The sequence below is a fragment of the Neoarius graeffei genome, chromosome 19, assembly GCF_027579695.1.
Source record: "Neoarius graeffei isolate fNeoGra1 chromosome 19, fNeoGra1.pri, whole genome shotgun sequence".
In the NCBI taxonomy this organism is placed as follows: domain Eukaryota; kingdom Metazoa; phylum Chordata; class Actinopteri; order Siluriformes; family Ariidae; genus Neoarius; species Neoarius graeffei.
The window spans coordinates 64,642,543-64,785,759 of NC_083587.1; the positions used below are offsets into that span (position 1 = coordinate 64,642,543).

Here is a 143,217-nt window from a genome sequence, read left to right on the forward strand (position 1 = left end):
ATGCGCATGTGACGGACATCCAGGTGCTTACAGCACCGCCTCTGGCGATCATCCGAAATTCATAGAACCGTGGTTACATACGTAACCATCGATTACTACTCTAATTTAGTTGAAGATTTAAAAAAAAAAAAAAAAAAGATCCTACGTCAGTATTAAATAGTCGTAGTAAATTATAATCAGCTGCACTCATTTCTAAACCAGCTTTAAAATTGGTCCATAACTGAAATTACAGTCGCTAAATGTAATACATAGCTACGTTGTCCATCATGACATTTATTTAAAAAAAAAAAAAAAACACACATCCCACAAGACGTGAACATGCTGTGTAACTTTATTATTTTTCAGCTCACAGAGGAAATTCACAAAGCTTAAGTTGAGCATTGGGTGTGAAACTTTGATCAGCGTAGATTTCAGATTCATCCTAAAAGAGATCAGATTTGTGCTGAGCCAAGCAGAGACACGCAGCGCTGTGCACTTCGTTAAGCTCAGTGAGCAGCGTTTCCTCGTCTGCATACTGCAAATATGAAATGTGTACTACTGTTAACTTGTTAAAACCTGAATAAAAAGAATTAAAATGCATCTACCTTTACCCCAGCTCAAACATTTTGGGAAAGCTTGAAGTCCTTTGTGTGGTTTTTGGAGTTACAGATTGGGGGGGGGGGGGGGGGGGGGGTGTTTGCTGACACATGGTAACCCTAACCATGAGCTTCACAAGCTGTCCTTTCAAGTTCAACATTGAAGAAAAAAAAAAAAAACAGGCTCACAAAACTTCATGTGATGGAATCCAAGTCCCTAAAGCTAGCGGGCATTTGAAGAAGGAAGGGGAGGGGGAGACACTGATCCTGAAACATTTTCTCTAAAATCCACACTGCACTGGCGCCACATGAAATTTCACACTGATTATAAAATACTACTATTGACTTGTAAAGCACTGACTGGTCTTGTGCCACAGTACTTGAGCAGATTTCTGGTCCCTTATGACCCACCACACCTACTTAGAGCTAAAGGTGCAGGCTATTTATTGGCACCTTGAATAGTGAAGGCTACAGCAGGGGGAACAGCCTCTCTACAGATACGGAACAGCCTTCCAAGTCGCGGTCGGGACTCAGATACGGCATCAGTGTGTAAGTCTCGGCTAAAAACGTGTTTAGTGAAGCCTTTTGTTAATAGTTTTTATTCGGTAAAGGAGTAGATCTGGAAGGTCCTCAGGCATAAAGTGGTTTGGTAAACTGGGCTGTATGGATGCTATCCCCCCCCAGGGTTTGACGACTGCGGAGTGGTCGCTGCTTTCTGTCCCAGAGCTCCCTCAGGACTGTTACACCTTCTGGCTTTCCCTTTTAATTATGCTGTCATAGTTATTCTTCAAATTTTAAATCTAATTTTACGATATATAAAATTCTATCCATCTGTAATTCTGCATATGATAGTCTTGATTACATGATATAAAAAGACATGTAAAAATTTTCAAAATCATTTTTCAATTTAAAAATAAAAACAAAAATATTTTAAAAAGTATTAGCACCCTGAGAAATGCTTGTCTCAAAGCTCCAGTGTCTAGACTAATAATCAATCAATGTGCATATAGGATTAAAAGAATCTCATCAGAAACATTTTTGTTGTACTTTTGTTAAAGAGAAGAAAAAAAAAAAAAAAAAAACACTACCAACCCCTACTTGTTAAAAATCCTGATCCCTTAACATTATTATTATTCATTTATTTATTACTATTTATATGTACTACTTACTAATGCTAGGAGATAAATCACAAAACACAACCCATTAACCAATTACATGGCAATAATTAGAGGTTAAAAAAAAGATTTATACATTTAAAAAAAAAAAACCTATTCAAGTTTATTCACACAAAAATCTGCCAAGTGTAGTCAATAAACCGGGGGAAAAAAAAAAAAAGAATTAAGTTCATTTCTCCTGACTCCTGTTATAAACCTCACACACATCACTGTGCATATATTTAGATTTCTTTTATATATTTTAAGAGATGTGAACATTAGCAGCTTCCATACAGACAATAATAATAATAATAATAAATCTTGCCTCGTTCTACTATGTACCATTATTCTGTACAGCATCAGTATTGTGCATTTCCCCCAGTGTCCAGTTAAGTGCAAATGTTTTCACACCCTCTTGGATTCTGGGTGAAGAACTGTACCTTTTTAAAGTTATACTTAATTTAATGCTCCATTACAAGTAAAAATAAATCCCCAGTGAGGACACTCCCTCAGTAATTATGTAAATGTTCCTCATTTATCTCATGACTTAAAGTGACTTCATTAAGTCTTATTGAAGGCAGGAAGGGTTTAAACAGGCGCGATCTGTCAAGTTCATAAAAAGACGAGATGGAGAAGTGGATAAAATTTGAAATGAAGGCGCACAAACTTTTGCACTCCGCTACATGTCAGTGGTAAAACCGTGCGGTCTCGCACTCCTCCACTTTACCCTTGCACGAGTCACACTGCAGTGCCGCCGCTCGATACGCCTTCCACACGGCGACGTCCTGCCGGCACACTGTCCCGCCCCCTCGCTTTTCCTCTGCCTCGTTCCTGTTAATGTCCCCCACGCACACCCAGGACCCGCCCCTTAGTCCACCTCCTCCCGCACTTGCCGCCCACTTGGAGTGATCCTCCGTGGCTTTGAAGGTGATCTGACCACCTGGAGAGAGCAGGTGCACGCCCAGAACCTTCCAGCTGGGGGAGCAGTCGGACGGGAGGACACCGGTTGAGCGACGCCAGAACTGAACCAGCAGGTCCGTCTGCAGCGTGGGAGCCACCCAGGCATGGTACAGGTCTGAGCAAGACGAGACAGAGGAGGTCAGAGTTACAGCCACATGATCACAACAACCACTTTACAATTTATTTATTTTTTTAAATTCATTTCATATTAGCGAATGTTTTACTGAGACTACACAGGAGGAACCCAGGAACCCATAAAGGAACCTTTTTAAAAAATAAGGGGAACCTTTTAAGAACTGTTCAGGAACCAGAGCAACATTTTAAAAGAAGGGGGAATCTGCTCAGAGACCCAAAACCCTTTTCAAATATTTATCAGCACCTAGAACCAATTCAGGAACTAAGGAACCCATTCAGGCACCTGGGAACAGTCACAGCAACTCTGAAGCCTGGTAAGGAGCCCAGAAACCTTCAAGTACTCTGGAATCTTCCAGAATATATAACCTTTTCAGGAACACAACATTTTGAGGAACCCAGAATCCTTTTCGGATACTCTGGAACCTTTTCAGGAACAACAATGTTTTTTTCCAGAACTGGCAATGTTTTATTTTGATTTTTATTATTAATCATTATCTTACCGTTCCCAAAAGCAGCTCCTTTCGCAAAGCTGATGAACTCCGTCCCAGCCAGCGAGAGCAGAGAGACGCTGCGATTACGCGAGGAGAAGGAACCGTCTGTGACGCTGGAGTTTTTCCACCCGTGCTGGTGCTTGCAGAGCTTGACCATGCTGGGCACGGAGGAGGCCAGAGACTTGGGAATGTCACAGTCATAGACATGTGGCTGATTTATTGTCAACTGCTCACCTGTGGAACACAGTGGGTTTTTTTTTTTTACATAAAGGAACTCCAAGATTCCATCATTAAACAGGTTCCAACTCAGGAACATTCTGAAGAACTCAAACATTAAGTCAGAGATCCAAGAAGACTTTCAGCAACTCTGGAACCTGTTCAGGAACCCAGTAACCTTTTTCAAATAGTCTGGAATCTTTCCACAACTACAACTAACTCCGGAACCTTTTCAAACCCAAGGAGACCTTTGAGGAACCCCAAGACATTCAGGAACCAGGGTACATTTTCACAAACCCGGGAATCCTGGGACCTTTTAATCAACAAGAATCAACTAAAACTTCGAAATTATAACCGATTCAGGGACCCAGGATCCTCTTCAGGGACTCCTTTTCAATAAATAGAACCAATTTAGAAACACAGGAACCCATCAAGGAACTTTTTCTTCATAAAAATACATTTTGGGAAATTTTGGACCTTATTTGGGAAGAGGGGAATTCCAGCAACAGCGGAACCTGTTCAGGAACCCAGAATCATTAAGTACTCTAGAATTTTATCAACTCTAACCAAATCAGGATTCGACAAACCTCCTCAGGAACCCTGAAACCCATTCAGCACCTCTGGAACTCTTTTCAAGTCTTATGGAATCTTACAGAAACTAATCTATTCAGGAAACTTGGAACCTTTTCAGGAACCCAGAGACCTTTTTTCCTGGAATCTGAGAACCCTTTCAGCAACTAGAACCTACACAATTCAGGAACACAGGAACCTACTTCAGAACCTTTTCACAAACCCACACTCCTACTGAGGAACATGGGCACATTTTCAGGAACCCAGGATTCCAGAAACTGCAACGTTTTCAGCAACTCAAACCTACTCTGAACATTTTTCAGAAACCAAGAACCTATTTAGGAACCTTTTTTTGGGGTAAAAACTGGGAACAGAGGACAATTTTCTACAACGTGAATTTTTTTTCCCTAAATATTAACAAAGTACAATAAGAAAATGAAAACATAATTTTACATCTTATGATGGAACAGTTGATCCACACACACACTGCACAGTGAACCTTTAACTAACCATCAAAGAACCTTTTTTTTTTTTTTTTTGGATGCCAAGAACCATTGCTGTTATTCAATAAGCCATTAGAAAGAAAAATAGAGGAACATTTTTTGGAAAATAGGAACACTTAATTTTTCCACTGAACCTTAAATAACCCAAGAGGAACCCTTGAAGAATGTAGAAGCTCTTAGTATATTCCAGAAACTTTGAAACCTTCTCAGCAACTAGAACCTATTCTGAAACCCAGAAACGTATCATGAACATTTTTCAGAAACCAAGAACCTATTCAGGAACCTTTTTTTTTTTTTTTTTTAAAAAGTTCTTCAGTGGTTCTTTGGATAGTTATGGGTTCTTTCCTAAAAGAGTTTTAATGATGATCCTTTATGATGAACTTGTAAGGGCTCCTCTAAAGGGACGACTGAAGAACCTAAGAGTGCACACACTTTGCACAAGGTTTTCCTGATTCTTGTGATTCTTTTTTGTGAATTTATGTCCAAAAAAAACAAACAAAACAAAACCCACCCTAGAGAATTCAGGAACACAGGAACCTACTGAGGAACCTTTTCAGAAACCCAGGGTCCTATTGAGGAACCTGGGCACTCTTAAGATGTGCCTAGAGTTCTCAGCTGCTGTAAAAAGTGCAGCTCGATGGTGAAAGCTCCACAATTATGCATGTTTATTGTATTGTGGTGAACTCATGGCACTTTGTGAACTTTCTCACACTTGTTTCATGTTGTGAAGCATAACGTGATCCTCAGAGTACCAGATTCGACGATATTCTTCTGTTTCCGTCTCTGTGAACGAGATGATCATCAACATGAGTCTACCAGAGGGATGGATTTTCTCAGAGGCAGGATATTTTACAGCAGAGAACAGCGTTTTGTTTGTGCTGTGACATTCTATTCCAGTGTTGCGTTATCAGACATGATTAGTTCCAAACGGACGTGACTGGAGTTTTCAGCTGCTGTAAGAGGTGCAGCTCGATGCTGAAAGCTCCACAATAACATGCAGGTCTGAAGTGCCATCAACATAACAGCACTCACCTGACAACAAAGTCATAACCTACAGTAAGAATGGTGCTGTCTCTATGGTTACGCTGCCATTTAGATGAATTATTCTCACGGTAACTATGGCAACAAGGTCTCATTTGCTTTTAAGGTGATCGACGTCGTCCCACGTCCCTCTAATTCAGGACAAAGTTGAGTGTTTTAAAAGCATTATCTCATTCAAACGTTATCACACAAGCACATTCATCATAGTAGTGTATGGATGAGTGCAAAAGTTTGTACACCCTTGTGCCAAAACAAGGAAGACGAATGAATAAATGCAAATTAGAGCAATGTAGTATCTCATGGAGGAGCTCAAAAAAAAAAAAAAAAAAAAAATTATATATTTATTTATTTTTTATATTATATATATATATATATATATATATATATATATATATATATATATATATATAATTATTTATACACACACACACAGTGGGGCAAAAAAGTATTTAGTCAGCCACCAATTGTGCAAGTTCTCCCACTTAAAAAGATGAGAGAGGCCTGTAATTTTCATCATAGGTACACTTCAACTATGAGAGACAGAATGGGGGGAAAGAATCCAGGAAATCACATTGTAGGATTTTTAATGAATTAATTGGTAAATTCCTCGGTAAAATAAGTATTTGGTCACCTACAAACAAGCAAGATTTCTGGCTCTCACAGACCTGTAACAACTTCTTTAAGAGGCTCCTCTGTCCTCCACTCGTTACCTGTATTAATGGCACCTGTTTGAACTCGTTATCAGTATAAAAGACACCTGTCCACAACCTCAAACAGTCACACTCCAAACTCCACTATGGCCAAGACCAAAGAGCTGTCAAAGGACACCAGAAACAAAATTGTAGACCTGCACCAGGCTGGGAAGACTGAATCTGCAATAGGTAAGCAGCTTGGTGTGAAGAAATCAACTGTGGGAGCAATTATTAGAAAATGGAAGACATACAAGACCACTGATAATCTCCCTCGATCTGGGGCTCCACGCAAGATCTCACCCCGTGGGGTCAAAATGATCACAAGAACGGTGAGCAAAAATCCCAGAACCACATGGGGGGACCTAGTGAATGACCTGCAGAGAGCTGGGACCAAAGTAACAAAGGCTACCATCAGTAACACACTACGCCGCCAGGGACTCAAATCCTGCAGTGCCAGACGTGTCCCCCTGCTTAAGCCAGTACATGTCCAGGCCCATCTGAAGTTTGCTAGACAGCATTTGGATGATCCAGAAGAGGATTGGGAGAATGTCATATGGTCAGATGAAACCAAAATAGAACTTTTTGGTAAAAACTCAACTTGTGTTTGGAGGAGAAAGAATGCTGAGTTCCATCCAAAGAACACCATACCTACTGTGAAGCATGGGGGTGGAAACATCATGCTTTGGGGCTGTTTTTCTGGAAAGGGACCAGGACGACTGATCCGTGTAAAGGAAAGAATGAATGGGGCCATGTATCGTGAGATTTTGAGTGAAAACCTCCTTCCATCAGCAAGGGCATTGAAGATGAAACGTGGCTGGGTCTTTCAGCATGACAATGATCCCAAACACACCGCCCGGGCAACGAAGGAGTGGCTTCGTAAGAAGCATTTCAAGGTCCTGGAGTGGCCTAGCCAGTCTCCAGATCTCAACCCCGTAGAAAATCTTTGGAGGGAGTTGAAAGTCCGTGTTGCCCAGTGACAGCCCCAAAACATCACTGCTCTAGAGGAGATCTGCATGGAGGAATGGGCCAAAATACCAGCAACAGTGTGTGAAAACCTTGTGAAGACTTACAGAAAACGTCTGGCCTCTGTCATTGCCAACAAAGGGTATATGACAAAGTATTGAGATGAACTTTTGTTATTGACCAAATACTTATTTTCCACCATAATTTGCAAATAAATTCTTTAAAAATCAGACAATGTGATTTTCTGGATTTTTTTTCCTCATTCTCTCATAGTTGAAGTGTACCTATGATGAAAATTACAGGCCTCTCTCATCTTTTTAAGTGGGAGAACTTGCACAATTGGTGACTGACTAAATACTTTTTTGCCCCACTGTATGTATGTATGATTTTGTGTGTGTGTGTGTGTGTGTAAAATATCCTGAAGGTGATAAATATTCTTTATCAACTTGTATGCTGGACAGATTGATTTTCCACAGCAGTTTGTTTAATATTCAGAAAGCAGGGCGTGCAAACTTTTGCACTGAACAGTGTAATTGGGTTGCTGTCCATGAAAATGCTCAATTATCCAATAAACCCTCTTTAAATAACCTTAAATCATCCAAAAATGCTTGAAATAACCCTTGAAGAACCTTCTTTGGAAGCTAAAACCCTTAACTTTCCAGTTAACCTTTTAAATCCCCCCTGAAGAACCACTTTTTTTTTTTTTTAAGGAAAATTATGGGTTCCATAATGATCCAATGAACCCTTAAACCACTGAAGAACCTGTTTTTTTTTTTTTTGGAAAACAAGACCATTACCTGCCCAATTAATCTTTATAATCACCCTCAAAGAAATCATGAGTGGAGGTAAAGAAGATAGAATTATCCAGTGGACTCTTAATGAATCCTTGAAGTTTAGAACCTTTAATAATTTTATGAAACCCTAAAAAGGACCATTGAGGAACCCTTTCTGGAAGATAAGAACTCAAATCCCCATCGAACCCTTAAATAACCCATGCAGAACCTTTTTTTTTTTTTAACCCAAGAACCATTCATTAATTTTCCAATGCTCTTGGTACCTCGTACACTCCTACAGAAAAAGTTCCTCAGTGGATCTTTAACTGTTTATTGGATAATTAAGTGTAAAGAGTTATCATAATCGGGTTTGACATGGAACTTTGAAAGCGTTCCCCTAAAAGGAACACCTGAAAAACCTTTAAGAGTGCATGCACACGTCATCATGTTTAAATCTTGATGGATTTAAGGCGTGATTTTTGTTACCAATGGTGTCGAAGCGCTCCAGAGGATACGTGACGCAGATGAAGTTCTGCCCGTTGTTGATGCCCGAGCTGGGGTAGGAGAACTTGCCCTCGGTTTTGGGAGGCGGGAAATTAGGAGTGCTGTGGACCAACCAAAAGCCCTGTCTGCTGTCGAACAAAACCACACCTGGGACAGAGAGCAAAGAACCGGAGATCATCAGAACCATTAGAGTCGAGTCTCGACCATCAGAGACGCTTTTTATTTCCAGGAGCTGCACATGACGTGAAGTAAAGGAGTAAAACACATCAGGGTGTGCTGTTTTGGAAAATTAATCAATCAACCAACGCTGTATCGATGTGATACATTTCCACTCTGAAGTTGATTCATTTCCTGTGACAGCACATCCTGAGGCGTTTTATTCCTCTGACACTACAGTGACCTGCCAACGATTACAGGTCTAATTTATTAAAGAATCTCACATCAGACTTTTTATCCATTTATAGTTACATACTGTAAAATATCATGGAATGTTCCTGAAACAAGTTACTTCCTGTTCTCATTTACATTATAGCAGCGATAAACAGTCGTTCCCTCACCAGCTGCTCTTTTTTCTCTTTTATGAATTTAATAAGACAAAAACAATCCATTTCTGGAAGATAAGAACCCTTAATTATCTAATAAACCCTTAACGAACCTGAAGATTTTTTATGAAGCTGAGAACCTTTCATTATCCATGAAGAACCATTTTTCAAAGTGAAGAACCACTGAAAGATTCTTCAAGGGTTCTTTAAGGGTTAATTAGATAATTGCAGGTATTTAGATCCCAAAAAGACTCTTTTGGAAAGCCAAGAAAACTTTTAAAAAAAGTTTTTTTTTCCATGGGTTCATAATTATCTTAGATCCGTTACCATAGAAACAACAATGTATTAAAATGATGGTGTTAAACATCAATATAAACTTGCGATTTGCAGCTGTGTGACTGTATGAGCTGCTGTCATAGAAAATTAATCAACCAAAGAATCCAGAATCCAACAGCGCCGTGGTGATGGATTTTAAAACATCACGAAGACGTGAAAATCTGAGGGGAAAAAAAAAAAAAAAATTATATATCTTCATTCTGCATCACCTTTGGTGTGTCCTGATTTTCTGTTTGCATCATCCACATGTGGCTGGTTTTGGGGGGGCTGATCGTTATACAGGATGTACCCCAGCTCACCATTCTGTAACACACACACACACACACACACACACACTTATTTTGAACAACAGAGTGAGATTATACCTCATTAGAGTACACAGGTACAGGACAGTAAAGACAAAAACACCACTACATTTACCTACAAAAAAAAAACGGTTAAGAAAGAAGTGGGTATGGCCTCCACCAAGACAAAATCAAGCAGCAAGAAAGATCGAGCAGACAAAAATAAAACCACTAAAGGTATAAAAAATAAATTAATTAAAATGTTTTAAAATATCTTAATGTCTTAAATATGCATTTCTTTCCTTCAAATAAATTAAAAAAAATTACTGAAATATTAAATAAATAGGGCTGTGTGATATGATGATTGACAACCAGTGATATAATTTTATAATACAATACTATATAATCTGTTTAACAGTACATTAAGATATTCCAGGTGTTCATCTTTGTCTAATGCAGGGGTTTTCAAAGTGTGGAAGAGTCAGCCCCCCCTCAGAGAGCAAAGAAACAACAGCGCCCCCCCACCACAATTTTTTGTTGTTGCTATACTTAATGTTCCATTCGTATTTAAAAAAAAAAAAAAAAAGGTTGTTGTACACATTTTTATTTTTTCTTTTACACATTTTAAACATCTGTGCTTGTTGAAAACATCTTTTTTTACACATTTAAAACATATGAGCTTTATTAAAGCTCATATGTTTTAAATGTGTAAAAAAATATGTTTTAGGCGGCACGGTGGTGTAGTGGTTAGCGCTGTCGCCTCACAGCAAGAAGGTCCTGGGTTCGAGCCCCGTGGCCGGCGAGGGCCTTTCTGTGCGGAGTTTGCATGTTCTCCCCGTGTCCGCGTGGGTTTCCTCCGGGTGCTCCGGTTTCCCCCACAGTCCAAAGACATGCAGGTTAGGTTAACTGGTGACTCTAAATTGAGCGTAGGTGTGAATGTGAGTGTGAATGGTTGTCTGTGTCTATGTGTCAGCCCTGTGATGACCTGGCGACTTGTCCAGGGTGTACCCCGCCTTTCACCCGTAGTCAGCTGGGATAGGCTCCAGCTCGCCTGCGACCCTGTAGAACAGGATAAAGCGGCTACAGATAATGAGATGAGATGAGATGAAAAGATGTTTTAAAAAGCACAGATGTTTAAAATGTGTAAAAAAAAAAAAAAAAAAGGGTTACATCTTTTTTACACATTTTAAACATCTGTGCTTTTTTTAAACATCTTGTTTTACACATTTTAAACATCTATGCTTTTTGAAAACATTTTTTTTTTTTACACATTTTAAACATCTGTGCTTTTTTTAAACATCTTGTTTTACACATTTTAAACATCTATGCTTTTTGAAAACATTTTTTTTTTTTACACATTTTTAAACATCTGTGCTTTTTTTTTTTTAAACATCTTGTTTTACACATTTTAAACATCTCATAGCATCGTTAGCGAGCACCTCTTGGCAGACAACACACTGTGGCAGTGGAGCATCTTCAGATCCAGTCCATGAAAATCCAAACTTTAAATAATCGTGCTCATACTTCCTTCTTTGTTTGCTTGGCCCAGACTCTGTCTCCTCACTCACTGTAGCTTTAGGTACTAAAAATCGATCCATTTTGTCTCTGGCAAAGGCTAGCTGAAGTTCGCTAAATGTCCGCAATAGTAACTTATTCTGGTTTATTTTCCCTCACGTCCCCTCGGGGAGGCGCACCCCACACTTTGAAAAGCCCTGGTCTAATAAATAAATAAATATATAGTGTGGGAAATAAGTGATTTTAAGCAGACTGTCACAGGACAGACAAGTCTGAAGTCTGTCCATCCAAATTTCAGCCTGTCCAAACACCCAAAACAATGTGGTCGGGGGCCCACCTTAGGGCCCCAGAAGCTGAAGGGCTTTAGATGCCTGGGGATGGCTTCTCAGCTACTTCCAGGCACATTTTTGTGACCTACAAAGGCCAAATTACACTACAAATTAGTTGCTAATTACACGACAAACTGTATATAATTTACAAGAAAATGTCAGAAGATTCAAGAAAAACTATGTTTAAAATTCTACCCAAGAAAACAGTTGCACACACAGGTCAGTTCCAGGTCTAGAAAAAAGTATGAGGGGCCAAGGATGTTCCAGTTGGTTACAACTTACTGGGACTCAGAGGTGGACAGTAACAAAGTACGTTTACTTGAGTTCTGTACTTAAGTACCCTTTTTGAGTATCTGTACTTTACTTGAGTATTTTTTTTGGAAACTTCTGACTTTAACTTCACTACATTTGAAAGGCAAATATCGTACTTTTCACTCCACTACATTTCTATCAAGGTCCTCGTTACTCGTTACTATGAAGCGGCTTTGAAAGTGGATGTTTTTTCTTTTCTTTTCTAAAACGTGATTGGTTTTTCCGCAGGTGACACTGAAAGCCGATCAGTAATCGCTAGCAGGGCTGAACGATATGGACAAAATTTCATATCTCGATATCGATACGATATGACTACGGGTTTGGTGAAAACCAAGCATTTTTCAGAAAAATAAACACAATACAAAAAAATGTGGAAAGTGCAGTTTTATTTTTAAGAACTCACTGCCAGTCATCAACAAATTACAAATCAAACATTTTACTGCAGCTCTGCTTTAACAATAGGTCCGTGGTTGTGGCGAAATGATCGATTTCACGGAGCTCGGATTCAACATTCATTTTACACTCATTATAGAGTTTCGGAATGGCCGCTTGATTAAAATGTGTTCGGGATGGTATTCTATAACGCTTGTCCAGCGTCCGAACCATTTTTTTTAAAGCCCTCTTTCGAGACTGTGTACACAGGTACCATGTCTTTTGCAATGTGGTATGTTATAGCGTCTGTAATTTCTTTATGTCTGGTGGACGTCGACTCATACGGTGTAACGCTACTGAACGCATCAGCAATCAAACTTTCATCTCATCTCATTATCTCTAGCCGCTTTATCCTTCTACAGGGTCGCAGGCAAGCTGGAGCCTATCCCAGCTGACTACGGGCGAAAGGCGGGGTACACCCTGGACAAGTCGCCAGGTCATCACAGGGCTGACACATAGACACAGACAACCATTCACACTCACATTCACACCTACGCTCAATTTAGAGTCACCAGTTAACCTAACCTGCATGTCTTTGGACTGTGGGGGAAACCGGAGCACCCGGAGGAAACCCACGCGGACACGGGGAGAACATGCAAACTCCACACAGAAAGGCCCTCGCCGGCCCCGGGGCTCGAACCCAGGACCTTCTTGCTGTGAGGCGACAGCGCTAACCACTACACCACCGTGCCGCCCCAATCAAACTTTGCTTTGGCTTATTTTGGGATGACTGAGAAGTCCCCGGTGTTTCTCTCATTGCCGTACACTCTTCGTGCAGCACGCGACGGTGTTGTTTCAGGTGGTGAAACATGTTTGTTGTGCTACCTTGCTTCGTCGCAATTTTTGCTAAGCACGACCTGCAGAACACCTCACTCTGGTTAACATCGTCCTTTTTGAATCCAAAATACCTCCAAATAACGGAGGATGATTTATGTTTTGGCACCAAGTCAGATTCTGCACCGCCACCGGCCGCATTATCTTCAGCACACATTTTCTTTCTTTTTAATTTCCCCGCTGTGTCTGTAGTGTGCGCGCGCGTCGGTCTCCGTCTCCCTCACTCCCGCCCTCATATGTTTGTCATTGGTTGGCTTCAGCTGTCGATCCACAGCAAGCATGAAATAAGGTTTGTGGTTGGCTGGCCTTAGCGGTGCATTCAAGGGCAATCGCAAAAATGATGTTTGTTGTGACTGCCAGAGCTGTACACGCAGGGCGAGCGCGGGGAGGGGAAATCTATATCGTTGCTTTTTCGATATTAATATCTAAATATAGATACGATAACAATATATCGTTCAGCCCTAATCACTCGGGTCACGTCACGTCCATAGACTGGATAAAATCAAGTTCAGTGATTTCTCAGCAGCGTTATTTAACACGATCAGTTGATGGCAGAATGGAAGGAGGCGGTTCTTCTGGAGAACGCATGCGCTCATGGCTTTACCTAGAACCCATGTTTCAGTTTTCTGAAAGGATTAAAGATTCGTTTCGTTTTAAATGTTTGCTGAAAACGAACCACATCACGGCCGACAAAAACTCGCCATCCGACCTGCAGAAGCATATTGAGGGATATAAACGTTTTATTCCAAGAGAAAGCTTGTAATGAAGTTGTCTGTGCTTTTAGAGCTAGCGATAACATTGCAAACGTAGCTATGCAGTCTGGTTAGTCAAATGACTTTCTATGGATTTTCCCACCAAGTTGTCATCACCTTGTCCACGGCTAACGTTAACACATAGCTAGTTAACTTGGACACTGTTAGTTAGCATGTAAAAATGGAGTTACGCTAAGATGTATAATGTTAACTTATCTGAAGTCCTTTCAGAAATATGTTTTAGCATAATCTTGCTAAATAAACAGAATGTAGAAATCTTTCTTTTCTAGTAGCGTTAGCTACACAATATGATGTCGAGTTTGAAGAGTTTGCTAGCATGTCAGGTGGAGCTTCACTGACTAGCCAGCTTAACGTTAAACCACCATGATGCACAGGCAGATTCATATGTGCATGAATACATACGCACACTTGCGCGTGCATGAAACCTGTGAGATGGACAGTATCGTACTGCCAGTCACAACAAATTGCTGGAATTTTTTGTTTTGATGTCAGATGATGGCCTTGCATTTTTTTGTCTCGCTTAAAGCCATGTTGCTGTTGGGCCGTTATCAAGCTCGAGGTGTGGATCTGGGTTTTAATCAGGTTGGACTGTCATTTTTATTTTCTGAGCAAGCTGCATTTACAGCTATTCCACTGATTTCCTGATTAACATACACATACATGTGCACACACTGCCAGAGCCGGGTCAGAACACTACCATACTGCTCTCAGTGTGTGTGTGTGGGGGGGTGTTACAATTTAAAAAATAATAATAAAATAATAATAGGCGGCACGGTGGTGTAGTGGTTAGCGCTGTCACCTCACAGCAAGAAGGTCCGGGTTCGAGCCCCGTGGCCGGCGAGGGCCTTTCTGTGCGGAGTTTGCATGTTCTCCCCGTGTCCGCGTGGGTTTCCTCCGGGTGCTCCGGTTTCCCCCACAGTCCAAAGACATGCAGGTTAGGTTAACTGGTGACTCTAAATTGAGCGTAGGTGTGAATGTGAGTGTGAATGGTTGTCTGTGTCTATGTGTCAGCCCTGTGATGACCTGGCGACTTGTCCAGGGTGTACCCCGCCTTTCGCCCGTAGTCAGCTGGGATAGGCTCCAGCTTGCCTGTAACCCTGTAGAACAGGATAAAGCGGCTACAGATAATGAGATGAGATAATAATAACAACGGCTCTTTTTCAGTTCAGTTGTGTTTCATGTTATAACGTTCTCCCAGGTGTTTATTCTACAGGTTCTACAAGTTAGTCAGTAAATCCAGTCAGGTGTTTCAGAGGCGTTAGGTTTTGTAAGCGTTGTGGCAATAATACAACGATGCACGGACAGAAAATTTACTTTTAATACTTATGAATTTTTAAAAGCAAGTACTTCAGTAAAAATTTGACTGGACAACTTTCACTTGTATCGGAGTCACATTTGCCCAGTGGGATCTGGACTCTGACTTCAGTAATGACGTTGGGTTCTTTGTCCATCTCTGGTCCTCATACAGTATATTGGTACTATAATAACACTCATGAAACATTAGGTCAACAATGATTATTTTTTATACTATGTTTATAATAAGTCTATAAGAAATTTAGTAATTAACAATACAACTATTCTTACATAGGAGTTAAAATTTTCAGGACGAGATTCCAAGTGACTTTGTAACAAAATGACTCAAAATTCGACACGGTCATATCATTTGGCATTCAGACTAAAATCTGCTGGACTAGAACTTAGAAAAGAGAAGAAAATTCTATTAAAATATAAATCTACATCCTACAAAGCATATGACTGACTGTCATTCTTATTATGAATGAAAAAATGGAAATTATTATAATAATAATAATAATAATAAAAGCCGCTAGCGGACTTGACGGGCCCTCGCACATGTGGTTCTCGCATGTATGGGTTTGCAACCCATGACATTCCAGTATGTGCGTATGCATAAATATTCTTATGACCGAGTGTGTGTATGAGTGTGCACAGAATTGTATATATTATCAGACTCACGAGAGCCAATATTTTGTAAAGTTACAATATGTGATTGTAATGCAGTTTAATGAGGTGTAGTGTTTTGTTTTCATCACAGTGAGTTACAAGTCACAAGCCCGAAACTCATGTTGTGACACCACATTTTGTTTAGGACATGCCCAGGCGTGTGACTTGTAACAGTGTGTGTGTGTGTACATGCAGAGTTTTCATATGTCTGCAACAAAATTCACAATGATGGCAGGTCACTATTAGTGTGTGTGTGTGTGTGTTTGTTTGTCAGAGACAGAGAGAGAAGGTGTGTGTGTGTGTGTGTGTGTGTGTGTGAGAGAGAGAGAGTGTGCTCATAGATGTTGCGTGTGCATGTGAGTGCGTACTTGTGTGTGTGTGTATGCATAAATATGCACATGACTGTGAGTGTGTGTATGAGTGTGCACAGAATTGTATACGTTATATCAGACTCACGATATCCAATCTTTTGTAAAGTTACAATATGTGATACGTGATTGTAATGCAGTTTAATGAGGTGTAGTGTTTTGTTTTCACCACAGTGGGTTACAGGTCACAAGCCTGAAACTCATGTTGTGACACCACATTTTGTTTAGGACATGCCCAGGCGTGTTATGTTTGTAAAGAGATGAAAAGAGTTCAGAGTTCTCTCCACCGCGACTAGAGAAGGTGGAAGATCATGATTGTTAATAAAGATGCCATAACAGCTAAAGAGTATCAGAATCATAAGATATCGAGTTCAACATTCAGCAATATCTTGGCATATTATAATATTTCAACATATTCCAACATATCAAAAATCCCTTCGTGATTCAACTTCAGCAATATCTTGGCATCATGTTTGCCAAGTTTGACATGAATCTGATGAACCGTCGAGGAGGAGTACGTTAGAAATGACCATGTGTAATTTCACTCCAAATGGCCTTATGACGTCATCAGTCCAAAGTTCTACCCATTCATTTCAATGGGAAATGGAAAAAGGGGCGCTATGAAGTCCCTGGGCCACGCCCGGGGCCAAACGTCTGTGGCTGAGTAGCGATGACAATGACTGATGCGTGTATCAAATTTCATGAGTTTTTGTGTATGGGAAATGCCTCAAATAAGGCCAAACACGGCAGAATAATAATAACAAGAAGAATCACCACCCTTCGAAAAACAATAGGGTCTCGCACCGAACAGTGCTCAGGCCCTAATAATAAATCACTGATTGGCAGTTGGCACCGAACCCAATACTGTACTGCAAAGTTTCATGCAAACTGAACTCTTAATCAGCTGACGATCAATCAGATCCTGTCAACACAAACACGAGTTCAACATGCAATAAAAACAACAGTGAACACCAAGTGCATTATTACTGTCTGATTTAGTGTGCCACTCAGGGAGAGGGAGGGGCCTGTAAAGTTGGGCGGGGTTAGGACTTTGGGTGGCTTAGTGATGAGTTTTTAAAGTCGTGCCCGTGGAGTCACAGGCCGCGTTATGACAATGTATTCGCCCAGCGTAACATGTGGAAGAAGATTAGACCCATATCTTTACCATTTATCATCAGCTATTCGGGCCGATGCTTTTGAAATATAGATGGACAAATGCGAAAATTACCGGTCAGTGTCCGCCAATCCGGCCTCATTTCCCACACATATGTGTGTGTGTGTATATGAGTATGATAAATTCTGATGAAGCAGCTCGTCTGATGTTAAAATTTGACAAAGTCTTTAAAAAGTTGCAAAACAATGTATAATTGTTTGTATTATAATTTATTTGCATTATTTGGTTTATTAATGTTTATTTTGTGTAGATATGAAAAAAGTATCATCACACAGTTTCTTTTTTTAAATAAATTCTTTTTTTGTTTGCAAACTGAAACATCGTGGTGCACAAACTGTAACTGTAAACCGCAGAATCATCTTTGAGTATTGTGGTGTGATATTTCTATTACATGTTTCACCCCAGCAGTAAAATTGCTCTAATTCTTTTTTACATCAGAAGAGGAAGTATAACTCTGTCATCTGCGTACACACACACACACCCACACCCCTCTCTGATGTGTGCAGCTGCAAATCTGAGAGCTGAGAAAGAAGAAGAAAAAAGTTCAACCTCGATCCAAAATAAAGGAAGTGAAGCTCGACATCCGCACATGACTCGCGTCAGCGTAAAGTGTGCACCGGGGTAATGCATAATGCAAGCTGTGCAGTTTAGTGTACCTTGTATAGCGGCCCGAGGCTCCGCCCCAAAGCCCCTGTGATATCGCCCACCAGACTGCCACCCTCCGTCCAGCCCTCACTCTGCTTCTCCAGCAGCAGGTACTTCAGACCCTCCTCCAGGGGCTGATGGTGAGGGTGGGGCAGTTTGTAAATGTAGAACCTACAGACAGGAGGAAACAACAAAATACATTATCATTTCTATGGTAACGGCTCATTCACAGGGACTTGTAGAGCTGGTGCCAATGTGGTGATGTGTTTTCATGAAGAAGAAATGTGTTCATTTAATATTTATGGAAGGAGTCTCCAATGTCAGCGCTCTGGATCGGTGTGAGGTAAAGCTGGAACGTTAAGTTTCCTGACATTTTAATTAAAAAAAAAAAATTATTATTAACTTCAAAAAAAGAAAGACTGGTGAGGAAATGACACCTTGTTTCATGGACGTTCCACAACAAATAGCTGTAACTATAAACGGACAGAAATATAATCATCATTCAATAAAACATTATAATATTCAATCACAGGCGAGTCATTGAGGTGCAAGAGGAATAAAGCACTTTAGGGTGCTCTGTTATCGGAAAATAAATTGACTTTGAGCCGGTGCTGATTATTTTCCCATAACAGCATGACAATGTGGTTTTTTAGTTATGTTACACTTAAAAAAGGGTGCGAACTTGTCATGAAATCAAGAAATATCTCTCAGTATTATTTATTTAGCTATTTATCACTATTTATATCTATACACTTAGTTTAAAGCATGTAATGCCCTGATTAAAAAAAAAAAAAAGTCTGAATTTGTCTCATTTTGTCCCATTATTGTGAATTTTCTCAGGTTCACTTGGACGAGTCCTGAAATGTTTTAGCCGTTTGGTCTCGTCTGCATCATGACTAACAAAGCAAAAGAACTGAAAAATAAAAAAATTTAAAAAAAATCTCAAAGTTTGCACGCACACAATATCGCGATAACAAGTCACGGTATATTGTGCAGTTCGTTTATAAACTGAACAAACCAATCAACTGCGTGTCCCTGGTCGTTAAAGCAGGAGATTGTTGTGTTGGCGCCCTCTGCTGGCTGCAGGACGAATAGCAGGAGAAACACAAACATTCTGTGAAGGGAAAATGAAAGAAAAATATTAATTTGACTGATTAGAATATAAATAAATTTTGGCTTTAGGAACATTCTGGACTGGACATTTCTGACTTCTGTTTGCTCAAAGACGCCACAGATTACCGCACATTTAAGCGACTTTATCTCCATTATATCTCTTCTCAACTGGAGATACAGTGGCATGCAAAAGTTTGGGCACCCTTACTGAAAATGTCTGTTACTGTGAATAGTTAAGTGAGCAGAAGATGAACTGATCACCAAAAGGCATAAAGGTAAAGATGACATTTCTTTTCAGCGTTTTCTGCAAGATTTGTGTATTATTTTTGTTTTGTACAATTGGAGAGTGAAAAAAGAAAAGGAACACCATGCGAAAGTTTGGGCACCCCAATACATTTGAGTTCTCAGGTAACTTTTCCCAAAGTTCCAGACCTTAATTAGCTTATTGAGCTGTGGCTTGTTCAAATTCTTCGTTAGGAAAGGTCAGATGATGCAGATTTCAAAGCTGTATAAATTCTCTGACTCCTCAAACTTGTCCCTAAAATCAACAGCCATGGGCTCCTCTAAGCAACTCCCTCGCATTCTGAATAATAAAATAATTGATGCTCACAAAGCAGGAGAAGGCTACAAGAACATAGCAAAGTGTTTTCAGGTAGCTGTTTCCTCAGACTGTAATGTTATTAAGAAATGGCAGTTAACAGAAACAGTGGAGATCAAGGTGAGGTCTGGAAGATGAAGAAAACTTTCTGAAAGAACTGCTCGTTGGATTGCTAGAAAGCCAAATAAAAACCGCTGTTTGACTGCAAAAGACCGTCAGAAAGATTTAGCAGACCCTGGAGTGGTGGTGCACTGTTCTACTATGCAGCAACACCTGAACAAATATGACCTTCATGGAAGAGTCATCAGAGGAAAACCGTTCCTGCGTCCTAGCCACAAAATTCAGCGTCTGAAGTTTGCAAATGAACATCTAAATAAGCCTGATGCATTTTGGAAACAAGTCCTGTGGACTGATGAAATCAAAATAGAACTTTTTGGCCACAATGTGCAAAGAGAAAAAAGGGTGCCGAATTCCAGGAAAAGAACACCTCTCCGACTCTGAAGCATGGGTGTGGATCGATCGTGCTTTGGGGTCGTGTTGCAGCCAGTGGCACAGGGCACATTTCACTGGTTGAGTGAAGCATGGATTCAAATAAATACCAGCAAACATCACACCATCTGTAAAAAAGTTGAAGTTAAAAAGAGGACGGGTCCTACAATAAGACAATGATCCAAAACACACCTCAAAATCTACAATGGAATCCCTCAAGAGGCCCAAGCTGAAGGTTTTGCCCGGGCCCTCACAGTCCCCTGACCTAAACATCATTGAAAATCTGTGGATAGATCTCAAAAGAGCAGCGCATGCAAGACAGCCCAAGAAACTTGTAGAACTGGAAGCCTTTCGCAAGGACGAATGTGTGAAAATCCCCCAGGTAAGAACTGAAAGATTATTAGCTGGCTATAAAAAAAGTGTTTACAAGCTGCGATACTTGCCAAAGCGGGTGGTACTAGGGTGCCCACACCTTTTCCTTTTTTGTCATTTTGAAAATGTAAAAGATGAAAATAAATTGTTTTGGCTTAAAATATAAAGGGAATGAGTCATCTTTAACTTTATGCCTTTTGGAGATAATTTCATCTTCAACTTGCTGAACTGTTCATAGTAACAACAATTTTGACCAGGGGTGCCCAAACTTTTGCATACCACTGTACTGACTTAAGAAAAAAATTAAGTTTGGCAATAAATAAACAAATAAAATCCGTTGTGTAAATATGAACAGCATTCTGCAGGTTCAGTAGTTTAATTGTAAAAGCTGCTGTTCTGCTTCAGCTTCCATAAACAAACAAACAAACAAACAAACAAACAAACAATCTAAAAGAACCTGGGGAAAGATTAGGGATAAAATTAGCTCGTCATTAAAGTTCTGTAAAGCTGCTTTGCGACAATGTCGGTTGTTAAAAGCGCTATAGAAATACACCTGACTTATATTTCTAATCAACAGGAATGTTTTCATCACAAAAGCAGCTGCTTTGGCGAACCTACCTCACTCCGATGAGACAAGGGGACCGTGTTGTGACTCCAAACAGAAGTTTAGCATTTCTATCTTCAATTCGACTCGAAACTCGTCTTTTAAAGAAGAAATAAAACTCCACATCCTCATTTTCGAAGCAGTTGCAGTACAATCACGAGTTACAGATCCAAACATGACAACACAAAACACCTTGACGTTACAGTACCCGCCATGTTGGAAAGGGCAAACTTATATCCTCAGGCTGTGTAACTATAATAAAAGACGTGGATCTACGCTAATAATAAAATGATTAACTCGAAAGCGTTTTGATTTTTTAAAATAATACTCAAATTATGTAAATTCATCAGACATCAAAGTTTATTATCATGCACAGTCAACAAGTTGCCCTCTCCAACATGGCGGCTCCGTCGCCCTGCCAGAATGAGTTTACATATCTATGGTGTTAGAGAAGGTGTGGCGCTGTTGCTATCATCGCCACCTGCTGTTCTGGAGCGGTATTACATTATAAATGACGAATGATAAATCAAGAGGAAGTTTTTAAAGTGCCATTCCACCATTGGATGTATTCTTTGGCATAAAATACAATATATTTTGACAACATATATAAATGGTATCACTAGATAGAGAAATCTTTTAGCTTCAAAATGATATATCAAACATAATTTTTTGACAACGACAAGTATATTAATTTTGCGACCAAAGTCACCTACCCTTTTAATTTCCGCGCGTGATGTCATCGGCAGGTTCCCCTTCTTGTGTACCACGTGACGTGTGACGTGGCACATATTATCAGCAATGGCGGATAGAACGCGATAAAAATAATACCAATAAATCTAGCTAATACCAATAAATCTAGCTAACTGAAAGATTAACTCAAAATTTTTTGCAATTTTTTTGGCCCCCATATACGAGGAGAAATGACTCTCTCACTTTGGGGGTTTCCTGGTCTAAAAATAGACCGACACGTGGTACACAAGAAGTGGAACCTGCCGATGACATCACGTTTCACTACCGTGCGGAAATTAAAAGGGTAGGTGACTTTGGTCGCAAAATTAATATACTTGTCGTTGTCAAAAAATTATGTTTGATATATCATTTTGAAGCTAAAAGATTTCTCTGTCTAGTCATGTTGTCATAAAATATATTGTATTTTATGCCAAAGAATACATCCAATGGTGGAATGGCACTTTAAGCACTCAATTTTTTTTTTTAGAAATTGTTTATGGGGAAAAAAATAATAAATTGTATTCAGATCTTCGAGACACAATGAAATAAATGCAATAGTAAAGGACAACTGTTAAAATAAACAATAATAACTTGATCAAATGAAATATTACACAATAATAAACAGGTAAAATGAATGAATGTGGAAAACAGCAACATGTGAAAATAAATAAATTATGTGGGAAGGGGGATCACATGTGGAAATCAATAAATTGTGTAAAAATATACGTAGAAATAAATTAATCATTTGGGAGTAAAAGTCTCTTTTATGAAAAAAAATGAATCACAGAAAAAAAAATCACATGTAAAAATTTCAACTGACATTTGAAAGATTTTACCATAAACGAATCCTATGAAACAGAAAAGGAGTCATTTGCTAAACATGGAAAATAAAAGAATCATGAAGAAAATCAAAGAATCACGTACAAATTACTGAACTGATCAATGAATCAATTCACAAGTGAATCATGAATCATATGATCAATTCAGTAAAGAGTTTACCTGTAAATGATTCATGTGAAACAGAAAAGGAGTCATTTTGTAAACATAAAAACAAACGAATCATCAAGAGAATCATGTGAATATAAAAGAATCACGTACAAATTACTGAATTGATCATTGAATCATGAATCATATGATCATGTGACTTTTCTGTAAAGGCTAAATATCATATGCTTTAAAAAAAAAATAGTCAGAAAGTATTGATCAGTCCAGGTGAAGGTACTGCTGCCCTCTGCACACCAGGGAGAGTCAAGTTTCACTGAAGAGAGAGAGAGAGAGATGGAGGGATGGCCAGCCTCCTGTCACCGTTCCCTTACTCACACTTCCTTTCTTAGAGGCTCTTCGCTGACATTTATAACATCCATCACCATCTTCCATCGAGTCGTCACCTCCTGATGGCCCTCGGAGTGAGTCTGTGTGTGTGTTGGATTAATTAAGGACTGACTCAGGTTCCATTCCTGGGATGAAATATCTCATCAGATATTCTTCTTAAGATCTTAAGATCTTCTTTTGGTCCTTCTTCTTAAGATCTGAGATGTGGACATTTGTGACAGCGTTGACCATCATCTCCGTTGCTCTACCAGGTAATTCTCACTTTGACATAATGTAAGCTTACCTCACTGTAAAGTTACCCAGGTGTCCTTGCAGGTGCGGGGTATTTTTATAGCGTCCACAATTAGTTTATGGATTGATAATGATAAAATGTGAAACTCATCCTTGTTTATTTTCAGGATTGTGGTGCAGCAAATGGACAGTGAGCTTCTCAAGGACGGACATCTGCACCTGGGCCGGGACCACTGTCATCCTGCCGTGCCGTTACGACTACCCATCACCGTACAGCGCCACGCGGGTCATGTGGTTCCACATCACGGCTGATGGTAAGCGGGATTTCGCCTACCACACCGACCCCAACCTGGTCAGTCCATCCTACAGGGACAGGGTCAAGTATGTGGGTGGCTACAAGAGGTGCAGCCTGCAGCTCAGCGGCATCAAGCTGAGCGACGGCGGTCAATATCACTTCAGGTTCGAGACGGACCAGCAGCAGGGGAGATGGACCTCACCGGACTCCATCAATCTCTCAGTAACGGGTAACTTACATTCCATTAAAGTCTCAAAAATTGTCCTGTTTAGCAAAACAAACCCACTGATTACAGCACAGGATTCTGATTGGTCAGGAAGTGTCGATTCATTTGATATAACAGCAGCTCTGATTATATGGTCAAGTTTTCTGTCATGTTACACTGATGGAAGGAGTCTCCAGTGTCAGCACTTTGTAACAGTCTGAGGTAAAGCTGTAACAATGTTAAACGGAACTATACAGTGCCTTGCAAAAGTATTCATCCCCCTTGGTGTTTGTCCTGTTTTGTCGCATTACAAACTGGAATTAAAATGGATTTTTGGAGGGTTAACACCATTTGATTTACACAACATGCTAACCACTTTAAAGGTGAAAACTTTTTTTTTATTGTGACACAAACAATAATTAAGATGAAAAAACAGAAATCTGGTGTGTGCATAAGTAGACTTAGACTTAGACAACCTTTATTGTCATTCAGTATGCAACAAGTGTACACAGAACGGAATTTAATTGCAATTTGGCTCAGCACAGAATTAAATATGAAGTGTATTAAATTAAATTATGCAGCAGTAAAAATATTATAAAGTGACCTGTGGAATTAGGAAATGTTCAAGTTATAAACAGAAGTTTAGAGTTTGGGTTTGGAGTTCAGCAGTCTGGTGACCTGGGGGAAAAAGCTGTTACAGAACCTGGTGGTCCTGCACCGAATGCTGTGGAAACTCTTTCCAGAGGGGAGAACAGTCCATAGTGAGGGTGTGAGGGGTCACTGATGATGTTACTGGCTCGAGACATGCAGCGCCTTGGTGCAACGTCCTGAATGGAGGGAAGAGAAGTCCCAATGATTTTCTCTGCTGTCCTCACCACTCTCCTCACAGTCTTCCAGTCAGAGGCACTTCAGCCTCCACACCACACAGAGATGCAGCTGGTTAGAATGCTCTCTATGGTGCTTCTGTAGAATGTAGTGAGGACGGGCGGGGGCAGGTGGGATATCCTCATCCTGTGCAGGAAGTGCAGATGCTGCTGTGCCTTCTTGACCAGTGACGCAGTGTTCACAGACCAGGCGAAGTTGTCTGTGATGTGCACCCCCAGGAACTTGGTGCTATTGACCACCTCCATGGCCGTGTTGTTGAGGAGAAGTGGAGCATGGCTGGGCTAGTTTTTCCTGAAGTCAACAATGATCTCTTTAGTTTTGTCCACGTTCAGGATCAGGTTGTTTTCCCTGCACCAGCCCACCAGCTGCTTCACCTCCTCTCTATAGGCCAGGTAGTTGTTGTCCCTGATGAGGCTCACCACTGTTGTGTCATCCGCAAACTTTACAATGTGGTTGCTGGCAGCCCTGAAGACACAGTCATGTGTCATCAGAGTGAACAGCAGAGGGCTCAGGACACAGCCCTGAGGGGAGCCTGTGCTGAGGGTGATGACACTGGAGGTGTTCTGTCCGACCCGCACTGACTGTGGTCTTTCAGTGAGGAAGTCTAGCAGCCAGTTGCACAGGGGGGTGCTGAAGCCCAGAGGACCCAGTTTGTTCACCAGATGCTGTGGAATGATAGTATTAACTGCTGAACTGAAGTCCAAGAACAGCATCTGCACATGAGTGTTCTTCTCCTCCAGGTGTGCAAGGCTCAAGTGAAGAGCGGAGGAGATGGTGTCTTCAGTGGAGCGGTTTGGCCAGTAGGCAAACTGGAAGGGGTCGAATGTGGGAGGGAGCCTGGAGGTGATGTACTCCTTTACCAGCCTCTCAAAGCACTTCATCATAATGGGAGTGAGTGTGATGGGACGGTAGTCGTTGAGTGATGTGATCTGAGTTTTTTTTGGCATTGGGATGATGGTGGCAGTCTTGAAACATGATGGGACTTTGGCTTGATCCAGTGAGGTGTTGAAAATGTCTGTTAGAACATGAGCCAGCTGGTCTGCACATTCCCTGAGCACCCAACCAGGAATATTATCGGGGCTCAGGGCCTTCCGTGTGTTGACTCTCCTCAGAGTCCTCTGCACCTCAACTGTATCAAGACAGTATTCACCCCCTTTCATATGAAACCCCTAAATAAGAGCTGCTCCAACCAATTCACGTCATAAGTCACATAATTAGTTGATTAAGATCCACCTGTGTGCAATCAAAGTGTCACATGATCTGTCACATGATGTCTGTATAAATTAACCTGTTCTGGAAGGACCCTGACTCTGCAACACTACTAAGCAAGCAACAGGAAAACCAAGGAGCCTCCAAACAGGTCAGAGACAAAGTTGTGGAGAATTATAGATCAGGTTTGGGTTATAAAAAATATCCCAAACTTTGAATATCCCACAGAGCACCATTAAATCCATTATAGCAAAATGGAAAGAACATTGCACCACTACAAACCTGACAAGAGAAGGCCACGCCCACCAAAACTCACAGACCGGGCAAGGAGGGCATTAATCAGAGATGCAACAAAGACACCAAAGATAACACTGAAGGAGCTGCAAAGATCCACAGCGGAGATGGGAGTATCTGTCCATAGGACCACGTTAAGCTGTACATGCCACAGAGCAGGGCTTTATGGAAGAGTGGCCAGAAAAAAGTAATTGCTTCAGAAAACACATTTGGAGTTTGCCCAACAGCATATGGCAGACTCCCCAAACACATGAAAGAAGATTCTCTGCTCCAGTGAGACTAAAATTGATCTTTTTGGCCATCATGGGAAATGCCATGTGTGGTGCAAACCCAACACTCTGAGAACACCATTCCTACGGTGAAGCATGGTGGTGGCAGCATCATGCTGTGGGGATGTTTTTCATCTGCAGGGACAGGAAAGCTGGTCAAGACTGAAGGAAAGATGGATGGCACTAAATACAGGGCAATTCTGGAGGAAAACCTGTTTGAGTCGGCTGGAGGTTTGAGACTGGGACGAAGGTTCACGCTCCAGCAGGACAATGACCCTAAACATACTGCTAAAGCTCCACTGGAGTGGTTTAAAGGGAAACATTTAAATATCTTGGAATGGCCTAATCAAAGCCCAGACCTCAATCCAATTGAGAATCTGTTGCATAACTTGAAGATTGCTGTACACCAACACAACCCATCTAACTTGAAGGAGGAGTTAGAGCAGTTTTGCCTTGAGGAATGAGCAAAAAACCCAGTGGCTAGATGTGCTAAGCTAATAGAGACATACCCCAAGAGCCTTGCAGCTGTAATTGTAGCAAAAGGTGGCGCTATAAAGAATTGACTTTGAGGGGGCGAATACTTATGCACACTCCAGATTTCTGTTTTCATCTCATCTCATTATCTCTAGCCGCTTTATCCTGTTCTACAGGGTCGCAGGCGAGCTGGAGCCTATCCCAGCTGACTACGGGCGAAAGGCGGGGTACACCCTGGACAAGTCGCCAGGTCATCACAGGGCTGACACATAGACACAGACAACCATTCACACTCACATTCACACCTACGGTCAATTTAGAGTCACCAGTTAACCTAACCTGCATGTCTTTGGACTGTGGGGGAAACCAGAGCACCCGGAGGAAACCCACGTGGACACGGGGAGAACATGCAAACTCCAGATTTCTGTTTTTTTCATCTTAATTATTGTTTGTGTCACAATAAAAAAAAAAAATGTGTACCTTTAAAGTGGTCGGCATGTTGTGTAAATTAAACGGTGCTAACCCTCCAAAAATCCATTTTAATTCCAGCTTGTAATGTAACAAAACAGGACAAACACCAAGGGGGATGAATACTTTTGCAAGGCACTGTAAATGGATAAAAAATAAGGAACTGAAAAAGAGCTCTATTGGAGGCTTCAATGAGCCGTTAAGGAAGAACTGGAGAACTCTTTATGTTGCTCAATGGAACATAAATCTGTACGGAATAAAACATGCCATGTCCCATGTCATGCTGTTACAGTATAACCAGACCATCAATGACGGCGTAGCTCACTCCGGCCCTGCCTAGTCCAGAAGGAATGATCTAAAGTGGGCTACCTTGTGCAATAAATGTTGCAAGCTATATACACTATATACAAGCTATATATAGAAGCGATATACATCCTAGGAATACCGACCTATTTACCAGAAAGAATCCAAAATGGTGAGGAATTGACCGAGAAGAAATTATTTTTGGTGAACTGCTTATTAAGGCTTAATTAGACCATAACTTCATTAATAATTGGAATTAAGCAAAGCTAGGTAGAAGTTATATGCACCCTAGGTACCCCTACCTTCCTGCCAGAAAGAATCAAAATCTGTGAAGAATTGAAGGAGAAGAAGTGATTTGTGTGGAAACTGCTCGTTAGGGATTGATTAATTACTCCATATCTTCATTAGTGATGCAGTGCTGCTGCACTGCAACCTATTGCCTCCCCTAGGGGAGTCAATAGGTTGCTGTGCAAAGCACATCAAACTCTTGTTCTTCTGCGCGTTTCTTATTATTATTATTCATCTTCCGTACAATTATTAATTGCAATTGTGCAAATCTGGGTAGAAGCTATATGCACCCCAGGCAGACCTACCTTCCTGCCAATAAGAATAAAAATCAGTGAAAAACTGAGAGAGAAGAAGTGATTTTTGTGAAATGTGGACGACACACAATGGACAACACATGATGGCATAAACTCATCACCTCTTGGCCGGATGAGATAACAATCAGTGAAGGTCCATCCCCATACCTTTTATTCCTCTTATACTACAGCGATTTGCCAACTATTACATTTGATTATTTATTACAGAATGACACGTGATATTTTTTACCAGTTTATCGTTACAGTTCAGGTTACGGAACATCTGGAGATGTTGGTTCCTGTTCTCATTTACGTTATATCAGCTAAAACACTCACCTCTCTTTCCAGCCTCTGTTTTCTCTGTCTTCAAGTTAATAAGAAAAATAAAACCAACCAAAATGCAGCTCATTGTGTTCCCAAGAAACTGCAAAGAAGCGTAAAGTCCTCTGTCCCGAAGACGTTACATTACATTACAGGCATTTAGCAGACGCTCTTATCCAGAGTGACATATAGCAAACCCAGAGCAGCCCAAGGAGCAGTTAGGGGTTAGGTGCCTTGCTCAAGGGCACAGCCATTTCTGCTGGTCCAGGGACTCAAACCGGCAACCCTTTGGTCCCAAAGCCACTTCTGGAACCATTAGGCCATGGCTTCCCCATTGAAAAGACGTCGGAAAGCTTTTAAAGGTTTAAAGTTACAGCTGTGTCAAAGCACTGACACTGAAGACTCCTTCCATAAATGTCTCCTTGTAGAAAACCTCCCCATGCTAAGATAAAGTGCTGATTTGCAGCTGCACTACTGTCAGTGTAAAACAACACCTTCTGACCAATCAGAGTGCAGCAGTGATACACTGTAAGTGCGTTAATATCGGTGTGTTTTTTTCCTCACAGAGCTCCAGGTTCAGGTTCATCCTGCACGCATCTCCAACATGTTTGCTTCAGGTGAGACGGTGTTTCTGAGCTGCATAGCTCGAGGCTGTGCGGCTGCTGGAAAGACCTTCGCTCTCTACAGGAACGGAGTTAACCTGGGCTACTCAGACAAACTGTCGCCCATCTATAACTTCGACAGTCAGCATGCCGGGATGTACTACTGCAGACCAGTTCCACCACAGAACGTCCAGTCTCCCAGCACCAGCCTGGCTGTGGGATGTGGGTGCAAAAACTTACGTTCATCTTTTATTTACACTTAAACCTCAGCCTGCGTGAAGGAAATCAAAATCTAATAATAATAATTAGCATGTTCTCATTTGCATATGATAATTGTTTGGTAGTTAATATTTTATTCAGTTATTTTTATTTCATAAAATATTTTATGAATTATTCTATCTATCTTGGTATTATCACTTTTATCCAGGTGTGGGTGCAACTGGTCTTAAGTGATCAGTCTCATTAAATCAGTCTCATTAATAATACCATTAATTTTGGTGTTTAATAATAAATTACCAAACAGCTAGATTATGGTGTATTCCAAATTATTATGATCACTACTGATGCAGCAATAATGTATTACTTACCGTATTACATAGACAGCCAACAGCACTCATATACACTTGGGTGAAGGCAATTTGGAGTTCTTTGAGATTGTATGACTTCAAGTATATAGTAGCAACAAACAGACACAGTTTAACAGAATAATTGAAATTATTATAACAATGATACTAAATGGGTAATAGCAGCGATATATATATACACACACACACAAGCATAAATGGTGAGGTAGTACTGTGTGACTGTACGTGTGTGTGTGTGGTGTGTTTGAGGGATTGGAATCTTATCTAAGGTGTGTGTGTGTGTGTGTGTGTGTGTGTGTGTATATGAGAGGGAGAGGGAGGTGTGTGTGTGTGTGTTGGGGAGGTGAATCACCTCGTGGTCTCTGGAGACAAAAGGAATCAGCCGTGGTTGCTAATCCACTCCCTATAACATTACCAAATTCACTGAAATCTTGATGAGGTCAAAATATGTGTAATAATGAAATTAAAGGATGTTAGAGAAGATAGCAAAGAGCATGCAACAGCCTATCTTTTGGAGACAATGGAGTGAGAGAGCAATGTAGAACACAATTGAACACAATGTAGAACACACAATTGAGTATGCACAATTAAACAGTTTCTGAGTTTAAATTCACACTACTTCATAAAGCTAATTCCTAAGACTAATTTGCCCAAATGCCAGCCTTACTTCCAGTAATCGATATCTCTATGCGGGATGTGCAGAGATGTCCCGAAGTTCCGCAGAGTTTCACAGATCTCGTGGAGGCTTCTGTAAAAAGCAGAGAATTCTTGGTTCGACGCTTCGTCATTCGTGAGGAAGAGTCTCTGCTCAATAATGTGCACAGAGATTAAGTCAGAAGGAATCCGGTCGCTTCTAACTTTTAATTAACTGCTTGGGCGGCAGTCGTAACGTTACTTATAATTAACAAACAAACCGGTTGTAACTCAACTAAGTGAGACAGCGCAACTTAAGTAGTTTTACCGTGGCCAGTGGTATACGAAAGTGCGCTGAGTCTTCTTTTTCTTGAAAGGCAGACGTCTTGATCTCGGATGTTCTGATGAGAGGGTGTCTCTTTATGTCTGTACGACGCAGAGTCCACAGTGCCAAAGAGATAGAATTCAGGATGTTCGAGTCACTTATGGAGTCAGGGGGGGATGTGACGTAGGTGATCCCGCCCAGGCATGATGTAGGTCATCGCGGAAGTTAGTTGATGGGATTTGTAGTTCTAGACGGGACTGTGGCTGTCCCTACACAGGCTTGTCATAATTATAATAGAAAGACCTTCAAATCACAGTTTTCTGGCCCAGAAATAAGCCCCACCCATACTTGAGTGACTCATAGCTGTCTTTTTTTAACTGTAAAGGGCAACACATAAAGCCCCCACAGTTTGAACAGGAGTGTTCAGATCCCGTTTACTTACAGTTACAGTTCACTTTGCAGGCAGCAGAGGGCTCTAAAAATCACCAACTGCTGCTTTAATGTTCCAGAATATTCTCTCTTGCTCTTCCAGATGCTCCACGTCACACTTCGGTGCGGATGAGTACGCAGGGTCTCCTGACAGAAGGTGACTCCGTGACTCTGACATGCAGTAGCGAAGGTGCTCCGGCGGTGGAGAGCTTCGCCTGGTTTCGAGAGGGTGAGAGCGGCAGCGTTCCCGACAGCTTCAAACCCGAGCTCAAGCTCTGGAGTTTGGACTACCGAGACTACGGAGAGTACTCCTGTGTGGCCCGCAACGCCATCGGCACCGACCGCTCCAGACCTGTTCTAGTTAACGTTACCTGTAAGAGTGTATTGGTACACTTCACGGGTTCTGCAAGATCTTTCTGGATAAGTTCTAGTCCTAGTGTTGTAATCAGGATCAACTTAAAGGGTTTTTTTTTCTCCTGAAAGGGAAACCGTGTGTTGTGGAGTTTGACATGAAATCTTTTTTCAAAGATGGTTATGACGTCCTTCGTTAAGTTCAGACGCTTTTCAAAACAGAGTTGAATTTCTTGACAGTTTTGTTTGGGTCCTTAAGAGTTCTTTGGATGGTTAAGGGTTCTAGAGTCCCAAAGAGGTTCTTGTTGGAACGATTTCAGAAAGGATAACTCTGTTGCAGGGGTTCATTCAAGGGTTAATATTGAAGTCTTCACCGAGAGCACGGGTTCTCAAAGTTTTTACAGACGTTTTACAATTTTAAAAAAATTCATGGAGTCCCTCAGTACAGAGTTATTTTACAAACAAATTACTCAAAATTAGTCTCATTGTTTCAACGTGTGTAATAAACATAAGAGCCAGTTGCTTCCTGGTTGCCACTTTGGCTGTAGAAGGACAAACCAAAGAACCCTTACGGGTGCAAGAAATTTTTTTTTTTTCAAACTTGTTAGCTTTCTCGACTTGTTTTTCAGTCCACTTTAAAAAACAAACAAACAAACCAACCAAAACATCAAGGTAATCTTTACATCTCAGGCATTTGAAACTTCGTAATTATTAGCGTGCAGTTTTTCTGTCTCGTCTCACCTCCGATTCCACAGAGAGGCAACATTAGGTCATTGGTGCTTGTGTAATATTTGCATTTTTGGCAGAACATCATGTCACACTGGCATAGTTCTCGACATCAAAATCACGAGGTTAAGGTTCACATGTACAAATTTAGAACTAAATTCAGGAAACATCTGCTGAGTGACTGAGTTACCAAAACACTGTGGCATGTCTGAGAGAGATGTCCTGCTCCATCTTGTTACATCTCAGATTCTCCCAAGAACACGAAGGCCCTAATCAACGCCAAAGGTGACATCATGGAGGGCCATGTGGTCAACCTGATGTGCATCAGCAACGCGAACCCACCAGTGAAGAGATACGCCTGGTACAAGGTCATCGGAGGTCAACCCTGGGTCAAAGGTTCCTCCCAGAATCTCACCTTCACTAGCGTGCGCTCACACCATGCTGGGCAGTATTCCTGCACCGTGTGGAACAGTTTGGGAATGGGAATGTCTCCACCGGTCACTCTGTCCGTGCTGTGTAAGTGCACATAAACAGTGTTTTTTTTAAATGTATTTGTTTGTAATATGTTGAGGCATCTGTTGGCTGGGAGGTGAATTGCAATGATATGCTGCCTCAAATGGAAAAAAGACACCTGAGCTGAGAAGCTGTTCAGGTTTGGGGCGGAGCTTATTTCACGGCTGGAAAAACATACAAAGATGCCAGAAGTGAACAAACAAGCCAGATTTTTTTACGCAGCAATATTGTGAATCCTAGTTTTTACATCTTCCTTGAAAGTATTTGACTGTTAGAAATTTTGATGATAAAATGCAAACTTCGCCTTTAATGACATCATGGATATTATGTCAGAGATCGTGATCATGTGAAGAAATAATTGAGACACACAGTATTCTATACTGTTGCTGTGACTTGATGTAGGAAAGTCATGCTCATCTAATCCCGATCAGGTTTCTGAGTGAAACAAAGATCACCACACTGTTGCCTTTATTAGTCCTTGAAAAGCCAATCAATCGGTCGCTCCTGCCAACCCTCACGTCTCTCTCTCTCTCTGTCTCTGGTTCTTTCTTCATCTTGTCCTTCGTCTTTCAGATGCCCCGAAGAACACATCAGTTTTGGCGCTTCCGTCCAGCGTGATCGAGGCAGGCGGCTCCTTGACCCTGACCTGCAGCAGTCAAGCGAACCCAGCGGTGGAGAACTACACCTGGCACCGAATCAATGCCGCTGATGCCTGGGAAACGCGATCAGGCCAGAGCTACACCATCGCTGAGGTCAGCACTGGTGCCAGCGGCCAGTACTACTGCAAGGCCCGCAACCGCATCGGCGTGCACAGCTCCCCAGTCCTTACCGTCAGGGTGCGAGGTTTGTGCGCGTCACATCACTGTTCTGGTTTTAGATCTTGGAGATATATATATATTTTTTAACAGACAGTTACCATCATCTTGGGGGTGTCGTGGCTCAGGTGGATAAGGCGCCATACCATAAATCCGGGGACCCGGGTTCGATTCCGACCCGAGGTCATTTCCCGATCCCTCCCCATCTCTCTCTCCTGCTCATTTCCTGTCTCTACACTGTCCTATCCAATAAAGGTGAAAAAAGCCCAGAAAATATCTAAAAAAAAAGACAGTTAACATTATTTGAACCTGAACACGTGCCCATGAAGCCTTCAACTTTGTGCACTAAATCTACTCTGGGTGCAAGATGTCATATGACCTCCCCCATTTCTCTTCCCCGTCTCCAGTCAGATGTGTGTGATGTCACGTCTGCTTCCCTTTAGCTTAAAGCAGAACCCAGAGGTTCTAAATTCAGTCATATGGGTCAAGTTCAAGCCCCTTTTATTAGTGATATCCAGTGTATACTCCATTGGAGCACACATGGATGCAAAAAAAGGACAAATAAGACTTCAGTGAAAGAATAAAGCGTCAAAAATTGTTTCAGTTAAATGTCTTGTGTCACAATGATACGCACAGAGTTTAAACTCATGCACTTCGATTAAATTAATTTGGATGAAAATGCAGAATTTTATTGAAGCAAAAAGATTTGTTTGATCGACAGGTCGGCTGAAGGTCATTGCTCTGGCATCTGCGGTCGGCGTTTCTGTCGCTCTCATCACTCTGACGGTCGCCGTCATGATCAGGTAATTATTAAATATTGTCATTTTAGTTGTAGTTTTTTTTCTTATTTATTCTGAAGCTACAAATCCATGCTTTACCCAAGTCATTATTACTATTTTGTCTTATTTACGTATTTTGGTGAATTTTATTATTACTGTTTTTATAATGTCTTATTTCTATAATCGTTTTGTGATTTTAAATTACAATTACATTTTTTTTCTCTGTTTTCAGTTTTTTTAAATAATTTTTTTCTTGGGAAAGACTTTTGAGATGCACTTTATTGTATGAACATTTCTGTATTATTATTATTATTATTATTATTATTATTATTATTATTATTATTATTATATATTTCTTCTACAGTAAGAATATGCACAGAGTGGACAGTGAAACACTGGAAATAGATAAGCAGGTCTTTACTTTGCATACATTTATCTCTTAAAATGATCTGATTTTCTGTTTTTAAAAGAACGTTTGTCACACAATCCGAATTTTGCATTTTGGATTTAGCTCGGATCCCCCATAGAAGTGGACACGCTTTTTTATGAATGTCCTCAACCAACTTTTCAGCCCCAAAGCTCAAAGATGGCAGACATTCCAGTGAGTTCGAACCTTGTTTTTGTCGTTGTTGTTGTTGTTCGCCTACTTTTTCCCCATTCCTCGAGGGAAGTTTAAACAGATGCACCATCAACTACAAATGTGGGTCTGATGAATGAAAGTTAGACAAGCAGCTGTCATACAAGACTAGCTGTGACGTGACGCTAATGCTAACCTGCCTCATCTTGATATCCTAGCTTTCATTTTTTAATATTCTTAGAGAAAGGTTATTATTGAAAATAAACTCACCCACAAAGATGAAGTATTTTATACACTATCGCCTAACAGTGAATGAAAGGAGAACATAAGCATAGTATCTGCGTTCCTGCGAGCAAATTACCAGAACTAGCCTTGAATGAAAGCGAACACTAATCTCTGAATATAATACACAGCATAACTTCTTTGTAATGCGTTAAATAACTCATTATTGAGGTGAATTTACTTTTTTTTTTTGAAAGCCAAAGATAAGCTATAGGACAAGCTATCAAAGCAGTTAGCATACTTTCTGGAACTAGCGATGAATGAAAGCTGATGCTGAATTGTTTCAAGGGTTTTTTGGCACCGTGGGTAATACTTTACTTCATCTCAGTGTTTATAAGGGTACATATTTATGAGATTAATATAAATTTACATGACCATGTCCACTGTCAGAAGTCAATTTAATAATTTGTCAAGTTCACATAATGAACTTCTGTGAGACAATAAATACAGCAATAATGCAGCTTCATACAAATTTTTCCTGAACTACATATATCAGCTGTCTGAAAGGAGTTATGTAGCTGTAATGTAGCCTTATGAACACCATTATATAGTATGGTGAAGTTATCTGGCATATAAGCAAACGAAAACAAACCCAAGGGTCGAAGCTCAAAGAAAGATCTGATGTGTGTGGTAGGAGGAACCAGAAGACATTCATGACAACATTCATCCTTCCATTGTGCCCCTTAAGGAAGCTGTGGAGAAAACTGAGACGGATGAGAAAGATGGCGACGACGGCAAAGTCAAATACATCACTGTGCATTACTCTCGTACACCAAGGTGAGAATTAAAAGACCCATCTTTTTTCTCTTGCTTTTCATTCAGTCTAATGTTGCGCCATGATTTTTTTTTTTGTTAAGTTCACGCTTAATCATAATTTTAGTTCTAGTGTTCCTTAACCGTGTATAACTTATATCTTATTTCTTATTTAGCAACACATCATTTTTTATCACACTGCACATTAATTTTATGATTTTATTGGTTTTATATCCTCTTATGATTTCATGATTGATTTTACAATCTGGCGGCATGGTGGTGTAGTGGTTAGCGCTGCCGCCTCACAGCAAGAAGGTCTGGGTTTGAGCCCCGTGGCCGGCGAGGGCCTTTCTGTGTGGAGTTTGCATGTTCTCCCCGTGTCCGCGTGGGTTTCCTCCGGGTGCTCCGGTTTCCCCCACAGTCCAAAGACATGCAGGTTAGGTTAACTGGTGGCTCTAAATTGAGCGTAGGTGTGAATGTGAGTGTGAATGGTTGTCTGTGTCTATGTGTCAGCCCTGTGATGACCTGGCGACTTGTCCAGGGTGTACCCCGCCTTTCGCCTGTAGTCAGCTGGGATAGGCTCCAGCTCGCCTGCGACCCTGTAGAACAGGATAAAGCGGCTACAGATAATGAGATGAGATTTTACAATCTTTTGTTTGATTGTTATGATTCCGTTTGGTTTGATGTCTTCAGTCTTGCCTCATTATTTATCTCCTTCCATTTTTATTGATGCCTTTTATGGATTGAATTGCATTTGCCTCGACTGTAAAGCGCTTTGGGTCAACTCCTGTTTTAAATGTGCTGTAGAAATAAACAGAGGTGGACAGTAATGAAGTACATTTACTTGAGTTCTGTACTTAAGTACCCTTTTTGAATATCTGTACTTTACTTGAGTATTTTTTTTGGAAACTTCTGACTTTAACTTCACTAGATTTGAAAGACAAATATCGTACTTTTCACTCCACTACATTTCTATCAAGGTCCTCGTTACTCGTTACTATGAAGCAGCTTTGAAAGCGGACGTTTTTTCTTTTCTTTTCTAAAACGTGATTGTTTTTTCGCAGGTGACACTGAGAGCCGATCAGTAATCACTAGGGTCACGTCACGTCCATAGACTGGATAAAATCAAGTTCAGTGATTTCTCAGCAGCGTTATTTAACACGATCAGTTGATGGCAGAATGGAAGGAGGCGGTTCTTCTGGAGAACGCACGCACTCATGGCTTTACCTAGAACCCATGTTTCAGTTTTCTGAAAGGATTAAAGATACATTTCGTTTTAAACGTTTGCTTTGTTTGCCGAAAACTAACCAAATCAAGGCCGACAAAAACTCGCCGTCCGACCTGCAGAAGCATATTGAGGGATATAAACGTTTTATTCCAAGAGAAAGCTTGTAATGAAGTTGTCTGTGCTTTTAGAGCTAGCGATAACGTTCCAATAGCTATGCAGTCTGGTTAGTCAAATTACTTTCTATAGATTTTCCTGCCAAGTTACCGTAGCCTTGTCCACGGCTAACGTTAACACATAGCTAGTTAACTTGGACACTGTTAGTTAGCATGTAAACACGGAGTTACGCTAACATGAATAACGTTAACTTGTCTGAAGTCCTTTCAGAAATATGTTTTAACATAATCTTGCCAAATAAAAAGAATGTAGAAATCTTTATTTTCTAGTAGCGTTAGCTACACAATATGATTTCGAGTTTGAAAAGACTTTGCTAGCATGTCAGGTGGAGCTTCACTGACTAGCTAGCTTAACGTTAAACCACCATGATGGCACAGCATGCGTTCATTTTGTGAATTCACATTTCTGTCTTTGGTAGCGGCATTAGGTTTTGTAAGCGTTGTGGCAATAATACAATGATGCACTGACAGAAAATGTACTTTTAATACTTAAGTATTTTTAAAAGCAAGTACTTCAGTAGTTTAACTGAAGTAAAAATTTGACTGGGGGTGGCACGGTGGTGTAGTGGTTAGCGCTGCCGCCTCACAGCAAGAAGGTCCTGGGTTCGAGCCCCGGGGCCGGTGAGGGCCTTTCTGTGTGGAGTTTGCATGTTCTCCCCGTGTCCGCGTGGGTTTCCTCCGGGTGCTCCGGTTTCCCCCACAGTCCAAAGACATGCAGGTTAGGTTAACTGGTGACTCTAAATTGAGCGTAGGTGTGAATGTGAGTGTGAATGGTTGTCTGTGTCTGTGTGTCAGCCTTGTGATGACCTGGCGACTTGTCCAGGGTGTACCCCGCCTTTCGCCCGTAGTCAGCTGGGATAGGCTCCAGCTTGCCTGCGACCCTGTAGAAGGATAAAGCGGCTAGAGATAATGAGATGAGATGAAAAATTTGACTGGACAACTTTCACTTGTATCGGAGTAACATTTGACCAATGGGATCTGTACTTTGACTTCAGTAATGAAGTTGGGGACTTTGTCCATCTCTGGAAATAAAGCGACTTGACTTTTAACCTGAACTAATGTAAACACTGCTGCAGGTAAGACCTGCACTCAAACCTAAAAGCACTAATTTAGCTAATCACGAATGAACCATTGTGGATTAATAATTTCTTACATGATTGATTGATTGATTGATTGATTGATTGATTGTCTTTTCCAGACGGGACCAAGTGCAAGTCAAAAACCTTCCAAAAGGTGGGGCTGTGAATGAGCCGAAAGACAACCAAGATGTTGTTTTCTCCGTCCTGGCCGAACAGTCGTAACTGCTGAAAGTAAACAAAACCCCACGTTGAGTCACCATGACTAACTACTGTTTCAGTGTTCAAACTGACCTCGTCTACATAATTATCACAAGATAATTAAATCCAAACTGTAAATATACTGTGCATCCTGCCATGCTAATGGAACTCACCCATGTGAGCCATGTTTGGTTTTACTCGGGCAAAATCTTACACAAATAAACATCATCTGTCATTCTACAGAGGTTATACTCCATCTGTTTTACTGCCAGAATGTTTTTGAAGGCACCAGATTCAGACTCAAGATTAATGATTCAGCGAATGTTGCACTTACTGTAATATCATGAATTTTACTGAAATCTGTTCTGAATTTATCAGGATCCATGATGACTGATGATTATTGTGAAAGCAATGAGAAAACTGACCTGATTTTAACATCATTATTGATCACCATCTTTATAAAGCTTGCTGTATTAATGACTAACATTGATTCCACTGATATTCCACATTTCAATAAAACTACTGTATGTTGTCCAAAGCATCACGATCCAATGAATGTACATGCTCACTGAATTCTAGATTCTGATTGGTTGGAAGATATTGATTAAACCTAGACGGCCTTTCGATTTCATAAAATCGGTGAAATGTAGTTCCGTCTGAAATGTGGTGATTGTGATATCTGTTTATTTCTGTAATATCTCACAAAATATCAGGCCATTCTGTGGCTGGGAAGTTATTTAATTTGAGGGGATTAAAGCAAATAATGTGCATGAAATCGCTTGCTTGGCGCAGTCAAGCAGACAGAGGAAGTTCGTGTGCGCATGCACAGGTTCATAGACATACAGGTATAAACATAGACGCCGCCTTCTGCGTAGAATCATACGTCATCCTCACCGCCATATTGGATGTGGCAAAGTGGAGATTCTTCAACCGTCTCTGGTATAGCGTCTAGACAGTAGCCGAGAATTAAGATGCCTCATTCATGTGCTGCGTTTAACTGCACCAACAGGTTTACCGTCCAAACGAGATCACATGGGATTACCTTTCACAGGTGAGACTGGAAAAATACTTTTCATTGTATTTGGTCATTATAACGTAATTTTACGAACAGATTTTTCTGATTTTGTGGCTAATATGAAGTCTCGCGCATAATAGCCGCTCGGTGAAACCTGTCTCCAAACAACGAAGTATTTCCTTCGTAACTATGCTGATTGTTGTTAGTTGCTTAGCTAACTTTTCACATACTATGTAGGTTTCCCAAAAATAATTATATTAATATTGTAATATGGTTTAATTGAATTTTTTTCCATACTGTATATTGCAAAAATTGTTTTTGGAGACATTTTATAGCCTATCTGCACGGCATTTAATGAAAGTGATGCGGAGACGGCACGGCACGGCTTCAGCAGCGTAAGCACAGCACATTATTCTACACGATCCCCGCTGAGCTCCAAAACATGCCTTGATGTGTAGATATCGTTAGTAGCCTACGATAGTAGCAGCGGAATAAAAAAAAAAAAAGTTTCCGATAGCTTGATTCCGGTATAGGCCTGCTGCATGTTGAGGAAATTTAGGTCACACCTCCCACGGAATATTGACGGGTATTTCGCACACTATTTATAACCATCACATTAAAAGTTATATGTGTTGTTTTGATGCCTGTTTGTTTCCCAAGTATATACGTGTGTGTCTTAATGGGTGAATAAAAGGCATCGAGTTAAATATTATTGTAGAAAGGGGCTTTATGAAGTTCAGTCCATTTACTTGCATTGGCTTACGGGGAAGATTTGCCACATCCAATATGGTGGACACTCTGACGTATCCCAGCAACGGGGCCACCAGCTCAATGCGGCGTCTATGTTTATATGTCTATGTGCAGGTTTACCTTCTTCTTCTTCTTTTGGGTTTTACAGCAGCTGGCATCCACAGTGTTGCATTACTGCCATCTACAGGTTTCCCTTTGAGCATGCACTGACAGTTCCATCATTCTGTCGCTAAACGAACAGCTGATCACACCGAGGTGCTCGCTGAGCGCCCATATTTATGAGTTTGATCCTGCGTTTCCTTTCCTTCGTATATAACATAACGCCTTTTCTTCTCGCTTTCCGTTACTGTCGTCGCTCTTTCATGTTTCATTCACACGCTCACGTCCTCCATTTTTCTCTCCTGTTTTAAATTTGTATCCCACAATGCCTTGCATGAACGGGGAAAGCCCACCACGGGATGCATGACAGTATCTTGAATTGGGTCATGGTGAAGCAGGAAAAAATAGCGGAGAATTTAGAGCTATGTGGCTCTAAAGTCATTAATTGTTCTATTTAAAAAAAACTAATAAAATTGGAAGTCTGTGATTCGAATTGAGTAGCTTTCGTTCAACTAAACAAAAATAATTGGGTGTCGGGAAAAAAATTTTATGACCTACACTTGAAAAATCTGAAAGGCAGTCTAGCTTTAATATCATGAATCTTACCGAAATCTGTTCTGAATTGATCAGAATCCACAACGATGACTTATGATTATTGTGAAAGTGATGAGCAAACTGAGCTGATTTTGACGTCATTGCTTGATGTATTAATGACTAACAAATGTTTCACTGTAATTGATTCCACCTTTCAATAAAACTACCATATGTTGTCCAAAACATCACGATCCGTACATGCTAGTTGAATTCTAGATTCTGATTGGCCAGAAGGTGTTAATTAATTTTCCATAACAGCAGCCGTGAATCACCACTTGCTCTTGTTCTAATGCGTAATCGTTTGTAAAGTGAGCAGACAATAAATGTTTCTTTAAAGGAGAACTGAAGGCCAATTTTTTATCATCAAAATTCTATTTATCTCATTTTATTAGGTCAAGGTTCTTTATTGTCATTTGCATGTTTCATATGTAAACAAAATTTGTGCCTCAGGGCCAGCAGTGTATATAAATAGAAGAATTAAAATTAAAAATAAATATAAAAATAGAATAGAAATAAATAAATAAATAAATAAAAATTGTGCAACCGTGATTAAAAAGTGTTCAGGTGAACAGTAGAAACTTCAATATGTGCAAAAATGCAAAATGAGGGGAGTGTGTGTGTGTGTGTGTGGGGGGGGGGGGGGGGGCAGCATCAGAGCGTAGACAGAAAGAGAAACCTTTATTTGTCACATGCACACTTCAAGCACAGTGAAATTCATCCTCTACATTTAACCCATCTGAAGCAGTGAACACGCACACACACCCAGAGCAGTGGGCAGCCACACCAGAGCGCCCGTGGAGCAGTCAGGGGTTCAGTACCTTGCTCAAGGGCACCTCAGCCCAAGGCCGCCCCACGTCAACCTAACTGCACGTCTTTGGACTGTGGGGGAAACCGGAGCACCTGGAGGAAACCCACGCAGACATGGGGAGAACATGCAAACTCCACACAGAAAGGCCCTTGCCGGCCGAACCTGGAACCTTCTTGCTGTGAGGCAACCGTGCTAACCACTACACCACCGTGCCGCCCTAAGTGTTCATTAGTCTCACAGCTTCTGGGAAGAAGCTGCGCTGGAACCTTGATGTTTTGGCCCTGATGCTGCAGAGTCTTTTTCCTGAGCGGAGGAGGCTGAATAGTCTGTGTGCTGGGTGGGTGGAGTCACACATGATGCAGGCTGCTCTGCTTCTGCATGGGCTGTTGTAGATGTCTTCTATGGATGGCAGGCTGCAACGGGTGATCTTCTGTGCTGTGCGCACCACCCTCTGCAGAGCCTTCCTGTCCACAGCCAAGTAGTTTCCATACCAGGAGGTGATGGAGGAGGTCAGTGTGCTCTCCACCACAAACCTGTAGAAGGCTCCCAGGACCGCAGGGCTCAGTTTGGCCTGCCTTAGCCTCCTTAAAAAGTAGAGGTGTTGGTGGGCCTTCTTGACCATGCTGGCTGTGTTCATGGTCCACTTCAAGTCGCTAGAGATGTAGACCCCCAGGTACTTGATACTGTGGACCATCTCTACAGCTTCTTCTCCGATGTAGAGGGGCCGTGGTCACTTCTCCTGAAGTCCACAACCATCTCCTTTGTTTTCCCCACACTGATACAGAGATTGTTGTCCCTGCACCAGTCCACCAGGTCCTCCACCTCCTGTCTGTACGCTGACTCGTTGCAGTGGGATATCTGTCCCACCACTGCTGTGTCATCTGCAAACTTCACAATATGGCTGCCCGGATGTTTAGCAGAGCAGTCATATGTGAGCAGAGTGTAGAGCAGGGGGCTAAGGACGCAACCCTGGGGGGAGCCGGTGTTGAGGCTGATGGTAGAAGAAGAGACACCATGGATCCTCACTATCTGTGGCCTGTGTGTCAGGAAATCCAGTACCCAGTTGCAGAGGGATGGTGGTAATCCAAGCGGCAGCAGTTTGTTGACTAAAGTCTGCTGGTCGATCGTGTTGAACGCTGAGCTAAAGTCTGGGAAGAGCAGCCTCACGTAGATGTCTCTGCTCTCCAGGTGGGTGAGAGCAGAGTGGACGATGGATGAGATGGCGTCCTCTACAGACCTGTTCCTCCTGTACGTGTACTGGTCTGGGTCCACATTTATGTCCACCTTCTCCTTAATGTGGTCCATGACCAGGCGTTCGAAGCATTTCATGACTATCGGGGTGAGAGCCACTGGTTGATAGTCGTTCATGCTCCTCACTGCTGCACACTGTGGCACTGGAATGATGGAAGATGTCTTCAGACACAGTGGCACCACAGCCTGGGAGAGGGGGGTGTTAAAGATATCTGTCCACACCTCAGTGAGCTCATGTGCACAGGCCTTCAGGACCCTCCCCAGGATGTTGTCTGGTCCTGCTGCCTTGCAGGGGTTGACGCGCTACAGAGTCCTCCTCACGTCGTCTGCTTACACGCTGAATAATGGTAGCTTACCCTCTGGGATAGTGAGCCTGGTGCAGGTAGGGGGGTCGGCGGGTTCAAAAAGGGCAGAGAAGGTGTTGAGGGGGTCTGGCAGGGATGGGTCCCAAGGACACTCGGCGTTCTTCTTGTTGTAGCCTGTGATTGCCTGTATGCCCTGCCACATGCTCCGAGGGTCGTTGGATGCAACGTGGCCCTGGATTTTGTCAGCATGTGCTCTTTTTGCCCATGTCACACCCACTTGGAGGTCCCTCCTTGCCGCTCTCAGTGCCAGTGCATCTCCAGACCTGAAAGCTGTGTCACATGCTCTCAGGAGATGCTGAACCTCACCATTCATTCACGGCTTCTGGTTGGGACATATGGTGATGTTCCTGGTGGTGTTGACATCATTGATGCATTTCTGGATGAAGCCGGAGACGGCCGAGGTATACTCCTCCAGATCTACACCTTCACCGGTGGTAGCAGCTTCTCTGAAGACCCGCCAGTCTGTCCGCTCAAAGCAGTCCTGCAGTGCAGGGACTGCTGTGCTGGGCCACACAGTGATGGTCTTCCATGTTGGCCAGTTGTTTTTCAGCACAGGTTGATGGGCAGGGCCCAGCAGGATGGAGATGTGATCAGAGAAGCTCAGGAGGGGTCATGGCACCACAGCATACGCATCCTGCTTGCTGGTGTAGACCTGGTCCAGAGTATTGCCTACCCTGGTTCCAATGTCTATTTTCTTATAAAACCGGGGCAGGCAGTCCATCAGGTGGGCATGATTAAAGTCCCCAGCAATCACAAAAAATGCATCTGGGTGTTGATCCTGCCGCTCGCTGACATGCACATGCAACTCCGTCAGCGCCGTGCCAGCGTGCGCGCTCAGAGGAATGTAAATAATCACCAGCAGCACTACCGTAAACTCCCGAGGCAGGTAAGGCGGGCGGCACTTTAGCGACATAAATTCCACAGATTCAGAGCAATGCTGGCTTACCAGGACGCAGTTTGTGCACCAGTTCTTGTTGATATAAGCACAGAGTCCTCCACCACGGCTTTTCCCCAACAGCTGATCGTGGTCGGCGCAGAAGAAAAGTAGTCCATCCAGGTGATACACGGAGTCCGGCATGTTGTCATTCAGCCAGGTCTTGGTGAGCAGGAAAGCACAGCAATTCCTCATCTCTTTGTGGAAGTTCAGTGTCAGCCTAAACAGGTCGATCTTGTTGTCCAGAGGGCGAATGTTAGACAGGAACAGAGTTGGAAGAGTGAGTCTGTTGTTAGCCCTTAGCCTAGCTAGTAGGCCGTTTCTCTTCTCCCTCTTCTGCCTCAGGGTGCACCGTTGTCTTCTTGTGCGCTGCTGCTTTGTTTTCCTTCATCCACTCTCCTTTAGCAGCCCAAAACGTCCTAACGCTGCCTTGACGTCTGGTTTCAGTCCCACATTCAGGTTCCCCAGAATAAATAGATCCTGTGCGCTGTATTTCAGCCACAGTTTGTTGCACGAGTTAATAGAAAAGATAGGAAGGGGTCACACGCTAACCGGGAGCCAAGAAGCCGCTGCGCCACTGCGTGCTACCATCTTACCACTCTACACTCATGACTATTCCCCTGCTTGACGACGGTCAATATTAAATATAGGAATGCATTTTTGATCGCTATTTTGTCGCTGCTATAGCAAGTTAGGAGTGTTTGAAATATCTCATCTCATCTCATTATCTGTAGCCGCTTTATCCTGTTCTACAGGATTGCAGGCAAGCTGGAGCCTATCCCAGCTGACTACAGGCGAAAGGCGGGGTACACCCTGGACAAGTCGCCAGGTCATCACAGGGCTGACACATAGACACAGACAACCATTCACACTCACATTCACACCTACGGTCAATTTAGAGTCACCAGTTAACCTAACCTGCATGTCTTTGGACTGTGGGGGAAACCGGAGCACCCAGAGGAAACCCACGCGGACACGGGGAGAACATGCAAACTCCGCACAGAAAGACCCTCGCCGGCCACGGGGTTCGAACCCGGACCTTCTTGCTGTGAGGCGACAGCGCTAACCACTACACCACCGTGCTGCCCTGTTTGAAATATGCTATGAAATATATCAGTCCGTATGTCAAAGCGATGGCTGTAAACAAGATTTGTTGAGACCTGTGCGAGACATCGTAGGACGGAAGTAAAACGTACAGCGGAAATCAAACTGACCAACATCTGCCAACATTGTCAAAAGCCGCGCGCGCCCTCTTTCGAATGCTGACGTAATCAAGCCGGAAGTTTGTTTAAAATCGTTTTTGTGCAATATTTTGTTTGGAAAACGGTTTTCAAAATGGCGGCACTGACACCTGGCTGACACTTCATGTTTTGAAGTCTCGCACAAGTCTCGCGAAGATCGCGCGGATAAGCGACGCCTGCCGTGGACCAAACGAACTAAATTCAACATGGCTAAAAACCGAACAGGCCGATAAGTATAATATTTAATTGCAATTAGTTGCCAATACGAGTCGCGATATAAGGTTACTAAAACCAAAAACGTAATTGAATAACACGTTAATTAAGAAATAAAGCAAGTTTAAAAATGACTTCATTTCCCCTTTAATGTTTATGAGAGGAGTCTCCAGTGTCGGTGCTTTGGAACAGTCAGAGCTGTAATTTTAAGTTTCCCGACATCTTCAGGACAGAGGACGTTACTCTTTTACTGGTTTCTCAGGAACATGACAAGCTGCATTTTTTTTTGTTTGTCTTCTTAACTTCAATACAGAGAAACAAAAAGAGGTGGGGGGGACTGTTTATAGCTACTATAATGTAACTATAAATGGGTAAATAAGGCACTTTTTAACAGGTGAAAATGCATCAATGGATCAAATTGAAAAATTGCTGCAGTATTTAAGGAATAAAATACTTTAGGACGGTGGTTAGTGAAAATAATCATCTTTGGGTTGGTAGAGTAGTAACTCTGCTTCACTGATTATTTTCTTTTAACAGCACAACCCAGTGTTTTATTCTTTACTCTTTGATAACATACAACATGTATAAGATATATGGTGGTGGATGCAGTTACACATGGTTTTATTGAACGAAAAACAAAAGAAACAAACAAAGTGAAAGCAAAAACCAGAAACACAAACTATACTGAGAGCCATAAAAGAAATATCCACACAACAAAAACTTGACAACTTAAGAACTTTAAATAGAGGCGCTAATGAGGTGTCACAGGAAACAGGTGTGAGTGAGTGAGTGATTAAGGAGACATGTGACAGGGTCATGTGTTGTGCTGGGGCTGATGGGTAGTGTAGTTCTTCACCGTTACCTGGTGCTGACCTGGCATCTTTACGTATAAACACACACTCCCCGGCCACTTCAATAGGAACTTGTTGTTGTTGATTCTAAGATCCCTGTTCTTGGCTGCAGGAGTGGAACCCAATGTGTTCTTCTTTCTGCTGTTGCATGCTGAGATGCTTTTCTGCTCACCACGGTTGTAAAGAGTGATTATATGAGTTACTATATCCTTCCTGGCAAAAGAAAAAATCTTGAACCACCTCAAATCTGTCCATTTTCTGATCTCTGACCCTCTCTTATCAACAAGGCGTTTGTTTCCACCCACATAACTGTCGCTCACTTACTCAATGGATGTTTTTTGTTTTCGGCACCATTCTGTGTAAACTTTACAGACTGTTGTGTGTGAAAACCCCAGGAGGAGATCAGCAGCTTCTGAAATACTCAAACCAAAAACACTCATCTGGCTCAAACCAACACCCATACCACAGTGAAAGAAAGAAAGTCACACTTCACTGTGAGATCACAGTTTTTCCCGTTCTGATGTTTGAACATCATGAATATTAATTAGCTCAAGCTCTTGATTTGTATCTGCGTGATTTGATGCACCAAGGGATCGGCTGATTAGAGAACTGCAGAAAACAGCAAGTGGATGTAGGGATGTTCCTAATAAAGTGGCCAGTGAGTGTATTTATTTGATATTTACAGTTTGATAAAAGATGTTAGAATTAGAGCATGTGATTCTATAATCAGAGCATCACTTAAAAAAAACTATCATTATTACATCATGAGTTTGAAGACTCGATACTCTGATGAACCATAATATATATGAACCATATATAATAACATCATGATAATTTAAACAGATACATTTTATGGCACCATGAATAAATTCAATAAATATAAACTGAACACCGAAGAGAACAGAATCGTTTCCTCCTCCTGCTGTTTATCCGACACGAATCAGAGGTCATCGTCATCGTTAAACACTGTCTGGAGGGATTTCGAGGCGGTGCGTCTGAAAGAAAAATGTATGTTTTGGAGTTAATTTGTTGATATTTATGAATTTTGTGTCGTTATAAAAGTCCGTGTGAAGAAAACCAGCATTCACCTTTTAGTACAAGCAACAATGGTGGTGATCACTGTGAGCACGAGGATAATTCCAACCACAATGGCAATAGTGGAGGCAGAGCTGCTTCCTCCCACTAAACACACACACACACACACACACACACACACACACACACACACACACACACACACACACATTTTCAGTTAATATGAATGAAAAACATAATTGTTAACATGCTGGAGTTTTCTGAAAGCAGATGTTCATTGAGCATTTAGGAAAGGAGTCTCCAGCGTCAACATACTGTAATTACACCAGTCTACAGCCAAAATGCTTCCGACATAAATATCGTCAAACTTTAATATTTTTGGGTTGCTGAGAATGAAATGAAACTTAAAATTGTTCATTGGCTCTAGTTTTCAAGATTGGCTCTATGAATAAATCTACAGGTGTGGTCAGAAGTTTACATACAGTGACATGAATGTCATCTTGGATATGAATGTCATGGCAATATTTGGGCTTTCAGTCATTTCTTTGAACTGTTCCTTTTCTGTGGCAGAATGATTGTACAGCATACAGCTTTAATTTAAAAAAAAAACACTAGAATTTGGTGCACAAGTTTTAATATTCTTTGGGTTTTCTGAAATCAACACGGGGTCAAAATTATACATACAGGGTCAAAAATGTACATACGCTCACTTAGATTATTAATTCAGAGGTGCTGGAACTTCCAAAATGTCTCTTATCTTGCCAAGGCCGAGGTCTGTTAACTTCCTGCTAGTGATCATGATTACTACAGCTGGTAGCTTCTCTGTGCCTTCATAAAAAGCGTTTGTTTACAGCACTCATTGGATTGACCAACACACAGTAAAATGGGAAAGTCCAAGGAGCTCAGTGCAGATCTGAGAAAGAGGATCGCAGGTGTACACAAATCCGGAATGTCTCTTGGAGCCACTTCTAAACAACTGCAAATTCCAAGATCAGTTCAAACAATTGTATGCAAGTTATTGTGAGGTGTAGTCACTTTGTCAAGCCACTTTGCTTCAAGAAATCCCAAACTGTCACCCTCAGCTGAAAGGAAATTGGTTTGGATGATCAGGAACAACCTGGGAACCACCATGGCACAGCCCTGCCATGAACTGGAAGCTGATGGATCACTGTCTACAGTTCAGATCACCATGGACTAAGAGGCTGCTATCCAATAAATAACCCCCTGCTCCAAAATTGACACCTTCAAGCTTAACTAAAGTTTGAAGCTGACCACACGGACAAAGAAAAAGTCTTCTGATGACATCTTCAGCATAAACCATCAGAAACTTGAACATGACTTGGGACTTACAACAGGACAATGAACCCAAACACACATCAGAGCTGGTTGTGGAGGATAAAGCAGGCTAACATTAAGCTTAAAACAAGTCCTGACTTCAACCCTATTGAAAATATATGGACTGTGCTTATAAGTCAAGTCCATGGCAAGAAAAAAAATTAATTGAACTCTACCAATTCTACCATGAAGAGTCGTGAAATATCCAACCAGAATTCTGCCAGAAGCTTGTTCATGGTAAACAAAATGTTTGGTCAAGGTGAATCTTGCGAAGACACATTTTACCCAAATATTAGGTGTGCTGTATGAATATTTTTGACCCTGTATGTATAATTTTGACCCTGTGTTGATTTCAGAAAACCCAAAGAAAATTAAAACTTGTGCACCAAATTCTAGTGGTTTTTTTTTTTTTATTAAAGCTGTATGCTGTACAATCATTCTCATCTCATCTCATTATCTCTAGCCGCTTTATCCTGTTCTACAGGGTCGCAGGCAAGCTGGAGCCTATCCCAGCTGACTACGGGCGAAAGGCGGGGTACACCCTGGACAAGTCGCCAGGTCATCACAGGGCTGACACATAGACACAGACAACCATTCACACTCGCATTCACACCTACGCTCAATTTAGAGTCACCAGTTAACCTAACCTGCATGTCTTTGGACTGTGGGGGAAACCGGAGCACCCGGAGGAAACCCACGCGGACATGGGGAGAACATGCAAACTCCACACAGAAAGGCCCTTGCTGGCCACGGGGCTTGAACCCGGACCTTCTTGCTGTGAGGTGACAGCGCTAACCACTACACCACCGTGCCGCCCTTGTACAATCATTCTGCCACAGAAAAAGAACAGTTCAAAGAAATTACTGAAAGCCCAAATATTGTCATGACATTCATATCCAAGATGACATTCATGTCACTGTATGTAAACTTCTAACCACACCTGTATGATTGGGTTTGGATACTTTTTTGGGTTTTCTTACTTTTTTGGCAAAACAATGAATCATCATCATCATCATCATCATCATTTTCCCTTTGTGGAGTGTCCTCCTTAGGGTGCTTCTGTCTTGGTAGGAAGAATCCTATTGAGCAGTTGCAAGAAGCCTGATTTATCCATCATTGTACATCTTATCTGTTCTGTGTCTAAACCCAAATTTTTTCAAATTTTGACCACTTAGAAGATCTTGTGACAAACAGTAGTTGTTTTGGGAGTTCATTGTTCCCCATACGACATACGATATGTGTGCAATATATCTTAATTGCTGTTTATGGCAGAATAGTTTAATGGGAAAGGTTTTTGTTTTCTCATGTAACTCTGCATTTGATATTTCTAAGATCCAGTCTATCTCTCCCTTGATATCTTTATCTTGATTATTTCTGTCGGGTGTATTTTTGCACTTAAATCCACCTGTTACCATTTTACGGAGGAGGCCATGCCATACAACTTCAATTTTACTCAGTTCTCGTGCATTTAAAGGGGAACTGAAGTCATTTTTAAACTTGCTTTATTTCTTAATTAACGTGTTATTCAATTAAGTTTTCGGTTTTAGTAACCTTATATCGTGACTTGTATTGGCAACTAATTGCAATTAAATATGATACTTATCGGCCTGTTCGGTTTTTAGCCATGGTGAATTTAGTTCGTTTGGTCCACGGCAGGCGTTGCTTATCCGTGCGATCTTCATGAGACTTGTGCGAGACTTCGAAATGTGAAGTGTCAGCCAGGTGTCAGCGCCGACATTTTGAAAACTGTTTTCCAAACGAAATATTGCACAAAAATGAGTTTAAATGACGATTACTGCCTACTTTTTTCAAACTTTCCTGATTGCTATCAAAACAAAACAAACTTCCGGCTTGATTACGTCAGCGTTCGAAAGAGGGCGCGCGCGTCTTTTGACAATGTTGGCAGATGTTGGTCACTTTGATTTCCGCTGTACGTTTTACTTCCGTCCTACGATGTCTCGCACAGGTCTCAACGAATCTCGTTTACGGCCATTGCTTTGACATACGGACTGATATATTCTCATCTCATCTCATTATATAAAAAACCAGAGCTTTTTTACTTTTTTATTTCTTTTTCTATTTTTTTTTCTGTGTGTTTGTGTAGTTTGATGTTTGTTTGAGTGTTTTGTCCGCCGGTTGTGGTGTAACTCCAGACCTAGTTTTGGGCATCGGTTCCCTCCAGGCCTTGGTTCGCCGTGGGCGATGCCTGCGCTCCCAGCTATGGACCGCAGTGAGCTTGTTGCTCATTTTACATCGTGGTTGTCCAGCGCTCTGTGCTTTAATGCTTGGCGTGATGTTCCGAGCGATGTTGCTCGGTGGTGTCGCGGCGGCTGTGCAGGCGGTTTGGGACATACCAGCGCTCTGCGTGGCAGAGCTTCTCTGCTCGCTTTGTGGATCCATGGTGTGGTGTTCGAGCGATGTTGCTGACGGCGTCACGGCGGCGGTGCTGGAGATGTGGGACTTGTTTTCGTGCGCCTTTTGGTGGGACTGTGGCTGCTACACCACGGGAATTACATCCTGACCCCTACTTGGTGGACTTTTTACTTTTTATTTATTTATTTATTTTTCTTTCCTTGTCTATAATTGTAAAGCGTCCTTGGGTTTTTTGAAAGGCGCTATATAAATTTAACTTATTATTATTATTATTATTATTATTATTATTATTATTATCTGTAGCCACTTTATCCTGTTCTACAGGGTCACAGGCAAGCTGGAGCCTATCCCAGCTGACTACGGGCGAAAGGCGGGGTACACCCTGGACAACTCGCCAGGTCATCACAGGCCTGCTATCAAAAATGCATTCCTATATTTAATAAAATGAGATAAATAGAATTTTGTTGATAAAAAAATTGCCTTCAGTTCTCGTTTAACTGCCACGCCTGTACACTGTACAACAGCCGTGATCGAACACATGCTGTGAGGAACTTTACTTTCATTGATAGATGGATGCGATGGTCAGTTAGAATGTGTTTTAACTCGCTCCATTTTTGAAAAGCGGCTCCAATCCTAGTACCAAGGAATGCAGAATTGTCACCAGAGTTCATGATGGTGTATCCAAGGAATTTAAAGCTACGGACATTTTTGATCTTGTTATCACCAAGGCAAATGAGGCACTCCTGACTTTTCACCTCTTCATCCACATTAAAGGCCATCATCTCCGTCTTAACATAAGACATTTGCAATCCAAAGCGAGTGAAAGTATTGTCATACAATAAATCTGCAGAACATTTTGAAGCTCCTCAATGGATTCTGCAAACATGGCTAGGTCACTAGCATATAGACGTTCTGTTATCCGATTTTCCCTATTTGCTTGCGCTTTCTTACAAAGTTCTCATGTAAACACCTCATTTGGGATCCAATATTTGACCTTGAAGCCAGTGTCTGGGCATGTTTTCAATATTTCATGGCGGGCAATTCTAACAGTAAAGTCCATGTATACATTGAAAATGGAAGGGGATTCCAGAGCACCTTGTCGACATCCAACTAGAGTGTCAAATAGTCAAGCTGTCCCTTTGATAAACGCTTTTGTGCAGGTGTATAGAGCATGTAGGACTGATACTAACTGTGGTGATTTCAGTCGGATTTCAAGGCATTTCATCAAAGCATCACGTGGTATCCAATCATATGCTACTTTCAGGTCCACAAAAGCTATGAACAGTAGCGTTCCTAATTTACTTGACTTTTCAAGAACTTGGCGTATAGGGTGAAGATGGCATCACACGTTGACCTGTTTGACCGAAATCCAAATTGTGATGGTAGCAGCTCCCGAGCTTTCTCTACAATGATCCCCGATACAACTTTGGATAGGGTAGCAATGATACTTAGACCTCGGTACTTCTCAGCACATGACCTTAGTCCCCATTTGTGGAGGCATGTAAGGCTTGCAGTAAGCCATCTAGTTGGTACTTGTAGAAATGTCCATACAAGCTCTATCAGTAGCATAATATACTTCAGCATCCTTTTAGATGTTGCATATTTCAGATGTTCAGCATACAGTTTATCTGTTCCTTTGCATTTGCCATTCTTCAGTCACTTAAGCCCTTTCTAGATTTCTGAACAGTCTGGTACCGACGTGTCAGTGGTAGGCAAGTCCTCTGGATAATGCAATCTGAAACCGGTATTGCATCATACATACAGTTAGGTTCATATTTGGACACTGACACAAATTTTGTTTTTTTTTTACCTGTTTACTGAAACATATTCAAGTTATAGTTATATAATGAACATGGACATAAAGTCCAGACTTTCAGCTTTCATTTGAGGGTATCCACATTAAAACTGGATGAAGGGTTTAGGAGTTTCAGCTCCTTAACATGTGCCACCCTGTTTTTAAAGGGACCAAAAGTAATTGGACAATTGACTCAAAGGCTATTTCATGGGCAGGTGTGGGAAATTCCTTCATTATGTCATTCTCAATTAAGCAGATCAAAGGCCTGGAGTTGATTTGAGGTGTGGTGCTTGCATTTGGAAGATTTTGCTGTGAAGAAAACATGCGGTCAAATGAGCTCTCCATGCAGGTGAAACAAGCCATCCTTAAGCTGCAAAAACAGAAAAAACCCATCTGAGAAATTGCTACAATATTAGGAGTGGCAAAATCTACAGTCTGGTACATCCTGAGAAAGAAAGAAAGAAAGAAAGAAAGAAAGAAAGAAAGAAAGAAAGAAAGAAAGAAAGAAAGAAAGCGCTGGTGAACTCATCAATGCAAAAAGACCTGGACACCCACAGAAGACAACAGTAATGGATGATCGCAGAATAATTTCCATGGTGAAGAGAAACCCCTTCACAACAGCCAACCAAGTGAACAACACTCTCTAGGAGGTAGGCGTATCAATATCCAAATCTACCATAAAGAGAAGACTGCGTGAAAGTAAATACAGAGGGTTCACGGCATGGTGCAAGCCACTCATAAGCCTCAAGAATAAAAAGTCTAGATTGGACTTTGCTAAAAAACATCTAAAAAAGCCAGCACAGTTCTGGAAGAACATTCTTTGGACAGATGAAACCAAGATCAACCTCTACCAGAATGATGGAAAGAAAAAAGTATGGCGAAGGCGTGGTACAGCTCATGATCCAAAGCATACCACATCATCTGTAAAACACGGCGGAGGCAGTGTGATGGCTTGGGCATGCATGGCTGCCAGTGGCACTGGGTCACTAGTGTTTATTGATGATGTGACACAGGACAGAAGCAGCCGGATGAATTCTGAGGTATTCAGAGACATACTGTGTGCTCAAATCCAGCCAAACTGATTGGTCGGCGTTTCATAATACAGATGGACAATGACCCAAAACATAAAGCCAAAGCAACCCAGGAGTTTATTAAAGCAAAGAAGTGTAATAGTCTTGAATGGCCAAGTCAGTCACCTGATCTCAACCCAATTGAGCAGCATTTCACTTGTTAAAGACTAAACTTCAGACAGAAAGGCCCACAAACAAACAGCAACTGAAAACCGCTGCAGTAAAGGCCTGGCAGAACATTAAAAAGGAGGAAACACAGCGTCTGGTGATGTCCATGAGTTCAAGACTTCAGGCAGTCATTGCCAACAAAGGGTTTTCAACCAAGTATTAGAAATGAACATTTTATTTACAATTATTTAATTTGTCTAATTACTTTTGAGCCCCTGAAATGAAGGGATTGTGTTTAAAAAATGCTTTAGTTCCTCACATTTTTATGCAATCATTTTGTTCAACCCACTGAATTAAAGCTGAAAGTCTGAACTTCAACTGCATCTGAATTGTTTTGTTCAAAATTCATTGTGGTAATGTACAGAACCAAAATTAAAAAATGTTGTCTCTGTCCAAATATTTATGGACCTAACTGTATGTTATTCCTAGAAATCACCAATGATGCAATCATAAGTCAACTTACATCACTCTGCTGAACAAACTGCCCTATAATCAGCTCAAAAAAATCATACAATGCTATGCACTCGAGTCTTTGATTTTTCCATTTCGACAAAGTGAGCAGGGATGCTTCATAATTATATGAACAATGCAGATAACTTCTGCTGTGTTTGTGGTGAAGTGACTTCTGCATCACAAAAGTACAGTATAACTACTGTAATCACGAAAGACTACCACCTTTATATTTTGGTTACAAAATTGGAGATCAGGACAAGAGTTGGGACCCACACACATGCTGTAACACCTGTGCAAAAATTCTTTGCCAGTGGTCCCCCCTGTCTGTCCCTCTGAGTTACATGTCAATCCTGAGATCGAGATGCTGAACTACTTCTGCTCCTCGGACCTGCCTGATCCATCCTGATGGCCTGTGTCTGGTTGGAGTCTCATCACATTGCTCCTGTGGAGGACGGCCCCATGTGGACAGTTGAAAGTCACACTTGGAAGACGCTCTGGACTCTTACAGTAATGCTTTTATGGCTGAGGACTACAGTTGACTTGCTAACTTTAGGACTGCAGTTGTCATGAACAGTTTTGCACTCAAGTTTTCATCAGTGAAGAGTTTATAACATCAGTGAAACAGACTTCATGTTAAAACTGTTAAAAATGTCATAATCACGTTGTCTGTTATCACCCAGATGAGGATGAGTTCTCTTTTGAGTTTGGTTCCTCTTGAGGTTTCTTCCTCATGTCGTCTGAGGGAGTTTTTCCTTGCCACTGTCGCCTCAGGCTTGATCATCAGGGATAGATTAGAGATAAAATTATCTCATGTTTAAAGTCATTAAAATTCTGTAAAGCTGCTTTGCGACAATGTCTATTGCTAAAAGCGCTATACAAATAAACTTGACTTGACTTGACTTGGTTGAACAGGAAAAGGAAATCCATGCCTTCTACAGGGCCAATGACTTGGAGAGAACCAACTGATCATATCAACAATTTGCCCCAGTTGGGAAAGGTTTGTCAAAAAAGAAAAAGTGGACTGTAAAGTGTCCAAACTTTCCATCAGCTATACGCTCAGTATGCCAGAAACGCTTGCCTGTTCTTAATGCACCATCATCATTCTCACTTGACTCAGATGAAGAAGAAGAAGAAGAAGAAGAGTGTAAAACTTCTGGTCCTGAACCATCAATGTCACATGATCCAGATTTTCTCCAATCCTCCTCCTCCTCTGAACCACACCTGACAACACAACGTGAACTGGATGATCTTGTCGGGGATTTGGAATGACCGAAGAGTAAGACAGAGCTTCTGGACTTCACATTACAACAGTGGAATCTCCTGGTCGGTGATGTTAGCATTTTCATGTTCTGCATCTGTCAGAAAGGATCTCATCCCATTCTCCTCATGGAAGGTGATCCATTGAAGCGTGACAAGAGATGCTCGGTTTCATGAATACAAGAGATATACTGCCAAAAAGCACTGAGTACACACTGAATAAGGACTAAACGTATTCAATACTTATACATCATTGTTTTTTGCCGTTTGGTTCATAATACATTTTATTTACACTGGATATAAAAAGTGTACATGCCCCGTTAAAATGATCCTAATCTTAATCCTCTAGATGCAGAGTCTGGAGAAAATATGATGATGTATGTGTTTGGGATTCAGTCATATGTTTGCTCATGAGGTCACTAACGCGAAATGGAGGTGAAGTCAAGGTTTGCTCCAAAGGAGAAACAAAGAGAAAGTTAAGAAGGTTTTATCAAAAGCTTGCCTGATATTCTGATAAAAGTAAAAGATGTATATCCAAACATTCCCAAAGTTCTAAGCCTTTGGGAGGATAGAGGTCAATGCTTTAGGGATTGCAAAAATGTGCTTCCGTGCACTGAAATAGTTCATAGAGAAAGAATTAGGAAAGGGGATGTTGAAATACCAAAGAGAGTAATGACCCGAGCATGGTCCTGACAACATGCCGACAAATGCGATGGACTGTAATTGTGTTCATGCGCTCATTTTCTTGTTTACAGTGAGACCTCTGCACTAGACCACCGCTGTGGTCCAAAACTATTTAAACAGTCTGATGCTGACTTCCTCTCCCTAGGTCCCTTAGGATACATGGGGTTCTCCAAGTGCCACTGGAAGAGCTCTTCCAGTTTGGAGATATTGTCAATATAACTAGACTTCAGGAGCAAAATTTATGATTTAGCACAATTTCCATTTGGAAATAATGGTAGGAAAGTATAAATGGTTCAACCCTGATCTAGGATTACTAGCTTTATGGAATTTTGCATTCTCCCTGTGTCCATGTGCATTTTCTCTGGGTTCTCTGGTTTCTTCTCACCTTACAAACCAGTTTGCCAATAAATGGAATGATTATGCTAAATCGTGTGTATGGTGCCATGTGATGAACTGGTGTCACATCTAGGGTGTATTCCCAAGTCACAACCAGTATTCCAAGGATAGGTTCCGGATTTCACATATTCCTGACCAAAGTGGTCACTGAAGGCAAGTTAATGAATGAAGCTCATTACTATAGTGTGCATGCTACAGTGGATATAAAAAGTGTACACATTAAAAAATTGAAAAACAAACAAATCCATTAGGGGGGAAAACATAAAAAATAAAAAAAAAAGTACAATAAGTTGGTTGCATAAGTGTACACACCCTTAAACTAATACTTTGTTGAAGCACCTTTTGATTTAACTACAGCATTCAGTCTTTTTGGGTTCACACCTGCCATCAATTAAAATGGCTCTGATTAACCCCAAATACAGTTCAGACATTTACTCAGTTTCATCCTCCAGCGAAAGCCAGGGTTCACAGAGAGCTTACAAAGCATCAAAGGGATCTCATTGTTGAAAGGTATCAGTCAGGAGAAGGGTACAAAAACATTTCCACGGCATTAGATATACCATGGAGCGCAGTGAAGACCATCATCAAGAAGTGGAGAAAATATGGGACAACAGTGACATCACCGAGAACTGGACGTCCCTCCAAAATTGATGAAAAGACAAGACAAAAACTGGTCAGGGAAGCTGCCAAGAGGCCTACAGCAACACTGAAGGAGCTGCAGGAATTTCTGGCAAGTACTGGTTGTGTACTACATGTGATAACGATCTTCTGTATTCTCCATATGTCTGGACTATGAGGTAGGGTCAAAGAAAACATCCAGGCCCGGCTAAATTTTGCAAAAAAATACATCAACTCTCCCAAAAGTATGTGGGAAAATGTGTTGTGGTCTGATGAAACCAAGGTTGAACTTTTTGGCCACAAGTCCAAAAGGTATGTTTGGTGCAAAAACAACACTGCGCATCACCAAAAGAACCCCATACCCACGGTGAAGCATGGTGGTGGCAGCATTATGTTTTGAGGTTGTTTTTCTTCAGCTGGAACAGCGGCTTTAGTCAAGGTGGAGGGAATTATGAACAGTTCTAAATACCAGTCAATTTTGGCCTAAAACCTTCAGGTGTCTGTTATAAAGCTGAAGATGAAGAGAAATTTCATCTTTCAGCACAACAATGACCCCAAGCATACATCGAAATCAACAAGAGAATGGCTTCATGTGTGTGTGTGGTTGTTGTTCTTCAGTGATCCTCTGATGATCAGTCAGATTGCTGCACTACTTCCTGTCTTCCTGTGTCTTCGCTCACTACACTATGAGGTTGCCTGTGGTTGTTGGCTCCATTTTTATCGGGCAGCACGGTGGTGTAGTGGTTAGCACGGTCGCCTCATAGCAAGAAGGTTTTGGGTTCGAACCCAGCGGCCGGCGAGGGCCTTTCTGTGTGGAGTCTGCATGTTCTCCCCGTGTCTGCGTGGGTTTCCTCCAAGTGCTCTGGTTTCCCCCACAATCCAAAGACATGCAGGTTAGGTTAATATGGGACGGCCTTGGGCTGAGGTGCCCTTGAGCGAGGCGCCTAACTCCCAACTGCTCCCCGGGCGCTGTTAGCATGGCTGCCCACTGCTCTGGGTGTGTGTGTGTGTGTGCTCATTGCTCATGTGTGTGTTCACTGCTTCAGATGGGTTAAATGCAGAAAGGAAATTTCAAGTGTGTGATGAATAAAGTTGTGCTTTCTTTCTTTTTCACCAGAAGAAAATTAAAGTTTTGGAATGGCCCAGCCAGAGCCAATTAAAAATCTGTGGGGTGACCTGAAGAGGGCTGTGCACAAGAGATGCCCTCGCAATCTGACAGATTTGGAGCACTTTTGCAAGGAAGAGTGGGCAAATATTGCCAAGTCTAGATGTGGCAGGCTGATAGACTCCGATCCAAAAAGACCGAATGCTGTAATTCAATCAAAAGGTGCTTCGACAAAGTATTAGTGTAAGGGTGTGCACACTTATGCAACCAGCTTATTGTACATTTTTTAGTTTTTATGTTTTTCCCCAAAACAAATTTGTTTGTTTTTTCAATTGAATTGTACAGGTTATAGGTCACATTAAAGGTGGGAAAAGTTTTGAAATTATTTATCATGGTCTCAATTTTTTACATCAGAAAAACCGATCATTTTAACGGGGGGGGGGGGGGGGGGGGGGGGGGGGTACACTTTTTATTTCCACTGTATATCAACTTTTTGCTGATTTTCTAGTGTTACATAAAGAGAGCAGGTGAAATATCATGTAAACAAACCATAAACACATAAAGAGACCTGGGTTTACAATTCATACTTAAAATGTTACGATCTACACAATGTACATAAGTATAAAATGTAAAATCTTAAATATCTTGCAAGCTGTAGCCAATCAGCTGTTTTAATTGTCATATTTGAATTCAACACACCAAATTTCATAACAAACAGCCAATTTCATCTCTGAAGCAGACAACTTCTGAAAAATCGTTGACCAGTGTAACTTTTCAGCTTCAGTTATTTTATCTGAAAGTCTGAAAGCACCACATTAAATATAACTACAGGATAAAATGTACATGTCATTCCTTAATAAATAATAATAAAAATTGTTATTGTGTAAGAGGAATAAAAAAACTTCATGATACACTGTCATAGAACAATAATCAACTTTGAGGTGGAAGCATGAACTCTGCTTCATCACACTATCCCATCCGTTGTTGATTATTTTCCTTGATCAGCCTGACACGGAGTGTTTTATTCCTTACTCAGGATTGTATTAAGATTAAACACTGTGATGTATTTACCCTTCTGGACGGTGAGTACGGTGGTAGCGTTCTGGGATCCCCAGGTGTTTTGAGCCACACATGTGTACATCCCGCTGTCTTCAGAACTGACATGCTCTATCGTTAACTTCTGCCCTGTGCCTCTTAAAGTTGTGGTTCCGTTCATCTGGAACCATGTGTAGGTGGTGAGCGGTGAGCTGGTAAAGCTGGTACAGGACAGCGTGAGTGACGTTCCTTCGACAATCCGGCCTGAGCTGCTGACCTTCACTGACATGTTCACTGGAGGATCTGAAAAGAAAATCTAGAACCTTTAGGGGGTTTTCTGTGTAGAACCCAACAAGCTATCAGGCAGGGTTCCATGTCCGAGTATGTGTGTATGCTCAGAATCTTGAAGAATATGTAGAATGTCATTCTGAAAGAACCATTTTGTACGAGTCTATAATTTTGTTCACACATGACAGTGACTTTCACTTCCGCTTTTAGATCAGGAACAGAACATGAACACCTGGTGTCTTGGAGGAAGTGTCTGACTTTTAAGCTGAAACTGACTTCCATCTAGAGATGACGTGTTGTGACCGACAGAAGCAGTGTGGCGAGTTTCAGCAAAATAGCAACCCAAAGAAATGTGTGGTGTGTGTTATATAAAGAAAAAAGAGCTCGGATTTTGTTTACGCTTTTTTTTTTATAAGATACACTACTGATTTGCATATGGATCAGTCCAATGTGCACATAAATCAGAATCAGTGTTATAAATGTTAAAAAAAATAATAAATATATAATAAAGGAATGAAATGTTGTGTAAGGTGTTTTGTTGAGATGAATATGTGAGTGATGCTGAGCCTCAGTGTGCAAAAAATGTTGTTATTATTATTATTATTATTATTATTATTATTATTATTATTATTAATAATAATAATAATAATAATAATAATAATAATAATGTAAAAAAAGTCTTAAAATTATAAACCAGAAAACAAACAAACAAAAAAAATTTTAATATAATATAGGTGCAAGCAGCAATTACGGGGACCAAGCACTTTTTGGCCCCACCCCTTTGCAAAAACATTTTAAATGTATAAAAATTATACATATAAAATATATAACTAAATATAAAGTGCTTTAGAAAATATAAACTATGCTTTTTTTTTACTTTGTGACCTCATAGAAAGCACGAATATGTACACAAAAATGGCTAAAAATCTAAAAAAAAAGATTTTAAAAATCCTTTGTCAAAAAGTCTTAAAATTCTATATGAAAATTATAGAATTAAAAGTATATATATGAAAATTAGATACTGTAAAAAAAGTCTTAAAATTATCAGCCAAAAAACCAAACAAAAATCATAATATAATATAGAGTAGGTGCAAGCAGCGATTACGGGGGGCCAAGCATTTTTTGGAACCCACCCCTTTGCAAAAACATTTTAAATGTATAAAAATTCTCTATATAAAAATTGTATAACTAAATAAAAAATGCTTTAGAAAATATAAACTATGCTTTTTCTGACTTTGTGACCTCATGTCATAAGAAAGCGCAAGGACGTATGCACTCAAAAATGGCTAAAAATCTAAAAAAAAGTTCTTAAAATACCCTTTAGTGTTCAAAGTAAATGTATAATAAATCCTATAACAAAATATGAAATCACATTTTAAAATATTTTAAATCTATCGAGCATAAATGAAATTAAGTATGAATTAATAAAATTTTTAACTAAAAACAAACTCAGCATATAATAATTAAAAAAAACACCTCTTTACTTCTTCTTTCCTCAAAAATATACTTTAAGATTAAATGTGAATGTTATAAATGTTAAAACTTGCTGTAACTTCAGTTCGGTGAAGTTTCCCGACCTGTCACCTGCAGCGTGACGCCCCTCTGCCCCGGCAGTTTGCTCACAGGGTGGTTGGTGATGAAGCGGAACACGTACACGCCGCTGTCCTTCATCCTCAGGTCACTGATCCTGACAGAGCAGTTCTTGGAGCCGAGCGAGCCTAGGTACTGGACCCGGCCCTGGTACGCCGGCTCGGGGAAGATGCCGGCGCTGTGGTACACGTAGGCGGGTGTGATGCACAGGCTCTGGTTCAGACACCACATCTCAGACTGCACATGATGTGACCCAGCATCATCAGGGAAGTCGTAAGTACAGGGAATCGTCACTGAGGAGCCACGAGGGGCCAGGATGGGGTTCACCGGAGCACTGACCACCCAATCACCAGCCAGAACGACTCCAGGCATTAATGCTACAGGAGCAGGAAGATAGAGGACGAGCAGAGCCATATATAAAGCAAGTTAAGCGCAAATCAGTGATGTTGGTTGGTTGATTATGTATTCAGCTTCGTTCTTGGCTTCGTTGTCTAATCAGCAAAGCAAGCTCTCTGTATTAGTTATAGACACGACAAATGTCCTTCCAAGATATTTTTTCATCATAATGTCTCTGTGGACATTTAATGAGAGGTTGTATGTGATGAAAAAAAATGAAACATTTTACTAAACACAAGGTGAAAATGTGAATTTAGTTGCACTTAATCTGAACCTTAACGGAACCTTAAAGAAGATACGCAGAACCTTTATTTTTAAATACATTTCTGATTGGATAGTATTTCCATCCTTGACTCTTGTATGCTGCATAATTGGGAATAAAAAATATATATATTTTTGAGAATTAAAATCAACCGCAAAGTTGGCATTCGAGCTGCTATAGACCAAAGCCAGACTCGGCAGGCGAGAGTGGTTGTAATGGCCTCTTCATTTGGATTTACTGGAGGTTCTTCAGATTCCTCAGATAGTAATACATCTGACTGTGATAGTCCTGAAATTGGAGTGTGTGTACATGCTACTGCTATACACGTAGAACTGTATCAGTTCTAACCATTGGAAAGTGAATCCGATAGTAGCACGTCGGCCACGGAGGCCCCCAGCTTACGAAATAAAGCCAGAGAACAAAGCCGTCTAGAGAATTGGATGGAATTGAATTGACAGTCTCGTGTGACTCTCATTAAAACAGGATGGGTGTTATAACTTCTGCAATGTACATGTACATGCATGCATTTTCACTGATAAAACATAAAAGCCTAATTAAATAATCAGATGAACTGAGACAATCATTCTGAAGCAGATTAAATAATCTTATACCGCTAACTTAAACACACAATACAAGTTACACGTATTAATCTAAATGCAGGTAAACAACGAGTGTTGTTTTTGTTATGTAACCAAATGAGAGTCGCGTCCTACCCGTCTGTGTTCTCGCTTCTTGAAGGCCGATCTTGTGGTCGATTGTTTTGAAACAATCTGACTTTCAGTTCTTCGTTCAGGTCTTCGTTCATTCGCTTCTTCCATGTAAGGGCAAGATATTGCTGCTGAGGCAAGCATATCCAGCAGAGAAATCAGACGGCTGCTCCACTCATTCTCCATTTTCTCCAGACTGAGTACTCCGCCATTACTGCTTGGCTCACACTCTGGTGCAACTGAACTTACTTTCCTTTTCTTGTAGTTTTCTTTTCTTTTAATTGTTAGTACTGCACCCTCTTTCACGCTCTTCAACGGATCAGAGGTCTCGTACGAGTTTTCAGTAAAATGTGCAGAGGAGAGACCACCTCGTAGGCGCCCAATCCGTGAATTTCTTGCAAAATGCGTCCAAATCTTTGCAGTTTGAACTGAGAACTTTCTGGCATGGCATTTCATGGCATTCTTGGGCCATGAATGCAATGTAAATCTATCTTCTGTCGTGTTGCTACACCCACCAGCAACACATCTACGTGGCATGGTGAAAAATTAGCTCAAAATGGAGGCTCGAAGTTGCAGTCAGCTCTGTGTTTTAGTATAGCTGAAATGGCGATGAGGCCGATAGCCTTCCAACTGTGATGTCACAGATGTCAAGGTCATTCACTCAGACCGCTACCTATATGAATCACTTTCATCGTAAAAATGACTATATTAGATTTATTGTTAACACTTAAAACTATTCCTGTGCCATTCCTGAGGTCTCAAGGCATTTATAAACAAAAAGTGAGGCCATGGTTCTGTGTATCTCCTTTAAATTTAGTCATGTATTTAAGTTACCTTTAAGACCAGCCCTTAAATTTAGTAAAGTTACGGTAAGTACCTTTACTCATCTCATCTCATTATCTGTAGCCGCTTTATCCTGTTCTACAGGGTCGCAGGCGAGCTGGAGCCTATCCCAGCTGACTACGGGCGAAAGGCGGGGTACACCCTGGACAAGTCGCCAGGTCATCACAGGGCTGACACATAGACACAGACAACCATTCACACTCACATTCACACCTACGGTCAATTTAGAGTCACCAGTTAACCTAACCTGCATGTCTTTGGACTGTGGGGGAAACCGGAGCACCCGGAGGAAACCCACGCGGACACGGGGAGAACATGCAAACTCCGCACAGAAAGGCCCTCGCTGGCCACGGGGCTCGAACCCGGACCTTCTTGCTGTGAGGCGACAGCGCTAACCACTACACCACCGTGCCACCCAACTTTAAGTACATTTAAATGTTAAATTTAGTAAATTTTAGTGATGTCATAAATGTTCCTTTTAACAGCATTACATTATCTTTAAGAAGTCATGAAAAGTCACTGGGGCAGCAGGGGCATGGCCAAGCATCAGTTTGCAAATGGAGGGCGGGGCCAGGGAAGGTGAGTGGCAAAGTCATTACAGTCACCTTCCCTGGCCCCACCCTCCATTCCCAAACCAACACTTGGCCACGCCCCTGCTGCCACAATCACTTAAAGTTATACTATAAGCATTCTTAAAGTTATCAGTAAATACACTGAAATGTAGCATTTTGTAAACTTTAGGATCCTTTAAGAATATCTTAAAGCCGTTAATTCGTCTAGTGACAGTAAAAGTAAAGACAATGTCCTGAAATCTTACTTGGTTAAAAGTAGAAGCCAAAAAAAAAAGCACTCAAGTCAAATGAAATGAAGCTGCTAATTTTAAATGCATTTGAGTATTACAAACTACAAAGTAAATGATGAAATAAACTTAAAGCTAGACGGCCTTTCGATTTCATAAAATCAGTGAAATTTAGTTCCGTCTGAAATGTGGTGATTGTGATATCTGTTTATTTCTGTAATATCTCACAAAATATCAGGCCATTCTGTGGCTGGGAAGTTATTTAATTTGAGGGGATTAAAGCAAATAATGTGCATGAAATCGCTCGCTTGGCGCAGTCAAGCAGACAGAGGAAGTCCGTGTGCGCATGCACAGGTTTACCTTCTTCTTCTTCTTTTGGGTTTTACAGCAGCTGGCATCCACAGTGTTGCATTACTGCCATCTACAGGTTTCCCTTTGAGCGTGCACTGACAGTTCCATCATTCTGTTGCTAAACGAACAGCTGATCACACCGAGGTGCTCGCTGAGCGCCCATATTTATTAGTTTGGTCCTGCGTTTCCTTTCCTTCGTATATAACATAACGTCTTTTCTTCTCGCTTTCTTTCTGTTCCTGTAGTCGCTCTTTCACGTTTCATTCGCACACTCACGTCCTCCAGTTTTCTCTCCTGTTTCAAATTTGTATCCCACAATGCCTTGCGTGAACGGGGAAAGCCCACCACGGGATGTGATGCATGATGTAGTATCTTGTATTGCGTCATGGTGAAGCAGGAAAAAATAATGGAGAATTTAGGGCCACGTGGAGATAAATTCATTAATTGTTCTGTTTAAAAAAAACTAATAAAATTGGAAGTCTGTGATTCAAATTCTGTAGCTTTCAGTCACTAAACAAAAATAATTGGGTGTCGGGGAAAATTCTTTTTATGACCTACACTTGAAAAATCTGAAAGGCAGTACAGCTTTAATGCTATGTAATTTTATGGCAGCTCTAAAACTGTTAGAAGATTATTTTCAGGCAGTTTTACTTGAAAATATTATTTAAATAAATGATGCTGAATCATTTGCTAAAGAGTTAATTGGAAGCAAAACAAGCCTGTAAATCGCACGTATTCACCATTAACTAGAATTTGATTTTGATTATTGTTAGTGACTGGAATTGCTGCTTGTCGATGTTGGCATCAATAAAAAAAAAAAAACACCTTGGATTGTTATCGCTACTTAATTATGCAAATGAATGAAACTCAATAATAACTCAGCATGTTTTCCAGAGCAGATCATGCAATCTTGTTTTATCTTTGTTTACTTCAGTGTATTGAAAAGTTTTACTGAGGCAGGGCTAGTGATGATCATCCTCAGCTTCCACACTGCAGTCTAGTGATGTAGACACGCCCTAACTACGTCGTACAGCATGAGAAAATCATGGCTGATGATGAATTCGAACGATTCTTGATTTTATTCTACATTCATGAACTTGATTGGATGCTGAACTGAAATGATGACGCATTGGATTCTAAGTATACACTGTAAGCGTACAAATAAGTGTCCTCACCTGAAATAATCAGAGATGTCCACAGCCATCCGTTCTCAAAGTAACACTCGCGCAACTTATCCATCTTGCTGTTGCACAAATCTAAAGAGAAGAGGAACACGTTCAAGAATCTTGTGGCTGCACCATTTTACTTCCTTTTATATATATGTGTTCGTGTGTGTGTTTTGTTATGGTTGTTAGAGGAAATCAACATTATTTTGGTTCATCATCTTTCCACTCGCTTCTATGACTGTACATGTTTCCTCGGTTACAAATCATATCATTATGGTCTGTTCCATAAACTTTACTGAGGTACTAAACTGTACCACATGTGGTTGAGCGAGGCTGGTGAGGGGAACAACTGTTAGTCAGAACACAAACTAATCCTGGGATCAGACTACACGATATTTTTGTCTTTCACACTCTAAAAAATAAAGGTGCTTCAGTGGTTCTTCAAATCTCTGGATGGTTCCATGGAGAGTCAAAACTCTGTGATGAACCATTACATTATGCGAAAGGTTCTTCACATTGGAAATAGTTCTTCAGAGCCTGGCATTCTCTTACCATTTGCTGGTCAATGCACATAGGCTATGTTTACACAAATCTGTCTTCACTCCTCAAACAAATGGTTTAAATGGTTCTTTAAAGAACTGTTGCATGAATGGTTCTTTGAAGCCCTGAAAAAGGTTCTTCTATGGCATCGCCCTGAAGAACCGGTACTGGCCCCATTATTTTTTAGAGTGCACACTGGTCACTGTGTCAGATTAGACGATCATAGTGCCATTAGTTCCTGCCATATTTTGATCAAGAGATTGGTGACACTCCAAGTTTGACCCAACCAATCATTGTTCAGATCCTTGTGTGCCGCCCAGGAGGAGGGTCAACAAACTGTCAGTCATGGCTACAGAAGGAACATCAAGGAACACATTGTAGGAGTTGTCAAACTAGGTGAGAAAATAAAAACATGCTATCTAGACTTTTTGTCTTGGTGTCTTGGGACAACCCAGACGCCACATCACTGTTCTTCGATTACGTTACATGACACAAATCATAGTTTGTCGTTCCTGACGTACATATTCAGGCCTGTCGCTGGAAACAAAATCATGTCAGAATTTGCATAGTCTGATTGAGGCATGACAGAATTTCTACAACATTCAACATTCTGGAACTATAAACGGCTAAAACATACACAGGAAATCTGCCTGAGTAAAATTTCTCTCTGTCTGTCTAGTCCCATCCTCATTGTTGAGGGTCGGGGACCATGGACACAGCATGCACCACCGCTCTCCACCGTCTCCTCTCTCTGGCGACGGTTGTACATTCCCCCACTGGTCTCCCCATCCAGTCTCTGATGTCGTCTGTCCAGCGGCGTCTTTGTTGTCCCCTCGACCACTTCCCGTCGATTCTGCCCTCGAGGATGTGGGTACAGAGGTTCTGTGCCCTGATGACGTGGCCGAAGTACTGTAGCTTCCGCCTTTTGATGGTTGCCACGAACTGCCGCTCTGTGCCCATCTCTTCCAGGACTGACTCGTTGGTTCTGTGGTTGATCCAGCTGATCCTCAGTGCCCGTCTGTAGCAATCCATCTCGAATGCCATCAGTCTCTTGATATCCGCAGCTCTCAGGGTCCACGTCTTGCAGCCATACAATGCCACAGGTCATACCAGCCTCCTCAGGCATTTCAGCTTGGTGCTCTTCTGGACAGCGCGGTCCCTCCACAGAGTGGTGAGCGACTGGATGGCGGATCTTGCTGGTCCAAGCCGAGCCCTGATCTCGTGACTGCAATCTGCCGTCTGCTCAATGATGGAACCCAGGTACTTGAACTTCTCCACCTGGTCCAATGTGACACCTCGGCAGTGAATGTTAAGTTGTTCTGGCTCCCTGGTGGCTGCCTTCACCTTTGTTTTCTTGGTGTTGATCTCCAGCTGGTACTCCCTGGAGACTGTCATAATGTAATGTCTTGGGTAAAATTTACTCATTACATTACAGGTATTTAGCAGACGCTCTTATCTTATCCAGAGCGATGTACACCATACCGAGAGCAGCCTGGGGAGTAGCTAGGGGTTTGATGCCATGCTCAAGTGCACTTCAACCATTCCTGCTGGTTCAGGGAATCAAACCGCTGGTCCCAAAGCTGCTTCGGCCATGACTACTCAAATTGAAGAAAATTTTACTCGATGCCAGATAACATGTCACTCATCTCATCTCATTATCTCTAGCCGCTTTATCCTTCTACAGGGTCGCAGGCAAGCTGGAGCCTATCCCAGCTGACTATGGGCGAAAGGCAGGGTACACCCTGGACAAGTCGCCAGGTCATCACAGGGCTGACACATAGACACAGACAACCATTCACACTCACATTCACACCTACGGTCAATTTAGAGTCACCAGTTAATCTAACCTGCATGTCTTTGGACTGTGGGGGAAACCGGAGCACCCGGAGGAAACCCACGCGGACACGGGGAGAACATGCAAACTCTGCACAGAAAGGCCCTCGCTGGCCACGGGGCTCGAACCCAGACCTTCTTGCTGTGAGGCGACAGCGCTAACCACTACATCACCGTGCCGCCCCAGATAACATGTGGTCCCTCTTAAAAAGAGTAAAAGTTACTCTTTTGATAGAGCTGTTTTTCCAGAGTCGATTCTCCTCAGTTAAGTGGGAATATTTGACTCGGTTCAGTGTGTTTTGAAATTAACTCTTCTCAGTTCAGAGCCACAACCTGTTACTCTGTAATTTTGCTCCAACTCCAACTCTTACTCTCTAAACTCAAAATAGAGCAAAATTAACTATTTTATGAGGAAAACAATTTTAACTCTGGAAAAATTGCTCAATGAGCTGAGTTTATAAATTGCAAAATGGTCTTCCACTATGGGCTATTCTACTCAGAAGAAAATGTGTCAAATTTTAATTTGTAATGTTTTTTTTAAGCTCAAGTCTGTAGTGGTGAAATCTAAGGGGAAATAAAAATATTCTGACAGAACAGAAGAGATAAAAATTCTGGGAATGAATGTAGTGCTGTTTATATTCACTGTTACACAGCGCTCATTAACATCTACAGTTCAGTCAAATCAGGCTTCAGGAATAGAACCATAAAACAAATACTTGCAGTTTGATTGGATAATTTTGCTGTAAAGCATGCAGCGCTGGCTTTTTATGAACCTTTGAAATGAGTTTACTCAGCTCAGTCGTTTTTCCTGTGAATGATGTGTCATTTAAAAATAAAAATAAAAATAAATGCATTTTTGATTGGCCAGTTGTTGTGGGATAAGAGGAATAAAGCACTTCCGGTGGTGCAGTAAAAGGGAAATCATCAACTACAGGGTGGAAACATTGATGAGTTTCCTGTAAGAGATGTGATATTTAGATGTGCATGTTTAGAGTGCATGTCCAGTGTGCGCAGAAAGTATGCGCTCTGGTCTGGGGCGTGGCCATTGCAGACCACCTGTATGTGTTACGTCACAAATTATACAACTGGACTTAGGAAGACAGTGAGAGCTTACAGTAGACTGTGGTCCAGTGTTTTTAGGCACTGTTTAGTAGAATAGTGAGAGGTTTGAGACGCAGCACCTGAGCCCGCCTTTAAAGCACACCTGGCCCCCGGGGAGGGCTTCTTCTCCTGACCGGAAGGAGAGACAGAGAGAGAGGGAGAGGGAGAGAAGGGGAGTGCGAGAGGAACGACTTCTGTCCCGGTTGTCCAAGAAAAAGCTTTTTTTTTTCTTACCGCAAACAGAAAAGCAGTGTGACTCTGGGGACGAGTTAAATGTCAGTGTGGAAGCGGTGAAGAAAAATCTCACTTTAGTTTCTTTGCTTATTTCTTCAGGACTTCATCCAGAAAGACCCCTGCTGCAAGGAAACAGGTGAGAGCTTTTTTTCCAGAACAAAGAAAATACTTTTTTGTGTCAAAACAACAACCAAACAAACAAATAAATAAAAGTCGCACATAACGGTGCGACTTTTTAAATCAGTCATTTATCTTCCAAAGTCTGGGGCCTGAAACTTTTCTGAAGATTGCCATCAGTTGCTAAGATACTAACAAACAAAACCACCATTCCAAACTTTAAAAATTGATATGCTGAAATGTTTTAAAGACATTTCCCCCTAAGTCGGAATAAATGCCCTAATCTTTGGCCCGTTCTCTGGGATCTGTGCCTCGGTTTGCCCTTTGGTTTATTTAACTTACTTAACCCGTTTTTAGCTGCTGAGGTTTGATTGAAGTGATGAATAAATCTGTGATGATTTGAATTAAATGCTAAATCAATAATTTGCAGGTGAATCGGGTTCCAGAAGGGGATTCTGGGGGCCGAGCCGCATCCTCGTGGTTTCCTTTCACTTTTCTCCGATTTTTCTTTCTGAAGGGAGATGACAGAGAAAAAGATAGGTGAGTTCCAGAACACACACACACACACACACACACACACACACACACACACACACGCCAGGTTTGGGCCTTTTCTCTCTTATTTTGATAGCAGACATATGAACTAGACGCCTGTTAAACATTAATGAGGTCAGACTGAAGTGGATTAGACATGTTTAACTCAAACTCAGTGTAATAGCTGGTTATTAGTACTGTAACAAGGTCAAAGGTCAATGCTGCCCTTTTGTATTTGTCCACATGGAACAAGTAAAGTGAGGAAGATTGTGTACGTTGAGCATTTTTTCCCCAAACGATGGACCAAGGACAAAAATACGACCTGGTGATGATTCAGTGCTGAGACGCTGTTTAAGATGAACCTTACTCAGTGTAATGTGTTTATAGGAAACATGTTTTGCTCACCAAAGCTGGATTTACGGTGGCTTGATTCTGCCATGGATATCGCAAAAGAATCTTTGGTCATGAGTTGAGATTGGTGGTCTTAGTACGCATCATGTGATGCTCACCAGAGACCACTTTAGCCAACAAGAAACCTTTGATTAATGAGTATATGACAGGAAACTATGGTTATCAATTTTTCTTCCATTTTTGTGCATCAAGTGGTAAACTGGAACTAATTACAGCTAAAGTTGTGAGGGAGAACTGATGAAATGTCGGACCAGCCAGACGAGTCAAGTCAAGTTTATTTGTATAGCACTTTTAACAATAAACATTGTCGCAAAGCAGCTTTACAGAATTTGAACGACTTAAAACATGAGCTAATTTTATCCCTTATCTATCCCTGATGAGCACGCCTGTGGCGACGGTGGCAAGGAAAAACTCCCTCAGACGACATGAGGAAGAAACCTCGAGAGGAACCAGACTCAAAAGGGAACCCATCCTCATTTGGGCAACAACAGACAGCCTGACTATAATATTAACAGTTTTAACATGAAGTCAGTTTCGTTGATGTTATAAACTCTTCATTGATGGAAACTTGAGTGCAAAACTGTTCATGACAACTGCAGTCCTAAAGTTAGCAAGTCAACTGTAGCCCTCAGCCATAAAATCATTACTGTAAGAGTCCAGAGCGTCCTCCAGGTGTGACTTTCAACTGTCCACATGGGGCCGTCCTCCACAGGAGCGATGCAATGAGACTCCAACCAGACACAGGGCACCAGGATGGATCAGGCAGGTCCGAGGAGCAGAAGAGGTTCAGCATCTCGATCCCAGGACCGACATGTAACTCAGAGGGACAGACTACACACCATGCGATTGTTCCAAGGAATCATTCACAAATATTTTCACCAATTTTTTACGTTCTGTTCAGGATGAACAATTGCTCTTTATAACCATCTCATCTCATCTCATTATCTGTAGCCGCTTTATCCTGTTCTACAGGGTCGCAGGCGAGCTGGAGCCTATCCCAGCTGACTACGGGCGAAAGGCGGGGTACACCCTGGACAAGTCGCCAGGTCATCACAGGACTGACACATAGACACAGACAACCATTCACACTCACATTCACACCTACGGTCAATTTAGAGTCACCAGTTAACCTAACCTGCATGTCTTTGGACTGTGGGGGAAACCGGAGCACCCGGAGGAAACCCACGCGGACACGGGGAGAACATGCAAACTCCGCACGGGGCTCGAACCCGGACCTTCTTGCTGTGAGGCGACAGCGCTAACCACTACACCACCGTGCCGCCCTGTTTATAACCAAATATAAAGATTTTCATTTGCCATGGATAAAACACTAGGTTTTAGAGAGAATATGGTAAAGCACCGACCTGATTTTTGATGGCTTTTGTGACCATACAACGACCGTTCATACGAACAACATCCAACACCAGCACAGAGAACCCGATCATAAATACAAGGCACCTTATCTCAAACACTTGACCACTGGGCAACAAAATTCGAATCTTTATTTACGTAAGATAGATGGGTTTTTATTCAGCGCTTATTTTTAAATACATTTTACAGAAAATATTGATGCAAAAAAATTATTCTTTCATAGCAGGCAACATATCTTTGCATCGTCTGCTTATTTACTCAAACGATTTCTTACTTTGCGCACTCAGGTAAACATATTATTGTAAAGTTCAATAGCAGTTATGAGCATCTTTCCTCAGTGTAAGATAATCTAAACTTACCATGGATCGATATCAATCAGTTGTTATGTGCAATAATATTGGATGGTAACTCTATAGTAGTGATTTAAAGTGAAGGCGCTGGTTCACTGCTGTCCCCCAGGCACCCAGCAGAGTCACACTATGATAAATGTGGTGGTGTTGTTTCTGGCGCGTGGCATGCGACGTCAAAGAAAGGAATAAATCTGTATCGTAACTGCGATGTGTCTCTCATTATTGGTCTCACTGTCACAAGACAATGAGGTCTTGTGACAGTGAGATTTATTGAGGTGAAAAACACGACATGACACAATTCACTGGTTCGTTCATGGTGTTGTATTATTATTATTATTATTATTATTATTATTATTCAGGTTGATTTTGTGCCCTTGCAAATATTTTGATCATGAACTCATCAGGAGCTCCGCTTTTAGGCACTGACTAAATATCTATCTATACTATATTACATTAAACCTTTACATTAGGACAGGAGGAGATATAACACAGGTGTGGGTTAGGAACAGTTCATGTTTATTTGGACTCAAAAATATCCGATCATTACACGTGTGAGAAGATTTGAATGATGCAAGATTCCATGTTTTATTTTACGCTTACTTGCTAAAATCAGGCATTTTCTGGGACCTTGTCTTTTTCCATTTGGTTCAGTTGCTACTACATTGTAATACCTTCCAAGCATGACATAGTTATCAGGAATTTGGCAGGACGTGCTTTCTTTTGGTTCTTACACACATTGTTTTCCCTCCTGGCTTTTAACTCGTAATGTGCCGATGTTTTGAGATTTCGACTTGCACTTACTTGGCTGTTTCTAGAATTATTTATAAAAATTCATAATATAAGCTCAGTAATTACAACCTGTGAACAAAAACAGAATAAGATGATTTACAAATCATGGAAACCTTATATTTAATTGAAAATGGTACAAAGACAACATATCAAATATTGAAACTGGGTAATTTTATTGTTTTTTGAAAAACGTATGCTCATTTTGAATTTGATGCCAGCAGCACATTTCAGAAAAGTTTAGATAGGGGCATGTTTACCACTGTGCTGCATCACCTCTACTTTTAACAGCACACTGTAAACTTTTGGGAACTGAGGAGACCAATTGCTGTAGTTTTGAAAATGAAATGTCTTTAGGAGAACGAGGACATTATTTCCAAAAAGAATTTCAATTTTTGATTCTTGCCTGATGTACTATCAACAGTTTGGGGTCTCCTTTGTCGTATTTTGTGCTTCATAATGCGCCAAATGCTTTCGGTGAGAGACAGCTCTGGACTGCTGGCAGGCCAGTTTAGCACCCGAACTCTTTTACTATGGAGCCATGCAATTTTAATATGTGCAGAAAGTAGTTTGGTGTTGTCTTGCTGAAATAAACAAAGCCTTCCCTGAAAAAGATTTTGTCTGGATGGGAGCATATTGCTCTGAAATGTGTTTATATCACTCAGCATTAATGCTGCCTTCCCAGATGCACAAGCTACCCATGCCATGTGCACTAATGCCCCGTCATACCGTCACAGATGCTGCTTTTGAACTGTGCACTGATAACAAGCCGGATGGTCCCTCTCCTCTTTAGCCTGGAGGACGTGGTGTCCATGATTTCTAAAAAGAACTTTTGATTCGTCAGACCTCGGGACAGTTTTCCACTTTGCCTCAGTCCATCATAAAAGAGCTTGGGCTCAGAGAAGGGGGCGGGGTTTCTGGATATTGTTTATATCTGGTTTTAACTTGCATTTGTGGATGCAGTAATGAAGTGTTTTCACAGACGATGGTTTTCTGAAGTGTTCCTGAGCCCATACAGTGATTTCCACTACAGACACGTGTCTGCTTTTAATGCAGTGTCTCCTGAGGGCCTGAAGATCACAGGCATCCAATGTCAGTTTTCAGCCTTGTCTCTTGCATACAGAGATTTCTCCAGATTCTCTGAATCTTTTAATCTAACTCACAGCAAGAAGGTTCTGGGTTCGAACCCAGCGGCCAGCAAGGGCCGTTCTGTGTGGAGTTTGCATGTTCTCCCCGTGTCCGCGTGGGTTTCCTCCGGGTGCTCTGGTTTCCCCCACAGTCCAAAGACATGCAGGTTAGGTTAATATGGGACGGCCTTGGGCTGAGGTGCCCTTGAGCGAGGCACCGAACTCCTAACTGCTCCCCGGGCGCTGTTAGCATGGCTGCCCACTGCTCTGGGTATGTGTGTGCGCTCATTGCTCATGTGTGTGTTCACTGCTTCAGATGGGTTAAATGCAGAGAGGAAATTTCACAAGTGTGTGATGAATAAAGTTGTGCTTTCTTTCTTTCTTTCTTTCTTTCTTTCTTTCTTTCTTTCTTTCTTTCTTTCTTTCTTTCTTTCTTTCTTTAATGATATTATGGACCATAGATGATGTGATGCCCAAATTATTTGCAATCTTACATTAAGAATGTTTCGTTATTCTTAAACTGTTGCACCGTTTGCCTACGCATGCTTTCACAGAGCGGTGAACCCCTCCCCATCTTTACTTCTGAGAGACTCTGTCTCTCTGGGATGCTCTTTTTATACCCAATCATCTTACTGACCTGTTGTCAATTAACCTAATGAGGTTTTTTTTTAACATTACATACTTTTTCAATCTTTTGTTGCCCCAGCTTTTCTGAAACATGTTGGTGGGATTTAAATTCAAAATGAGCAAATATAAAAAAAAAAAGTTCTCAGTTTCAACATTTGATATGTTGTATTAATTTGCATGTGATCTAGAAATAAATACACGTCCTGCAGTGAGAGGTGATTTAAAAAAAAAAAAAAATATATATATATATATATATATATATATAAATTTTTTTCAGCATTAAGACAAGATCATGTGCTCTTAGAGCTTGCGCTTCATTCTCGGTGTTTATTCTGTTGCAAATCATGCGGGAGGCTTCGATCTAGTAGTGATGGTGTACACTGAAAAGACAAATGTTAAAAATTGTACTTTAAATGTTGTTTAAAATTTAAGAGAGCGCTGCGAAGAAATGAGGGTTATTGTATATATCTATATGTGTGTTTAAAAAGATTTTATGAAGTGTGTGTGGGTGTGTGGCTTTTGTCAGCTTGGCCTCGGTGTTGTGTTGTTTATCCGCTGACAGAGTGCCAAGACATACGGGCCTGTGTGAGTTATCACAATCGTCAGCATTAATTTTTACGGAACAGCGTTCCTCATTTTCAACTGGTGATGCAGTAAAATGAGAGGAAAAATATTTCAGGTGGAAAAAAATTTGATTGAAATGATCACTAAGATTTTAAACAGTTTGCACGAACATGAGTCCTCTATATAAACACGATAAAAATTTTAAGTACCGCTTTACATTCATGTTCTCTTAAACGTCATTATTTTAAGATTTATTTTCAGGTTTAACCTAAACCTCAGTGTTCATGTACCAGCAGTAGCATTAAGTAACAAATCAACTAGTAATTAAATTTTAAACCAAATGAAACCAAAACCAAATTAAAACTTATTTTTAATAAAAAAAATTTAACTAAATAAAAAATAAATCAAACCAAATTAAAAACTTTTTAATAAAAATTAGTTTTTAAACTAAAAAAACTTTTTTTTAAAGCAAACCAAATTAAAAAACTTACTTTTTAATTAAAAAATATTTTTTAAACTACAAAAATGTTTTTAAAGCAAACCAAATAAAAAACTTACTTTTTAATAAAAATTATTTTTTAAACTAAAAAACCTTTTTTTAAACCAAACCAAATTTAAAAAAACCCTTTTTTAATAAAATTAATTTTTGAACTAAAAAAAACTTTTTTAAAGCAAACCAAATTAAAACACTTACTTATTAATAAAATTACTTTTAAACTAAAAAAAACCTTTTGAAACCAAACCAAAATCAAATTTAAAAATTTATTTTTTAATAAAAAATATTTTTTAAACCTAAAAATATAATTTTAAATCAAATTGAAGCAAAACCAAAAAGGATGAATAATCAATATGTGAAATAACCAACGTTCATATGATCAGTGAATAAAATGACTCCCACAAGAAGTTTGTTCCTGTTGTCACTTACGTTATAGTAGCTATAAACAGTCTTTCCCTCACCAGCCTCTTTTTTCCTCTCTCTCTCTCTCTCTCTCTCTCTCTCTCTCTCTCTCTCTCAGTTAATAACACAAAAAAACAGCTTGTCATGTTACCATGAGATGGAAAAGAAGTGTAAACACCTCTGTCCTGAAAATGTCTGGAAAGTTAAAGTTACAGCTTTATGTCTGACTGTTACAAAGCACTGACACTGGAGACTCCTTCCATAAAAATTAAATTATAAAAATAATTACACACATTTTTAATCTGTTTATACGGTGCATCCACTGTAAATGAGCAGTTACTATAGAAACTATAGCCTATCAGAATGAGCTTTAATATGAATGACCACTGTGTGTCAGAATATGTAAAAAATGTATAAACGTCGACTCACCTCAGAGATGCGCAGTGAAAAATGAAAAAAAAAAAAAAGTTACGATGCCACTAGAAGTCGTGTTATAGCTCTGCCTTCTGAAATCTGAACCGAAACCTGACCACTCAGGAGTGTCTATATTATCCTCTATAATTTGCCAAGTACAACACGTTATGTACCTGGACACACACATGCACACACACACACACACGCGCGCACACACACACACACACACACACACACACACACACACACACTGCACACTTAAGAACCTTCTGTGTAGCTGAGATCATGATTGAGGGTTATGGTGTGACTGAGTTAGTGCTGGTACTGAGAAGTTTCTCATCATTCTCAGGTAGAAATAATGAATATTTATAATGAACGCTGCGAGTCACTGGTGTTGCCGCACAGCAAATTCCTCAGTGTTGAATTAACACTTTCAGAGTTAATTTGTGTCCAGTTGGACCTATATAAACACAGTAGGGTGTTAAATCAACACTCTGAGTGTTAATTCAACACTGGGGATTTTGCTGTGTGTGTGTCTCGTGGAGACTGGAACTTCTCCAGTTTTCCACGTGTCTGTGGAACATGTTGATTCCTCCACATTATAACATTTAAGCCATTTTACTGGAAGTGGAGTCGTGGCAGCACTCATGACTCACATCCATGACTCACTGAGGACTCGGACACACACACACACACACACACACACACACACACACACACACACAGAGCAGCACGTACACCGGACTGAACGCCACTGAACAGTCGAGAGGGAATCTCTAGGAGTCACACAGTTCAGTTTGATTTGATTTGATTCAGTTCAACCACAGTGTGATTTCTGTCTGAGTCAGTTTGATTTGATTCAGTTTAATTCGATTTAATTTGATTCAGGGTGCCACAGTGAGATTCTATTTGATTCAGTTTGATTTGATTCAGTTTAATTCGATTTGAATTGATTCAGAGAGCCATTGTGTGATTCTATTTGAGTCAGTTTGATTTGATTCAGTTTAATTAAATTTGATTCAATTCACTGTGCCACAGTGTGATTCTATTTGATTCATTTTGATTTGATTCAGATTAATTCAATTTGATTTGATTCATGCTACAATGTGATTCTGTTTGTTTCAGTTTAATTCAATTTGATTCAGTTCAGGGTGCCACAGTGTGATTCTATTTGATTCAGTTTGATTTGATTCAGTTTAATTAAATTTGATTCAGTTCAGTGTGCCACAGTGTGATTCTGTTTGAGTCAGTTTGATTTGATTCAGTTTAATTAAATTTGATTCAATTCACTGTGCCACAGTGTGATTCTATTTGATTCATTTTGATTTGATTCAGATTAATTCAATTTGATTTGATTCATGCTACAATGTGATTCTGTTTGTTTCAGTTTAATTCAATTTGATTCAGTTCAGGGTGCCACAGTGTGATTCTATTTGATTCAGTTTGATTTGATTCAGTTTAATTAAATTTGATTCAGTTCAGTGTGCCACAGTGTGATTCTGTTTGAGTCAGTTTGATTTGATTCAGTTTAATTAAATTTGATTCAATTCACTGTGCCACAGTGTGATTCTATTTGATTCATTTTGATTTGATTCAGATTAATTCAATTTGATTTGATTCATGCTACAATGTGATTCTGTTTGTTTCAGTTTAATTCAATTTGATTCAGTTCAGGGTGCCACAGTGTGATTTGATTCAGTTTGATTTGATTCAGTTTAATTCAATTTTATTCAATTCAGGGTGCCACAGTGTGATTCTGTTTGACTCAGTTTGATTTGATTCAGTTTAATTCGATTTGATTCGATTCAGGGTGCCACAGTGTGATTCTGTTTGACTCAGTTTGATTTGATTCAGTTTAATTCAATTTCATTCGATTCAGGGTGCCACAATTTGATTGTATTTGATTCAGCTTGATCCAATTTAGTTTAATTCAATTTGATTCAATTCAGGATGCCACAGTGTGATTTGATTCCATTCAATTTGATTTGATTTAGTTTGATTAAATTTGATTCGATTTCGGGAGTCACAGTGTGTTTTTATTCTGCTCAGTTCAATGTGATCCACATCAGTTATGCAGGGTTCCACAATGTTATTAGATTCAATTCTATTCAATTTAGTTTACATTTTATGTCTATAACACATTTCAAACATTTAAGATCACTTCATGAGAAATTATAAAATATTACGTACATGTGCAATTGAAAGAACGCAACTGAGATACAAAATAAAGAAAATGCAGTAAACATTGTTTAAAAAAGGGAAAGGCAAATAAGAAGGAAAGGAATGAAAAGTATTACTTGTACAGGTTAGAGCTGTTTAAATGAATATTACATTAATATAAATGATATTTACATATTCAAAGGCAGGAACTTTGCATAAATGTTTGCGATGTCATGCTTGTCGTCATGTAACACAAAATATAATTGTTTTGGTGAACTCACCCTAATGTCACTTGCTGCATGTACAACCCCGATTCCAAAAAAGTTGGGACAAAGTACAAATTGTAAATAAAAACGGAATGCAATAATTTACAAATCTCAAAAACTGATATTGTATTCACAATAGAACATAGACAACATATCAAATGTCGAAAGTGAGACATTTTGAAATTTCATGCCAAATATTGGCTCATTTGAAATTTCATGACAGCAACACATCTCAAAAAAGTTGGGACAGGGGCAATAAGAGGCTGGAAAAGTTAAAGGTGCAAAAAAGGAACAGCTGGAGGACCAAATTGCAACTCATTAGGTCAATTGGCAATAGGTCATTAACATGACTGGGTATAAAAAGAGCATCTTGGAGTGGCAGCGGCTCTCAGAAGTAAAGATGGGAAGAGGATCACCAATCCCCCTAATTCTGCGCCGACAAATAGTGGAGCAATATCAGAAAGGAGTTCGACAGTGTAAAATTGCAAAGAGTTTGAACATATCATCATCTACAGTGCATAATATCATCAAAAGATTCAGAGAATCTGGAAGAATCTCTGTGCATAAGGGTCAAGGCCGGAAAACCATACTGGGTGCCCGTGATCTTCGGGCCCTTAGACGGCACTGCATCACATACAGGCATGCTTCTGTATTGGAAATCACAAAATGGGCTCAGGAATATTTCCAGAGAACATTATCTGTGAACACAATTCACCGTGCCATCCGCCGTTGCCAGCTAAAACTCTATAGTTCAAAGAAGAAGCCGTATCTAAACACGATCCAGAAGCGCAGACGTCTTCTCTGGGCCAAGGCTCATTTAAAATGGACTGTGGCAAAGTGGAAAACTGTTCTGTGGTCAGACAAATCAAAATTTGAAGTTCTTTATGGAAATCAGGGACGCCGTGTCATTCGGACTAAAGAGGAGAAGGACGACCCAAGTTGTTATCGGCGCTCAGTTCAGAAGCCTGCATCTCTGATGGTATGGGGTTGCATTAGTGCGTGTGGCATGGGCAGCTTACACATCTGGAAAGACACCATCAATGCTGAAAGGTATATCCAGGTTCTAGAGCAACATATGCTCCCATCCGGACGTCTCTTTCAGGGAAGACCTTGCATTTTCCAACATGACAATGCCAAACCACATACTGCATCAATTACAGCATCATGGCTGCATAGAAGAAGGGTCCGGGTACTGAACTGGGCAGCCTGCAGTCCAGATCTTTCACCCATAGAAAACATTTGACGCATCATAAAACGGAAGATACGACAAAAAAGACCTAAGACAGTTGAGCAACTAGAATCCTACATTAGACAAGAATGGGTTAACATTCCTATCCCTAAACTTGAGCAACTTGTCTCCTCAGTCCCCAGACGTTTACAGACTGTTGTAAAGAGAAAAGGGGATGTCTCACAGTGGGAAACATGGCCTTGTCCCAACTTTTTTGAGATGTGTTGTTGTCATGAAATTTAAAATCACCTAATTTTTCTCTTTAAATGATACATTTTCTCAGTTTAAACATTTGATATGTCATCTATGTTCTATTCTGAATAAAATATGGAATTTTGAAACTTCCACATCATTGCATTCCGTTTTTATTTACAATTTGTACTTTGTCCCAACTTTTTTGGAATCGGGGTTGTAATTAATGAGAGATTTTATACTATTTATGAATTAACATACAAAATGAACAAAAGTGCAAGAGTGGGAAGCATATTAATATGTAATTTATGTAATTAGTTTGTTTCTAAGAGGCATTACGCCACAATTTCTGTGTTCTGTTGGGAAAACAGTGCACTATGGAGGCAATGTGATTATTACGTGCCCTCTGTAGTAAGTATACAGTAGATACGGTGACTAGAAAGGTATTTCAGATTCACTCAGTAAATTACTGATGATGGATGTTTCTGTTGATCTCCTCATAAATGAATGAGGAAAAAATATCCAGTAAATAAAAAAGAAATGATGCCGAAACAAACGATTCAGTTTGATTTGATTCGACTCAATATGATTCACCTCAAATAGATTGTAAATCATCAAACCAGTCCTTGTTGAATCTTATCGATTCATTTCGTTTAATGACGTCATAAACGTCTTAATGAGCTGAATGTAATCTGAGAGCAGGCCAGCGTTTATTTCTCATCGTCTCATTTTGTTCATTTTGTCTCCGTTTATGACGGTTTGTGATCATTCAAGAGAGAATCACAAATCATATACAGTACACGTACAATCAATTTTTCCATTCTTGCTCTGCAGAATTCTACTCGTAGCAGATGCGGTGCATTAAAACTTATACCATGCTGGATATTTATCTTCTCAGTGTTGATTCAGTTTGAAGAGGATTTGCCCAACCTCTGTTTTGGAGAATAGAGTGTGAGTTTGCCTTTAACTTACAAAAGCAGTCAGGTGTGGAAGTCTGAGGCAGAGAGACGGGGAGTTGTGCGCAGTGCCAGATCACGGCATCGGGACTTTTTCAGGTGCGACACAAAAGTGCTGCTTGTTCTGTGGTGAAATGGGTCAGGACTCAGAACCGCAGGGACTGGCCAAGAAATGTTGTTTCATTTCTTTTAGTTAAATCTCGGGGATCAATGTGGAGTGATTTATTTTATTTTTTTGTTTCAGGATCACATGAACTAGCTAAATGTATAATCCATTAAATATAGCTGAATGCAAAAGTTTACATGCCCTTAACTTACATTATATCAACAAATTCTTTTTGTTCCATCCATCTATCTATTTCCACTCGCTGGCCACTTTAATAGGAACTTCTTGTTGTTGATTCTAAGGGTGTTTTCACACTTGGTCCCTTTCAGCCATCTAACCAAACTCAGATCGATGACTCAGCATTTTTTGTGCATATGTGAACACTCCAACCGTACCCAGACCCCTTTAAAGCGAACCGAACTGAGACCACCTCAGGAGGTGGTCTCAGTACGGTTCGCTAAAAATCAACGGTACGGTTCGCCTGATCTGCGCATTGTGAACAAAAAGCGCACCGGGTTCACTTCGCCTTTTTCACTGTAGTTTAACCTTCTTCGTTTGCTGTAGTTGGTCACGTGACTGTAGCAGAGAAACTCAACTTCCTTTTGGAACTTACCACAGACGCTTTACAGTTCTCTGAACTTATAGACTGACGAGTCGGCCACAATAATATAACTATATATATATATATATATATATATATATATATATATATATATATATATTAGTGCTGTCAAAAATGTCGCGTTATTAATGCGTTAACTTGACTCAATTTTAACGGCGATAATTTTTTTATCGCGAGATTAACGCTCTGTGACATGATGTAGGTTTTTCATAAGCTTTTGAAACTGCCAGGAACTTGGAACAGAGACTTTGCTTAGAAAAACGATAGCAGCTAGACTGTAATGCCACGCCCCGCACAGCCAGAGTCCTTTGCCCTCCTCCCCCCAAAGAACGAGCGCGGACAGGGAGTGCTAGTAGAGATGGGATTTATGGCTCTTTGATGGGATCCGCATCTTTGTGATCCGTTCTTTGAAAAGAGCCGTTCAAAAGACTGGCTCATTTGGCTCTTTTTAAATATTTATTCAGTTTTAAGAAGACAGCGTCTAAAGAAGCCAGATCCCTCTGAACTGTAAACTCAATGCTATCCCAGAAATCCTTCCTGTAATATGCAAATTTGGCCGCCTCTGATTGGACAGCGCGACGCATCAACAGGCAGAAAGTGTAAAAGTACAAAATGTGTTAAGTGAGCTGAAACAGTAAAGATCAGATTCAATGCAATATTTATCAACGAACAACTTAAAGTTAATATAATAGTGTACTTTATATTATAATCAAGCATGTCAAGCCTACCGTCACTGTGTAACCTGTCTCTCTGATTAGAGTTGTAGACTAACTCAAGCAGTAGATCACTTCACTCATGGTTCTTTTGCTAGCCCCGGTGTTCGGCTTAGGTTTCACTTTGCAGTGGCTGTGTCAAGACGTGTTATGCTTTGCAATGAAAAAAACATTGGTACAAAGCAAGCCCATTCACTTTTTTATGCTGCTAAGAGAATTACAATGGTTTTTCATGTGACAAAAATGTGCGATTAAATTGCGATTAATCGCGAGTTAACTATGACAGTCGCGACATTAATCGCGATTAAATATTTTAATCGCTTGACAGCACTAATATCTCATCTCATTATCTCTAGCCGCTTTATCCTTCTACAGGGTCGCAGGCAAGCTGGAGCCTATCCCAGCTGACTACGGGCGAAAGGCGGGGTACACCCTGGACAAGTCGCCAGGTCATCACAGGGCTGACACATAGACACAGACAACCATTCACACTCACATTCACACCTACGCTCAATTTAGAGTCACCAGTTAACCTAACCTGCATGTCTTTGGACTGTGGGGGAAACCGGAGCACCCGGAGGAAACCCACGCGGACACGGGGAGAACATGCAAACTCCACACAGAAAGGCCCTCGCCGGCCCCGGGGCTCGAACCCAGGACCTTCTTGCTGTGAGGCGACAGCGCTAACCACTACACCACCGTGCCGCCCAGCACTAATATATATATAATAAATTTATTTTCCTTAATCCGCACTATTTTGATCAGAGAATACAGCAGGGCAAGCATGGCAGCAGACATTTTGATTCAAGAGAAAATTACCCAGAATTCCGTGCACTGGGGGTCTGAGGGCTCTAGAGGACCTGGTGTGAACAGAAAGAGGACTGAGGCCCCATCAAAGCTTAACTGGACCAGAAAGAGAACCCAGTCCTCTTTGTAATAAATTCACAGTGTGAACACAAAAAGAACTGAGTTCTTTTTCTGTTGGTCCACTTTTTGGTCCACTTAAAGAGGACTGAGTCTGGTTCCTTTAAAGGGGACCAGGTGTGAAAACACCCTTAGATCCCTGTTCTTGGCTGCAGGAGTGGAACCCAGTGTGTTCTTCTGTTCTGCTGTTGCATGCTGAGATGCTTTTCTGCCCACCACAGTTGTAAAGAGTGATTATATGAGTTACTATATCCTTCCTGGCAAAAAAAAAAAATCTCCAACCACCTCAAATCTGTCCATTTTCTGATTTCTGACTTCTCTTATCAACAAGGTGTTTGTTTCCACCCACAGAACTGTCACTCACTCACTCACTCACTCACTCACTCACTCACTCACTCACTCACTCACTCACTCACTCACTCACTCACTCAGTGTTTTTTGTTTTCCGCACCATTCTGTGTAAACTCTACAGACTGTTGTGTGTGAAAACCCCAGCAGGAGATCAGCAGTTTCTGAAATACTCAAACCAAAAACACTCATCTGGCTCAAACCAACACCCATACCACAGTGAAAGAAAGAAAGTCACACTTCACTGTGAGATCACAATTTTTCCTCATTCTTATGTTTGAATGGTGAGTGGTGGGGTTCACCCTGGGCAGGTCACTGATCTATAGCTCACAGAGCTCACAGAGAACTGATCCTCACCTGTATGACATAATTACATGATGTCTGTGAATTTTACCCTCGTCCAGTGTCAGTCATTGTTCACAGACTACATATTCCCATGTGTGGAAAGAATATGCCATTATGACCTGAAATAACCCCATCCTGTTGGTAAAGAGCTCTTTCTAAAGCACAGAGAGAATCCAGGATTGTTTTTTTTTTCTTTAAATCATGATAAAACGCTGAAATATAAAACAGAGTGATGCTTCTGGTTGCGGTTTTAGGTCTGTGTGTGGGACAAAACATAAAATTACAAGCACGCAGTTTCCTGAGACAGCTATTTCTCCAAGGTCTTGCGATGATAACTGGAAACATGTTATTCAGAGAGTGCTGTTACGAAACAGGAATGCTTCACCATGTTGTAAAAGTTTTTTAAACAGATTTGGGTTCGGCAGACAGAAGATTATATTTTGTGTGCAGTGTGACAGAGTGATTATGGAAGGGTAAAAAGGGATGGGAACTCCGAGAACTGAGCGCTCTCTGCTGGTTCTGGTTCTGGTTTGTACTGAATAACCAAACCTTCCATGAAAGACTCTTGGGTAGAAGTTCAGTAGTAAGCAGGAGACGGTGTTGTGGTGGGTGCCAAAACTATGTCACTAATGGAGAAAGATGGGGGCTTCAGATGTGGTCTTTCTCTGTTTTTTTGTGTGATGGTGTTTCCTTGAAAACTGCCTCAGTTCTCTTATGCCCCTTTTCCACCAAAGCAGTTCCAGGGCTGGTTCGGGGCCAGTGCTTAGTTTGGAACCGGGTTTTCTGTTTCCACTGACAAAGAACTGGCTCTGGGGCCAGAAAAACTGGTTCCAGGCTAGCACCAACTCTCTGCTGGGCCAGAGGAAAGAACCACTTACGTCAGCGGGGGGGAGTTGTTAAGACCAACAACAATAACAAGGCCGTGAAAGATCGCCATTTTTAAGCGACGAGAAGCAGCAGCTGTACAAACGCGAAGTCATCCATTATTATTATTATTGTTGTTGTTGCTGCTGCTTCTTCCGTGTTGTTTTTGCTTCGATATTCGTGCCAAGGTTTATGCAAATGTAGCGACATAACTGACATATACAGCAACGTAACTGACGTATACAGCGACATAATGACGTGGCTTCCCTTAGCACCACGAGCTATGGAAAAGCAAACTGGTTCTCAGCTGGCTCGCAAGTTGAACGAGTTGTGAACCAGCACCAGCACCGGCCCCGAACCAGCCCTGGAACTGATTTGGTGGAAAAGGGGTATTAGTTATGCTGTGGTGAGGGTTTCAGATAGTGACACAGAAGTGAGCCAGCCAGGAGTGTCGAATCATATCCATTTCCAAAATACCTTTCAAATGAATTAACAGATTTGTTGAGATGTTATTGGTGACTAAACGGGGGGGGGTTCAGTCTACTAAGTGCAGCATGACCTGTAAACTAAAAATCCTTCATTACCCCATACTGCACTTTATACAGCATGCAGAAACCCCCACGTGTGAATCCCTTTTTACGTATTCATAACCTCACGCCTTCAAGATCTCAAAGCACTTCTGTCTCAGCATCTCGAAGTCCCAGAGCCTCCTCCATGATGTCTGTTTTTTATCTCTGTAACTCGTCTTGTGCAATATGATTTGTTCATCTTTACATGATCTGCACTGACTTTGATTTATTCTGATTATTTTATACAGTATTCCCCGACCTGACACACTTCATGTATCAGAGTAAGTGTTGCATATGTACTCACTTTCAGACATTAATAATACCCGGGAGACAGGAGTAGGCTCGAACGTGCCGCTTTACTGAATTGTACGTGCTACACACCCCCAAGATCCGGGTTACCCATAATTCCCAGACTAAAACTACGGCAAGTGGGTGTGGACAAATATAACAAACATAACATTTCCTTCCCCCTTAGAATAGAAGTCCCCCATACACAAAAATGACAAATAAAACCAAAATCATATTTTAGAAAAATGTAGTAAACAGCAGCAAGGGGGGTTGAACCATAAATGAGAACCTTTTTATACACACACACACACATATATATATACATACATACATACATACAAACACACACTCACAGACAATATAGAACCTACGGGGCGAGGGTAGACTGCCTCACCCCGTGACGGCATCCCTGGGTATTATTCTGACCCAGATGGTTGGGTATGCCGTACTAAATTCACAAGTCCATTCGCTTGGGTGGACGTCGCTCCCTTTCCGGATATCGGCGCTCCCGGGAAAAGCCTGGTGTAACGCCCTTTTGGGACGTTGACCCCACTGCCGGAGATGGGGGTGGCAACCCCACCTGCGTCTCTGGTGGAAGCTCAGGTACAGCTACCTCAGGAACGGGAGCCCCCCCAGGGGCTGCCATGGTGTCAGTACCGTCATCCTCCAATAGATCCCCACTGCCAACCATGGAGGGCTGTGTGGGTGCTGGTGCTGCACTCAGTAGGATTTGGTCGACATGCCTCTTCCACATACGACCATCAGCAGTCTGGAGGGTGTACGAGACCGGACCCGTCTTTGCCACTATAGTCGCCTGCACCCACTGTGAACCTGCACTGTAATTCCTGCCCAGCACGTAGTCACCAGGTGCGAAGTTCCTTTCCTTGGTCTGTCGGCGCTGCTGTATCTGTTTCTCTTGTTGCTTTTGAACAGTGTCTTTCACAGCAGCAGGTTTAAGCAGATCAAAGTGAGACCGCAGGTCCCTCTTGAACATCAGGGATGCTGGAGAAGACTTAGTTGTAGCATGAGGTGTATTTCTGTAAGTTAACAGAAATCGGTGCAGCCGCTGATGAAAGGACCCCTGGCCCTGAGACGTCTTCAGTGCATGTTTAAGGGTTTGCACAAACCTTTCAGCTAACCCGTTAGTAGCTGGATGAAAAGGTGCTGATTTGATGTGCTGCACCCCGTTCACTTGCAAGAAGGTGCTCATTTCTTCTGACACTAGCTGGGGCCCATTGTCAGAGACCAATTGCACGGGACATCCAAAACGGCTGAACATTTCCCCAATTTTCTCAATGGTTTTAGCTGCTGTGGTGGATTTCATAACTGCCACCTCAGGCCATTTGCTATGGGCATCCACTGCAACCAGAAGCATCTGGCCTTCCACTGGACCCGCGAAATCTACATGGACTCGCTGCCATGGTTCTTCTGGGAACTCCCAGGGGTGTAAGGGCGCTAGCTGGGGAATGTTCCGGACCCTCTGGCACGTGTGGCAACACTTAGCCACACTCTCGATCTCTCGGTCCACTCCTGGCCACCAAAAGAAACTCCTTGCCAATTCCTTCATGCGCACAATTCCGCTATGGCCTGTATGCAGTTGTTGGAGAACAGTCTTGCGTAGTGTTGGTGGAATGACCACCCTCCTTCCCCACAGCAAACATCCCGACTGTATTGACAGCTCTGTCTTCCTTGACAGGTAAGGCTGAAAACCTGGAATATTGCTAATGGAGTGCCCCTTTGTTACCATATCCATGACTCTCGCCAACACAGGGTCAGTGCGAGTTGCCCTCTTCACCTGTACAGCTGTGACCGGTGCCCCCTCTACCTGGCTAAAGTAGAAAATCTCTACACTGTTGTCGGGTTTGGTAACAGGCAACGGAAGCCTAGATAAACCATCCGCATTTTGGTGTCGGTCTGCCTTGCGATATTTTATCTCGTATGAATGGGCGGATAACAGCATGGCCCAACGCTGCATGCGGCTCGCTGCCAATGATGGTATGCCAGAGTGTGGCCCCAGGATTGTGGTGAGAGGCCTGTGATCAGTGAGGAGGGTGAACCGCCGCCCATACAGATATTGATGAAAACGCCGAACACCAAAGACAATGCTCAGGGCTTCTCTCTCTATCTGTGCATAATTAGACTCCGCTTTATTTAATGTTCGTGATGCGAAGGCAATAGGTTTTTCTTCCCCATTCGGCAATATGTGGGAAATGACAGCTCCTACTCCATAGGGAGAGGCATCACAGGCGAGTTGTATGGGCAGAGAGGGGTCAAAGTGTGTGAGCACCCCCGACTTCAACAGTGTATCCTTAGCTTGCTGAAAAGCCTGCTGACATGCTTCATTCCATTTCCAGGCTTTTCCTTTACAGAGCAAGCTGTGCAACGGTTTCAGTGTGGATGCTAAGTTGGGTATAAACCGGCCATAGTAGTTTAGTAATCCCAGGAAGGAGCGTAATTGACCCACATTTTCGGGTGGCGGCGCATCTGCAATGGCACGGCTCTTGGATGGTGCAGTGTGCAACCCACTGGCATCGATAACATGCCCCAGATATTCGACTGACGGCTTGAAGAATTCGCACTTGTCCTTACGCACTCTAAGGCCATAATCCTGCAAGCGCTGAAGGACCGCGTCGAGGTTGCGCAGGTGTTCTTCATCGGTGGCTCCTGTGCAGAGGATGTCGTCAAGGTAGCATTGTGTGCCAAGGAGACCATTGAGGATCTGGTCCATGGCACGCTGGAAATGGGCAGGGGCTGATGTGATTCCAAAAGGAAGTCGACAAAATCTGAACAGGCCCTTTTGTGTCGTTATGGTGAGTAGCTCTCGAGACTCCTCTTCGACAGCCATCTGCAAGTAGGCTTGATTTAGATCTATTTTGCTAAACTTTTGTCCGTGACTGAGTCCAGCAAACAAATCATCAATGTGTGGCAAAGGATATTGTTCTGGAGCAAGTGCAGGATTCAACGTCACCTTGAAATCCCCACAAATTCGGATATCCCCATTTCTCTTTGACACCGGGACGATAGGCGTTGCCCACTCGCTAATTGCTACTGGCTCCAGCACGCCACTGGCGACCAGGGCATCCAGTTCAGCATCGACCTTCGAGCGTATGGCGTAGGGCACAGGCCTAGCTTTCAAGAATTTCGGCCTCCCATCTGTTTTGAGGCTCAGTTTAACAGTAATGTCTTTCATTAGGCCCAGCTCATTTTTGAAGACCTCTTGGTGTCTCTGTAAAACAGTTTCTAGTTTTCTGGCGCTGGGAGACAGCATCTTTACGGTTTGCCAGTTTAGTTGCAGGTTCTCTAACCAGACTCTGCCCAAGATAGAGGGGCAATTACCCATAGCCACATAGACAGGGAGTTTCCTCACTTGGTTTTCGGTTTGAACGGTGACGTCAGTCATACCAGCCATTGGCACTGGTTCACCGAGGTAAGTGCTAAATCTGGTGTCTGAGGGTCGCAAAGGCAAATGTTGTAGGTGCCTCCTATACACCTTTTTAGAGAGGATGGACGCTTTGGATCCAGTGTCAATCTGCATATTTATGGGGTGTCCTTCTAACAGGGGTTTTGCCCAGTAACCCTCATCATCTGCATCCACTTTATATATTTTCAGAGAATGCACACTCACCTCTGATTCTTCCTCAGACTCGCTAGACTGTTCATTTTGTCTCACTGTGTGGACTGGCCTCTTTTTCTTTTCCTTCCGGTAGTCTTGCCTGTTTGCAAACATTTTGTCATTACCCTCATTTTTGGTAACTTTCCCCGCGATTCTTTTGCTTTGACACACTCGCTCTATGTGGCCTTGTTTCCCACAGTGACGGCAATCCATATCCTTGCATCTGCATGCCGTGGCTAGGTGCCCCATTCTGCCGCAACGGTAACATGGCCCCTGCATTTTGTCTGAGCTCACTGTGTGCACTTTGGTGGTTGCGTGAAGCTGTTGAGCTTCCTTTGATGCCATTTCCATGGATAGACTAATGCTAATCGCCTTATCCAGTGTTAGATTTTTAGTGGTGAGCAACTTTTTCTGTGCTGCTTCATCTTTAAGGCCGCACACTAGCCTGTCTCTTAACGTGTCGTTTAGAACATTCCCAAACTCACAATGTTCCGCCAATTCTCTCAGCGCTGCCACAAACAAAGAAACCGACTCTCCTTCTTCTTGGTCACGCTTATGAAATCTGAACCTTTCAGCGATTAACAGTGGTTTCGGTGAATAATGTTCTGACAAGACCTTGACTATTTCCACATATGTCTTTTCCCCAGGCTTTGTGGGTTGAAGCAGGTCACGTAACAGGTTGAACGTTTTAGGTCCCATCACAGCTAGGAAGGTGGGTACAATTTTGTGATTAGCAATGCCGTTTGCCAGGACAAAGTAATCAAAACGTTCGGAGTACGAGCTCCATTGTTCAACATTCTCATCAAAAGGGCCGATATTACCGACAACTCCAGCCATTGTTGGGGTTGGTTCCCTCTGTTCAGCTTGACTCGTTGGGCGCGAATTAACACTGGCGTGTCCGCCGTCGGATCCCGCTGCAGCGCAGTGTATTTCCTCCTCAGAAGAAGAGCTGGACATAATCAAGCATCCCTTCCCTGTTAAAAAAGAAATACCGCCTCGGTGACTGTCACGTAATCAGCTCGCGTGGAGTGATGATATCCTCGTCGCCACTTGTTGCATATGTACTCACTTTCAGACATTAATAATACCCGGGAGACAGGAGTAGGCTCGAACGTGCTGCTTTACTGAATCGTACGTGCTACACACCCCCAAGATCCGGGTTACCCATAATTCCCAGACTAAAACTACGGCAAGTGGGTGTGGACAAATATAACAAACATAACAGTAAGCAAGTCATTAAAAATACCCAAAAAAAAAGCAGGTGTCTTGGACATGCAGGCAATGGATGGATGTAAGTGCAGGAAGAGTATTATTTACAAACATGCTGGCAAACAATTCTAAGTCGTTAGATAAACTCAGAGCCATAGAACAGGCAGTAATCAGGCGAGGCACAGACAGGATATCCAAGGCAATGACAATACTCAAAGTCCAAAAACACAAACAGGGTCAAAACCAATAAAGCGATATAAAAATACAAGGCTTGGAAACGTCAGACGCAGGGTACAGAGTGTCCACTTCACAAAGTCTGTGTGTTACTGACCCTGTGTCCAAAATCACTCACTACTCACTCTATAGTGGACTATATAATGAGTTCACCATTTTGTAACACTGTCCGAAGGTATAGTGAGAATTATTACACCCTAGATCAGGGGTGTCCAAACTGATCCATAAAGGGCCGTGTGGCTGCACGTTTTCATTCCAGCCATGCAGCAGCACACCTGACTTGGCTCATTCAATCAACCGAACTGTCTTCACACAGTCAAATACTTGCAGCCACACCCACCCTTGATTAAAGGGTGGGTGTGTCAGTTGATTGAATAAGCCAAATCAGGTGTGCTGCTGCATGGCTGGAATGAAAACCTGCAGCCACACGGCCCTTTATGGATCAGTTTGGACACCCCTGCCCTAGATAGTGGACTCATAACCCTGTGTCCAAAATCGCTCACTCGTTCACTACTCCCTACTCCCTATATAGGGAATTACTACTGTATATAGAGGACTATATAGTGAGCTCATTGGTAAAATGAAAAAACACTTTTGGACACTAGTCCGTCGCGGCGGTATTTACGTCATTACTGTCGCACAATTAAAACGTGCCAGATCAGTCGGCTGGTAGGTTTCAAAATAATAAATACATGCATGCGTTTTTGTGATAAATCCATATTATACTGAGCGCATTTCCCACATTAATCAATACAAAGTCCCTGCAGCTTTCAGTTCTTTTTAAAATCAAGGCTGAATACTTTCTTCTTTGCCGCTGCCTTTTATTAAATCACATTTGAGATTTTTTATTTGATTTCTTTCAGCACGACCGCAATGCATGATGGGATATATTGCTTTGGTTAGTGACCATCGTTGTACACTACTTTTCGTGATGCATTGTGGGATTCTTTGAGTGCACTATATAGGGTGTAAATAATCCTCACTAAGGTTTTGGACAGTGCTACAAAATGGCGTCCTCACTATATAGTGCCCTATATAGTGAGTAGGGAGCGATTTCAGACACAGGGATAGTATCCCACAATGCATCGTGAAAAGTAGTGAACAACCGATGGGCACTAACCAAGCAATATATAACATCATGCATTGCGGTCACATTGAAAGAAAAATAGCAGACGACATTAGTCATCATAGTATGTTGGGGTGAACGGACGGAGGAAGAAACACATTATAAAGGGATATTCGAATCCAGTTAAAAATAGCAAGAGAATAGAAAATAAGCTAAAATAGAATCAGACAGATAAAATACAAGAATAAAAGTTCCAGTGCAGAGCGAGGAATTAATCAAAAGCCTCAAATTTGATTTAATAAAAGGCAGCGGCAAAGAAGAAAGAAAGGATTCAGCCTTGATTTAAAAGAACTGAAAGATGCAGCAGACACAAAGTACTTTGTATTTATTAATATGGGAAATATGCTCAGTATAATATGGATTTATTACAAAAATTTTATCACGTGTGTATTTATTATTTTGAAAATCCACCAGCCAACCGATCTGACACATTTTACTTGTGAGACAGTAATGACGTAAATAACGACGCGCTGGAGTAATGTCCGAAAGTGTTTTTTTTCCCCTCATTTTACCAGTGAGCTCACTATATAGTCCTAGATATAGAATTCCCTAGATAGTGAGTGAGTGAGTGAGTGAGTGAGTGAGTGAGTGAGTGAGTGAGTGATTTCGGACACAGCTTGAGAGTCCTGTTATGCATGCGCTGTGATTGTGCTCTAATCAGGAACAGGTGCATGGTAATTAGTCCTAATGGTGCTGTGCATGCATTATGTGCTGCGCGCTCTGAGTGCCGACACGCGTGGACGTGACAACAGGCTTTTTCTCCACAGTAAAACAGGAACTATGATAATTTGGGGTAAAGTTTGGTGACATTCCCTTGGCTGGTTGTAGAGATAAATTATCATGAATATCAACTTATTTTCCATTTCAGTCGATCACAAACAGTGAATTTCTCTGCAATCTGGAAATCCCAAGGTTCCACAGGGTCTCCAGCTCAGAGCCATCAGGTTATGTAGAAACAGTAGCGATTCACGGGTGCCAAGCACTAGAGCCCTGCACTCCCGCGGGAGTCCCGCGGGACTCGCGGGACCCGCTGCAAAGCAGTGCGGCGCGGGACAAATTTTGAAAGCTCATTGCGGGAGCAGGAGTGCACATATGTGGGCGTGGGCGGGAGCGGGAGTGCACATATGCGGGCGCAGGCGGGAGCGGTGATAAGCTGCAGTCCCGCTAACTAAAAACGTGTTTAAAATAAAATTTATAAATTATTAATTTATGTCCATCATATATAATTTGTGCTGGATATTTTATTTGGCATTAATAAAAACATTTTAAGATGCCTAAATTTGCAGAGAGAGTCAGATTGCCAGATTGAGTGAGGAATGCCATCTTAAATTTGCCATTGATCACCCTAACAGGCAATCCTTTGATCACTCTAATGACTTGCCATTCACACCCAGCCTCCAGTGACCCACACTAACATGATGCCTCAATGACACCTTAGATGAGCTGGTCATCAGAATTCTGATTCTGATCCAGGAGAGGATAAATAACTCTCGTACGTTTCCGATTCCTTTCCTCTTCCGTGTTTGAGATCTCCGATCATGGCAGAAGAGCAGAGCTCCTCTACTGAAGCTCACAGTGCTTCAAAAGTAAGTGCTGCTTTAAAAAGAGGTACATTTACCGTTAAAAAGTCAAGAGTCCTGAAATCGGACATTTTAGTTAGAAATGCTTTACAAATGTAAATTGGGTTAGCCTAATGTTTTGTCTGGCTGAACAATAAATATACCGAATTTCCACTTGGAATTACGTGCTCGCCTGTCTTTTTTTATTGTTTATTATTATTATTATTAGAGACACTGACGAAGGCAACAGCCGAAACGTTTGTCTCCTTCTGCTGCTAAAAACAACTGAAAAGAAATGTAACTAAAAGAATAAGTTCAAGAGTGCAATCCAGCTCTCCTTTCACACTAATTATTCATAGGAGACGCACCATGGGAGAACGCATACTTAAAGTGCTGATGACACGTTTTTGACATCTTTGGCGATGTTTTATAACATAAAAAGTAATTCCCGATGATCCATATATTAATTCATGAAGGCGCCTATTTTACAAGTTATGATAAAAAACGCGGCTATTTGGGCAAATTTGACGGGGCTGCAGCACCCAGGAGACGAAAGAGGAGGAGGAGCTATATGACGTCAGCGAAAGAACCTTCCTCCTAACTTACCAGTTTGTTGTTGATGCGACAGGTGTTCAGTTTGTCATTATTAGTATTATTATTATACATTATTATATATATATATATATATATATATATATATATATATATATATATATATATATAGTTATTATGCCTTCGCGTTGTGTTGCCGGCTTTTGCTCCAAAACCCACAAGGATGGGATAAGTTTATTCAAGTTTCCCAGAGATCCCGAGCTGCATGCGAAGTGGGTGAAGCAAGTCAGGCGCACTCGTGACAAGTGGGAGCCCTCACCAACATCCGTCCTGTGCTCTGAACACTTCGATTTGGATTGTTTTGACACCCTTCCCAGCTTAAAAGAATCTCTTGGGTGTTCAGTTCAGCACAAACGTGTGTTACTACCATCAGCAGTGCCTACACAGTGTTGCCAGATTGGGAGATTCCCCGCCCAGTTGAGCGGTTTCAAGTGCATTTTGGTGGGTTTTGAACATATTTTGGGCTGGAAAACGTCAGCAGTATCTGATACTGCTGCAGTTTTCCAGCCCAAAATATGTTCAAAACCCATCAAAATGCACTTGAAACCGCCCAACTGGGCGGGATTCCTCCCAATCTGGCAACACTGCCAGTATTCCGGAGGGAGTCTACTAGTAGCTATGCCGGATCCAAAGACAGTCCTCCTGTCAGAACATGTGTTGTGAAACGACATAAGATAAAGGTACGTAGAGCTATAGATTCTACATGATAATCATAAATGTAATCATAAAGTCGGCATGATATCAGTCATGTATTTGCTTGTGAAAGCTTGCGGCTTTCATGTAACTGCCGCCTAGCAACGAGAGGCAAAGGGTAAAGAGGGGAGGCTATCATAGATTCTATTCGGAAGAGATCAACACAATTCTAGACTCCCAGAAGAGGAAGAGCTAGCACTAGAGAGTTCACCCGCGTTTTCATGCGCCATTTCCATTGAGTAGAACCAGAGTAGAACAGCCAGTGAACCGCAGCGTGTTCTCCCGCTGACGTCACAACATGGCCGCGAGCCACGGACCCAGTTTTCTTGCGCTGTGCAATTAAAAGTTGGATATTCACGTAACAACAGCTTCTTTTCACGTAATTATACCAGAAATCTAACATGTTTGCCATCTTGTATAGTTTATTTAAGAAATTGCATAGAGTCATGTTCGTGTCATCAGCCCTTTAAATGATTAGCCTACTTAAATAATTATTATTATTAGGTCTACATGCTGCCATTTCAAAATAATAATAAATAATAACAAACGTGAACGTGAGCTGTAGATATTTATGCTCAAATCCACTCAAAGTAGGGGGCGGGGCACCATCACGCTGTGTCAAGACAAGAACTTTATGAGAAATAACGCAAACGTCTGCATCATGCGGGATTTGCGGGCGGGAGCGGGACAAAATATGGCGGGTGGGAGCGGGACTGAAAATCATAATTCTTTGTGGGCGGGAGCGGGACTGCACAATGCGGGCGCGAGCGGGAGCGGGACTGCACAATGCAGGTGCGGGACTGAAAAATCCGACCCGCGCAGACCTCTACCAAGCACCCAGAACTTATTTGAGACATTTCATTCGAAAGTCTGCGAGCTCCGTGGCAGTGGTGTCTGTAAGAATCTTTTTTTGCTCCCATGAATCTGGAACGATTGACAGTTGCGCAAGTGAACTGAAAACTCAGATATGAACGGACAGACCTCGTTAGCCTCGCCTCCTTCCACCATCTTCTATGCTGTTGTGGCTTTTTTGCTTTCTGCTACAGAAATTGGAGAACATTTCGATTTCATGAAAGTGGAATAAAATCGTTTGACTATGCTAACATTCCACACGTGTAAAGTTAACTTTAGTTAACAGTATTTATCAAGGATGTTACCGGAAAGTTGAAGAAATGGAGACATAATTCTTCCAAGTCCAGAAACGAGCTATACGCAGAACTCCATACGATAAAGAAGAGCAATAGCATAGAACAGTCTGTCTAGGAAGGAATCAATGGTCAATAACTCCAACGAATTCAAGCGTTTACGAGTGAAATTTGACATTAGCAGAATAAACTTTAATCCTGTTGTAGCTGTAACTAAACACAAAGACCATAGTTATGCATACTATTAATTAATTTAATGTTTCCAAACCTGTCATTGCTTCACTCTTGAATATTTTCTATCATTAAAAATCTTATAATCTCTGTTTTCCAAAGAAATGGATCTGGTTAAGATCTGTTCAGTACTTTGGGAGTAACGGCAGGTTGAAGTCGGTACAACAGAGTAAAAACTCTGCTCGCGGGACGTCGGGAAACTGCTGGTGCTTTTCTTTTTGAGTCACGGGAAAGCGGTCAGGCTCTCTCTCTCTCTCTCTCTCTCTCTTTTCTGATCGGTTTCCCACTGGATTACTCGTCAATATCAATCAGATCACTTTTATTTATAGGGATGTTCTCTCGCTCTCACTGTTTCTGATGAAGGATTCAGCAAAATTTTCCGTCTGCTAGTTTTGATGTTATGATTCACGGGAGACTTTGAAGTGAGTTTTCATAGCTTTACCTACTTATTTTTTTTTATCAAACTGATTCCTGTAAATAAATAACTATTTTAGAATATAACTGTAGCTGTTTTGATGAAAAATATTGAGATCCTAGTGGTCGGAGTGAGATTTTAAAAACCAGAAGTCAGAAACGCAAGCGTCGATTTCAGTTCAGTTAATGCGAATTGTTTATTGGATGCGGATCAGACAGTTTTTTCGAGGTTCGCCTTGAAAGCTGTGAATATTAATCGAAATAATCATTTATATTCTTTCATATAAACACTATTCGGCCCTACTGATAAATACAAAGGCCTACAGAGCATAAAGAGGGGATTAGAAATAATCTTTTATTACTTTTTTATTGAGTATACTGATTTAATGTTTTTACCTCAATCGCATAATTAATACTAATGTAGATTCTAATTTGCGTATTTGTTTTTTACTAATTTTTCGAACTTTGTATTCAGTATACAACCATCTATGTGCTGCCAATTTCTGTGTAAATATCTTGAAAAATAGAAAAGTTATTAAGAAAAAGCATTTGATCTCATTGGTTAATGAGGCCCATTTTGGACCATGTGACCCTCAGACAGAATATTACGGCCGTTTTCTAAAAATTACGCCGTTTCTTCAATCTCTGATTTGTAATATCTCAAGAACGGATAAACATATCTTAATTCTGTAAAAAGTATGTTGTTCTGCATTCAGTTCTAAATTCAATGAGAGCAGTTTCAAGTGATTTTGAATTTTCACCTGATATGCCTATTTTTATATTCTTTACTGCGCATTACGAATTATTATTAATTGCTGCTAATATTATGACACCATCCCCAACTCTGACCCTCCTTTACCCTCCACCTGAAATGGTGGAAATGCTCGGCTGTCAGTTCAGGACGATTAAATCGTTTATCGCGATATTTTAAAATGGTAGCTTGTGAGCAGGAGAAAAAAAAAGTCAGTATCGGACAAACCAATCCAAAACATCATCTGTCAGTGATGGTACATTTATAACAACATTAATTTCATGGAAGAATGTAGAAATCAAAATATCTACTGACAGATTAATACAGCAGGCATAAAATAAGCCTTTAAAACAATAATTGTATAAAATGTAGTGTGTAATCCTCGTACCGGGACTGTTTGAAGTCTGCTGTGAGCTGTAAGGATTTATTAAGAATTGTACGTAAAGTTTTTGGCGTGCTTGTTGCACATGGAGCTTTATATAACAGATCACCGCCTCATGGCCAGATCTGATGAATCCAGTCCTGGGACAGTGTGACACTCGCTGTGTGTGTGTGTGTGTGTGTGCGTGTGTGTGCGTGCGAGGGCAGTAGATTATGGCACTGGTATTAAATCCCCAGTTTACTTTGTGTCCATGGACGTGCTGACTTTGGACTATTGATCTCATTCTTCTCTCGTCTCTCTACACAGACGTTGTTGTGTTTCGTTTTTGTCTCGCTCTGGATTTCGACAAAATCATTTCTCATGTCCGTGTTAATAACATCAATAACACATCATATAACGATAACTAACAACAAAAAACAAGCCATGTAGGGTGCTGGAATATGATGATAATATAATATTTATTATACACACCTCATCCAGGATAGAAAGGAGGCTCCAGCGAGATCTCGAATGCTTTCTGGATATTTTGATTGTCCTGAACGTGCCTCTTGTGTTGTGTTGTGTGTCTGACAGGAGCACCAGGGATGACCCTGTGTAGCCGGTGGCGAGCCGCTGTCGCTGTGGGTGTGACCGCTGTGGTCCTGGCAGGACTGGGAGCCGCAATCTGGGCCCTGGGTGAGTCCTGCTGCCGTGGTCTCTGGGAAATGTGTGTTAAATAAGGAATAACGTAACACTGTGTGTTGTGTGTGCTGTTGGACGAAAATAACAAACCACAGAGTGAGGTGAAGATGAAGAGTTACTCTTACCTTCCTGGATTATTTGTTTGTTATTCGTACATTTTTTAAAAATGCAGTTTGACGTGTCCTCGAAGCGTAAACTCCTCTGTCGAAATCTTACAGTTCCAGCTTCAACTCTGACTGTTAGACATCACTGACACTGGAGACTCCTTATAGAAATCTTACATAAAATAAAATAAATCAATTTCTCCTTAATGAAAACATCACCGTATTTAACAGTTATTCCACAAAATCGAGTCGTACATGAGCTGATAGCGCTATAAGCCATGTACGACGAGATTGAGTGGAATAACTGTTTTATTCTCTCCACATTCACTGGATTTTGAGAAATGGAGCATTTTTTATTTTTATTTTTCTGCAAATTCGATCAATAAAACCTTTATACAAAACGTCAGACAAAATCATTTCCACTTAGAATGTAAACAAACCGGCGAAACGACAGGAGCGATTTGTGAAAAATGCGATAATAATAATAATAAGTCAAGTCAACTTTATTGTCAAATATGCTCTACATGCTCGACATACAGCACAGATGAAATTTCAGTCCTCTCTGACCCACGGTGCAAACAGGCAATGCAATAAATAAAAATAAAAATAGAATAATTGAAAAAACAAACAAACAATAAAAAACAGTATAAACACTCTAGATAGGAACTAGACATAGACTAAACACTCAGACAAACAATATAAACAGTATAAATAAACAGTATAAACATAATAATAATAATAATAATAATTATTATTGAAAAATTAAAAATGAAAAAAGATATGGTCTTACCATCAAATACTTTTATTCCATATTTAGTTGCTTTTTTGTGTATTTTTTGCGGTTCTGATTTCAAGTAGAGTTTTTATCTCGTCCTCGGTTGGTTCAGCAACACGCTCCGCCATTTTGCTTTTCTCTACTCGCGGTATATGAGCTGATATCCTAGTAGTAGAGTAGCCAATCAGAGTGCACGATTTCTCATATCCAGTGAATGTGGATAGAATAACAACGATTATACGTTTCTTTCTTCAGGCTTTTAAATCCATGAACAAACTCTTGTCCCTCTGCAAACAACATTACTGTATTAAATCGAATAAAGTCTCAAGACCCCGACTGTGTGTTTTGTTTTGCAGCGACGTACATCAAGACTTCAGAGGACATGGGTTTATATGACGGTAAGATAATAATAGAACAAAATTGTACACCTGAAGTTTTCCACATTTTATAATCATATCTGATCTTTAACTTTGCCCTTTGCACATTTACTTCTCGCTACAGTGCAGGTGAGCGTGGCGGACCAGAGACTGCGGGTGTTTGACTCCGCCCAGCGGCGGTGGAGACACGTCTGCTCGTCCAGTGCCAATCAGCTGCTCGCCGCCATCAGCTGTGAAGAGATGGGCTTCATCAGGTAACCAGTGGAGAAAATTGTTACTGAAGCAAATAGAGAAAAAGAACAATGTTGGAGAAAATGGACAAAAAATAAACTCACTTGGGTTTTTTGTTTGTTTGTTTTGTTGTTTTTGCACATTCCTTTCACAGGGCAATAAATTTCTCGGTCACGTGCGCTCCCGACAGCGGCAGCAGCAACCACGAGTACTTCTGCGTCAAAGAGAGCGAGTTAACCTACGGCAAGAAGATCGGCACGGTGCTGTATCCGTGGTGAGGCTGCACCCGGGCTGGGTGACATGACGATCATATCAATACCTTGATAAATTACATCGCAATACAATTTTATTCATTATCACACATGTTGTTAATCATTTTATTTGATATTTTCAGACTTTTCAGCTTTTTCTTCTTCTTCTTCTTCGGTCTTTTAAATTTTTTAGATGTTAAAGAAAGTATCTTTAAACTATATTTCGAAATATTTTTCTTAAATGCTGTGCTGTTGTGCTGGAACGTTCTCAATAAACCTGAATTAACTCGATGTTTGATTGATTTGTCCTGAGCTTAAAAAACTGTACAAAAAACAAACAATAAGCATTTTTTTAGATACTAAATTAAACTTTCATTGAAAGCTCGTTCATTTTTCAGTTTTATATATATATATATATATATTTTTTTTTTAATGAAATTTGACAGTTTCTTGGCAAACCTCATTATCATGAAACACACTGTATGTGATATCACGATTGCTGGAAAAGATTTATCTGATATCATTGCCCATTTCTACACGAGACTGTTTATAAAAAAAAAGATCATAATCGAATCCCTTCTTCTGAATGAATGAATCACTGAGTAAAAGATTCTGATCATTTTAATGCACTGAACTGAAACGATTCGAATCGCTTCAAAGAATCGTTTTGTAACACTGACCTGTCTGTCTTTCAGTAAATGTGAAAAAGGGCAGATTGTTCAAGTGCTTTGTCAAGGTAAGATCGAATTCCGGACACTACAGTGTGTATGGCATTGTGTTATATCTTGGATATAAAAATGGACACTCATGAGAGTGGTGTAAACGAATTTCTCAGTGTTTTGTCGTGTCGGGGTGCAGATTGTGGGCGGCGGATGCTTCCCGAGGAGCGGATTGTCGGAGGTGTGGATGCGCGACAGGGCTCGTGGCCGTGGCAGGTCAGTCTGCAGTACGACGGCGTTCACCAGTGTGGAGGATCCATCATCTCAGACCGCTGGATCATCAGTGCTGCACACTGCTTCCCTGAGTGAGCCATGCCCACTAATATCATGGATGCAATAAGGAATAAACCACGTTATTCTATCTACATTCACTGGATATGAGCAATCGTGCCCTCTGATTGGCTACTCTACTACTAGGATATCAGCTATCTCCTATACCATGAGTAGAGAAAAACAAAATGGTGGAGTGTATTACTGAACCAACCGAGGACGAAATAAAAACTCTACTCGAAAACAAAACCCAAAAAATATTTAAAAAACAACAAATTATGGAATAAAAGTATTTGATGGTAAGAATGTTTATTTGTTTATCTATTTAATTTTTCAAGAATTATTATTTTATTAACACATTTTTCACAAATTGCTCCTGTCATTTTCGCCGGTTTCTTTACATTCTAAGCAGAAATTATTTTGTCTGACATTTTGTGTAAAGTTTTTATTTATCAAATTTGCAAAAAAAATAAAAATGCTCCATTTCTCAAAATCCAGTGAATGTGGATAGAATAAAACAGTTATTCCACTCAATCTTGTCGTACACGGATTATAGACAACTCAGTGCTACGTGCCTCATCGGCTATTCGTCGATTTCGTGGAATAATTGTTTTATATGTTGTGCTGTTCGAGTAAAATAATCACCGACATGCTGGTGTGATGAAACAGAGTGACTCTTACTGCTTTGAAGTTGATTATTTGAAAGTAAAATAAACGTGTTTGGGGTTTATCTGGTCACTTTTTGTGACCCACACTGACACTTTACGTTTGTGTGTAATCAGGAGATATCGTCACGTGTCGAGGTGGAGGGTTCTGATGGGCTCCATCTACAACACGCCCATCCATAAGAACGTGGTGATCGCGGAGGTGAAGACGGTGGTTTATCACAGCAGTTACCTGCCCTTCGTCGACGCCAACATCGATGATAACAGCCGCGATATCGCCGTGCTGTCTCTCACAAAGCCTCTACAGTTCACTGGTGAGTCGCGAACCTGAGTCAGAAAATGCTACACACATCTGTACTGCATCACAAGGATGAGATTCCATCCGTCTATCCATCCATTCATCCGTCCATCCATCCATTCATCCATTAGCTACAACACTTATTCATCAGGGTCATGGGGGAAACTGGAGCCAATCACGTCTGACTTCAGGTGAGAGGCGGGGTTCACCATGGACAGGTCGCTAATCTATCGCAGAGCTATGCAAAGACGAACAACTAATGATTCACGCTCACATTTACACGTATGGACAGTTTAGAGCAGCAGGTTGATCTAATTCACATGTCTTTGGACTGTGGGAGGAAACCGGAGCACCCGGAGTAAACTCACTCAGAATCAAACTGGAATCGGGTGAGAACTGAGAGAGGAGATAAAATTCTAGTGAGAGGACTGGAAAATTCGTTAGTTTGACCTAATTACCAACTTGTTGCCAAAAAATTTGACAAAACAACGGATTTCAGTTCTGATTGTTTTATTTGAAAGAAATAGTCCTTCTGCACAAACCTTGGTCATTGTATTGTCAAATTTTTTGCGATTGAACTGCTAATTAGGTCACTGTGGCAGCGGGGGCGTGGTCAAGCGCCGGTCTGTGACAGGAGGGCGGAGTCAGGGAAGGTAAGTGGCAGAATCACTACACCTGATGTCAATTAACCTGTGTTTGTGTGTGTCTTCCCAGTGACCGCGCCCTACTTAAGGAGGGAGAGCGAAAGCAGAGGAGCTCATCCCCGAACCAGACGCCGGTTGTGTGTGTGTGTCGGTTTAGTCTAAGAGTTGTTCACTGAAAAGTGTGGCAATAAAAATCCTGTTGCCGAACCTGATGTCTGTCCTGCCGTCCTCTGTGCTCCACCCACCCATACAAACTGTTACAGTGGTGCCGAAACCCGGGATCTGGAGCGCAGCAGCTGAACAGCCCCATGGAGTCCTCCCCGTTCGCCGAACTGGTCCACGCCCTCGCCATGGCCCAGCAAAGCCAGCACCAGGCGCTAGTCACCCTCCAAAAGGAGCAGGAACAGCGGTTCGAGGCCCTGGTGCTGGCCCAGCAAGAAGATCGTCAGGCGTTCCAGCACATCCTCGCGTCGGCGGGGTCCACCAGCGCTCCCACCGCGGGCCCGTCCCCCCTCACCCTAACCAAGATGGCCCCGCAGGACGACCCTGAGGCATTCATCACGCTCTTCGAGCAAGTCACGGAGACCTCGGGGTGGCCGATGGAGCAGCGCGCGGCGCGCCTTATCCCCGTGCTAACGGGAGAGGCACAGCTGGCCGCACTACAGCTCCCTGCCGACCGCCAGCTGGCCTACGCAGACCTCCGCCGGGCCGTCCTCCAGCGTGTGGGGCGCACTCCTGAGCAGCAGTGTCAGCGCTTCCGCGCTTTGCGCTTGGAGGAAGTCGGCTGGCCGTTTGCGTTTGGCCAGCAACTCCGGGACGCCTGCTGGTGGTGGTTGAGGGAGGGCCGACAACCGCGACGCCGAGGGGATCATCGACCAGGTGGTACTGGAGCAATTCGTCGCACGCTTGCCAGCAGGAACCGCGGAGTGGGTCCAGTGCCACCGCCCGGCATCGCTGGATCAGGCAATCGAGCTGGCGGAGGACCATATGGCGTCTGTCCTGGCGGCAGGACAGCAGACAGCCTCTTCTCTCCTCTCCTCTTCTCTCTCTGTCTCTCCCTCTCCTCCTGTGTCTTGCCCTCGCCCCATTCCCCCACCGCGGAGGCGGGGGTCGGCGCCACCGGTGCCGGCCCACCGCACCCACGGTGCCCTCCTGTTTCTCCCTTCTGTGTCTGTCTCTCCCCCCCCTCAGGTGAGTGAGCCCCAGAACACCGGTGCAGAGAGGAAGCCCGGGCTGGTTTGCTGGCGCTACGGAGAGCCGGGCCACCTCCAACAACAGTGCACGGTAATGGAGGTGGGCGCGGTGGTTCGGATCCCCGACGCGCCAGGAGCCGCCCTTGATCGGGCCGGAGCGTATCGCATACCGGTGAGTATACAAGGGGATACATATCAGGCATTGGTGGATTCTGGTTGTAATCAGACCTCAATTCACCAAAGCCTGGTGCAAAACGAGGCATTGGGGGGAGCACAGGGGGTGAAGGTGTTGTGTGTTCATGGGGACGTTCACAGCTACCCTTTGGTGTCGGTCCACATTTTTTTCCGAGGGGAAAAATTTATAGTGAAGGCGGTGGTTAATCCTCGCCTTACCCACTCTATAATTTTGGGGACTGATTGCCCAGGATTTTGGGATTTAATGACACACTTAGTGAAGAGTGGGTCCTGCCATTCAATAGGGGGAGGTCCCGGTGTCGCTTTGGCGGGAGCAGCTGTCGCAGAGCCGTCTACGTCATCTCCGCGTCAGAGTGAGGAGCCGCCAGCCCCTCCTCTCTCTGTTGGGGAATCCCTCGCTGATTTCCCATTAGAGCAGTCGCGAGACGAATCTCTGCGGCATGCATTTGACCAAGTGAGAGTAATCGATGGTCAAACGCTCCAGCCGAACGCCACCCCGTCCTCCCCCACTTCACGATTTTGAAGGATAGATTATACCGAGTGACGCAAAACACTCAAACTAAAGAGCGAGTCACGCAGCTTTTAATTCCGAAGAGCCGCCGGGAATTGGTATTCCAGGCGGCTCACTTTAATCCCATGGCTGGACACCTAGGGCAGGATAAGACACTAGCCCGAATAATGGCCCGATTCTATTGGCCGGGGATTCGCGGCGATGTCCGTAGGTGGTGTACGGCGTGCCGCGAATGCCAGTTAGTAAATCCTGCGGCCATTCCAAACGCGCCTTTGCGCCCTCTACCGTTAATCGAGACCCCGTTCGAAAGAATTGGGATGGATCTCGTCGGGCCATTAGATCGGTCAACACGAGGGTACCGCTTTATATTAGTTCTCGTGGACTATGCAGCGCGATACCCAGAAGCCGTGCCTCTTCGCAATATCTCAGCATGCAGTATTGTGGAGGCACTCTTCCGCGTCATCTCCTGACTTGGAATCCCGAAAGAGATTCTGACTGATCAAGGCACCTCGTTTATGTCACGAACACTGAACGAACTGTATGGGTTATTAGGTATTAAGCCGATCCGCACCAGCGTGTATCACCCACAAACGGACAGTTTAGTTGAACGGTTTAATCGCACCCTCAAGAACATAATTTAAAAATTTGTAAGTGAGGACGCACGTAACTGGGATAAATGGCTCGAACCCTTGTTATTTGCAGTGCGAGAGGTCCCCCAAGCTTCCACGGGGTTCTCCCCGTTTGAATTATTATATGGGCGTAAGCCACGTGGCATTCTAGATGTGCTGCGAGAAAATTGGGAGGAGGGACCTTCACCCAGTAAAAACGAAATTCAATACATTATTGACCTGCGCGCAAAACTCCACACCCTCACGCACCTAACCCAGGAGAATTTGCGGCAGGCCCAAGAACGGCAAGCCCGCCTGTACGACAAGGGTACGCGCCTTAGAGAGTTCACACCGGGAGATAAAGTACTCGTACTGTTGCCCACATCGAGCTCTAAATTAGTCGCCAAGTGGCAAGGACCCTTTGGGGTCACACGGCGAGTCGGGGACGTCGACTACGAGGTGAGGCGAACGGACAGGGGTGGGGCGCTACAGATTTACCACCTCAACCTACTCAAACTCTGGAACGAGGAGGTCCCCGTAGCATTGGTGTCGGTGGTTCCGGAGAAGGCGGAGCTGGGGCCGGAGGTTCAAAAAGGCGCATTGACATCGGATACCTCTCCGGTCCCCTGTGGAGACCACCTCTCCCCGACCCAACTCGCGGAGGTTGCCCAGTTGCAGACCGAGTTTTCGGACGTGTTCTCGCCCCTGCCCGGCCGCACCAACCTCATAGAGCACCACATTGAGACGCCCCCGGGGGTGGTAGTGCGTAGCCGCCCTTACAGGCTACCCGAACACAAAAAAAAGGTGGTTCGGGAGGAACTCGAGGCCATGCTCGAAATGGGCATCGTCGAGGAGTCCCACAGTGACTGGAGCAGCCCGGTGGTCTTGGTACCCAAGGCCGACGGGTCGGTCCGGTTCTGTGTGGACTATAGAAAAGTCAACACGGTGTCTAAATTCGACGCGTACCCAATGCCTCGTATTGATGAGTTGCTCGATTGACTTTTTTATTCGACACTGGACTTAACGAAGGGATATTGGCAGATCCCCTTGACTCCACTATCCCGAGAAAAAACGGCCTTTTCCACACCGTTTGGTTTACACCAATTTGTCACACTTCCGTTTGGGCTGTTTGGGGCACCCGCTACGTTTCAGTGGCTGATGGACAGGGTCCTCCGCCCCCACGCCACCTATGCGGCCGCCTACCTCGACGACATTATCGTCTATAGTAATGACTGGCCGAGGCATCTCGAACATCTGAGCGCCGTCCTTAGGTCGCTGAGGCGAGCGGGTCTCACAGACAACCCGAAGAAGTGTGCGACTGGGTGGGTGGAAGTACGGTATCTGGGCTTCCACTTGGGCAACGGGCAGGTGCGTCCCCAAATTAACAAGACCGCAGCAATTGCGGCCTGCCTGAGGCCCAAGACCAAAAAGGGGGTGAGACAGTTCCTGGGGCTGGCTGGCTATTATCGTAGATACCTAATTATTCGGACGTCATCAGCCCGCTGACTGATCTCACTAAAAAGGGGGCACCAGATCCGGTCCAGTGGACGGAGTAATGCCAGCAGGCTTTTTCTGAGGTAAAGGCCGCACTGTGTGGGGGGCCACTGTTACACTCCCCTGACTTTTCTCTCCCCTTTATGTTACAGATGGATGTGTCAGACAGAGGGCTGGGGGCTGTTTTGTCCCAGGAGGTGGAGGGGGAGGACCGCCCAGTCTTATACATCAGTAGGAAGCTGTCGGTGCGGGAGGGGCGCTACAGCACTATCGAAAAAGAGTGCCTGGCAATCAAGTGGGCGGTCCTCGCCCTCCATTACTACCTGCTGGGACGCCCTTTCACCCTCTGTTCGGACCACGCGCCCCTCCAGTGGCTCCACCGCATGAAGGATGCCAACGCGCGGATCACCCGTTGGTATCTGGCGCTCCAACCCTTTAGTTTCAAGGTGGTCCACAGGCCGGGGCGCAGATGGTCGTGGTGGACTTCCTCTCCCGTCAAGGGGGGGGGTTGGCTGCAGGCCGGACAGCCGCCCGGCCTGAGTCGGGCGGTGGGGGTATGTGGCAGCGGGGGCGTGGTCAAGCGCTGGTCTGTGACAGGAGGGCAGAGTCAGGGAAGGTAAGTGGCAGAATCACTACACCTGATGTCAATTAACCTGTGTTTGTGTGTGTCTTCCCAGTGACCGCGCCCTACTTAAGGAGGGAGAGCGAAAGCAGAGGAGCTCATCCCTGAACCAGACGCCGGTTGTGTGTGTGTGTCGGTTTAGTCTAAGAGTTGTTCACTGAAAAGTGTGGCAATAAAAACCCTGTTGCCGAACCTGATCTCTGTCCTGCCGTCCTCTGTGCTCCACCCACCCATACAAACTGTTACAGTCACCTTAACGATTAACTTCTCATTAGAATTAGCTCATCTGGTCATAAGGCCAATGATCTGTTGCCATGGCATTGAGTCCGTCGTCCACAATTCAGTTAAATCGTATCTCCTCCATCAGTTCTTCACAAATTTCCATTCCAATTGTTTTGTTTGAAAGAACTCGTCACTCTGCACAAAACTTGGTCCTTGTTTTGTCAGATTTTTTGCTAACGAGTTACTAATTATACCAAATTAATTAACGAATTTTCCAGGCCTCTCACTAGAATGGTATCTCCTCTCTCATTTCTCACGCGATTCCAGTTCTGGTTGATGTTTTGGGTCAAGCTTTCCTTGAGGAACAAAACTTGGTCGTTTGTTTGTTGATTTTCCTGTTGTAAACAATTTGTTTACAGCTTTGTTTATTTTCAGTTGAATCGTATCTCCTCCCTCCTTCAGCTCTCAATGGATTTCAGTTCTGATTGTTTTCTTTGAAAGAACTCGACCTTCTGCACAACACTCGGTTGTTGTATTGTCTTTTTTTGTGAACAAATTAGTCATTTGGTCACGTAACACATTTTCTTCTGACTAGAATTGTATCTCGTCTCTTATTTATCATGTGATTTCAGTTCTGATCGATGTTTTGGGTCGATCTTCCCTCGGGGAACAAAATGTAGTCCTTTGTTGATGTTCCTGTTGTAAACAGTTTGTCGTGGAGGTTGGTCCTCTCTCTCTCTCACATAGTCACATTTCAGTTCTGTTGGATGTTTAGGTCGTCATGGTTGTTTGGTTCTGATGGCAGGACAGATGAGCTCCTCTGTCCTTGACGTTCTGGTTCTTTAATAAATAAAAAATGATTAAAATGATGTTATGTTCTTTTGTGTTTGAGGAATAAATCTCTTCAGGATGTGCTGTTTGAGGAAAATGATCAACTTCAGTGTAGTAACAGTGACTCCTGTTCATCACCGCACCCCGTCGTCTATTATTTTCCTCTAACAGCACAACGCTGAGTGTTTAACCCTTTGATGCAAAACATATGCACACCCCTTCTAATGCACAACATGGGTCAAAAATGACCCGCATTCATTTTCCAGGTTATTTCATGCTGACTGAGTTTTTCTTTGCTCTATCTTTTGAAATCAGTTTATTTTATGATTGAATATTCCAAGTATTCTTTAAATATCTTGTTTTTAATTACCACAAATCATTAATTTTTTCTTTCCTACTTTATGAACAAAAATACTTTTTATATTACTACACACGGGTCATCCAAGTGTGATTTAAAATTAAATGTCTTAATACTATAATAATAATTTGTTTCAAGTAATTACTTTAGCAGTGAAAGGGGCCAGTTATTTATTTATTAACTATGTAGTTAGCTAAGCCAACTACAATAAAATTAGCTAACTAAAGTAGAATATGTCGACAGCTCGGTAGCTAATAGTAATTACTTGTAACTTTCTGACAAGTAATCTACTCACTCTCAAGGGAACCTAAACATCATCAGTTTTTTTTCTAAGGTAATGTTAGAACAATTGAAAAACATTACTTCCATGTATGAGATGGGCAAAGGGCGCTGTGTGTGCTGAGCTGTGAAATGTCTGACACAAGCACAATTCACAGTTCCCACCAAACGCTGGAGTAAATGCATGCGGGTCGGTTCTGACCCATGTGTGTAAACTTGATGTAGAATTACAAAAGCTGTGCTTGTTCATAACTTAAGAAAGGAAAAATAAAAATGATGATTTGTGCTAAACAAAAACAAGATATTTACTGCATATTTGGAAAAGTAAATGACAAAATGAATTTATTTCAAAAGTATATCATAGAAACACTCAGCCATACATGAAATAACCTGGAAAATGAATGCAGGTCGTTTTTGACCCATGTTGTGCATTAGAAGGGTAGTGACACAAAAAGGGTTTTTATTCAAAAAGTAAGAAAGGAAAAATAAAATAAGGATGTATGATGATCAAAAACAAGTTAATTGAGGAATACCTTGAATACTGAATGATGGAATTAATTTATTGCAAAGATATAGAAGATAAAAACTCAGCCGGGTCACTTTTGACCCATGTTTTGCATCAAAGGGTTAAAAATGGAAATTTTCTGTGCAGATCACATACATGGGTAATTTAGCTATAAATCAAATGACCATGACGAGGAAAGATGGCGCTTTTTTTTTCTCCAGAAATGTTTGAGAAAATTAAAACAAAACTTTCAGTCCTTTGTGTGATTTGTGCCAAGTACTGTGTTTAAAGTGCTTTATATTTGGTTTCGCAGTGATCAGAAGGCTGAGTTTGACTCTGAGGAAACGCTGCAGTGTCGTAGGCTGTAGATCCTCCCTCCGGTTTCAGGTTGCCAGGAAGTGCAGAGAACAAAGCCACTCTGTTTTCTGCAGATCTCAGGCCTGAACAAAAGACAATACTATCAGAAAAGTCTGGAATCACAGAGCAGGAATTTGTAAAATGTTCATTTTAGGTGCAACAACGAAGCAGTTTCACGCTCTCATTCAAATACTCAGGACTAATATATATATATATATATATATATATATATATATATATATATATATATATCATGGAATTGTGGCGCGCCTGCTCACTGCTGGGTGTTTATTAGATCTCAGTCGTGCACCAGATGTGAGTTCGCAGCTCCTGAAAACTGAAACTGTGTAAAATATCAGAAAACTGATTGGCGAGAGCTACAAAGGGAATATCAGTGAACACCTTGGTTTTATCGGTCATCTGGGTTTATCGGTGAATCTGTCTGAAGCCGTTTAACAAGAGACGCTGTGACTGCAGACGTTTGTTCCACCTGAACCTCAGATTTCACGAATGAGCTCCTGCACAAAGACGTCAACCTAATTAGCACAGTCGAGTGAAATCGCAGCTCCTCGGTGAGCTCCCGTCTCACACGAACATCTTTTTTACACAAAATTGGACACTTTTCTGATCTCCAAATTTGTGTACAAGGTTATGTTGTAGGTGTATTTCACAGAAATGTTTACGAAACGTGTTTAGTCCTCGCTAGTATCAGCTAACAAACGAACCTGGCTTTTCTCCTGAGAGTTGATTTTATTCTTATCAGAAATAAAGACTGGCTTAACTCTGCTTTACTTTCTCAGGGCTTTTTTTTTGTAAACCTTTTATGATAATTTTAAAATCATATCCAAATATTACAATATTATATAAATTATTATTTTTAATTCACACAGTAATTATTTATGAATTGCTCAATTTATTTAGTTAACTACATATGATTCAACCTTAAAGCTAGACTTAGCGGCACGGTGGTGTAGTGGTTAGCGCTGTCGCCTCACAGCAAGAAGGTCCTGGGTTTGAGCCCCGTGGCCGGCGAGGGCCTTTCTGTGTGGAGTTTGCATGTTCTCCCCGTGTCCGTGTGGGTTTCCTCCGGGTGCTCCGGTTTCCCCCACAGTCCAAAGACATGCAGGTTAGGTTAACTGGTGACTCTAAATTGAGCGTAGGTGTGAATGTGAGTGTGAATGGTTGTCTGTGTCTATGTGTCGGACCTGTGATGACCTGGCGACTTGTCCAGGGTGTACCCCGCCTTTCGCCCATAGTCAGCTGGGATAGGCTGCAGCTCGCCTGCGTCCCTGTAGAAGGATAAAGCGGCTAGAGATAATGAGATGAGATCGTCAAAAGAATTTTCCCCGATACCTGATTTATTTTTGTTTAGTGGACTGAAAGCTACTGAATTCGAATCACAGACTTCCAATTTTATTAGTCTCATCTCTCATTATCTGTAGCCACTTTATCCTGTTCTACAGGGTCGCAGGCGAGCTGGAGCCTATCCCAGCTGACTACGGGTGAAAGGCGGGGTTCACCCTGGACAAGTCGCCAGGTCATCACAGGGCTGACACATAGACACAGACAACCATTCACACTCACATTCACACCTACGCTCAATTTAGAGTCACCAGTTAACCTAACCTGCATGTCTTTGGACTGTGGGGGAAACCGGAGCACCCGGAGGAAACCCACGCGGACACGGGGAGAACATGCAAACTCCGCACAGAAAGGCCCTCGCCGGCCACGGGGCTCAAACCCGGACCTTCTTGCTGTGAGGCGACAGCGCTAACCACTACACCACCGTGCCGCCCCAATTTTATTAGTTTTTATTTTTTTTATTTATTTATTAATAGAACAATTAATGTATTTAAGGCCACGTAGCCCTAAATTCTCTGCTATTTTTTCCTGCTTCACCATGACCCAATTCAGGATACTACATTATGCATCCCGTGGTGAGCTTTCCCCGTTCATGCAAGGCATTGTGGGATACAAATTTGAAACAGGAGAGAAAAATGGAGGACGTGAGTGTGCGAATGAAATGTGAAAGAACGACTACAGTAACGGAAAGAAAGCGAGAAGAAAAGATATGTTCTATACGAAGGAAAGGAAACGCAGGACCAAACTAATAAATATGGGCGCTCAGCGAGCACCTCGGTGTGATCAGCTGTTCGTTTAGCGACAGAATGATGGAACTGTCAGTGCACGCTCAAAGGGAAACCTGTAGATGGCAGTAATGCAACACTGTGGATGCCAGCTGCTGTAAAACCCAAAAGAAGAAGAAGAAGGTAAACCTGCGCATGCGCACACGGACTTCCTCTGTCTGCTTGACTGCGCCAAGCGAGCGATTTCATGCACATTATTTGCTTTAATCCCCTCAAATTAAATAACTTCCCAGCCACAGAATGGCCTGATATTTTGTGAGATATTACAGAAATAAACAGATATCACAATCACCACATTTCAGACGGAACTACATTTCACCGATTTTATGAAATCGAATTTCACTCCAGATCTTCGTACACTTCTTCTTTTCTCTCCTGCTTGCTGTAGATTACATCCAGCCCGTGTGTTTGCCCACCTATGGTCAGCGGCTGGTGGATGGTCAGATTGGCACTGTGACAGGCTGGGGAAACGTCGAGTATTACGGTAAGTCATCCTTTACACACACACATACACATAGTGAAGCACCAAACCATAGCATGTAGAAACATTCCTTGCATTAGAACTGCGATAAGGAATGTCTGGGTGCATCCATAAAATGTTCAGGTACATTTAAAAGAAGTTTAGTTCACTTTTTAAAGAAAAATTTCATCATGTCTTGATTTCTGTTTACGTATTTTCTTGCCCAGAAATTTGCCCCACCCCCAGACCGAACAGTATTGCTTTGCTATTTTGTCATTTGTTTGTTTGTTTGTTTGTTTCTTAAAAGCCAGTCCACAAGTGTTTTTATCAGTTCAGGGAAATAACAAAAGATTAAATGTAGCATTTATAGTTTGATCCACAGGTCACTTTAGAGATCGTAAAAATTACACACCGCTGCTTTAAGTTGCTACGGGAAATAAAAGTCTATATTTGCATATGGGGTGTGTCACTCAAAATGAGTCCCGTAGGTCAAAAAATGAAAAGTTGTTTGATTGGATATTCTAAATTAAATTAAAATAAAACATTTGTTAAATTATTCACAGCCAGTCCAGAGAAATTAGCGGGAATGTTTCACGTGTCATTGTCACGTATTCCGCTGGACTCATTTTGTGCTGACACGCCCTATATTAACTGTCATATGACGCGGTACGCGGTGGTCCGGATCACCGTATTTTCCATACAAAACGAGGGCATTAATTAATTATTTTTCCTGGATTGTGGTCCGGTTCACCGTATGCTGTATTATATTACGATATAAATAAAAACTTACCAAAATCATACTGTGTTTGTCATTTAATACGAGTTTTTTTACAAAGTCGTACATCATTTGTTATTTTTTCTCAAACCGGAAGAGAAATGCATGCGTAAAACACACGCGCAATAAAAGATACCAGTTCTAACGCATGTAAAAAAGCGGGAGCTGCCACGAGGGAAGTGAAAAATAATTTATCTTTATGGATAGGCCTAAACCATGCAACATCACAGTAAGACTTTTTATTTGTCTTCTGAACTTGGTGGTCCGGACCACACCTGAAAACGGCGTGGTCCGGACCACAACGGTAGTCCGGACCACCGCGTACCGCGTCATATATATTTTTGCATCATTTGGGCTGTGAGTGAACCTCTTAGCAAGTTTTACGTATTCAGTTTCCAAAGCCATACGTGCCAGGACAGTGTTGTTTTATGTCATCATTAAAGATGCCCTTTGCAACGTGCAAAAGAGAATTTCTAAATCTGTAATAATTATATTATCTCAAAGATACCTTCAACACTGAAGAAAAGCTGCAATTTGCAATATTTCTGTGCAGGAGATCTGGCTAAATCTGTCATTTTAGCTTTCTATTGACATTTTTCTGGCCCAGAAATGAGCCCTGCTCCCAGATTTAATAGAGCTGCACTGACAAGTTTCTTAAGAGTCCATTCATAAGGCACATGTGGTTTTAACACAGGAGTTGAAAAGATTGTGAGGGGCACTTGCAGTTTGCCTCAGAGGCAATTTTATACACCTGTAAATATTACACACTGCTCCTTTAAGTTGTATGTAGACACTGTACCATAGTAATGCCAAAGATTTTACTCGTACAGTATTTGCTCACTGTGGCTCTGAGGTCTTTCTCATCACGTCTTCTCGGTGTGTTTTTATTTCTACTGATCTTCATGTCCTGAACAAAATATTATCCACTGTATTCTGTTACCTGATGCTCTTTTTTGTCGGGGGGTAGCTATCGCTCTGTCCGTCTGTCTGTTCGTCTGTAAACATTTTAGTTTCTGGAGCATAACTCAAAAACTATTAGAATTTTTTTTCGCGAAACCTCAGTTATGTTAAGTGACTAGAGGAGTTGTGCCTTTTGACATTTTGGGATTTCTGTGATTTTTATTTTTTCCGTATTTCTATGGCAACCGATTCAACTTCGGAAACTTTGGAGTGGGGTTTCATGTGGGGGCCGGGGGGATATGTCATCTCCTGATGCCCTTTTTATTGTTCCCTCGTCCTCAGGCACGCAGGCGACGATCCTCCAGGAGGCCCACATTCCCATAATCAACGACGCTGTCTGTAACGCTCCTGATTACTATGACAACCAGGTCACCACCACCATGTTCTGTGCTGGTTATGAGAAAGGAGGAACGGATTCATGTCAGGTAATAACCCAGAGCGCTCTCAGGACACAAGGTGGCGCCACTGTACCATCATTCCACATTAAGATACTGAGAGACAACATAGTGCTTTATAATCAGTCCTTGTTTATGCGTTTACTTCAGGGAGACAGCGGTGGTCCCTTCGTAGCAGCCGACTGTCTCTCTAAGACGAGTCGCTACAGGCTGCTGGGCGTGGTGAGCTGGGGGACGGGCTGCGCCATGGCCAAGAAACCCGGCGTCTACACACGAGTGACCCGCTTCCTGCCCTGGATATCCAGTGCCATGAGGGTGAACAGAAAATCCACCCCACACACACACACCTTTACCACTGTTTATTTATCACAGTAAAACTTCGAGTTGGGGGTCAGGTCATGCCAGCATTTCAGTATTCTGGGATGTTTATGCGATGTGAGATTCAAACATATCCCAGAGTGTTTTATTCTTCATATATATTAGTTATTCCACGAAATCGTGTCGTACATGAGCCGATAGATGACGAGGCACGTAGCACCGAGTTGTCTATAATCCATGTACAGCGAGATTGAGTGGAATAACTGTTTTATTCTATCCACATTCACTGGATTTTGAGAAATGGAGCATTTTTATTTTTTGCAAATTCTATAAATAAAAACTTTATACGAAACGTCTGACAAAATCATTTCCGCTTAGAATGTAAACAAACCAGCGACATGACGAGCAATTTGCGAAAAATGTGATAATAATAATAATAATTCTTGAAAAATAAAGATATGTTCTTACCACCAAACACTTTTATTCCATATTTTGTTGCCTTTTTTTTGTATTTTTGGGGTTTTCTTCTTCTTCTCCTTCTTTAGGGTTTTTTTTAAAGGTGTATTACCACCACCAACTGGTCTGGAGTGTGGAACAGGAGATATTGCGGGGGGGACGACTCTATTCTTTTAGCTATTTCTGTTTCTTTGAAATACTTGATGATGATTTTTGTGGCTTTGTTTTCGAGTCGAGTTTTTATTTCGTCCTCGGTTGGTTCAGCAACACGCTCCGCCATTTTGTTTTTCTCTACTCACGGTATATGAGCTGATATCCTAGTAGTAGATTAGCTAATCAGAGCCCATGATTGCTCATATCCAGTGAATGTGGATGGAATTATATATACAGTATGTGTGTGTATATATATATATATATATATATATATATATATATATAAAGTATAAAGCGCTGACACTGGTGACTCCTTCCATAAGTGTTCCATCACAGTAAACTTCACTATATCAATGATACACACATTTTTAAAATAAGTTTTAGCATCTGCTGTACACGTCCCTGTGAATGAGCTGTTACTATGGCAACGATAACGTATTAGAACGAGCTCATGAATATAAATCTGTGATTTGTTGCTGCACTACTGTCAGAGCTGCTGTTTCCGAATATCTCTTTATCACTGTCACATATTTCTGTCCTGTTGGCCTCATAGAGATCTTTTTTATATCCACTATGGATTTGCCAAAAAAAAAATGAGAGAGAGAGAGAATGCTGTCCTTCATTATGGGTGCGGCCCAAAATCGAGTCACAGAGCTCCATGCTCAGGGTCTCACACAGTTCTGATGTTTCCAGCTTTTGCTCTCAGCTCTACAGGCGAATCTCAGCACGACAGAGGAACAGTAGGAGACACTGTCCTCCTTTTTTTTTTCATTTGTTCCAGGAAATTTTCTGAACATGACTGAAACACAACACTCTGTCTCGTCACTGTGCAGCTTTTCATGCTCCTGTTTGAAAGTGTTTTATGACTGTCCATTAGGGAAAAAAAATCAGATTTATTGATTTATGTACACTCATTTCTATCAGATCCACTTAGTTCGTCTACATTTAACAAATTACAGCCCATCTGATTCTGCACTTCACAATGTATTGGCACCCCTCTACCCTGTTCATCAAAGAAAATGGATCAGATAATATTTGGGTGTGTTCATGTTTCCATTAACTCACCCCTAACTCTGAGCATAACTCCACCCACTGCATACATTTGAGAAATGTGAAAAAGGGGGCGTAAACTCCCCTGAGTGATGAGTCTCGATCAGCATGTACATATTTGAAAATGAGTGCAGTTTCACAGAGTCTGACTCAAGAGGCGGGGCTCGGGGAGGTGGGGGGTTTGTTGCCCACCTCTGATTAGAAGGTGTTAACGTTTTCTTTTTAGTAAAAATTTAACAACGTACAGAAATATCAAATCTTCGGCTCTACTTCAGCATCGGCCTCGCGAGGTTCAGTAACCAGTAGCTGGCGTTTTGAACCGTTTTCAATCCATACCATGCTGATTTTTATGAAAATGGTCACTTTGTCAGAATCAGAATCAAGTTTATTGCCAAGTACGTTCTGAACATACAAGGACTTTGCTTTGGTGATTGGTGCTTGAACAGTTAAAGTAGAAGGATTTAGCAAAGACAAAAACAAAAGTAGCTATATGCATAGAATAAAAACTAGAAGAATCTGAAATATACAAATTTGAAAGTTTTGTCAATATTAACACCAGCATTGAGGTGTTTCATAACAGTACAGTCATATCACTTAGTTTACAGCTCAAAAAAAAAAAATCACAACACACACATTTCATTCTGCAGTAAATACTTTAAAGGAGAACTGAAGTCATTTTTAAACTTGCTTTATTTCTTAATTAACGTGTCAATTAAGTTTTCAGTTTTAGTAACCTTATATCGTGGCTTGTATTGGCAATTAATTGCAATTAAATATTAGACTTATCGGCCTATTCGGTTTTTAGCCATGGTGAATTTAGTTCGTTTGGTCCACGGCAGGCGTCGCTTATCCGCGCGATCTTCACGAGACTTGTGCGAGACTTCGAAACGTGAAGTGTCAGCCAGGTGTCAGTGCCGACATTTTGAAAACTGTTTTCCAAACAAAATATTGCACAAAAACGAGTTTAAATGACGATTACTGCCTACTTTTTTCAAACTTTCCTGATCGCTATCAAAACAAAACAAACTTCCGGCTTGATTACATCAGCTTTCGAAAGAGGGCGCGCGCGTCTTTTGACAACGTTGGCAGATGTTGGTCAGTTTGATTTCCGCTGTACGTTTTACTTCCGTCCTATGATGTCTCGCACAGGTCTCAGCGAATCTCGTTTACAGCCATCGCTTTGACATATGGACTGATATATTACAGAGCATATTTCAAACACCCATAACTTGCTATAGCAGCGACAAAATAGCGATCAAAAATGCATTCCGATATCTAATAAAATGAGATAAATAGAATTTTGATAATAAAAAATTTGCCTTCAGTTCTTCTTTTAAGGATGGAGTACCAATACTTTTTTTTTTTTTAAACACAGCCATTAACAGATATGTGGAGCTCATAAACTGCAAAACTATTATATGTTGTTACTCAACTATGATATACACACACTATTTATCTATCTATTGTGTAATTGATGAACTTTATCTTTCATGAACATGATATACTGTTTAAATTTAATTATTTTAAATTGTTAAATAAAAAAATAAAATTGTATTTCTTTTTATTTTGGGATTTTCCTTAAAATATAATTCACTTAATCCACATTAGGAATTAATATATTTTTTTTTGTCCTGTTTATTGCAAAACAGTCCCCCCCCATCCCCCTCCCCTTCACCTTCCCAAGCACAACAAAAACTATCTGAGTTTTGCAAACTTTGCAAAGCATACAGGGAAATCAGGGACTATATATACACACACACGGAACACACTGACGTAAATCACAAAGCGCAGGTGCAAACGATGACGTAGGGGCGTGTGACAGGGGGCGGAGCCTGAGCAGGACTGCGGCAGACCTGCAGCATCACTCATGTGTTTATACAAATGATCTCCACTGAGTACGACATTTTGGTATTTTATAATCAAATATGACCGGAACACTGATCATCCAGTTTGGGAGATTTGACCTGCGGGAAATGATGACAAACTTTCTGCGTTGTTTATTATTATTATTATTATTATTATTATGTTCATCTGCTATGTTTGTGTGTTTCTGTGTGCTTAGACTTATGAAAATTCCCCCGGAGTCCATAAAATGGCTCGTGTGGCCACAGCGTAGGCCACCTGAGAATCGAACCTGTCGGAAAAGACCGAGATCAGGTCTGCGATGGACGTCACAAAGTCCCCAAGACCAAAACAGTCGATCAGAAAGAAGCCAAGTCTCCTGTTGCCTCGCCGTCACTCAGACTGACGCCTTTCAGTCAAATGTTAATTTTGACCAACTGATGTAAACAGCGGCTGTAATTCTGTAATTATGAAATGACACACTATAGAGGAGGGAACCACAGAAACAACTAATGCAGGGTTTAAAGGGTGCGTTTTATTCAAACTTCATACACTCACTGGACAAAAGGTACTGAGACGTATATTTGTAGAGGTGCTAGCATTGTGAAGAAAATAAACTTTCCCACAAAAAAAGAATCGCGAGTGTAGATCAGTAGGCGTAAATAATATGTCAAATTTAATTTCCGACAGTTTTTACAAAACATATGAGAACGCAATTAGAAATAAACTGCAGTGAAAAATATGAGCATCAGGAAAAAAATCAGTCTTCATACTTCTTTTAATTCATTTCAGTTTAACTCGTTTTTATATACGTGTTCAGTTGAACAACGTTGTCACAAAGCAGCTTGACAGAAATCCGACTCGCTGATCCAAACACAAAACACAAAGTATATTTAAAACAGAACATGATCAGAGACTACATTATGAAAGAATAGTTATAATAAATAAATAAATAAATTAATTAATTAATAAATAGCTATCACTCTGCTTTTTAATTGAACGACTGGTTTGTCAGGACAGAAACGCAACATCTGTCTCGGTTCCTGGTCAAAGTTCAGATCAATTTGGCACAAAAACAAAGCTTAAATGTCGTTTTCATGTCAGAAAACTCTACACAGGTAAACCATAAATGTTAGCACCTCTGCTTTTACTTGCTGCTCAAGGGAACTGTTAGTATGAATCATTCATATGGAAATGTGAAAATTTTGGACCTTTTAAAAAGATTCCATAAAAGTATAAATAATTAGATGGATATAAATGTCAAAAATCTCCATTTTTTTTTTTAAGGAACCTCAGTGGCAAGGTACGATTACTGTAAGTATGTTTTTGTTCCTAAGAGTGTACAGAAGGTCTGAATTCAGGAAGTTAGCGCTGGACAAAAATTTAATGAAACAAAACAATCTTTTATTTGTTAACAGGAAGTATACCGCATGAGAAGGAAAGTTAAATTAAATGGTGTCTGTTTTTTGGCAGGTTTTAATCCGTGTACACTCGGCTTGTGCGATACTGATTTTTCCATTTTTAATTATTGATAAATAAATAGTTTATTCACCATTTGAGGTTGGAGTAGGGGACGGTGTACAGTAGTGTAATATTAATATGAAAATCTGTGCAGTCAGGAGCTGCTTGCAGGCAGTGGCAAGTACAAAAACTCAAGTGGATGGCGGAATTAGAAGTAATTCTGCAGGATATAAGAGTACGTTTTTGATATAATCCTTTTACAAATCCTTTTCCACATGCCTGACATCTTCAACATCTCTTCTGGTGTGACGTATTATTTTAGAGTTCAATATTTAATATAATTTGCAGAACAAAATTAAATTAAATTTAGAATCCTCAGCTGGAGTTTTATATTTAAGGCATATTGAAGGATGTAAAACATCCTGAATTGGCCTCATTATTTTTGTTATTTATTTTATATTCATCAAATCAAAACAAAAACAATCTCCACTTAGTGTGACAGAAAGCAAGGGCGAAGTTGAGAGGAAGTGGGCGGAGCTTCCAGGCAGTATCCGTTAATATCGGCGTGTTCAAAACACAGACGTAAATCATTCCAGATTTAAATTATCACTTGGTCCATCTTCATCTGATGTTTTACTGGAGAGAAAACATCTGGTTTTTTTTGAGTGATATTAAATAATTCACAGAGCTTTGATGCAAAAAGCGTAAACATTGTCAGGTCTGGTGATGGAATATTTAAGTTATTCCACGAAATCGAGTCGTACAGCTCATGAGCTGATAGCTGACGAGGCGTGTATCAGCTCATGTACAACTCGATTTTGTGGAATAACTGTTAATTTTTTTCGTGGTGCAGTTTCCATCAAATCCTGCGCTCTGATTGGCTGGCAAGCGGGTCCGTATCCTATGGTACAGACCCCGGTTACGGAGCCCGGTTACGGACCTCTGGCGACTTGCTCATTCACAACAACAATAAACATAGTAGCATTTTTTGTCAACATTTATCTTTTTTTAATAAGATTTATTTATAAGATTATCAAAAATCTTGTAAATTTTTGCCAGCATTTCTCAGGAGAATTGCATTAATTTTACAGCATGGATAGCGATAACGACAGTCTTCACAGCGAAAGCGAGTTTTACTCCCCTGAGGAAGAAGAAATAAAAGAAAACATTTCAGGAGAAAGCTAAAACCTCTAACTATTGCTAACGCCGAGCAAAAACATGGCTGAATCCTGAATGACTTCTATTTGTATAAATAGGGGACTACATAGGCGGCAAAATGTAGTTTTTTTCCTGCCATGTAAGTGCACTTGTATACTGAGGAGGAAGCCATTTGCATTACAGCCGTGAATGAGGATTCAAAATGGCGTCTCGGCTCGGTTTTCCCTTTCGGGCGCTCTCGTTTTCTGTTAGAATTTGGTAAAGAAAAAAATAAATATATTATTTACCAGCTTAAGGTCGGTCCGTATGGTGAAATACCGTGACCTCGGCCTTGAATACTGACCTCGGCCCAGAGGGCCTCGCTCAGTACTTTCAAGACCTCGGTCACGGTATTTCACCATACGGACCTCCCAGCTGGTAAATAACATTTTTTTTTTTTCACGGTGTGGTTTCCATCAAATCCTGCACTCTGATTGGCTGGTGAGCGGGTCCGTATCCTACGGTACGGACCCCAGTTATGGACCTCTGGCGACTCGCTCGTTCACAACAACAACAAACATAGTAGCAATTTTTGTCAACATTTATCTTTTTTATAAGATTTATTTATAAGATTTTTATCAAAAATATTAAGAATAGCATTAATTTTACAGCATGGATAGCGATAACGACAGTGTTCACAGCAAAAGCGAGTTTTACTACCCTGAGGAAGAAGAAATAAAATAAAACATTTCAGGAGAAAGCTAAGAACCTCTAACTTGCTGACGCCGAGCAAAAACATGGCTGAATCCTGAATGACTCAATTTTGTATAAATAGGGGACTACATAGGTGGCAAAATGTAGTTTTTTTTTTCTGCCATGGAAGTGCACTTGTATACCGAGGAGGAAGCCATTTGTCAGCCATGAATGAGGATTCAAAATGGCAGCTCGGTTTTCCCTTTCGGGCGCTCTCGTTTTCTGTTAGAATTTGGTAAAGAAAAAAACAAATATATTATTTACCAGCTTAAGGTCGGTCCGTATGGTGAAATACCGTGACCTCGGCCTTGAATACTGACCTCGGCCCAGAGGGCCTCGCTCAGTACTTTCAAGACCTCGGTCACGGTATTTCACCATACGGACCTCCCAGCTGGTAAATAACATATATATATATATATATATATATTCCATCAACATTCACTGGATTTTGAGAAATGGGGCATTTTTATTGTAATTTTTTGCAAATTCGATAAATAAAAACTTTATCCAAAACGTCCGACAAAATAATTTCCGCTTAGAATGTAAGCAAACCGGCGAAATAACAGCAGCAATTTGTGAAAAATGCAATAATAATAATTGTTGAAAAAAAAAAGAGATACGTTCTTGCCATCAAATACTTTCATTCCTTATTTTGTTGCCTTTTTTGTATTTTTGGGGGTTTTGTTTTTCGAGTAGAGTTTTTATTTCGTCCTCAGTTGCTTCAGCAACACGCGCCGCCATTTTGTTTTTCTCTATTCACGATATATGAGCTGATGTCCTCGTAGTAGAGTGGCCAATCCGAGCGCACGATTGCTCATATCCTGTAAAAGTGGATAGAATATAGTCAGAGTTAGATGTTGCTGGATATCACGGCAGTGTAATACGATTAAACCGTTTTATCACACAAGCCGAGTGGACAGTCACTTTTTTCTGACTCAGTATAATGAAGGAATATCTGTATGGAAAGGTTTACATCACTGTTCTGCTGGATAAAAAGTGATAAAGTTGTACTTTAGTATGAGATCATAGAGCTTTTATGAGCTGTTGCTTGCACATCGTAAAAGACGCACACATGAATATGTATTTGTCATGAAATGGATGATGAAGTCCATTAAATCTGCACATTATAAAGTAAAGTTTGTTTTGGTATTCAGTCTGGACCTAAAACGATTGGCAATAGTGTTCATATCACCAAAAAAAAACCCTCCGTATATCCCGTGTTCCTCTTCTTTTTATTATTATTATTATTATTATTGTCTTTTTTTTTGTTGTTCACGGCTGTGGAAGAGCAGTAATATAAACCAAAGACTGCTTCATCTAGCCACAGTAGTATTAAAGTGGCACTCAGTATTTTTGCTTGTTTTTTGTGTGTATTGTTGTAAATATACAGTTAAAGATCTTCTTCTACTATGCAATACAATGTTTAATTGTTATTACATTGTATTTTTTGATTGTATTGTAAGTTGCGACACTGTAATTTCGCACTTCTGCTATAACTCATTATTTTATAGTTCGTAAATTATATTTAATACAATTTACAGCACAATTTTACCAAACAAGATAAAATAAATGTCGAATACTCAGCTGGAGTTTATTATTTAAGGCAGATTTGATGTAAAGGATCCTGAATTTCCCGTAAGAAAAGTCCTCATTATTTTGTTCGATGTATGATACAGGATTACGCATCTGTCATCGTAATGTTTATTGGTGTGTACTTTATTTACTTCGTGTTCATTAGGGTTCAGTAATTGATGTGAATATCGTTATCTGTACATGACAGAAATTCAGACTGCTTACCTCTTTAATGATGTTTATATAAATATATAAAATTTAGCATCATGTCAGTTTTTTTTTTGTCATTTTCACTGTAAATGTTACATCCATGGGCATTGAAATAAAGTCTTAATTTTAAATACAGTCACCTCATAATATTTTATGTACACACTTTCCAATTTCCTAATTTCTGATTGCACCTAAAAGTGACTTTATACTGTGACTCTAAAGTTAATTATTACTACAGCCCTAAACCGGACTGATCTGAGCAGACAGGACGGATATTATAATTAAAACGAGATAGAACTCGACGCCAACGGCGTTGATGGGGATGCCTCCGCCCGGTCGACTACACGCCTTAAGTTGTGATTTGGGGATGGACATTTGACCTCACAGTAATCTTGACCTGGTGAAATTACTTGTCTCAGCCTTGGAGATATTGTGTTCACAAGGTTTTCGGACAGACACTTGACCTCACAGTGACCTTGACCTTAGACCTTTTGATCTCAAAATCTAATCAGTTTATCTTTGTCCCCAAATGCACAAATGGTGAAAGTTTGATGAAATTCCTTTCATCTGCCTTGGAGATATTGTGTTCACAAGGTTTTCGGACAGACATTTGACCTCACGGTGACCTTAGACCTTTTGATCTCAAAATCTAATCAGTTCATGTTTGTCCCAAAGTGCACAAATGGTGAAAGTTTGGTGAAATTCCTTTCATTAGCCTTTGAGATATTGCGTTCACAAGGTTTCGGGATGGACGCACGGACAGACGGATGGACAACCCGAAAACATAATGCCTCCTGCACCTTACGTTGGTGGAGGCATAATAACCACTCTTTACAATCGTGGTGAGCAGCAAAGCATCTCAAAATCAAACCCTGAAGTGGATGAGCTACAACAGTCCAAGACCACATCAGATTCCACTCCTGTCAGCTCAGAGCAGGAATCTGAGACCACAGTTGGCATGAGCTCACCAGGTGACTTTTTTGTTTTTTGAGATGCTTTTCTGCTTGCCATAGTTGTACAAGTCACTGTAGCCTTCCTGTCGACCAGTCTGTTCTCTTCAGACCTTCCTCATCAACAACTGCTGAATGTGTTTTTGTTTTTCTGAACCGTTCTGTATAAACTCTACAGAGACAGCTCCAGCCCAACAGGGTCGCAGGCAAGCTGGAGCCTATCCCAGCTGACTATGGGTGAGAGAGGCGGGGTACACCCTGGACAAGTCGCCAGGTCATCACAGGGCTGACGCATAGAGACAAACAACCATTCACACTCACATTCACACCTACGGTCAATTTAGAGCCACCAGTTATCCTAACCTGCATGTCTTTGGACTGTGGGGGAAACTGGAGCACCCGGAGGAAACCCACGCGGACATGGGGAGAACATGCAAACTCCGCACAGAAAGGCCCCCATCGGCCACTGGCCTCGAACCCAGAACCTTCTTGCTGTGAGGCGACAGTGATAACCACTACACCACTGTGCCGCCCCATTTGCAGAAATATTTTTGCTAATTTTACCAGATTTTCACAGGGGTGTACAGCATGCCGAGCCCTTTTCAAAGAGAGCAGTCACGGCCTGCTACGACTGTGGCTCAGCCCACTATTCGTCCCTGAAGCCTCGTGCTCGCTGAAAACTTTAATATGAGCCCTGGTTCCAACCACACTTGCATTCAGGGATTTAAAAATTCATAACTCAGCCACTGAAAGTTGTAGCCCCACCAAACTTTACAGGCATCTCCCTCTCCTCGAGACCTTTCGAAACAGCCCAGGCTCGGCCCGTGGCAAATTTCAAATTTCAACCTCTTTCTGGAGCATTTTATTGGTTTGACCTAGATTCTTTGTCTCAGATCACGCTATACAAAGCATCATAAGAACACAGGTAATTCGGTCAGGTCAGCATCATCGCTTACCACAGGAGGTTGGATCCTGAACCATTGGTCTGTTGCTTGAGCGTGGCTATAGCCCATGTAGCTGGCTAGCGGTAAAGTGAACAAACACCCCGTGACCAATGCCAAGTAGTGCACATATATTTCTGACCAATGCGCATGCACTGGTTGCATCAGTCTGGATCCGTCCCTGCTGGAGAGAAGAGTTTTGTGTTAAAATCCCAGAAGATCAGCAGTTTCCAAAAACTCCAACAGACACCAGAGGCACACCATGCTCAAAGTCACTAAGATCACATTTCCCCCCAATTCTGATGTTCGTTCATGCATCAGGAAATGTTTTGAGGAAATGAAAATCTGCTCATGTCATTGTAGAAAGCTTAGAAGCGCCTCAGAAATTGACGGGGAGTGGTTAATAGGATGTGTTTTGTTACCTTTTGTGTACACTCCTAAAGAGTTCTTTACCAGTTTCTTGGAGAATGCTTCTTTGGAAAATAAAGTATTATTAGTTTCCTTACCCTTTGCTTTCTTATTGAGTTACATGTCAATCCTGAGATTGAGATGCTGAACCTCTTCTGCTCCTCGGACCTGCCTGATCCATCCTGGTGCCCTACGTCTGGTTGGAGTCTCATCACATCGCTCCTGTGGAGGACGGCCCCATGTGGACAGTTGAAAGTCACACCTGGAGGACGCTCTGGACTCTTACAGTAATGCTTTTATGGCTGAGGACTACAGTTGACTTGCTAACTTTAGGACTGCAGTTGTCATGAACAGTTTTGCACTCAAGTTTCCATCAATGAAGAGTTTATAACATCAACAAAACAGACTTCATGTTAAAACTGTTAAAAATGTTATAATCACGTTGTCTGTTATCACCCAAATGAGGATGGGTTCCCTTTTGAGTCTGGTTCCTCTCGAGGTTTCTCCTCATGTCGTCTGAGGGAGTTTTTCCTTGCTACCGTTGTCATAGGTTTGATCACTGGGGATAGATTAGGGATAAAATTAGCTCATGTTTAAAGTCATTAAAATTCTGTAAAGCTGCTTTGCGACAATGTCTATTGTTAAAAGTGCTATACAAATAAACTTGACTTGACTTATCAAAACTAGGATTCAAAAGAGTAGAACTGGTTTTGGACTATTGATTATCCAATGAATCTTAAAGAAGCTTTAAGGCACAATTTTTTCTTCATTATGTTCTTTTTAATGCATAGAACCTGTCATTTGGGACTGAGTTATCTTGGTACAAAACTGTTTGAAAAAAAAAAAAGATTCTTCAGGAGTTCTTTGAGGATTTATTGAATAATTAAAGATACTTCAGGTGGAGATATTGTTGCTTTTTAACCAAGCGGTCATGAAGACAATGTGAACGTGATTGCTCAAGTACTTGGTTATGTACTACGTGTGCGACTGGAGGATTCCACCAAAGGGCACACTTGAGAACCCAGTCCGTACAGAACTCCACATACAGTGGTGCTTGAAAATTTGTGAACCCTTTAGAATTTTCTATATTTCTGCATAAATATGACCTAAAACATCATCAGATTTTCACACAAGTCCTAAAAGTCGATAAAGAGAACCCAGTTAAACAAATGAGACAAAAATATTATACATGGTCATTTATTTATTGAGGAGAATGATCCAATATTACATATCTGTGAGTGGCAAAAGTATGTGAACCTCTAGGATTAGCAGTCAATTTGAAGGTGAAATTAGAGTCAGGTGTTTTCAATCGATGGGATGACAATCAGGTGTGAGTGGGCACCCTGTTTTATTTAAAGAACAGGGATCTATCAAAGTCTGATCTTCACAACACATGTTTGTGGAAATGGATCATGGCACGAACAAAGGAGATTTCTGAGGAGCTCAGAAAAAGCGTTGTTGATGCTCATCAGGCTGGAAAAGGTTACAAAACCATCTCTAAAGAGTTTGGACTCCACCAATCCACAGTCAGACAGATTGTGTACAAATGGAGGAAATTCAAGACCATTGTTACCCTCCCCAGGAGTGGTCGACCAACAAAGATCACTCCAAGAGCAAAGCGTGTAATAGTCGGCAAGGTCACAAAGGAACCCAGGGTAACTTCTCAGCAACTGAAGGCCTCTCTCCCATTGGCTAATGTTAATGTTCAGGAGTCCACCATCAGGAGAACACTAAACAACAATGGTGTGCATGGCTGGGTTGCTAGGAGAAAGCCACTGCTCTCCAAAAAGAACATTGCTGCTCGTCTGCAGTTTGCTAAAGATCACGTGGACAAGCCAGAAGGCTATTGGAAAAATGTTTTGTGGACGGATGAGACCAAAATAGAACTTTTTGGTTTAAATGAGAAGCGTTATGTTTGGAGAAAGGAAAACACTGCATTCCAGCATAAGAACCTTATCCCATCTGTGAAACATGGTGGTGGTAGTATCATGGTTTGGGCCTGTTTTGCTGCATCTGGGCCAGGACGGCTTGCCATCATTGATGGAACAATGAATTCTGAATTATACCAGCCAATTCTAAAGGAAAATGTCAGGACATCTGTCCATGAACTGAATCTCAAGAGAAGGTGGGTCATGCAGCAAGACAACGACCCTAAGCACACAAGTCGTTCTACCAAAGAATGGTTAAAGAAGAATAAAATTAATGTTTTGGAATGGCCAAGTCAAAGTCCTGACCTTAATCCAATGGAAATGTTGTGGAAGGACCTGAAGCGAGCAGTTCATGTGAGGAAACCCACCAACATCCCAGAGTTGAAGCTGTTCTGTACGGAGGAACGGGCTAAAATTCCTCCAAGCCGGTGTGCAGGACTGATCAACAGTTACCGCAAACGTTTAGTTGCAGTTATTGCTGCACAAGGGGGTCACACCAGATACTGAAAGCAAAGGTTCACATACTTTTGCCACTCACAGATATGTAATATTGGATCATTTTCCTCAAGAAATAAATGACCAAGTATAATATTTTTGTCTCATTTGTTTAACTGGGTTCTCTTTATCTACTTTTAGGACTTGTGTGAAAATCTGATGATGTTTTAGGTCATATTTATGCAGAAATATAGAAAATTCTAAAGGGTTCACAAACTTTCAAGCACCACTGTAGAACAGATTTGCATGATGTAAACTCATCCTGTCACACTATCTACTCCCATCACTTGTGCGTATTGCATTGTGTGGACACAGGTTACATGAGGCAGCCATTATATGCACAAGAATGTATAGATAAAACCAACTATATCTCTGCCCTTAGCATGCTAAAGGCATTTGATTGGGAAACACTCTGTTATAGGGTTCCCATAGGGGCAACCAAAGAAACCTTAAGGGTTCTAGATGTTCTAATAGTGTATATTTCATTCAGCATGATGCATCAAACCACGCAGATACAAATCAAGAGCTTCAGTTAATGTTCACAATGTTCAAACATCAGAACGGGAAAAACTGTGATCTCACAGTGAAGTGTGACTTTCTTTCTTTCACTGTGGTATGGGTGTTGGTTTGAGCCAGATGAGTATTTTTGGTTTGAGTATTTCGGAAACTGCTGATCTCCTCCTGGGGTTTTCACACACAACAGTCTGTAGAGTTTACACAGAATGGTGCGAAAAACAAAAAACATTGAGTGAGTGAGTGAGTGAAGGACAGTTATGTGGGTGGAAACAAACGCCTTGTGAGGCAAATAGCCAGATTGTTTTGAGCTTTTTTGGCAGGAAGGATATAGTAACTCATATAATCACTCTGTACAACCGTGGTGAGCAGAAAAGCATCTCAGCATGCAACAGCAGAAGAACACATTGGGTTCCAAGTCCAGCTCTGTCTTTGTAAGAAAAGATCATCCAATTAAACCTTAAAGGAACCTTTAAAGAACCCTTTCAGTTTTAAAGCTTCCCTACTGGCTTTTTGATCACCAAACACTTGTTTTCGGGTTCTACTTAGAACACTGAAATATTCCCCGATAAAGATGATGGAAAAAGCTTTCAGGGCTCAAAATTTTCCAACGTTTGTCCCGAATTTATTCCCCTGCGCAGAATCTTTAAAGGTCCGGTCCCACAATACTGATAACTATAACTACAACTATAACGATAACTATAAATAAATCAGTCCTAGTTTATGGAGTTTATGTGGTCTGTGCTCACACCAGACTGATAATGATCCCTATAGCCCAAGCCTGGGTTTATCCGTCTCAGTGAGATTGCTTCTGGAGCCATTTTTCAGGCCTGGACCTGATCCGATAAAACATTTGCCCAATCAGGTCATTGTTTACATGACTTTGTCTGAGCACGTATTGTTTTCGCCGGGCTTCTTTGTACACCCTTGCTGCATCATGAAGTCGTGGAATATGGATTCACGGAAAATAAAAAAATATAATACAAAGCATGGATCTTTTATCTTTTATTCACATATATGTGATTCTCTGTGAAATATCAATAGTAAATTTATAAAGTAAACATATGAATGCATGTAAGATATTTTAATTATGAACTTCAGCAGTCCAAACAGTTAATTGACTTAAATTAAGACTTCTTAATTTTTTATCTGTGACATATCATCCGTATGAAATCGGTAACCTCATCTCATCTCATCTCATTATCTCTAGCCGCTTTATCCTTTACAGGGTCGCAGGCGAGCTGGAGCCTATCCCAGCTGACTACGGGCGAAAGGCGGGGTACACCCTGGACAAGTCGCCAGGTCATCACAGGGCTGACACATAGACACAGACAACCATTCACACTCACATTCACACCTACGCTCAATTTAGAGTCACCAGTTAACCTAACCTGCATGTCTTTGGACTGTGGGGGAAACCGGAGCACCCGGAGGAAACCCACGCGGACACGGGGAGAACATGCAAACTCCGCACAGAAAGGCCCTCGCCGGCCACGGGGATCGAACCCGTACCTTCTTGCTGTGAGGCGACAGCGCTAACCACTACACCACCGTGCCGCCCCGAAATCGGTAACCAATCTGTAATATACTGAAACGTCCATGACCAAGCCATAAATTATTAGCATCCGTGATGCATCCGTATTAAAATCCGTAAACAGTCTGTGTTTTGTATCCTTTTTTATTATATTTCCGTAACCCGTGACTTATCCGCATTATATTCACCCAATCAAGCATCCAGCCAGAGCAGGTCATGATATTTTTTAACCATATTAACATGCCATTGTTGTGTATTATGCCTGATGTCAAGACTCTTGTCTCTGCGAGCCTACCACACAGATTTAATACTTGTGTCATTTTTAGGGCATACCTAACAACCTGTGTTTTCTCCCCCCCCATCTGTCCCTCTGAGTTACATGTCGGTCCTGGGATCGAGATGCTGAACCTCTTCTGCTCCTCGGACCTGCCTGATCCATCCTGGTGCCCTGTGTCTGGTTGGAGTCTCATCACATCGCTCCTGTGGAGGACGGCCCCATGTGGACAGTTAAAAGTCACACCTGGAGGACGCTCTGGACTCTTACAGTAATGCTTTTATGGCTGAGGGCTACAGTTGACTTGCTAACTTTAGGACTGCAGTTGTCATGAACAGTTTTGCACTCAAGTTTCCATCAATGAAGAGTTTATAACATCAACGAAACTGACTTCATGTTAAAACTGTTAATGTTATAGTCATGCTGTCTGTTGTTGCCCAAATGAGGATGGGTTCCCTTTTGAGTCTGGTTCCTCTCGAGGTTTCTTCCTCATGTCGTCTGAGGGAGTTTTTCCTTGCCACCGTTGCCACAGGCGTGCTCATTGGGGATAGATTAGGGACAAAATTAGCTCATGTTTTAAGTCGTTCAAATTCTGTAAAGCTGCTTTGCGACAATATTTATTGTTAAAGGCGCTATACAAATAAACTTGACTTGACTTGAAACTTGATTATATCAACCACTGGAGTGTGTGCATGGGTTGTTTTGAAGTCCAAGCTGTACAGTATGACCTGGAATAATGTGCTACGACTTGGAAAAACTTCCATGACTATTCCTAAGTTGCCTGTGTTTAGTTCCCTGAGTGTCAGAATCAACCGGGATTATTGTGGGGATTATAGTTGTGGTGTTTCTGCTCCAGACTGGAAGTAAATTCAGGCAGAGGGATCGTCAGAGTTGGAGTTAGAGGTATAGTTATAGTCATCGGTGTTGTGGGACTGAACCCTTAAGGATTTCCTCAGAGGGACAAATCAAAAACCTTCAAGGTTCTTTCAGAGCTCGTCTGATAATGAATTTAAGCTTATTTATTTCTGTCCTGAGCCTTTTGAGAGTGAAACACTCTCCAGAGACCCTTCAAGGGTTACGCTGATTAGGCCAACTTTCTCAGAGTGTGTTTAGAGGAAATCTGAGATTGTTCAGGTCACATGACGTACACAGCCATGTTCTCTGAAATTTCAATTTCAGCTGTTTCAGATACCTGACATTTTGAAGTCTTAATAAGGACAATAAGGATAAGGTGATGTTAATGTAAATATGTAAAGAAGTAGATTAAAGCTGAGATGTTTATAGAAGATAAAAGACCATTTTTAACCAGTATGTAATTATTCCTGACGTTCTCTTAATCCTCAGTTAATTAACACTGATATGATAAATATGAAATGTGTTTCTTTGTTGATAATGAGGACGACCCAATCAGGCCGATTCCAGGATTCCCTCACAGTATTAAAAGTGCATTTTGTGTCTCTCGCTGAAAAGGTGTCTCCTTGCAGTCCATGTAAATTTCTTGGTGCTTTGTAAGTAAAATATTTCAAACACGCATGAAAATCCTGAATGGGGAAACACGGAAAAACTGCGCTCACCAACAAAAGTGAGTTTAAAGGAACACCCAAGACACACTCATTGAAACGCTGGAGGGTGGCATGCGCCTGCTTGACCTGTTCGAGGAAGTCTTCTCAAATGCCGCACTTGCAAATCAGAAGTTCAGGTTTAATCTGCTTTCCACTGAACCTGCTGAGGGAGCGTGAGCGCTGACTGAGGTGTCGTGTACCTGGTTCTGGTCTGCGTTTCAGCACAAAAAGGATTTCTTTTTCATTTTCAGAGGCACTTTTGGACTCGTTATTGAACTCACTCAGAGTTTCAGATGAAAAAAGGAAGGATGGTAACATCAAGAGAGATGCTGTTAAGCCTGATGTGGCTTTTCATCTGCATGGTGCTGCAGTCTGCTCCACCTGCACAAGGTACGTGAAATAGTTTACATTTCCCCACATCATTTGGATGGGATACGGATTTTAACCAAGAATTTGATTTTGAAGGAATGTTCCTGTATTTTCTTTTCTTTCTTTGTTTTGTGGTGCTGCGTTCAGGAGAAATGGCCTGGAGAACATGGAATAACATCATGAATAGACATTACATCAATAGGGATATAACTGTACATAGATGTCATTTGATGATGTGGATAAAAATGGGATGATGTTCATATGGTGATGTTTTTGCAAAAATCTTTCTTCAGTTGTCCGGCTCACAGAGCATGGTTCACATGTGAAATGGTAAAAATGTAAGAAATATGCATCTCGTCCATATCACCAAATTTTGATCAACCAAATTTACGACAATTCATTCCACTTCAACATAATAATAATAATAATAATAATAATAATAATGCTCATAAAGTGTCATAATTTTTGTCAAAGAATGTAAATTATTTTTTCCTTGAAAAAAAAACAATACAAGATTTCAGTCTTCAGCATGGGCGTGTACTGGGGAAAGTTTTGTTTATGAGGAGCAAAGATTAGAATAGTCAAAAAATTGCACATTTCTTAGTCAAATGAGTGAAAGGCACTGATGACACCCAGGGCAGGGTTCAGGGGGAAAAAAAAGAAAAGAAAAAGTATAAAAATCACAAAAAAATCTCAAGGTTTGGGGTTTTACAATTGGTGCAATGGAATAATTTTGAAATTAGTAACCAGTTTAAAAAAAAAATACACTTCCATGCTGTACAATACCTTAAGGTGAGATAGATAGATAGATAGATAGATAGATAGATAGATAGATAGATAGATAGATAGATAGATAGATAGATAGATAGAAATTTAAAAGTCATCATCTGCCATTTATAATTCTTTTTAAAAGTTTTATTTTATACACAAATATGCTATGATACAAAACTCCTCTCCAGAACGTCATAGATTTGTTAATGACCTCAAAAGCAAATTGTGACAACAGCCAGGGCAGGGTTCAGGAAAAAAAATAAAAAGAAAGAAAAAAGAAAGGGGGAAAAAAGTATAAAAATCGCAAAAAATCTCAAGGTTTGGAGTCTCACAACTGGTGCAATGGAATAATTTTAACATCAATAACCAGCGGGGGGGAGGACTTTCATACTTTACGATACCTGAAGGTGAAATGGTATGGTTAAGCAAATAAATAAATGAATGAATAAATAAGAATTTGAAAGTCATTATCTGGCATTTATAATCTTTTTTAAATTTTTTATTTTATGTACAAATACAACTCCTCCCCAGAATGTCATAGAGTTATTGATGACCTCAAAAGCAAGTGGAGATAATTTCCTATTTCTTTCTTTCATAATTTTAGATATCTCTATACACCACATGTAACATTTTATACTAAAGTCATTCGCACATTTGCAAAGGAAGTCATTTGGCTTTACAAGCTTTCATATAAGTCATAAAGTTTTCGTACTGTATTTTTTATGTTTTTCTTCATTTCAGATTCATTTTGAGGCTAAACTTAACAAACGACCTTGAACAACCCGGATTTGCATCAGCAATTACTGTAAAGCTTACAGATTAGCATTAACGTCCTGCTAAGATGGATCACTACGTACTTTTTCAAAAAATACAGAGATCGTGAGAGTGAAGCCAAAATAATCAGCTCAAATTGATTTCTACATTTGTTGGTCCCATTTTGTTTCATATATTTTATGATAACAGAATAAAGTTCCAGAACGCACAGAATACACTCAGGGACCAGAGTGTGTCGAACAGCGTAGTGTACTTCCTGTTCACGCTGAAATGGCGGATAGTGATGGTTTCCTCCCGTATCTAGAGTCATGAATATTTCATTTACGTAGAATAGACCTAAGCAGAAACGATCAAAAAAGATTCACTGTTTAATTTTCTAAAGACAAATTTGAAGAAAATTTTTTTTTTTAATTTTAATGTGTGTCTGGAATAACACAGATGTGACAGTATGAACGCAATGTGCACAGAGCTGAAAGTATTTAAATAAACACTTTAATGTAGTAAACATGCAAAAGTATATAATATTGTTTGTTAAATTCTGTTTTGTTTTGATTCTTTTTGGTCTTGAACATGCTTGTACACTAAATAAGATATACAGTGGGGCAAAAAAGTATTTAGTCAGTCACCAATTGTGTAAGTTCTCCCACTTAAAAAGATGAGAGAGGCCTGTAATTTTCATCATAGGTACACTTCAACTATGAGAGACAGAATGAGAAAAAAAATCCAGAAAATCACACTGTCTGATTTTTAAAGAATTTATTTGCAAATTATGGTGGAAAATAAGTATTTGGTCAATAACAAAAGTTCATCTCAATACTTTGTTATATACCCTTTGTTGGCAATGACAGAGGTCAAACGTTTTCTGTAAGTCTTCACAAGGTTTTCACACACTGTTGCTGGTATTTTGGCCCATTCCTCCATGCAGATCTCCTCTAGAGCAGTGATGTTTTGGGGCTGTCGCTGGGCAACACGGACTTTCAACTCCCTCCAAAGATTTTCTATGGGGTTGAGATCTGGAGACTGGCTAGGCCACTCCAGGACCTTGAAATGCTTCTTACGAAGCCACTCCGTTGCCTGGGCGGTGTGTTTGGGATCATTGTCATGCTGAAAGACCCAGCCACGTTTCATCTTCAATGCCCTTGCTGATGGAAGGAGGTTTTCACTCAAAATCTCACGATACATGGCCCCATTCATTCTTTCCTTTACACGGATCAGTCATCCTGGTCCCTTTGCAGAAAAACAGCCCCAAAGCATGATGTTTCCACCTCCATGCTTCACAGTAAGTATGGTGTTCTTTGGATGCAACTCAGCATTCTTTCTCCTCCAAACACGACAAGTTGAGTTTTTACCAAAAAGTTCTATTTTGGTTTCATCTGACCATGTGACATTCTCCCAATCCTCTTCTGGATCATCCAAATGCTCTCTAGCAAACTTCAGACGGGCCTGGACATGTACTGGCTTAAGCAGGGGGACACGTCTGGCACTGCAGGATTTGAGTCCCTGGTGGCGTAGTGTGTTACTGATGGTAGCCTTTGTTACTTTGGTCCCAGCTCTCTGCAGGTCATTCACTAGGTCCCCCCGTGTGGTTCTGGAATTTTTGCTCACCGTTCTTGTGATCGTTTTGGCCCCACGGGGTGAGATCTTGCGTGGAGCCCCAGATTGAGGGAGATTATCAGTGGTCTTGTATGTCTTCCATTTTCTAATAATTGCTCCCAGAGTTGATTTCTTCACACCAAGCTGCTTACCTATTGCAGATTCAGTCTTCCCAGCCTGGTGCAGGTCTACAATTTTGTTTCTGGTGTCCTCTGACAGCTCTTTGGTCTTGGCCATAGTGGAGTTTGGAGTGTGACTGTTTGAGGTTGTGGACAGGTGTCTTTTATACTGATAACGAGTTCAAACAGGTGCCATTAATACAGGTAACGAGTGGAGGACAGAGGAGCCTCTTAAAGAAGTTGTTACAGGTCTGTGAGAGCCAGAAATCTTGCTTGTTTGTAGGTGACCAAATACTTATTTTACCGAGGAATTTACCAATTAATTCATTAAAAATCCTACAATGTGATTTCCTGGATTCTTTCCCCCCATTCTGTCTCTCATAGTTGAAGTGTACCTATGATGAAAATTACAGGCCTCTCTCATCTTTTTAAGTGGGAGAACTTGCACAATTGGTGGCTGACTAAATACTTTTTTGCCCCACTGTAACTACATTACAGGCGTTTAGCAGATGCTCTTATCCAGAGCGACGTACTGTACAACACACCCAGAGCAGCCTGGGGACGAGTCAGGTGCCTTGCTCAAGGGCACTTCAGCCATTCCTGCTGGTCCAGGGAATCAAACCAGCAACCTTTTGGTCCTAAAGCTGCTTCTCTAAGCTTTGGTGCCAAAGCTGCTTCTTCTTGTAAGGCATCTCTTTGTGAGCCAACTAGCTAATTCTTTGGTTTAGTTTCATGGCGTACTGATGTCACATTTTACCCTGAATGCGATCCTAAAAGGCCATTTGAAATGAGCAGTGCACCTTAGAAGATGCCTTCAGGTGAAAGTCTTCAGGAGATCCCTGTCTATTACAGCAGCAGGGCAACAAGGCAGTGACCTCCTGTTTCAAACACAGGCTGAATCTCCTCTTTTGTTTTCTTAATTTATTTTATGAATTAATAATACGGATATTGTTCGAACTATGAGGATGGATTTTATGTGATCATTTTTTGAACTGTTACTGAGATTCTACGTTTAAGCTACATTTAAACGAATAGTGTACTGGCGTAGCATGTATAACGATGGATGCATTTCTCCATTCATAAAGAAAATAATTCAAAACATTCAGTAATGTCATTTTAAAGCTAGTTACTGTAAGTTATCTGTCAGCGTGTTGTAGCTAACAAGCCTGCATGGCGATGTCATTTCTCTCGAGTAAGTTAGATGTTCACTGTTAGCAGTGAAATACAACTGGATTTACCTTCATGCTCAAACATTTCACTATTAAAACCATGAAAGTGGTTGGAAAGTGAAATTTACAGGACATTGTGCCTTCATGTGTACGATTTGGTCCAATGTGAATTTTATAAACAATAAACTGACAGTTAGCATGGCACTGATTAGCCACCTACCTAGCTAGCTAACTAGCATTGTTTCATGATGTTGAAAGTCAGGACCTTGAGTCATTCCACTCAGTCTGTCTTTGTTTATCAAGAACTTTCCAAGAACTTTCCACCTCAGCAATGAGAGAATAATACTTCAGTAAATAATAATATGCTCTTGGTCTCTGTCGCACTGATCTACAGGAGTCGTCTACATCAACACCCCCGACAACACCACCATCAACATGGGCAAATCCGCCATCTTCACCTGCACCATCCAACCAAGTAATGGGACGCTCAATTTTACTGCACAGTTCCCTCAAAACAGCTACGTCCTGAAGTGCCCCGGACCGCAAATCAAGTACCCCTCCATGGTTCGGGCTTTTACTGGTTTTCTCCACAAACATGACTAAAAAATAAAAATAATTCTCACATGTTAAAACTGACGTGTGTGTGTGTAAAATGTAAAATCGTTAGCTATAAATGTAATTAATTTGCTCTGTGCTTGTATCATTCATAAAATAATTAGCTACAGATAAAATGAATTCTAATATGTTAAAATGACATTTGTATGTTTGTATGATGATGACATGTGGGTGTAAAAACATCGGAACTATGTTCCATCTTAACATCCACTATTTGACTTTTTTTATTTCTCACGATAATGAAGGAACATACCTTTTGTTCTTTTTTTTTAAATCTGACTTCTCTTTGTCTGTCCTCCAGTCGCTGTATGGAACGTGTGAGAAAAGTTCTACTCAGCATACAGCTACGTGGAAGATGTCGAACATCGGCAATGACGTTAACGGCAGTGCTTTCACCTGCATCGGCACGGGGCTGGAGGCAAAAACAGGATACCTTTGGATTACAGGTATGTTTTTAGGACAAACAGCTCCAAAAAAGAGGGTCAAACTGATGAAGGGAGAAGTCTTAGCAGGAGAATCACTTTTTAACAAGTGGCTACTCCGAGTCACTCTGTGAGAAAATTTAACGGATGGTTTAGTAATGCTAACGATAGCCTGGCACAGTGATTACTTATACAGTACTTTGCTCTAAGCTATACACTCATCACCATTGTACCCAACAACCAATCACTCATCACTATTCTTCTCAATGACCAATCATTCGTCAACATTGTACTCACGGACCAATCACTAATCACCATATGTCTCAACTGTCAATCACTCATCACCATTATTCTCAATTACCAACCCATCATCATTATTCTGCTCAACGGCCAATCACTCATCACCATTCTTCTCAATTACCAATCCATCATCACTATTCTGCTCAATGACCAATCACTCATCACTATTCTTTTCAATGACCACTTACTCATCACAATTGTTTTCAATGACAAATCACTCACCATTATACCCACTGAACCATCACTAATCACCATATTTCTCAACGACCAATCATTCATCACCAGTCTTCTCAGTGACCAATCGATCTTCAACACTATTCTCAATGACAATCACTCATTACTATTCATGTCAGTGACCAGTCATTCATCATCATTGTACCCACTGACCAATCACTAATCACCACATTTCTCAACAACCAATCATTCATCACCATTTTTTTTCAATTATCAATCACTCATCATCATTTTCTCAATGAACAATCACTCATCACTACTCTTCTCAATGACCAATCACTTATCACCATTTTCTCAATGACCAATCACTCATCGTCATTTTCTCAATGACCAATCACTCATCATCATTTTCTCAATGACCAATCACTCATCACTACTCTTCTCAATGACCACTCATCACCATTTTCTCAATGACCAATCACTCATCATCATTTTCTCAATGACCAATCACTCATCACCATTTTCTCAATGACCAGTCACTCATCGCCATTCTCTTCAGTGACCAATCACTAATCAGCATTCTTCTAAATGATCAATCAATCATCACCACTCTTCTCAATGACCAATCACACATCGCCATTCTTCTCAATGACCGGTCGTTCATCACCATTGTACCCACTGACCAATAACTAATCGTCATATTTCTCAAAGACCAATGACTCATCACCATTCTCAACAATTACCACTCACTCATCACCATTCTTCTCAGTGACCAATCACTCATCACTATTCTTTTCAATGGCAAATCACTTATCAGTATTATTCTCAATGGCCAATCACGCATCACCATTTTTCTCAATGATCAGTCGCTCATCACAATTGTACTCAATGAAAAATCATTCATCCCCACGCTTCTCAATGACCAATCACTCATCACCATTGTTTATCCACTCCTTTGTTTTTCCTTTTAAACTCTCTTCTTTTAAATATTTATCATATGAATTTAAACAAAGGTCTTATGTAGGTATTATGTTGTCCTATGAATGCTACAGAAGATTCTGTTGTTGTTGTTGTTGTTGTTGTTTTACATTATCTTTTCTTTCTTTTTTTCAGGTGCCAGTGCATATTATTTGATGATCTTTGGGTGTGTCACGGGTGGCTTTTTTGGAATCCTAATCGTCTTTGGTGTGACCTACGTCTCCCTGAAGAAATCAGAAAAACTTCAGGAATGTTTCAGTAAGTGTCATGATTCCCACACGATCGATCCCAAACTATTCTTGGGGCTTTTACCGGAATGGTTTACGGGAAATTCTAGGAATGTTTTCGATTTATTAAATGTTCTCAATATGTAATGATTTTACCCTGATGGTTTTTTGTTTTGTTTTGTTTTTGCTCTTTCAGAGGGCAAAGAAGAAGAAGATGTCATGGGGGGTGTAGTAGAAGAGAACCTGAAAGATTAGTGATTTGATTCTTCATGTTGTTATTTATCCTGGCTCAATGAAGCTTGTATTTGAATCAGTGAGAGATTGCAAAAGAAAGTACACCCCATGCTTCTCATGATGGTTATTTATATATTAATGCATTATTGTTATTCTGTTCTTGTTCCATTTTAAATCAAGCAGATGCTGTAGAGTAGAGTAGAGTATAGTGCAGTATAGTATAGTACAGTTGGGGTTTTTGTTATTTATTATAACCGTTATGCCTTAGATGACATTTATTGCACTCAAAATATGTAAATTGTAAATAATTTCTATTTGTTATATATTTCCAGAATATACACTATAGATTATTATATATACATGGATATATGGAGAGAGAGAGGTCTATAATTATCGATATGAATGAATGTTAAACACATAATTTAATTAAATGCTTTCAATGTATTTAAACGTGCACATCACACACACTGTACACACATTTATAACAGAATCACATGTTCAGTCAGTTTATGAAGCACCTTAAATTTTGAAGAACTACAAATGCACATCATAATTTAAAGACTATAAACAGCTTATTAAGAGTTTATCACCATGGCAGAGCTGCATTTGGTTGTCATAGTAACAAGCAGCAGGCAAGCGGAAGTTTTAACATCATGTATTCGAATTTAAATCTGTTGAAATATTTCACTCATAATTTTATATTCTCACAGACTGAACACACATCAAAATAAAGAAAATATTGTTTTATTATTCATATTTTAGATTGTGTATTTTATTTTATTTTATTTGCATTGGTGAGGCACAAACATGATGTGACTATGTTCCTATTTATTGTGTTTGTTCACGACATAGAGGATAATACAGGGATATCAGCAGTGTAAACTCGACACCGAACACCACTGTAGACTGGAGCAAAAAAAATGGTAGGTTTTTTTTGGATGAATAAAAATAAATCCAAAACATTACATTGTAAATTTTTTCCATTCAAATATGTAAATATTATTTTTTTTAATTGAATAGACAAAAATCCCAACATGAATCCCGACATTATCTCCTGATAAGTTGCATGTCCAAAAAATTTAAACCATACAATCAAGAATTAAATTTAATTGCAAAAACTCACAATTTGTCGGATTTTGTTGGTTGTATTTTGTTTGTTTGTTTGTTTGTTTGTTTGTTGCTGTTTGTTTCTGCTCAAATCAGACACACCAAAAACTCAGATCTGAGCTCGCTGTTTGAACTTTAGAGGTTTTTCTGCTCTTCTCGCACTGACATGAAAATTAAAAAAACCCAACAACAACCAACAATCCTTTTTCTAAAGCTGTTAAAAACTTCACCCTCTTACTGAAGCCTTGAATCACAAATCTTGGGGAAAAAAATACTGCTTTGTGCTACTGTATATCATAACTTCAACTTAATATCTCATTGTTTTAAACTAATTATCTCATTTTTTCAACTTGAATAATATTAATCAACTTAAAAGTCGACTGCCTTTCAGATTTTTCAAGTGTAGGCCATAAAAAGAATTTTCCCAACACCTAATTATTTTTGTTTAGTGACTGAAAGCTACTGAATTCGAATCACAGACTTCCAATTTTATTAGGTTTTTTTAATAGAGCAATTCATTAATTTATCTCCACGTGGTCCTAAATTCTCCGCTATTTTTTCCTGCTTCACCATGACCCAATACAAGATACTACATCATGCATCACATGGTGGGCTTCCCCTGTTCACGCAAGGCATTGAGGGATACAAATTTGAAACGGGAGAGAAAAATGGAGG

General features: G+C 41.2%; 4 protein-coding genes across 8 annotated transcripts; 2 read left to right on the forward strand and 2 right to left on the reverse strand.

Annotated features, from left to right (window-relative positions):
• Positions 1-313: 313 nt before the first annotated feature.
• On the reverse strand, positions 314-21,497 carry dnase2 (deoxyribonuclease II, lysosomal). The gene is made up of 7 exons (XM_060900434.1): positions 21,274-21,497; positions 19,102-19,197; positions 18,095-18,254; positions 9,665-9,758; positions 8,560-8,724; positions 3,325-3,549; positions 314-2,804 (listed from the first exon to the last, which is right to left on the reverse strand). The coding sequence occupies exons 2-7, from the start codon at positions 19,194-19,196 to the stop codon at positions 2,416-2,418; spliced, it is 1,128 nt and encodes a 375-aa protein (XP_060756417.1). The 5' UTR covers position 19,197; positions 21,274-21,497; the 3' UTR covers positions 314-2,415.
• si:dkey-33i11.1 (B-cell receptor CD22) lies at positions 20,471-39,483 on the forward strand. 4 transcript variants are annotated; one of them, XM_060900430.1, is made up of 13 exons: positions 20,471-20,665; positions 23,231-23,394; positions 23,516-23,571; positions 23,719-24,075; positions 29,422-29,679; positions 31,532-31,801; positions 32,752-33,021; positions 33,592-33,861; positions 34,555-34,636; positions 34,977-35,025; positions 35,124-35,213; positions 36,106-36,248; positions 38,824-39,483. In XM_060900430.1, the coding sequence occupies exons 3-13, from the start codon at positions 23,523-23,525 to the stop codon at positions 38,924-38,926; spliced, it is 1,941 nt and encodes a 646-aa protein (XP_060756413.1). In that variant the 5' UTR covers positions 20,471-20,665; positions 23,231-23,394; positions 23,516-23,522; the 3' UTR covers positions 38,927-39,483. The 4 variants fall into 4 exon arrangements, with proteins under 4 accessions (XP_060756413.1, XP_060756415.1, XP_060756416.1 ...); XM_060900432.1 differs by having other exon boundaries at positions 36,160-36,248; XM_060900433.1 differs by having other exon boundaries at positions 31,532-31,657.
• Positions 39,484-46,772: 7,289 nt separating this feature from the next.
• LOC132868022 (myelin-associated glycoprotein) lies at positions 46,773-66,828 on the reverse strand. Of its 2 annotated transcripts, XM_060901003.1 has the most exons (6): positions 66,759-66,828; positions 62,213-62,602; positions 60,384-60,650; positions 50,374-50,472; positions 48,112-48,205; positions 46,773-48,018 (listed from the first exon to the last, which is right to left on the reverse strand). In XM_060901003.1, the coding sequence occupies exons 1-6, from the start codon at positions 66,820-66,822 to the stop codon at positions 47,964-47,966; spliced, it is 969 nt and encodes a 322-aa protein (XP_060756986.1). In that variant the 5' UTR covers positions 66,823-66,828; the 3' UTR covers positions 46,773-47,963. The 2 variants fall into 2 exon arrangements, with proteins under 2 accessions (XP_060756986.1, XP_060756987.1); XM_060901004.1 differs by lacking the exon at positions 50,374-50,472.
• A 34,299-nt stretch (positions 66,829-101,127) lies between these two features.
• hpn (hepsin) lies at positions 101,128-120,634 on the forward strand. The gene is made up of 10 exons (XM_060901005.1): positions 101,128-101,164; positions 101,268-101,397; positions 101,529-101,648; positions 102,321-102,361; positions 102,484-102,649; positions 103,397-103,593; positions 113,932-114,027; positions 116,021-116,163; positions 116,284-116,448; positions 120,173-120,634. Exons 1-10 carry the CDS (start codon positions 101,149-101,151, stop codon positions 120,224-120,226), a joined length of 1,128 nt encoding a protein of 375 aa, XP_060756988.1. The 5' UTR covers positions 101,128-101,148; the 3' UTR covers positions 120,227-120,634.
• The last annotated feature ends 22,583 nt before the right edge of the window (positions 120,635-143,217 follow it).

Coding starts and splice junctions, on each gene's coding strand:
- hpn (XM_060901005.1), top strand. Junction 102,362..102,483: donor TGTTCAAGTGCTTTGTCAAG/GTAAGATCGAAT, acceptor GTCGGGGTGCAG/ATTGTGGGCGGCGGATGCTT. Junction 116,449..120,172: donor GGATATCCAGTGCCATGAGG/GTGAACAGAAAA, acceptor CTGTGTGCTTAG/ACTTATGAAAATTCCCCCGG.
- LOC132868022 (XM_060901003.1), bottom strand. CDS start 66,822: ATGGATAAGTTGCGCGAGTGTTACTTTGAGAACGGATGGCTGTGGACA. Junction 62,603..66,758: donor GACATCTCTGATTATTTCAG/GTGAGGACACTT, acceptor CTGCTCCTGTAG/CATTAATGCCTGGAGTCGTT. Junction 48,206..50,373: donor TTCATTGTTTTGCCAAAAAA/GTAAGAAAACCC, acceptor GTGTGTGTTTAG/TGGGAGGAAGCAGCTCTGCC.
- si:dkey-33i11.1 (XM_060900430.1), top strand. CDS start 23,523: ATGTGGACATTTGTGACAGCGTTGACCATCATCTCCGTTGCTCTACCA. Junction 33,022..33,591: donor GGTCACTCTGTCCGTGCTGT/GTAAGTGCACAT, acceptor TTCGTCTTTCAG/ATGCCCCGAAGAACACATCA. Junction 36,249..38,823: donor CATTACTCTCGTACACCAAG/GTGAGAATTAAA, acceptor TGTCTTTTCCAG/ACGGGACCAAGTGCAAGTCA.
- dnase2 (XM_060900434.1), bottom strand. CDS start 19,196: ATGTTTGTGTTTCTCCTGCTATTCGTCCTGCAGCCAGCAGAGGGCGCC. Junction 9,759..18,094: donor GCCTCGGGCCGCTATACAAG/GTACACTAAACT, acceptor TGTGTGTTACAG/AATGGTGAGCTGGGGTACAT. Junction 2,805..3,324: donor AGGAGCTGCTTTTGGGAACG/GTAAGATAATGA, acceptor CGTCTTGCTCAG/ACCTGTACCATGCCTGGGTG.